This window comes from Oncorhynchus kisutch, linkage group LG1 (genome assembly GCF_002021735.2).
Source record: "Oncorhynchus kisutch isolate 150728-3 linkage group LG1, Okis_V2, whole genome shotgun sequence".
Lineage (NCBI taxonomy): Eukaryota > Metazoa > Chordata > Actinopteri > Salmoniformes > Salmonidae > Oncorhynchus > Oncorhynchus kisutch.
In genome coordinates, this window is record NC_034174.2 from 24,969,556 (window position 1) to 25,113,734 (window position 144,179).

Sequence of the window (144,179 nt, forward strand, 5' to 3'; positions counted from 1 at the left end):
TTCATCTCTAGGAGACATACTGCTCAGGAAGGAGACACATTCTGACAGCTGGTCCCATGGTGTTTATACTGGCGTACTATTGTTTGTACAGATGAACGTGGTACCTTCAGGCGTTTGGAAATTTCTCCCAATGATGAACCAGACTTGTGGATGTCTACAAAAAAATTCTGAGGTCTTGGCTTATTTCTTTTGATTTTCCCATGATGTCAAGCAGAGGCACTGAGTTTGAAGGTATGCCTTGAAATACATCCACAGGTACACCTCCAAATGACTCAAATGTTGTCAATTAGCCTCAAATGATGTGAATTAGCCTATCAGAAGCTTCTAAAGCCATGGCATAAATTTGTGTAATTTTCCAATCTGTTTAAAGGCACAGTCAACTTAGTGTATGTAAACTTCTGACCCAATGGAATTGTGATAGTGAAATAATCTGTCTGTAAACAATTGTTGTAAAATGACTTGTGTCATGCACAAATTTCCTAACCGACTTGCCAAAACTATAGTTTGTTAAAAAGAAATTTGTGGACTGGTTGAAAAACGAGTTTTAATGACTCCAACCTAAGTGTATGTAAACTTCTGACTTCAACTGTATGTTCTGAGCAAGGAACTTAAACATGAGCTTTTTACATGGCACATATTGCACATTTACTTTCTTCTCCAATACTTTGTTTTTGAATTATTTAAACCAAATGAAACATGTTTCAATATTTATTTGAGACCAAATAGATTTTATTTATGTATTATATTAAGTTCAAATAAATGTTCATTGTCATTATTACAAATATATATATATATAAAAATCGGCCGATTTTAATCGGTATCAGCTTTTTTCGGTCCTCCAATAATCGGTATCGGCATTGTGAAATCATAATCGGTCGACCTCTAGTTACAACGATGTTGGCTGTGTGTAGCAGATAGCGGTTATGGTATGAAGGGTTGTCTTGTTTTTTTTTGTTACTTCGTCACAGACAGCTGTTGTATTGTACACTGAAGTACGCAAGCAAAGGGAAAAGGTGAGAGGATGAGAAGGTCCGAGAATGAATTCTACAACAAGCAAATGATTGTGCTGTTTGTATGTGGCTGCTATGAAAATGAACTGTGTTTGTGGTGATCAAGGATGTATTCCTTCCACCGATTCTGTAGAAAAACTATTCTTAAACGGAAGGAAGGGGATAAACTTACCTGAATTTGTCCAATAGAAACTCTCAATTGCAACTGTTGGACTAATTACACCCTAGATTAGCAATAGCAACATTATGATGGGTATAGGAAAATGTTTAGTATCATGTTGTATCTTAAACCTATCAATGTTACATTGAGCAGGGTGAATGAAATATGAATGACAGTCATCCAATATGCTCTAGTAGAAAAAAGGCCATGTTCATTTAAAAAAATCGGCCTCCCTCATCTTAAACGGCACTGACCGCCACTGCTATACACCATTTACACACATTTATATTCCAGACTCTGTTCTGGAAGCTAATTTCCTGCAATTCCGTCCATTTTGCCATGGTGTTTTGTACTGTGTATTTAAATATGTCGAAATAATTCTTGACATTACTCTTTCTAATATTTCTACTATTTTAGTTACACCGTTTATACACACCACATATTTATTTATATACTGGATTCTTGACATAGCTCACTCTATATCTACTTCTGTACATATCATTCTTAGTATATCTTGTGTAGGTTCATCTGGTGTATATATGTATAGACTATATTTGGATTAATTTTACAGTGCTATTTGGCTTGTTAATTGGATTAGTTACGACATTTCGTGATTATTTGTGTAATTATTTGACATTTTATTGCGTTGTTAGGCACTAGTAACAAAAGCATTTCCCTGCACACGCTTTAACATCTGCTAAACTGTGTACGTGACCAATAAACTTTTAATTTGTTTTTGATTGGCTACCTGGGGGGCAGTAGAAGTCAGTGGATACGACCCGCGGGCCTCCCTCTGTGTCCAACGGTTACAGGGTCTGCTGCCTGGACAGAGTTTCACTGTGTGTGTGTGTGTGGCCTAGTACACAACTTGAGTTTATTCTGTTTTAAAGGGTGAGGGTGAAAAAAGGCTCTAGTCACATGTATTATACCTAAATTGGAATGGACATCAAAACGGAAGCGCCACACTCTTACAAACATTTGCAAACCTTGTTCTGTATGCGAACAAACAGATACCTTGTGTGGGTCTGTTAATCTGTTGCATGGTTCTTGATTAATGAGAACAGATTTTTATCCTGTTTGAGCATCTGAAACCGCTTGAAGCTAACCTTGTAAAGACAGGAGGAGAAATGTGTATTTACAGTACTGATTTCCATCACTGTCAGTAGCTCGGCGAATCATTTCCCTAACCTGTTTGTCGTTATGTCCTCACTGGTGTTACCTAGAGGATTGTGGGACCTAGAATGTCTCTGAGATCCTGCTCTCTCTGTAAAACATGTGAACCCTGGCCCTTGAACTGTGTGGAGTTTAGATTTCACATACTTCATTGCCAAGGAGATTAGATTTCACATGCTTTGTTGCCATGGAGATTAGATTTCACATGCTTTGTTGCTTTACAATGGAAACCCCTCAAAACAAAGATGGACATCGAGAGAGGTCTGAACTCAACCCACATTTTGCCATACGTACAAGGCATAAGTCCTGGTTGGTTGCTAACAGTGTTTTATATCACTAAGCTTGGACTATGGGATAACAGTTTCTCACTTTTCTATTCTTCCTGAAGAAAAGACATGTCCACTCAATGTTAGCTTTGGTATCTTATCACTGACCTCAGCTCGCTGTCCCAGTGTCCTGTAGAAAGATCTGTGTCCACTGTAAGCTTTGATAACTGACTTCTGCTTTGTCCCTGTGTCCTGTAGGAACATCTGTGTCCACTGTAAGTGCCACCGTGAGGAGCATGTGGTGACGGCCATGCCTCTGGAGATGGAGAAGACCATCACTAAGCTGATGTATGACTTCCAGAGGAACTCCACCTCAGATGACGACTCAGGCTGCGCACTGGAGGAGTATGCCTGGGTGCCCCCGGGGCTCAAACCTGAACAGGTATGATAGACACACACACACCGGGGACTCAAAAAGGAGTATGGTTTGCTTTCACTATTCCATCTCCTCTGTGTTGGATTATAGTTCTACTTGCCATCTTATATTGCGTGTGTGGTGTTCAAGTAAGCTGATAGGTTTACAAGGATTATATGATGCCAGTGGTTGAGTGAGTATCTCATTAATTCTGCTTGCAAACTGTTTACTCGTGATTTCACAAGCCCATTGTTGACTCTGTTAAGCTGGGATATGCAGAAATATATTACATGCCCTGTGAGCATCCAAGAAACCATCTTTACAAGGCTCTTGTGTACCGAAGGTGTGTGTGTGTGCTTGTTATTGGACAATAAAACCTTTTTATAGATGTGAGTTTCATTTTCTTGATGAACTGAAAGGAAGCCTTATTGCTTGTGCAATCGGGTGGTCAATATTCTGTTAACTAGTCCCCCATTTCAGTCGCCCAAGGCTGAGCACCGCCATTTTTCATCCCCAAGAGTCACATGTGACCGCCAGTCAATTAAGCACCCTTTTAAAAGCAGCTCAACACCAGCCTGCCAAAATGGAGCCCGGCAAGGATAGACTGACTGATAGATTTCTAAAGCAGTAGGGCAATAAGATTGGGCGTGTTGCAGTTATAGGAGTGGATTTGCATTGAGGGAAAAGGCTATATTTTGCAGGATTTGCTGCTGGTTACATATGTACATTGAGTATCCAGGTATACAGTTGAGCTTTCCCCAACCTGACATTCAAGTCAGGAGAGAGAGCGAGAGAGAGAGAGCGAGAGAGAGAGAGAGAGAGCGAGAGAGAGAGAGAGAGAGAGAGAGAGCGAGAGAGAGAGAGACCAGTTAATCTGTAGAATCTGAGCTCCTGGTTTAGGTTTCTCCTCAGTGACCCAGTCCCACTGCTCTGTCAGGAAGAGGAGCATCCTATTCAGTCTCAACTGGTGTCAAGTCACCATTCTGTAACATATTTTCCACAAAGACAGTGGGAGCCATTCCATCAAACAGTGTTTCCGCTAAACATGTTTTCCCCTTGCTCTGCAATGATATGAAATTGTATTGGTAATGTGAAACTGAAGGATTCTCGGCTGCATTTCAACTACAAGTTCTTATTTTTATAAGACTGCCATTATTGACTGTGCTGAGAAGTTATTGGTTCTGGCCTCAGGAAGGTCCAGCCAATATACACTCTCTCCCTTGATGTCAGAGCTAATAAAATGTCAGGACATTGCCAGGATACAGGGAAGTTCAGGCCAAATATGTTACTAAGCAGCCGTTACTGATGTCTCTCTGTTGTTGGAAAGGCAGATCACGCAGTCTGTCTCCCGTTGCTTTTACCTTGTGTCACAAGAGACGAGGAAGAATCTGCCTGCTCATCCAAGAGGAAATTAAACCAAAAAGCTTTGACTATTTCATTGTTTTTGTAGCTGTAAAGACCATGTCTACACTCACGTTGATGGAAATGGCAGCCTGTTACCATTCATTGTACTTTGGAATGGCAGTCCTTCCGTCTTGACCTGACGAAGATCCGTTTCGGATCATACTGTTGTCAATAAAGTTGCGATTTGGGAGCTTTAACAGTGTGCGGGCCTTCTTGTTCCTTACCTGTCCTTCCTTCATGCGTGATGGGCTGTTGCAATGGTGTTTTGTTAAAGTATGGTATGTCCAATAAACGCTCACTGTTGCATGTTTCAGGACTGGACTTTGATTGTGTCCTAAACGCGGTCAGTCTTGCCAGTGAACAGCGATGAAAAACAGGTGTGGGGGGTGGACTCTGTTCTGTTGGTTTCCAAAATAAACCCCAAAACCCTGCCATTTGATTTACCCTTTAAAAGTAATACATTCTCCATACAATTAGAAAGCAGATTTAATCTGTTTCCATGCCCCTGATTACTATTATTATCCTAATCTGCTCGTCCTAACTGGCTTTGGGGAGTGTGGATGTGTGTCCTGCTCCACACATCTCTACCACAGTGTGTGTGTTGGGCCTCAAGTGTATAGGCCAGTGGTTGTTGTTGGACGTGTGTTCAGTGATTTATCAGGGCTTGGTCACTGTGGGTGTGTGTGTCTGTGTGTTCAGTGATTTATCAGGGCTTGGTCTTCGTGGGTGTGTGTCTGTGTGTTCTCTGATTTATCAGGGCTTGACCACAGTTTTGTTTCATGAAATATGCAAGGATCCCTGAGCCGCTTCTGTGATTCCCTATCCCTTGTCGACCCGAGCCAAGCCAACCAAAACACAACCAGAGGAATTGAGTTGCACTTAAAGCAGAACACACTTATAAAAGGGGGATGTTTCACCCTGGACATGAATAAAAGTTAAAAGACTAACCCACAATAAACATGCACCTAGTTTTATTTCCAAGAATCACAGACTGTTTCCAGCTGTCATAGAACATGTTGTAGTGTGTTTGGGTATACATTTCGACATCAGAGATTATAGATAATCCAGAGGCTATATATACATACATACATTCAATGCCCTTGCTGATGGAAGGAGGTTTTCACTCAAAATCCTACGATACATGGCCCCATTCATTCTTTCCTTTACACGGATCAGTCGTCCTGGTCCCTTTGCAGAAAAACAGCCCCAAAGCATGTTTCCACCCCCATGCTTCACAGTAGGTATGGTGTTCTTTGGATGCAACTCAGCATTCTTTGTCCTCCAAACACGACAAGTTGAGTTTTTACCAAAAAGTTATATTTTGGTTTCATCTGACCATATGACATTCTCCCAATCTTCTTCTGGATCATCCAAATGCTCTCTAGCAAACTTCAGACGGCCTGGACATGTACTGGCTTAAGCAGGGGGACACGTCTGGCACTGCAGGATTTGAGTCCCTGGCGGCGTAGTGTGTTACTGATGGTAGGCTTTGTTACTTTGGTCCCAGCTCTCTGCAGGTCATTCACTAGGTCCCCCGTGTGGTTCTGTGATTTTTGCTCACCGTTCTTGTGATCATTTTGACCCCACGGGGTGAGATCTTGCGTGGAGCCCCAGATCGAGGGAGATTATCAGTGGTCTTGTATGTCTTCCATTTCCTAATAATTGCTCCCACAGTTGATTTCTTCAAACCAAGCTGCTTACCTATTGCAGATTCAGTCTTCCCAGCCTGGTGCAGGTCTACAATTTTGTTTCTGGTGTCCTTTGACAGCTCTTTGGTCTTGGCCATAGTGGAGTTTGGAGTGTGACTGTTTGAGGTTGTGGACAGGTGTCTTTTATACTGATAACAAGTTCAAACAGGTAACAAGTGGAGGACAGAGGAGCCTCTTAAAGAAGAAGTTACAGGTCTATGAGAGCCAGAAATCTTGCTTGTTTGTAGGTGACCAAATACTTATTTTCAATTTGCAAATAAATGCATTAAAAATCCTACAATGTGATTTTATGGATTTTTTCTCATTTTGTCTGTCATAGTTGAAGTGTACCTATGATGAGAATTACAGGCCTCTCATCTTTTTAAGTGGGAGAACTTCCACAATTGGTGACTGACTAAATACTTTTTTGCCCCACTGTACGTGTACACACACACACACACACTGAGTGTACCACGCATTAAGAACATCTTCCTAATATTGAATTTGAACCCCTTTTGCCCTCAGAACAGCCTCAATTTGTTGGGGCATGGACTACAAGGTACCAAAAGAGTTCCACGGGGATGCTGGCCCATGTTGACTCCAAGTCAAGCATACAGCGTTGTACGAGGTCTTCCGTTTCTTGACCATTTCTCACATGGAATAGCCTTCATTTCTCAGAACAAGAATAGACTGATTAGATTCAGAAGAAAGTTATTTGTTTCTGGCCATTTTGAGCCTGTAATCAAATGGACATAAAACAGCTTTTCTTTCAAAAACAAGGACATTTCTAAGTGACCCAACTTTTGAACGGTAGTGTATATATTTGTATTTATTAAATGCAGAAGACTTTCTTCATTATTCATGGCTATCCTTATTGTTGTGGTAGCAGGCCCTTTGAATCGCACCCAAGGACAAAGCCGATAGGTTCCAGTCCAAAGATCCATTTATTGGGTACATAGGCTATTAAAATGGGCTTGCCTGTGGCTCTGTGGTCAGCACATATTGTTTGCCTCTCCTGTACCGCTGGCCCCCTTCTCGCTCTCTCTCTCTCTCTTTTGCCTTCTTTTGCTCCATCCTCTGGCGCTCGATGCTCCAGACATCAACGCAATTGAAGACCGCTGGCTCCCATTCTGTTCTGCCCCCCTGTTACTCTATAATGGAGAGACTGTAATACATTTCTACCAGAATGACGTTCATTGTTGTAAAGATAATAATGTAAAGAATGTAGCAGTCATTTTGAATAGTGGGATTAGTATGAATCCTCTGTCTGACACAAACACGGTTCGTGTGTGTGATGTCGAGGGGTAATGCATTGCATTCTCATGTCAACATGCTGGGAGGGAGTAAAAGGCCAGATTCCAATAAGACTGCATCGGAGGGTCATAAATCCAAGTGATTTTATATGTGTGTGTGTCTTGTGTGTATGTACTGCATGTATGTGTGTTCTTGTGGTAGGGTTAGGGTCACACTGCAGATATAAATGTTCTCCTTCCTCAAATAGCCTACACCATTCCAATAAATGTTAATTTGCTACTTGTAGGCTAATCTGTGTACCATGTCACTGGTATAAAAAAAAAATATATATATATATATATATATATTTCACCTTTTATTTAACCAGGTAGGCCAGTTGAGAACAAGTTCTCATTTACAACTGCGACCTGGACAAGATAAAGCAAAGCAGAGCGACAAAAACAACAACACAGAGTTACACATTGGATTAACAAATGTACAGTTAATAACATAATAGAAAAAAATATATACAGTGTGTACAAATGGAGTAAGGAGGTAAGGCAATAAATAGGCCATAGTGGTGAAGTAATTATATATGTGTAGATGAGGATGTGCAAGTAGAAATACTGGTGTGCAAAAGAGCAGAAAATCAAAAACCGATATGGTGATGAGGTAGGTAGTTGGTTGGCTGGGTTATTTACAGATGGGCTGTGTACAGCTGCAGCGATCTGTTAGCAGCTCTGACAGCTTACCGTAGTGGTGGCTCTGACAGCTTACCGTAGTGGTGCCTCTGACAGCTTACCGTAGTGGTGGCTCTGACAGCTTACCGTAGTGGTGGCTCTGACAAGTCTGTTTCTCTCCCGTCAGGTTCATCAGTACTACAGTTCCCTGCCTGAGGACAAGGTGCCCTATGTAAACAGCCCAGGAGAGAAGCACCGCATCAAACAGCTCCTCCATCAGCTGCCCCCCCATGACAATGAGGTGAGACCCCCTGCCTCACGGGCCCCTGGGCACACAGACTTTGGAAAGGGGTAATTTGTCACAGTGACATTGTAACGTATGTCTCTAGCTTAATAATTACAACAAACTACAGAGTTTCTGTTTCTCTGCTGCCATTTATTTTAACAATCTGTGTGTGTTTTCCAGGTACGTTACTGTAACACTCTGGACGATGAGGAGAAGCGGGAGCTCAAACTCTTCAGTAACCAACGGAAACGAGAGAATCTGGGCCGCGGCAGTGTGAGACCGTTTCCTGTGACGATGACCGGAGTGATTTGTGAGCAGGTACACTGACTCCTGCGAGACTGGGACTGGTGCACTCACATGATGAGTAGGGCAGAGGCAGGACAGACATCTGGTAGACGTTATACATCAGTGGCTATAGTTGGTGAGATGTGATAGAAATACGTGTATAGTCACATCACTATGAGGGATCTCTCACAAGAAAGAAAAAACTTTAGCAGGTTATCAAAGGAAATGACTATGAAGGTGAAGGACATGCACATCTCTTTTGTGGTAGAATCTAACAGAATCTTAAGTACCCAGTGACATTTCTCACTTTTATTGTGATTCACCACGTGAAGTGCTCAGCTGACATTTAAAAGCAGCTCATATAATGGAGCCTCACATTCAAGTTATGACCCTGTCTTTCACCAATGGTATACTTGAGGGTCTTGTGTTTCCCCTACTGTTTGTAACTTTCTCCTCTCCCTCTTTCTCCCACCGCTCTAAATCTCTGCTGCACTCGCTGACCTTTCTCTCTTTGTCACTCTGTCTCCTTCACTCCATCTCCCTCCTTTCTCCCCTCCCTACCATCTCTCACTGTCAAACCCCACTCATTCCCACTCCCCGTACCTTTCTTCTCCTCTAATCTTCCTCTCCCCTTCCTATCCTCTCCCTCCTCCCTTTTTCTCTCTCCTCCACCATGTCTCTTTCTCCTCCCCCATCTCTCCCCTCCACCATCTCTGTCTCTGACCATCTCTCAGTGTGGGGGGCAGATAAACGGAGGTGACATTGCAGTGTTCGCGTCGCGGGCGGGCCACGTTGTGTGTTGGCACCCTGGCTGCTTTGTGTGCAGCATGTGTGACGAGCTGCTGGTGGACCTCATCTACTTCTACCAGGAAGGGAAGATCTACTGTGGTAGGCACCACGCAGAGAGACTCAAACCACGCTGCTCCGCATGTGACGAGGTGAGTGCAGACCCCACTAAACACACCCACAGGCACAAAACACACATACAGTACACCCACGCAGTCACAATCCTCTCTGATACTAAACCTTTCATAGGCCTTCCCAGCAAATATTATACTGAATACTATGACACTAACTGGGCTCCCGAGTGGCGCAGTGGTCTAAGGCACTTCATCTCAGTGCTTGAGGTATCACTACAGACCCTGGTTCGATTCCAGGCTGTATCACAGCCAGCCGTGATTGGGAGTCCCATAGAGCGGCACACAATTGGCCCAGCGTCGTAAGGGTTAGGGTTTGGCCGGGGTAGGCAGTCATTGTAAATAAGAATTTGTTCTTATCTGACTTGCATAGTTAAATAAAGGTTAAATAAAAAAATAAAAAAATAAAACTGCCATGCAAAACACAATAGATGATTTAGAGATGGGTAAACAGAAGAGACCTATATGGTGTTGTCTTGAAATACATTGCTATAATATGGGAATAATTAAGCATTGTTTTCAATTAGATCTCCAATCACATGATCCCAAAGAGTGGGTTGTAAAAGTGGTGTAATACAGTAGGACCGTGTCTGTCAGTATGCAGGAGGGAGAGGTCTACAGCAGCAGGCAGCGAGGCCTTGATGTCTTTGTCCTGTCATTCTCTGTAATTGGGTGAGAAGGGCCATGCCTCAGAGAAAAAGCAGCATGATAAATGATACCTTCCCCATCCCTCTTCCCTCTCTCTGTCTTTAGATCATCTTTGCGGACGAGTGTACGGAGGCGGAGGGCAGGCACTGGCACATGAAGCACTTCTGCTGTTTCGAGTGTGAGACAGTGCTGGGCGGCCAGCGGTACATCATGAAGGAGGGCCGGCCCTACTGCTGCAGCTGTTTTCAGTCCCTCTATGCAGAGTACTGTGACTCCTGTGGGGAGCACATTGGTATGCCACACACCCAACCCATCCATCAGAGCCAACGCAGGGCCCTAGGTCCAATACGTGAACCCTATTCTTGAGCACTAGAGCACTGGCCTATGCAAAGCTAGATGATTTCACTGACGCTCTTTCAGCTGAAGGATTTCTGTAATGGTAATAGAGAACAGAGGAATGACCTGGATTTAGCTTGGAGAAACATTTCAGGGAGAAATTTGCAATGGTGCAGAGATGACCTGCTTTTAGCTGAGAGTAACTGTGGGTAGGACTTAATGCAACACTGGCATGCAGATACTGTATTGTCCTTAAAATACAGACTATGTGAATTTAAGACCGTTTTCACAAAGGGGAAAAAGGTCAGTGTGTGAAATCAATACAATTTCAAATGTATTCAGCAGATACATGTTTCACACATTATTTTCAGGGTAGGTTAACCAACCCTGTTCTGAGTAGGATAACTTATTTCGGAGGGTAAACCCAGCACCGTATCACCAGTTGGCCCAGTGCAAGCTCTGTGTGTTCCTCCCAGTCCAGAGAGCTGCTGGTTTATCCCTCAACAGGATCCCCAGCTGTGATCTGGCATGGCCCTCAACAGACAGACATGCAGCTCTGTAATTATTTGTTATACAGGATAAAGAAAGTATTTGAGTAAAACTGATTATAAATTGAAAACACGTTGAAACCAGATGGCAGCCATTAGCCTAGGACCATTCTCCCCGGCAATTCCAAACATACTTCAAATGCAATGTGTTTATACAGTGCCAGGCATGGTACATAATGAGTAAACTCAGCTAAGTGTCATAGCCCCAAAGCCTTTCTTCACTCAAGTTTACTTATAATTTCCTACTACAGTTTTAACTTTTTTTTAAATCCAGTTTAGGGATGATATCGTTATCTTTTGATTCGGATATGAGTTCTCCCTCTAGAATATTTAGCTCATGTTTTGTATTTGATTAGCCTCAATTTGCCTAGCTGCTTATAGCACTTTCTCTTTCACATTCCCCAGCAACAGTATTTCTACAATGATTAGTCTTGAGGGTTTTCTGTTGCAGGCATTGACCCTAAGCATTACTGAGCAAAACAGTCAAATGTATTGGGACTTTTTCATGGACATTTTGGCTTATATGCTAACAAGTCTTTCTGCTCTTTCCCGCAGGCATTGACCAGGGCCAGATGACGTATGACGGGCAGCACTGGCACGCCACAGAGGGCTGTTTCTGCTGTGCCCGCTGTAAGTGCTCCCTCCTAGGTCGCCCCTTCCTGCCCAAACAGGGACAAATCTTCTGCTCACGCTCATGCAGCCTTGGAGGTGAGCCTAACGGGTCAGACTCCTCAGACTCTGCCTTCCAGAGCACACACTCTACTCGAGAGCCCCACCACAGCTCCAAGGCTGGGAAGAACAGGGGTCAGGCAGGGCGGTTTTCGGGCGAGGTGGACCCTCTCTCCTTACAGATGGACCTGTTGAGTCTGTCCAGCCAGACGCCCAGTCTGACCCGTGAGCCGCCCGCATGGAAGAGCCAGGGACAGGGAGGCGACACGTACCCCTACGAGGGCCGATCAGACCACACAGCAACACCCACTCCACTCCAGCTGCTCAGCCAATACAACGTCAGGACTGCTTATAACTCCACCTCCCCCGGGCAGGGCAGCCAACCAGACCCCAGGTCCAAGGAGACGGGTGTCCCCAAGAGGCCGCTCATCTCAGCCGTGAAGGGCCACTCTATGAATGAGAACTGGTTCCACAAGGACTCAGTCAACTACTACCCCCCCAAACTGAAACCCCAGCAAAGCATTGACGTACCCCACAGCTCCTCACCCCACAATGGCTTCTCTGACAAGCGCTCAGTCAGTCTGCATGTGTTCCAGAGGGAGAACCAGAGGGACAGGGAGGTGGGGCCTCCCCAGATGGGGCGCAGCAGGAACCCCATCAGTGCACTTAGCTTCACGGAGCAGCTCACTCCCCTAGAGCAGACACCCAGGGGTTCCATGGAGTCACTCACCCTGTCCAACGCTACAGGTAACTCATTCAAAATGCACCATCATGTGAAGATGAATTCATGTGATTATATTTGAAGCAATATATTTTACTGCTCAGGACATTTTATTTCTCACATAATACTGCAACCCATCTGGGGCTAACGAAACAAGTATCGTTCACATAAGAGTGTAATGTCTATTATATCGATGGTTATAACCGACTACTATCTTGATGTAGTAATGATATTCAGGGGAGTGCCAATTAGTCTGACAAATTGAGTATCGTAGCGAATATGGGCAATTTTCTGGATACGATTATGATTCAAGTATTTTTTGTCATTATCAGTGATCAGGAGAAAAAAATATGCCAACAAGCATCTTTCTCATGTCAGTCAGAAACAGAGTTTCTAAACCATGCGGTGCTCTCTTTGAGTCAGTCATGTGTGTGCTCTGAATAACTGGCTAGTTTTCCTGTCTGTAAAGAGAAGGGCGGGCGGGACATTGATTCTGCTGCTCTGATTGGATAGAGTGAAGCTGTATTTCTCCATCCACTCGCTTCATAATTTCACTCAATCACTTTTCCTCACGTGTTTTCAGTCTGATCATTTAGATTTCTGCTGCTACTATGATAAATCACACGGCGAAGACGTTTGCTATCAAGCTATCAATGTGCATAATATCTAACAAGTGGGGGGCAAGGGTCGGGAAAAAATATGAAATGCACATTCTGACTGAGTGACAGCAAACTTGGCTGCCCACTGCAAGTTGAGGACATATACACACCCACCCCTCTGCGCACTGCTCCTAATCTGCAGTTTTTTTGCAGTGCGAACATGCAAGGAGGTATTTTGCCCACATTTATTTGGGTATATTAAAACACTTCCGTTTTTCATATCACAAGTACCATTCGATCTGACTATCAACTGTCAACTTACGGATACGATTAGGAATACGAGTATAGCAATGTCAGCACACTCCTAATGATCATAATGAGGACAACTGATGAAGTTGACCACTGACTAATCCCTCTGTTCTCCCTCTGAAGGAACGTCAGCAGATGGAGGGAAGCGCCAGGAGCACCTGTCTCGTTTCTCTATGCCCGACCTGAGCAAAGACTCTGGCATGAACGTGTCAGAGAAGAGCAACATTGGCACCCTCAACTCCTCAGTCCAGTTCCACAGTTCTGAGTCTCTGCGCAGCCTGACCTCAGGCCAGCCCTACATGGAGCTGGAGCCCCCGGTGCAGGTGCAGTATCCTCTGCAGTACTGTGAGCCCTCAGGCCTGGGCATGGGGATGGGCCACTTGCCCCCCGGCTTCACCTACCAGGAGGAGGACAGGGTCAGCCTGGTGAGCAGCGCTAATGCTGCACGCCTCCCGCCCATCAGCGAGCGCACCCGGAGACGAGGAGAGGGCCCGGGCATGGCTGCCCCTGAAGACACCCCTCAGCGCCGTAGACACCACCACCACCGGTCCCGTCGCTCCAGACGCTCCCGCTCGGAGAATGCCCTGCACCTGGCCACTGAGCGCAGGGAGAGGCCCCAGCTGAGAGTCAGAGAGGATTATGACCAATTCCCCCCTCCCCGGGGCGCCAGGGACCTGTTTGGGGGTGCAAGGGGGAGGTGCAGGGGGCCGGAGCCGTTCCGGCAGTGCCCTCGCACCACCTCTGACCTCACCCTGCAGAACCCAGGAGCCCACCGCCGTCTTGCCGGGCCCTACTCATGGGACGACTATGAGGATGAGTGGTGCTCCACCTGCTCTTCATCGTCTGAGTCAGAGGACGAGGGATACTTCCTGGGAGAGCCCATTCCTAGGCCCGTGCAGCTCAGGTACCTAAGCAGCCAGGAGCTCCTCCACAAGTACAGCTCCACGGGGGTGGGCGGACCGCACCAAATGAGCGGCAGAGGAGGACAGCTGCACACCCGGAAACGCCGGAAAAGCAAGAATTGCATAATCTCTTAACATTCGCCACATGGCAAGAGTCAAGACAATGTGCCCTCCCTCCCCAGTATACACTAACATAGTTCATCTGTTCAGAAAAGAAAACAGCCGCTCCTCAATTTGGGTATTGTGAGGTTGACAATGTTTGATATGCAGTTGGGTAAACCGTTGACAGAATGTTTTGCATGTTTATCCATTTAATGTTTGAGAATAAGATATCCTGAGTACTGATTATATTTCTCTGACTCTCACTCTGCGTTATGCTTGTCTGTCACCATGTTTATCAAAGACAATGTGCAATCGTAATAATAATGTCATTTCTATTCACAGCAACAGTAAGGTACAGACAGTTTAGTAAGGTCCAGCTATTTCATGCAATGTGATTTAGGTGTATACCATTATACTCAAGTTTATAGGCTGTATATAACTAAATTAATTCATTCACTAAATTAAGGAAGTAATGTAAATACTATGTAAATGATGTCCCACATATTTTTATATTTTGTATAGAATCATTTATGTATTGAATATCTATAATGTAGAAATAGAAACCGCATGCCTGTTAATGTACTGATGTTGTCCTGCATTGGAATAAAATAGCATTTCAGAGAGAGATTGACAGGTGTCCGTACCCTCACTGGAGACTGGTGGGTTCATGTGAAGCGATGTCTACCACTGAACAGTCACGCTCACCATCTGCTCAGTGCTAAAATGAACGAGAACATGGTAAAAGCACACCTCTCTGTAAATGTCATTACCCCCATGAGGTCATGAGTCAAGTGTTACAAATATTGTGATTAATGGGCCTTTACGGAACTGTTTGCAAACAGATGTCTGTGAGCTCTAGCTGAGCTTATCATAAACCCAGATAAATTATGTGCTGCTGATACATCTCCATGAATTAATGCATTAAAAGCTATGCTAATGGGATTCATATGGTCTTCACTGAAGCGCAGTTTGTAACTCACAAGCTATCTCCTCAATTAATATAACCTTTACATCCAAAATGACAGGAGTAGTTTACTTCTCTCTTGTCATTTTGTTCTCCCGTTTTCTACTTTTACACTTAGACAAGAGATCCAGGTTAAGTTTGTGTTTGAAAGGTGAAGTAGCAGGGCAATAAATTGGACTGTGTCAGTGTGGTCAGAGGATTACGCTAGCTAGGTCTCGGGCCCTCGTAATCTGTGTCCACTCCACACCCTCCCCTCTGCTGCAGGTCTCAAAACTATAGGTATTTAACTACACGCTCTAGATGAAAAGTGATTGAAGACCAATGCTACTGACGTGTTGGGGGCATTAGTATGTGTTTATGTAGGTTCCTTTTAGAGGCTTACTTTCATTGTTTTGTTTTGCTGTGGTCAAATAACAAAGGGCGAGAGAGGAGTTCTCATTTTGTTGACTGTTATGACCAAAACAGCGGCACAAACTTCAGACACATTTCTGTTCTGTCTTTTTACCCCTGTTTTACTGAGCCCCTAGGCCACTGCCATTAAGTCATACCCACAGAGATGCACATTGTCACAAAATAAATGAGTAGTGGAAAAAACAAACCCCCCTTTTGTCACCAGTCATCTGTGTATTAATCTAACGGAACACATGTTTCAAAACTCATCAGAGCACACAGCCTTACTTCATTAACCCAACCCATATATTTATTCATTTCTTTTACATATCTTGTCATCCCTGCGGGCCTTTACCCAAGGACAGAGGGGTTGTGCAGTCAGTGTGTGTGTCAATGGTTTGGCACTGAGAGCAAGTGTCTTTTCCATGTGCTTAATTAAAGCTGAGATGAGAGGCACCACAGATTGTAAGCCAAATGCTTTCTGGGCTACACACCATAGAGGAGTAGATAATCCCTGAGTTGTGTTGATGCAGGACAGTGGTCTGGTCCGCTGGGGGCCAGCTGACTCCAGGAAGATTACACTGGAGAGAACAAACATCCCATATATGGCTCTGGGAAAGTGGGATACCTAGGCAGTTGTCCAACTGAATGTGTCTTCTGCATTTAACCCAACCCTTAATCAATGTCCATGGCGCACAGTGAACAGTGGGTTAACTGCCTTGCTCGGGCAGAAGGACATATTTTTACCATGACAGCTCTGGGATTTGATCCAGCAACTTTTCCGTTATTGGCCCAACGCTCTAACCACTAGGCTACCCTCTGGTAATGCCATCTTTGTTATTTGTCTCACTGAATGTTGTGGTCCATGTATTTACACAGTACATTCTTATGGGAATGTGGTTTGAATACTTCTATACTTGTGTTTGTCATAGGGAGTTTGTATGGGGCTTGTGAAAAGCACAATGTGTCGAAGTATGTAACATTCAAAGCATGCCAACGTGAAAACAGCTTGTGTCTTTTCAATTTGCATTTTAATTGCAGAATGAAGTTGATCACGCCTAAGCTAATGACGATCACATATTTCAAATGAAGCTAAACTGCTGCAGGTCAACAGAGTGAAAAGAAGTGTGATCGACCACCTGTTACTGAGGAGACTACTAACAAGCATGTGTGTTATAAACTCAGCAAAAACATAATCGTCCTCACTGTCAACTGAGTTTATTTTCAGGAAACTCAACATGTGTACATATTTGTATGAACATAACGAGATTCAAAACCTGGGACATAAACTGAACAAGTTCCACAGACATGTGACTAACAGAGATTGAATAATGTGTCCCTGAACAAAGGGGGGGGGGGGGTCAAAATCAAAAGTAACAGTCAGTATCTGGCCCTAGCCCTCACTCTCCGATCCAACAGGTCCCAGACGTGCTCAATGGGATTGAGAGCCGGGCTCTTCGCTGGCCATGGCAGAACACTGACAATCACGCACAGAACGAGTAGTATGGCTGGTAGCATTGTCATGCTGGAAGGATGAGACTGCAGGAAGGGTACCACATGAGAGAGGATGTCTTCCCTGTAACGCGCAGCGTTGAGATTTCCTGCAATGACAACAAGCTCAGTCCGATGGTGCTGTGTCACACCGCCCCTGACCATGACGGACCCTCCACCTCAAAATCGATCCCTCTCCAGAGTACAGGCCTCGATGGAACTCTCATTCCTTCGATGATAAACGCAAATCTGACCATCACCCCTGGTGAGACAAAACTACGACTCGTCAGTGAAGAGCACTTTTTGCCAGTCCTGTCTGGTCCAGCGCCGGTGGGTTTGTGCCCATAGGCGACGTTGTTGCCGGTGATGTCTGGTGAGGACCTGCCTTTACAACAGTCCTACAAGCCCTCAGTCCAGCCTCTCTCAGCCTATTGCTGACAGTCTGAGCACTGATGGAGGGATTGTGCGTTCCTGGTGTAACTCGGGGAGTTGTTGTTGCCATCCTGTCCCGCAGGTGTGATGTTCAGGTGTACCGATCCTGTGCAGGTGTTGTTACACGTGATCTGCCACTGCGAGGACGATCAACTGTCCGTCCTGTCTCCCTGCAGCGCTGTCTTAGGCGTCTCACGGTACAGACATTGTAATTTATTGCCCTTGCCACATCTGCTGTCCTCATGCCTCCTTGCAGCATGCCTAAGGCATGTTCACGCAGATGAGCGGGTCCCTGGGCAACTTTCTTTTGGTGTTTTTCAGTCAGTAGAAAGGCCTCTTAAGTTTTCATAACTGTGACCTTAATTGCCTACCGTCTGTAAGCTGTTAGTGTCTTAACGACCGTTCCACAGGTGCATGTTCATGAATTGTTTATGGTTCATTGAACAAACATGGGAAACAGTGTTTAAACCCTTTACAATGAAGATCTGTGAAGTTATTTGGATTTTTACAAATTATCTTTGAAAGACAGGGTCCTGAAAAAGGGTTGTTTCTTTTGTTGCTGAATTTCTGTTTGTCCTTCTGACTGACTCTCTCATGGCCAGTGTAGGGCTCATGAAGAGCATTCAAATGATTCTAAATAGAATGTCTGTAGCATGTGACTGCCAATTAACCAATGTTCCTGACATTCCATTGGCCCAGGCATGCACGGAACTCAGTCATGTGATGACGCTAAAGTTAGCAGACAGAGATTCATAGGATGAAACACAGAGAGAGTCTGAAATCCAGAGGCTGTTCCTGTATCATGACTGAATAAAACTAGCACGTTGTCCAGTGGTTAACACAGAACACATATTTCTATTCTAGTGTGTCAGAGGCTGTTCTGGGAACACTGAGCTCTGTCTTGGTTAACTGGGAGGTATGCACATCATGGGTAGTGGCAATTTATAAGGCTATCAGCTGAGACATAAAGACGGATAATTCTCCTGTTTGCTGAGATCCCTGAGGAAGGTCAGAAGCTATTAAGTGATCTTCAAGGCCAGCACAGAGAAGGCGCCTGCCTATCTGCTGTATGTAGAGAGTACGGGATCAAAACGGCACCAAATTACAGCTCCACTCAGAGGGGACTGAAATAGCCTGATTCAGTTATTTAGCTGGTGAAGATGCGTGACAGGAATGGCTGAGGCTTTTACTGGCTGTCTACCCCTCGTCGTGTGTCCAATTACCATGGTAAGAAATCACCATAACACACACACCAAACATACACACACACACAAACTGCACAGCGATAAAAGTAGCCTCATACCTGACCTTTGATAGTAGCTGACATTGAGATTGATGAATCAATATGGAATAAAGTGATTTTGTTAGCTGAGAAGAGATAAAGAGATAAAACAATTAAAGGCTGAACTGCAATTTGTCAACCTCAGATGTAGATGATATTGATGCAGAGAGATTTGCAGGTTTTCTCTGTATTCCACTGACTAAAGCTGGATGTTTTTGGATAATTGGCCAATATGACCCTTAATCCTGACTCTGCGGTTCAGGAACAAGTAGGGTATTTCATTCTCTGACCACCCAGAGTCCTCTCCTAAACAACAGGACCCGCTCCCTCACAAAGTTGTGCATGAGTGCCTTTGGCTGTCCTGAGCCTGAGGATGTTGTGTTAATACAGGGTGACAGTCAGTAACCCCTCTATCTGGTATTAACTCCATCTGCTATACCTCAACTCACTGCCCCCCCCCGCACTGCTTTAACTCTTACCCAGTTTCAGATCAAAAACTGGGGGACATACTGGACCCACATCTCATTCTAGCTGCCCACCTACATACAACAGTGTCCCATGAATTAAGTGAATTGTACCAAAAGTGTTAGTCAAGGTCATAGCAGGTAAGAATTGGACCTCCACTCAACTGAACTCATTAACCTAAGCTTAGCTCCAACCAATCCTCATCCTCAACCCTTGCCTTAAACTGTCCTCCATCCACAGCCTTCTTTAACTCTCACATTAATCCAGGTTTAAAAAGGCTCAGTGCAATTCTGTGTGTTATATCATATTGTACAACAGCTGATGAAACTAACACTGTAAAATTGTGAAAACATTTGATCAGTGTTATTTCCTGATAGTTGCTGGTTGAAAATAAAATACAATCTACACAGGACCTTCAAGTTTCACGTTTTATTTGTGAAATGCGTGACTTGCAAGCCTTTCCCAACAGTGTAGTATTCAATATAAAAATAGTATAACAAAACATGAGAAATAAGAAACTTAAATACTTACTGCTGTTGAGCTATTTTTCAACTACTTAGCCTGTTAGCTAACCCTCCCCTAACCCTAACCCTTTCAGATAACACTTCCCCTAACCTTAACCCTTTAACGTAACTTAACTTAGCCCTAACCTTAACCCTAACCCCTAGCCTAACTAACATTAGCCAGCTAGCTACAGTGGCTTGCAAAAAGTATTCACCCCCTCTGCATTTTTCCTATTTTGTTGCCTTACAACCTGGAATTAAAATAGATTTTGGGGGGGGGTGTATCACTTGATTTACACAACATGCCTACCACTTTGAAGATGCAAAATATTTTGTATTGTGAAACAAACAAGAAATAACAAAAAAAACATTTGGATGTGCATAACTATTCACCCCCCCCCCCCCCCCCCCCCCGAGTCAATATAATGTTTACATACCCAACATTACTCATCTCATATGTATATGTATATACTGTACTCTATCATCTACTGCATCTTTATGTAATACATGTTTACTAGCCACTTTAAACTATGCCACTTTGTTTACATACCCTACATTACTCATCTCATATGTATATACTGTACTCGATACCATCTACTGCATCTTGCCTATGCCGTTCTGTACCATCACTCATTCATATATCTTTATGTACATATTCTTTATCCCTTTACACTTGTGTGTATAAGGTAGTAGTTGTGGAATTGTAGGATTACTTGTTGGTTATTACTGCATTGTCGGAACTAGAAGCACAACCATTTCGCTACACTCCCATTAACATCTGCTAACCATGTGTATGTGACAAATAAAATGTGATTTGATTTATAAGCTTGGCACATCTAGCCACTCAGATTTTTGCCCATTCTTCAAGTCAAAACTGCTCCAGCTCCTTCAAATTGGATGAGTTTCGTTGATGTACAGAAATTCTAAGTCATACCACAGATTCTCAATTGGATTGAGGTCTGGGCTTTGACTAGGCCATTCCAAGACATTTAAATGTTTCTCCTTAAACCACTCATGTTGCTTTAAATCTCTGGAAGACTGAAACAGGTTTCCCTCAAGATTTTCCCTGTATTTAGCACCATCCATCATTCCTTCAATTCTGACCAGTTTCCCAGTCCCTGTCGATGGAAAAACATCCCCACAGCATGATGCTGCCACCACCATGTTTCACTGGGGATAGTGTTCTGGGGGTGATGATAGGTGTTGGATTTGCACCAGACATAACGTTTTCCTTGATGGCCAAAAAGCTCAAATTTAGTCTAATCTGACCAGAATGAGTACCTTCTTCCATATGTTTGGGGAGTTTCCCACATGCCTTTTGGCGAACACCAAAAGTGTTTGCTTATTTTTTTCTTTAAGAGATGGCTTTTTTCTGACCACTCTTCCGTAAAGCTGAGCTCTGTGGAGTGTGCGGCTTAAAGTTGTCCTGTGGACAGCTCTTTCGGGGTTATCTTTGGTCTCTTTGATTAATCTTGGATCTACCCATCCCGGATCCGGGAGAATTGTCATCAACTGACACTAATTAGCATAACGCAACAGACATAAATATTACTAGAAAATATTCATATTCATGAAATCACAAGTGAAATATATTGAAACACAGCTTAGCCTTTTGTTAATCACCCTGTCATCTCAGATTTTGAAATTATGCTTTACAGCCAAAGCAGAAAAGCAGAAAAGCAATCAAATTAAATAGTTTACCTTTGATGATCTTCGAATGTTTTCACTCACGAGACTCCCAGTTAGATAGCAAATGTTCCTTTTTTCCATAAAGCGTCAGCCTCCAGCCGACCACTGACGCAATGTTGACATTCAGGCTCATTTTTCAAAATAAAAGCCTGAAACGATGTATTGTGACACTAGACACATTAGGGAAGCCATAGAAAAAGGAATCTGGTTGATATCTCATTCACTGCTTAATAGGGACGCATAGGAACGCAGAGCTTTCTAAATAAGAGTCCCTTCCTGATTGGATTTGGATTTTTCTCAGGCTTTCGCCTGCAATATCAGTTCTGTTATACTCACAGATAATATTTTTACAGTTTTGGAAACTTTAGAGTGTTTTCTATCCAAAGCTGTCAATTATATGCATATTCTAGCATCTTGTCCTGACAAAATAGCCCGTTTACTTTGGGAACGTTATTTTTCCAAAAATGAAAATAGTGCCCCCTAGATTCAACCGGTTAATGCCCTCCTTTCCTGGTCTGTGAGTTTTGGTGGGCGGCCCTCTCTTGGCAGGTTTGTTGTGGTGCCATATTCTTTAAAAATGTTTAGAATGGATTTAATGGTGCTCCGTGGGATGTTCAAAGTTTCTGATATTTTTTTCATAACACAACCCTGATCTGTACTTCTCCACCACGTTGTCCCCGACCTGTTTGGAGAGCTCCTTGGTATTCATGGTGCCACCACTTGCTTAGTGGTGTTGCAGACTCTGGGGCCTTTCATAACTGGTGTACATGTACTGAGATCATGTGACACTTAGATTGCACACAGGTGGACTTTATTTAACTAATTATGTGACTTCTGAAGGTAATTTTTGCACCAGATCTTATTTAGGGGCTTCATAGCAAAGGGGTGAATACATATGCACGCACCACTTCAGTTTGTATTTTTTTTAAAATAATTGTATCAAGTTATTTTCTTCATTACACTTCACCAATTTGGTCTATTTCGTGAAATACAAAATAAAAATCCATTTAAATTACAGGTTGTACTGCAACAAAATAGGAAAAACGCCAAGGGGGATGAATTATTTTGCAAGGCACTGTAACATTAGCCACCTAGCTAGAATTCGTAACACATCATGCAGCATTTCCCTTCATAATGTGTTTTTTCCTGATCTGCCACATCCACAGTGAAACTGTGCCAGCTTGGGGCTGGGTAGTAATCCACAAATGAAACAACTGGGAGACATCTCATGGTAATGGAGAGTGACACACCGGGTATCTTTATACCGCCAAGATAGAGGGCTCCGTCTGGTTCATGGTGTCACGTCCCCAGGCCCTCTGGCAGTAACTCATTAATGAGCCCCAGGTCCCAGAGGGTTCCAATCTGTGTGCCACCTGCACTAAATCACCACAACCAATCTTTTGCTCTCTCTCACCCCCTCTCTCTCTTTCCCAGTATAATGGGTTGACCACTATAGCCCTCAGATGTAAATGAGGCAGAGAGTGTCGGTGATGATTTCATTCCACGACATACTTTTCTTTATTCATCACCAGGCTGGCACTCATTACCTAGAGTGATTCATACAAGGTTGCTATTGCGTTGTTTGATCCCATCCCAGGTTATGGGTTTAAATACTCTTTAAACTGTTATTGCACAATGCAAAAATGTTTGAGGTACTATGCACTGAGTGTACAAAACATTAGGAACACCTACTCTTTCCATGATATAGACTGACCAGGTGAATCAAGGTGAAAGCTATAATCCCTTATTCATGTCACCTGCAAAATCCACTTCAATCAGTGTAGATGAAGGGGAGGAGACAGGTTAAAGAAGGATTTTTAAGCCTTGAGACAATTGAGACAGCTTTTGTATGTGTGAAATTCAGAGGGTGGATAGGCAGAGATTTAAGTTCCTTTGAATGGGGTACGGTAGTAGATGCCAGGCACACCGATTTGAATGTGTCAAGAACTGCAACACTGTTGGGTTTTTCATGCACAACAGTTTCCTGTGTGTATCAAGAATGGTCCTCCAGCCAACTTGACACAGCATCATTTTGTTTTAGTTTTTTGCATTGTTTGTAATGCATTTTGTAGATAATGTTGCTGATACAGTCTCTTATGACCGAAAACAGCGTCTGGACATCAGAACAGTGTTTACTCATCTCAAACTGGATGAAGATTTTTTTCTTTAATGAGTCCGACGTGAAGGATATACTGCTTTGTCGAGACCAGGCCCAAATGCCATTCATCCGTGTGAAGAAAATACTGATTTTCAGTATGGATTACTATCCAGTACTGGATTTTCCGTGTATCAGCAGGAAAGAGCAGATACGTCTGGTAAGGCGATGGGAGGGGGTGTGTGTCCATTTGTCAATAACTGCTGTTGCGAGATGTCTAATATTCAAGAAATCTCGAGGTACTACTTGCCTGAGGAAGAAAACCTCATGATAAACTGTAGACCACACTATCTACCAAGAGATTTCTCATCTATATTATTCGTAGCCGTCTATTTACCACCACAAACCAATGGCGGCACTAAGGCGGCACTCAACGAGCTATATAAGGCCATAAGCAAACCAGAAAATGCTCATCCAGAAGTGGCGCTCTTAGTGGCCGGGGACTTTAATGCAGGCAAACTTAAATCCGTTTTACCTCATTTCTACCAGCATGTCATGTGCAACCAGAGGGAAAAAAAACTCTAGACCACCTTTACTCCACACACAGAGACGCATACAAAGCTCTCCCTCGCCCTCCATTTGGATGCTACGCTACAGGACTGTTTTGCCAACACAGACTGGAATATGCTCCAGGATTTATCCAATGGCATTGAGGAGTATACCACCTCAGTCACAGGCTTCATCAATAAGTGCATCGATGACGTCACCCCCACAACACTGAAGCATGCATGAGAGCACCAGCTGTTCCGGACGACTGTGTGATCACGCTCTCCATAGCCAATGTGAACAAGACCTTTAAATCAAATCAAATCAGATTTATTTATATAGCCCTTCGTACATCAGCTGATATCTCAAAGTGCTGTACAGAAACCCAGCCTAAAACCCCAAACAGCAAACAATGCAGGTGTAGAAGCACGGTGGCTAGGAAAATCTCCCTAGAAAGGCCAAAACCTAGGAAGAAACCTAGAGAGGAATCAGGCTATGTGGGGTGGCCAGTCCTCTTCTGGCTGTGCCGGGTGGAGATTATAACAGAACATGGCCAAGATGTTCAAATGTTCATAAATGACCAGCATGGTCGAATAAAAATAAGGCAGAACATTTGAAACTGGAGCAGCAGCACGGCCAGGTGGACTGGGGACAGCAAGGAGTCATCATGTCAGGTAGTCCTGGGGCATGGTCCTAGGGCTCAGGTCCTCCGAGAGAGAGAAAGAGAGAATTAGAGAACGCACACTTAGATTCACACAGGACACCGAATAGGACAGGAGAAGTACTCCAGATATAACAAACTGACCATAGGCCCCTGACACAACCTACTGCAGCATAAATACTGGAGGCTGAGACAGGAGGGGTCAGGAGACACTGTGGCCCCATCTGAGGATGGGTAAACAGGTCAACATTTACAAAACCGCGGGGCCAGATGGATTGCCAGGACATGTACTCAAAGCATGCGCAGACCAACTGGCAAGTGTCTTCACTGACATTTTCAACCTCTCCCTGACCGAGTCTGTAATACCTACATGTTTCCAGCAGACCAACACAGTCCCTGTGCCCAAGACAGCGAAGATAACCCGTAGCACTCACGTCCGTAACCATGAAGTGCTTTGAAAGATTGGTCATGGCTCACATCAACACCATCATTCCGGAAACCCTAGACCCACTCCAATTCACATACCGCCCCAACAGATCCACAGATTACGCAATCTAAATTGCACACCACACTGCCTTTTCCCACCTTGACAAAAGGAACACCTACGTGACAATGCTGTTCATTGACTACAGCTTAGCGTTCAACACCATATTGCCCACAAAGCTCATCACTAAGATAACGAACTATCATGGTCCAAACATATCAAGACAGTTGAAAGAGGGCACAACAACACCTTTCCCCCCTCAGAAGACTGAAAAGATTTGGCATGGGTCCGCAGATCCTCAAAAAGTTCTACAGCTGCACCATCGAGAGCATCCTGACCTGTTGCATCACCGCCTGATATGGCAACTGCTCGGCATCTGACCTTAAGGAGCTACAGAGGCTAGTGCCTCTACATCACTGAGGCCAAGCTTCCTGCCATCCAGGACCTATATTCTAGGCGGTGTCAGATGAAGGCCCAAAAAATTGGCAAAGACTCCAGTCACTTAAGTCATAGACTGTTCTCTCTGCTACCGAACGGCAAGCGGTAAGTCTAGGTCCAAAAGGCTTCTTATCAGCTTCTACCCCCAAGTCATAAGACTGCTGAACAATTAATCAAATGACCCCCCTTGTTTTACACTGCTGCTACTCCTATCTACATGTACAAATTACCTCAACTAACTTGTACCCCAGCACATTGACTCTGTACCGGTACCCCCTGTATATAGCCTCATTATTGTTATGTAATTGTCTTGTTACTTTTGATTTGATTTACTTTTACTTTAGTCTATTTAGTAACAACAACAAAAAAACGATATTTCTTGAACTGCATTGTTGGTTAAGGGCTTGTAAGTAAGCATTTCACGGTAAGGTTGTATTCAGCGCATGTGACAAATAACATTTGATTTGATCCCTGTGGAACACTTTCGACACCTTGTAGTACATACCCCAATGAATTGAGGCTGTTCTGAGGGGAAAAGGGGGTGCAACTCAATATTAAGGTTTTCGTAATGTTTTGTACACTCAGTGTATATCTGTGTGGCCAGGAGGTTTCAGTCGTATACTGTAGATCTAAACTAGGTCATTTTACAGAACTACCATGAATGCCTTGTAAGTTTTGTTTGCAATATTGTTACTAAGTGCTTGGCCCACATTTCACCTCTGTGTCCATGAGGAACAGCTACTGGAGCCGGCTTTTCCATTATGTGCAGAGGCAGGAGTTTATTGAAGCCAGTAAAAGTCCTAAAAATACCACCAGACATTTTAAAATGTATCTTTCACGGTATGACCTTGTACAGTGGTTTTGGGATAATATAATTTTCACTTCAGCAAAATGGTTCTTTAGTGATCATATGAACTGACCTTAATGATTGTCCTTTAAAAACATGTATTTTGTTGTATTGTGACGCATTGAGAAGCAGTATCAGTCAACCAAACCTATTTTTATCACTGATTCCCTCAAAAGATGTTAGTGTGAATGTACACTGAACAAAAATATAAACGCAACATGTAAAGTGTTGGTCCCATGTTTCATGAGCTGAAATAAGATCCCAGAAATGTTCCATAAGCACAAAAAGCTTATTTCTCTAACATTTTGTGCACAAATTTGTTTACATCCCTGTTAGTGAGCATTTCTCCTTTGCCATCCACCTGACAGGTGTGGCATATCAAGAAGCTGGGGACAAGAGAAGGCCACTCTAAAATGTGCAGTTTTGTCACACAATACAATGCCACAGATTTCTCAAGTTTTGAGGGAGTGTGCAATTGGCATGCTGACTGCAGTTCGGCTTTGTAACCAACATCAGTGGGCAAATGCTCACCTTCAATGGATGGCCACTGACATGCTGGAGAACTATGCTCTTCACGGATGAATCCCGGTTTCAACAGTACACTGCAGATGGCAGACAGTGTGTATGTGGGCAAGTGGTTTGCTGATGTCAACGTTGTGAACAAAGTGCCCCATGTTGGGGGTATGGGCAGGCATAAGCTACGTACAATGAACATAATTGCATTTTATTGATGGCAATATGAAGGCAGTGAATTAATGCCGTGACGTGACGAGATCCTGAATCCCATTGTCGTGCCATTCATCAGTCGCCATCACCTCATGTTTCAGCATGACAATGTATGGCCCCATGCTGCAAGGATCTGTACACAATTTTTTAAAGGTATCTGTGATCAACAGATGCATATCTGTATTCCAAGTCATGTGAAATCCATAGTTTACGGCCTAATGAATTTATTTAAACTGACTGATTTCCTTATATGAACTGTAATTCAGTAGAATCTTTGAAATCGTTGCATGTTGCGTGTATATTACTGTGCCACAACGTCTGTGCTGTCATGCCTTGAATTAAGTTGTTTTCACAATGCAGATTAACTCTGCCATCTGTTGAACTTGGTCTCACTACAGCACAATAAATAATAAACCAATATGGTCTATCACGAACGCTCAATTTTGTCATATTTAAGCATTAATCTTCCCAAGATCAATCTACTATTATTTACAGTTGAAATATACCACATTGCACTTGTCTGGGTCTAAGTCCAACCCTTTATTTGACACATATGCTCAGATGGAAATACCTATTATACTGTATGTGTCCATGATTGTTACCTCAGTCAGCATTTTCTATTTTGTAAGAGTAAAAACAGCCCATTGGCCAGGCAGGCAGGTCAGTGAGGAGAAACGGTTAGGCGTCACTATGGTATCTCTAATGAATCCCCTCTAGAGATAACGCACAACAGTGGGATGCCGGGGAAACATCTCACCCATCTAAGATAACATCAATCACTCCCCATCCCTGAATGGGAGTTGTGCACCTAGCGCCTTTAACGGCGAATGAAGACCCTGTGCCTGGCAGCAGCTGGCAGCCAGTGATAAGGGGGAGATGGGGAGCCCCTCAGAGCCAGCAGGTTCACAACCATACTGGAAAAGTCAATTCCATCAAAGACCCAGCCACATCATTATGGGAGCCAGTTCTCAAAGAGCCAGCTAAGAGGCTGAGGGAGTCCCCCACGTGGGCCATGGGCATCAGTTAAGTGTACAGGGTTCTTACTAATGAGTCCATAAGAAGTCAGACTTGGGGAGGATTTTATGTGGTATGAGATATAAAAGATAAAGAGTACATTTTTGTCCTAGAAAATGTATAATATGAACCTTCTCAGGAAATCAGACCATCAGACCAGACCATATGGCTTGTAAAAAAGGTTGGAAACAAGTAAATTAAAGATTGTTTGAAAAGTAATTTTATTATAAATCAATAGGTCTCTAAAAGTCATTCAGATGCAGATGCATAAAACAATTGTATATATACCTGCATTGCTTGCTGTTTGGGGTTTTAGGCTGGGTTTCTGTACAGCACTTTGAGATATCAGCTGATCTAAGAAGGGCTATATAATTACATTTGATTTAATATATGCTGTGAGTGCACATTGTATGAAGATATGATACAAACGAAACAACTCAGAGTGGGATAAATCTCAGTTAATTTGCTATCAACAGTTTTCATAACCTTGTCTCCAGGGTCTTGTCAACTGAGAGGGGGTTTTCACACAGTGTGATGTTTTTAAACTCCTCTGAGATCTCCAGGAGGGTTTTCCCCTTGGTCTCCGGCAGGTAGAAGAAGATGTAAAATGACGCCAACAGACCCATGCAGGCAAACAGCACGAAGCTGACTGATTTTAGCAGCTCCTGTGGTACATAGAAGAGGCAGGCAGGTGAGTTCCTATAGTTACAATAACCAGGGGAACAACTTGGACAGTCGGCTGAGAGCCTGTGATTAAATAGTCCTCTCCTAATGTTCTACTCATGGCTACAGGAAACCTTTGTTTCATTTTAGATAATTCCACTTATGTCTAAATTAGAGCTCTGCTGTTTTACAGACTGGCTGAGAGAAAGGTAATACTGAGATAATAAAGAAAAGTTTTAATTGCAGTGTCTCAATGTAATGTTCAAAGTATGGAATTACTGTATGCCTGGTATTTCTGGGGTATCAAACTGTCATAGTGAAGAACAATGTGCTTTGTGCTCAGGAAATGTCATTGTATCTCAATTGGTAACTTTGAAAGAATGATAAAACTTTGCAAGCATTATAAAAGCATAATACAACACTTCATTCCAAAATGGTCTATACAGACTTACGATAAGAAAAGGGAAAACTAGTCCCAGCACGGAAAAGCCAAGCCAACGCAGGATCCCAGTAAACACAAACGCTGCAGGCCGGCACGATTGGATAAAGATCTCATGTGTGAGAGACGGCAACACTCCAGCTAGGAATAGCACAGGCAACAGGAAAGGATGCATTAGATCAATCACCACTGACGATCACAGCAATGTAATGTTGGTATTTTGTCTATACTTTGTTATTGTATTATTACTAACCCATTCTGTGGTTTGATATTAAACATACCTGGTCCTCCTCCATAAAAAATGACAAAGAGGAATATCAAGCCAACAGTGCTGTATGGAATCCAGAAGCTGTAATCCTATAACAATATTGTTAAAACAGAATAAATTATATTTTATTGTATGTTTTTCATGCACATGGAACAACCACCACTGTTGCTGGGGAAGTTGTGACCAAGGGGATTTGGGACACATTCTAATGTGATACACATCCATGTATCATCACTTAGGTCCTCTTACTGTATATTTGTCACAATGCAGGAGAGTTGAAAGGTCAAGGGGCTCACCTTTAGATTGAGAGTGATGGTGATTAATATCATGATGGCAGACATGGCCCCAAAGCCCCCCCAGAGTAGCGCTCTCCTCCCCACACTCTCGATCAGCAGGCCCTAGGGATGAACGGACACAACAGAACTTATCCGGAACCTTCCCCATCTATCACTCCCTCCTTCCCACCGCACAGGGGATGACAGAGCCAGAGGAGCTCAGACATGATTTACTGTTTAGGAGCTCAGGAGGGGCATTCACATCTTAGTGACAAATATGTTCAACCTGTAACGGAGCTTCTGTACAGTAGGCACAGGTGGTGGGATTCCTGCACGGGGACAGTGTTTCTTCCTGTATGGTCACTCCTACTGTTCACGGATTACTTTTGCTTATTAGTCCTTATAACGGTTGCCTAATGACCACTTAACGAGTGACATTTTCACATTAATTAAAAAGGGCTCTACTTTAAACCTTTTTACCCTAGGTCAGGGGTGGATAAACCTTTTGGCTCAAGGGCCACATTAAGTGAATGAAACCAAGTGAAGGGCCACATACTATATGAGCAAATTTTTCACAAAATTGATAATGTATAACATGACACAGTCAAACACACACACAGATCCTGCATCTCTACCCTTGTAAAGTACAATCAAACTTTGTCAAAATATGCAAACTTAAAAATATATATATATTATATGTCTGGAGACATGCAAAATGCAACAGCAGATGTGTAAAAAAAAAAGATTCAAAAATGTGAGTGAAACATATGGTAAGAGCATCTGTTTAATTTGGAATGGTCTGTTTTTGAAAGCATGTTAAGGAACACATCTCCAATGTGAGCCATATTTACAGTTATCCAATCATTTCAGTCCAAATAAGTGTTAATTGTCAGATGTATGGGGACAAATAACCTGTATCCAAGTGCATTGCTGGATAATTCTCACTGCATTACCATCACCATGAAAAAGCATAATCCTTTCCTACCCCAGTCAGTTAGTTGAGTCTTAATGTGAACAATGGGTCTGGTCACCTCTCTTGGCAAGGGCATCAAAGTCTGGTTCATGACTGAGAACATTTGTTCACACACATGTGGCCCGAATAAAACAAGCATCCTTTGGGCGTTTTTTTTTCATGTTTGTAAACTTTGTTTCGTTAAGTGAACCATAGAACGGGACTATTGTTGCTGTTTTGTAGTTCTCCTTGAAAGCACTTCTCACTGTCGAAAGTGATACTGTATGTCTCAGTGTCAGAAAATGAGCAAGAGACCGGCTGCTCATTTGTCTGGATGCCCCAATATGTCCACACCGGAAGCAAAGTCGCCCAGCCAGTCTGTGTCTTTCAACTCGGAGAAGTCATCAGCTTTCCAACCGTATCAAGGAACATACCTATGACCCCTCTCAATTCCCACACACGGCAAAATACTTTCCCAGGCTTAGCTAGCGCGCATTTGAATGATACAACAGGTCCTGATGCTCTGCCTCTGTGTCATTGAGTAGCAGCATGAACTGACGATGGATAAGCCCCCTTGCCCGTATGAAGTTGACACGTTTTATAACCACTTTGACAACATTTTCCAGCTTTAACACACTTTTACACAGGGCTTCCCGATGAGTAATACAGTGAAGAAATATCAATTCCTCAGAGTTTCTTATTTTACTTTGCCTTGTAATCTTTTTAGTAGGCCAATGTTTTTACAGGTTAGATTTGGGAATCTATCTGTTGTGACATTTGTCAGTTTGCTCCTTGGTAGATACATTTTTTCCAAGCTGGCAGACATCCTGTCATATAAATCAGAGCCCCTGGTTGTTCCCATCATTCATTCGATTGCAAGAAGTTCCTCTTATTTCAAATTTCTCATTTATTCCTTTGACAAAAATGTAAAGTTGAGAGGTGTCTGATGTCAGTACTCTCATCTAGTGCTATAGAAAAAGAATTGAAGCTATCTGCTTTTTTCTTCAACTCTGAGATTAGCTCCTCACCTATCACTCCTCACTTATCATGTGATAAGCTAATTTTCTCCAAATTGGCTTTTACTCTCAGGACAAAGTATATCAGCAGGCTCCATACACTCGTTCACAAACGCTTCACCAAAAGGCTTGCTATGCTTTGTGATTTTATGTGCCAGTACTTACAGTCTTGAGTAGAGCACCGTTTAGTAAACATATTTTGTTGAGATTTTAAGTTTGTGGCAAGTTTTGAGGCCTTCCTTGCCTTTTCCTGAGAGGACAGATTGCTAGCGTAGTTAGCATGCTTGCTTAAAAATTATGATTGAGTTTATATTCCTTAAAAACGGCAACACTTTCTTGGCATATCAGACATACCGCCTTATGTCCAATATTAGTATAAAAAGTATTTTGCTGTCCATTCTTCTTTAAACACAACATTCAGAGTCCCACTTTTCTCATTTTCGCAGCACTCATTTTGTCAAAAGCCATCAAGCAATGAATTGGCTATGATGACTGAGCGTATTCTGAATCTGACTGACTGGGCCCAAATACAGAGCGCGCTGTCAGGCTACAGCACCATCTATTGGAGGTTGTTTGTATATCACGGAATGAGTCATTAAGCCAGAAATCTTACAATATAATAATATTTAATACATTTGAAATATGTCTTGCGGGCCGTACTTTGCCCCCCATTGCCCTAGGTACATAGTGATGACCATGCTTTGTAGAAGTTACAGAGGGGTATCGTAGTGTACCCCCTATAGTGTAGCCCATGTTACCCAGCAGCACTCACACAGGTGATGGAGGTGAGGACCTCAGACACTCCAACACCCAGAGTCACATAGCGGATCTTATCCAGGGGGATGCCTGCCTCCTTGAAGATGTCAAAGGAGAACACACTGATCTGAGGGTGGAGGGAAGAAGAGGAGTAGGATGTAGAATGTACAGTAGTAGGTACAGTATGAGATAAAAGACAGAGGGGGCTGTGCTTACTGCGGTGATGCCAGAGAACTGGATGCAGCCGTACACCACCACCATGGTGATGAGCTGCCATCGTACGCTCCTGTCTCTCAGCAGCTCCAGGAGAGTCTTCGAGGTCTCGCCTTTTATGGCAGCCTGCTCCACCACCATCTCCGTCATCTCCAGCTTGTACTCACCCCTGCCCCACAGACTCTGCAGAGCTGACACACACACACACAGTTTCTGAATATGATACAACAAGTAACTAAAGTCTCCTCAGCTGTATTCACTTTGCACCCACCTATACAGGCCTTGGCCAATCAGTCAGCTATGTGTAATAATATACGTTTATGTATTTAGATGCAGTGTAATATAGTACTGTACATAATTTCTACATTTGCACAGACAGTACTCAATGTTCTGAGTACGATTGTTGCTACTTAGGATGGATCCCTTTGGACATCAAGAATTTCAATCTTGGTGCCTATGAGGAAACACAAACTACCTTTTTTGCATGCCTCTGCATTGCCCTTTTCTATCAATAAGTATCTTGGGGCCTCAGGGAAGAAGGGCAGTGTTAGCAGCTGTACCACTGAGAAACATGTTGAAACACACAGTAGGATGTTCCAGCTATCCTCACGACCAAGAATCTCCCTGAGAAAGTTGAGATAAAGAATCAAGTCAGAGCATATTTCAGGATATCCAATTTGGCACACATTGATAACCATCAGTTTAATGTGATACTTGATGTTTTTGTCTTTTGGAATGTTGAAATTCAGAATGAGCACTGTACCTTAGTCCAACAAATTGTCCTGACAGTTTACCAATGGAGAGGAAGGTAGCAGATGTTAGTGTTACCATGCCCCTTATCTTTTTGGGTGAACTCTCACCCAGGTATATTGCATGGATATTCACTCCTAAACCTGAAATTCACAAACAAGAATTTAAAAAATCAATTCTATCAACACTAAGATATAAGGCCATTCCATGATTTTATTTTACCATGGATAATTGATCCATAGATTAGTTTAATCTGCATTAAATGAAAGGTGCAACATCATCACATTGGTAGGACCTGCATTGAATCCAAACAGAAACCGAGCAATCAGGATCATCTCAAAGGAGTTTGCCCCCCTACTGGTGAACATGATCACTGCAGCAACAATGTTGACAACATTGTTCCATATCATGGCTCTCTTCCTGAAGAAGAAATGAAGAAAAGTTTGAATGAAAAAGTAACTTAAATTGAGATAAATACAGATGATAAAAATCTGTGCAACTCACCTGCCAAACCTCCCAGCAATGCACCTGACACTCATCGAGCCCAGGAGACCCCCCACAGCGTACAGAGACACTATAGCTGACCAGAGGAGTTTGACTGTCTGTGGCGGTGGGGTTTCTTCATATCGCCCAATCCAACTGCTATTGATGAAGCTCCAGATGTACTGCAAGCAGACCGACATGGTTGTGGAAACAGACAGTCTACAACCCTGGTGAAGTAGGCTAGGTGTTCATTTGAGCAGGATTGAATATGCAGATTTAACTTGTGTGAGATGAAAACAAGATATTCATAAACCTTGAACACCATGTTATATTTCCTAGGTATTTCTTGCCATGGGAAAAGTAGTGGCAATTCCAGACTCATCCAAACATATTTAGTATCATGCTTTTTAATAAAAATGAGTGTGTGGGGAATCAATGTGTTGATGTATCTTACTGGTGAAGGGGAACTGATGACAGTAACATGGAACCCATTTTGAAAAGATCCGCCAATACCCAAAATGATTATGAAGACTAGAGCATTACCACGGGTCTGGAATGGAGAAAATAAATGGGTAAACATTTTACAATGAAAGTTATAGGTCGACACATATTTAATGTCAATGAAGTATATAACCTCAATCAATAATGTATCTTAAAAGTATTCTTAAAACGCTTTTTAAAAACATTGACACAGAGATGGCATGGATAGACTACTATGTAACCTCTCTTCAACATTGCTTCTCTTCTCTGTTTAGCTGAGTCATTGTGCTCATAGATTTGTCTAATTTGTACCTATTGTGATTTTAGAACCCTTTCTTAAAGCAATTAATTATGTTATGGCTATAAACGTGTTGTTCGTAATAAGAACCTAATTTCGTAATAGATTTTTAACATTTTCAACAGTAACATTTTTGCTTATGTTAATTTGGATAAAATAACAGGAAACTTACTAATACTTACTCATTCAGATATGAAAAAGTATATCCCGTTTCCATAATAATAATAATAATAATAATAAAGGTTGCCTACCAGGTGCCACAACAAAGTCTCCATTCTGTATATCTTGAGAGTTCCATGTAACACAATTATGTCTAACGTTACATGTCCACCTGACAGTTGCTCTGTTAGACATTTTCAGGAATAAGATTAATATTTTACATCTCAGAGGGAGCTTAACTTTCAACCACTGAGTCGCTGTCACATTAGTCCTACTCGTCTCTGTAGAAAGTAAGAAAGCCAATAAACCATTTGGCAACATGTGTTTAATCTGAGTGAAAAGTTGTGTACTTTGACGTGAGATAAATTGGCATACTTCGTGTGCTCGGCGGACATTCCCTTATTAGCCAGACGAGGGCAGCACCATCTGATCTTGTCACCCCTCCTGACGTTCTCGCTGTAGCGGAAGTAGCGGACCAGTGTTATCCGTAGTCATTGTTAGCTAGCTAGCCGAATATATCTCCCCCTTACCCTTGTTGTCCCAGAGAAGATATATCTGCTATTTAGCCAAGTCATTACTTTAATTTTATATTTGCCAAAATGCCGTTGGAAAATCTGGAAGAAGAGGGTCTGCCTAAAAACCCTGATCTTAGGATAGCACAGCTGAAATTTTTGCTCACAATGGATGGTCACCGACAAGATGCTAAAGTGAAAACCGAGCTCATGGACTCAATCAAAGAAAACGGTGAGTAGCTAACGTTAGCCAGAAAGTACCGGTACTGGCAAAGTAACTAGCTTCTGCCAAGCTAATAAACCGAAAATAGTAACGTTAGCTATCTGTTGTAAACAAAATATATAGCAATGTGGCCTAGCAAGTCATGCTAGCTAGTGTTCTATCTTAAAGTGTTGAAATTGCTGACGTTAGTTAGCTCCTGTAGGTAGCTAACTCGCCTGGCACATTTGTCGCTAGCGAGTAGACTTGCTAACTAACGCGTTGACACGGGTAGCTAACTAGTTACACTACACTGAACAAACATATAAACGCAACATGTAAAGTGTTGGTGTCATGAATTAAAAATAAAATGTCCTAGAAATGTTCAATATACACAACATTTATGAATCTACAATTTTGTGCACAACATTGCATTTCTCATTTGCCAAGATAATCCACCCACCTGACAGTTGTGGCATATCAATAAGCTAATGAAATAGCATGATCATTACACTGGTGCACCTTGTGCTGGGGACAATAAAAGGCCACTCAAATGTCCTGTTTTGTCACACTTCCACAGATGTCTCATGTTTTGAGGGAGCGCACGATTGGCATGCTGACTGCAGGCAATGTTAAAATTGTCTGGCAACAGCTCTGGTTTATGTTAATTTCTCTACCATAACCCCCTCCTACGTTGCTTTAGAGAATTTGGTAATTTGGTAAGTCTAACTGGCCTCACAACCGCAGACCACGCCAGCCCAGAACTTCCACATCCGGCTTCTTCACCTGCGGGATCGTCTGAAACCAACCACCCGGACAGCTAATGAACCTGGGTTTGCACAACCAAAGAATTTCTTCACAAACTGTCAGAAACCATCTCAAGGAAGTGCATTTGCATGCTTGTTGTCCTCAACAGGGTCTTGAACTAACTGCAGTTTGGCTTCGTAACAGACTTCACTAGGCAAATGCACACCTTCGATGGCCACTGGCAGGCTGGAGAAGTGTGCTCGTCACGGATTAATCCCAGTTTCAACCAGACCGATGCCGTCGTGTGGGCAAGTGGTTTGCTGATGTCAATGTTGTGAACAGAGTACCCCATGGTCGGGTTATGGTATGGGCAGGCATAAGCTACGGACAATGAACACAATTTCATTTTATCAATGGAAATTTGAATGCACAGAGATACCGTGTCAAGATCCTGTGGCCCATTATCGTGCCATTCATCCATCATCAGATCATATTTCAGCAGGATAATGCATGGTCACATGTCGCAAGGATCTGAACACAATTCCTGGAAGCTGGAAATGTCCCATTTCTTCCATGGCCTGCATACTTGCCAGACATGTCACCACCCATTGAGCGTGTTTGGGATGTTCTGGGTTGCCGTGTACGACAGCGTGTTCCAGTTTCCGCCAATGTCTAACTTCGCACAGCCATTGAAGAGGAGTGGGACAACAGGCCACAGTCAATAGCCTGACCAACTCTATGCGAAGGAGATGTCACTTTGGATGAGGCAAATAGTGGTCACAGATAGTTTTAAAGTATCTGTGAACAACAGATCTGTATTCCCAGTTGTGAAATCCATAGATGGGGCCTAATGAATTTCTTTCAATTCACTGATTGCCTTATATGGACTGGAACTCAGTGAAATTGTTGCATGTTATATTTTTGTTCAGTGTCGTTAGCATCACAGTCAGACATAAACCTTGCCAGAAGATACCGACCCTACCATTACGCTTGTTTCCACTGAGCTGCACTGGGGTTGGAACGAAGTCATGGTTACATTAAGACATTGTGGAGTCGGTGCAAGATATGGGTGGTAAAACGTACCTCAATGCAGGGATGGGATATGCCACTGTACTTCAGATTTGATCTTTATCCACACTGCTCCATCAAATTGAATACTGATAGTAATATGGGGAAAGGTACATTTGGAGTGCAGTGGCATATCACATCACTGCATTGAGGTACGTTTTCTGAACTGACCCCAGTGCAGCTCAGTGTAAACAAGCCTAACTGTAGAGTCGGTATCTTCTGGCAAACGTATACCTATCCATATCAAACTGCTACTTAGTCAGTTAGCGAGTAGCTAACTAGTTAGATACTCAAATGAAATTAGCTAGCTAGCTAACCAGACACGTATGGAATAAAAATGGCTAGCTAGCTAGAATGTTGCCAAAGGTTACAACTGTCAAGTTAGCTAGCTAGTCACTAACGTGATAGCTGATGAATTGTCTTGTTACAGATATGGCACCTTACTACGAGAGCCTGTGTAAAGACCTGAAGTGGCAGCTTGACACAGACCTAATGAGTAAGATGAAGAAGGCCAACGAGGACGAGCTGAAACGTCTGGATGATGTCCTGGAAGATGCTGAGAAGAACCTCGGGGAGAGTGAAATTCGAGATGCAATGATGGCTAGAGCTGAATATCTAATCAGAATTGGGAATAAGGTGCTTTTGCATTCATAAGCTGTTACATTCAGAGCAGAGGACAAAGAATCAGAAGTCATGTTAAATGTTCAGTCATAGTGCCACGGTTGCATGGTGGACCTTATACAATATACACACACTATCATGCTATACATACACATAAACCTCAATCTACCCCAGAAAACCCCATTCTAACTTAGCCATGCATGTATGTCATTAGCTTAACCAAATACCCCATCAACTTCACATCACCAGTATCTTAACTGTTTTTCTTGCTGTGTAATTCCACAGGAGGAAGCGTTGACTGCCTTCAGGAAGACCTTTGATAAGACTGTGGCCCTGGGACATCGGCTAGACATTGTGTTCTACCTGCTAAGGATTGGACTGTTCTACATGGACAGTGACCTCATCACGCGCAACACTGAGAAAGCCAAAAGGTAGTTTGGCTAAAAGGCACTGCTTCTCTCTGCATTCACTATTCTATGATGACATGTCATTAAGGGCCTTCACTAACTATTCTAAGTCTCATGTGTTACCTGGCACGGTTTAGATTTCATAGCAGCCAGCAACATTTTGCCTGCCGTGGCATTGTATTGACTATTTATTGTAAGCTGTTTTTCTATATTCTCGTATTTTGTAAGCATCATCATTTCAATGTCCTCCTTGTTTGTGTCTGCACAGCCTTATTGAGGAGGGGGGTGACTGGGACAGGAGGAACCGTCTGAAGGTGTATCAGGGCCTGTACTGTGTGGCCATCCGCGACTTTAAACAGGCTGCTGAGCTCTTCCTGGACACGGTGTCCACCTTCACCTCCTACGAGCTCATGGACTACAAGACTTTTGTCACATACACCGTCTACGTCTGCATGATTGCCCAGAAGAGGCCTGACCTCAGAGAAAAGGTTGGTAACAGGAGAGGAAGATTCTGGGGCCACGGTGGTTGTGTTGTCAACAGGGCATCAATGTGCTTACATAATTCTAGAGGTGGTAGTTTTGCAGACTTCGTACTTACCCTGACAGACAATAAGACAAGTATGGTTGCAGAAAACCTGAATATGTTTATACAATACTTTCTACATGTCAGAACAGGTATATTTAAACTTGTTTTAATAAGGATAAATGTTTTATACAACTGGCAGACTTCCAGTTCTGTCATGACTTTATCCTGTTGACTGTTTTTTCAGGTGATAAAGGGAGCAGAGATTCTGGAGGTGCTGCACAGTCTCCCTGCTGTCCGCCAGTACCTCTTCTCACTATACGAGTGTCGCTACTCTGTTTTCTTCCAGTCACTGGGTGAGACACCCCTTTTGCTCTCCCCTCATTTAGGCTTGTAAATAGTAAAGCTGAAGAGAATGAAGGTCCGCAGACAGTGAGTGGACATGGATGTTTCACTATCCCCCATTCCTTAGTTGTAAACCTGTTTGTCTCTGTCCCCTCTTTGCAGCCACAGTGGAGCAGGATATGAAGAAGGACTGGCTGTTTGCCCCTCATTACCGTTACTATGTGAGAGAGATGCGTATCCATGCCTACAGCCAGCTCCTGGAGTCCTACCGCTCACTCACCCTGGGTTACATGGCTGAGGCCTTTGGAGTCAGCACAGAGTTCATTGACCAGTGAGTCTCACTAGCTCTTGTTCCATACCCACAATGCCGATTAGTGCTCCATTGTCTTACATCAGACAGCGCGACGACTTCATCTGCACTGATGGTTGAGGACTGCGAGTCGCATAGGAATGATGCCACCCATCAGAAGACAATTGGTGCTCTTGATTACACTGATACAGAAAAGGTACTGTGATAACTTACATTTGTTTTTTCTTCGCTCTCAGGGAACTCTCACGATTCATAGCTGCTGGTCGCCTCCATTGCAAAATCGACAAAGTAAACGAGATAGTGGAAACAAACAGGTAAGAATTACTATTCATTCAAGGGTTTTTCTTTATTTTTACTATTTTCTACATTGTAGAATACTAGTGAAGACAAACTGAAATAACACATGGAATCATGCTAACCAAAAACATATTTTAGATTCTTCAAAATAGCCACCCTTTGCCTTGATGACAGCTTTGCATTCTCTCAACCAGCCTCACCTGGAATGCTTTACACAGTTGAAAAACCAATGATGGCGCTTACCAGATTAGATGGTGTATCGCTGCAGAATGCTGATTAAGTGTGCCTTGAATTCTAAATAAATCAGACAGTCACCATCACACTACCTCTTCCATGCTTCATGGTGGGAACTACATGCAGAGATCCGTTCACCTACTCTGCATCAAAGACACGGCAGGTTGGAACCAATAATCTGGACTCAGACCAAAGGACAGGTTTCCATTGCTCGTGTTTCTTGGCCCAAGCAAGTCTCTTATAATTGGTGTCCTCGCAGCAATTTGACCATGAAGGCCTGATTCACCCAGTTCGTGTTGAAATGTGTCCGTTACATTTATTTGGGCTGGTAACTAATGAACTTATCCTCTGCAGCGGTTTTCGCGACTGCACTCGAAGAAACTATTGAAGTTCTTGAAATGTTCCGTATTGACCATAGGGCTATCACTACCTTGTCACAAATGCATTAATTTGTGGAATTTCTTTCCTTAACTTCTTATGGCTGCAATCTGTTAACGGGAGCGATTTGACAGCCAGTCAAAGTGTAGGGCGCCATTTTCAAAACATCAAAAATCTCATAACATTCCTCAAGCGTACATGTATCTCATACCATTTTAAAGCTATTCTCGTTAATCCCAAAGGATTTCAAATATGCTTTTCATCAAAAGCACTACAAACGATTGTTAGGTGTCCACCAAACCACAATAAGCACAGCCATTTTCCAGTAAAATATAGCATTCAAAAAGCAGAGAGAAAATTAATCACTAACCTTGAATTATCTTCAGATGACACATGCAATAATCTGAGACGGAGCTCAGAACAGTAGCCAAATTAGCCGCCATGTTGTAGTCAACAGAAACCAGAAAATGATACGTTTCCTTACCTTGGATGAACTTCATCAGAATGCAGTCCTAGGAATCCCAGTCCACAATAAAAGCTTGATTTGTTCGAAAATGTCCGTTATGTCCGATTAGCTACTTTGGTAAACAATTCCAAAGTCAAAGCGCGTCCACTATAACGTGACAATGTCCTAAAGTTCCGTAACAGTCTGTAGAAACGTGTCACACGATGTACTGAATCAATCTTTAGAATGTTGTTTACATATCTTGAATAACGTTCCAACCAGAGAATTAGAATGACTTCAGATGACCGGTGGAACGCAGGTCCTTCCCCTGTGAACGTGCATGGTGAAAGCATGGCAGTGGTGACTATTTCCTGTCTCACTCGACCCCCCCTTCACATTAGTCAGACAAAGTTCTATCAACTGTTGACGTCTAGTGGAAGGCGTAGGAAGTGAAAACTCATCCATATTTCGCTGTAATTTCAATGAGCTTGGTTGAAAATCTGCCACACTCAAAAAATAAACAGGAAGTGGAATTTCTCAGATTTTGGCCTGCAGTTTTAGCAACTTCAGTGTTTTCTATCCAATAATAATATGCATATATTAGCAACTGAGACTGGGGAGCTGGCAGTTTACAATGGGCACCTTTCATCCAAGCTACTCAATACTGCCCCTGCAGCCATAAAAAGTTAAAGGCACACATGTTAATTGAAATGCATTCCAGGTGACTACCTCATGAAGAATCTAAAATATTTGGGTTTTTACTTTTTTTGGTCATGTGATTCTATAGTTTATCTTCACTATTCTACAATGAAAAAGTCAAACCCTTGAATAAGTAGGTGTCCAAACTTGACTGGTACCCTACATGTAAAACAATTTGTTTCTATATTAGAAGTGGCAGAGCTCAGTGTTGTATTTTCTTTCTTCCAGACCCGATAGTAAGAACTGGCAGTACCAGGAGACCATCAAGAAAGGGGACTTGTTGCTCAACCGTGTCCAGAAGTTGTCTCGAGTTATCAACATGTAAAATGGCTGGCCGTGTTCTTTGGGAGGGAGAGCTGGATTTTGTACCGGTATCCAAACCAATAGTTTGAAGAATTGACCCTCATTGTGTATATAAAAATTCTTTTTGGTGACTTCGTTTTCCTTTGATACAGACTTGGAGTTAACAAATAAAATCAGTAAAGAAGCGAGTCAAGTTTTGTATAAATAGCTGTATAAATTATTTATTTACAGAAACCTGTTACAAAACAAATAGAATATACAATCTTCTTTAAATATTAAGTAAATCTAACCTACCATGTTTGTTCATGAATTACATAGCAGCCAATACAAGTCCAGCTGATCAAATTATTCTGATAATGTATACAAAAACTGCACGCTCTTACTGAGGATATTTTCCTCCCGCAAGCTGTTTCACTTTCACATTCCAAGTCTGTGGTACTTGATAAAAACATCTTTGCAAAGTTTCCATCACATGAAAACAAGGTTAGTGTTTTCAGTGGAGGTTGAGGGTAAACAAAACACTTTACTGAACCTGCTACAAGCAATTCAGAATTGACCAGGAAGCTTCAACACCCCCTGGTCTGCACCTCATCTGGAAAACATTAAAGAAAAGAGTCAACACCAAGGTTTCATACCAGCTCGCTGACAAGCCTCTTTTTTTTACACCACATTTAGGGTTCATAGGCAGATTTTAAAAGCAAGCTCCTAAAACACTGAACATTCAAGTAAGGTAAAACTAAAAAACAACTGTCCTCAGTCAGTGTGAAACAAATTCAGGCACTTTCTTAATTTCAGCATTTTGAAACGCTGAAAACTAAATTTTCTTAATGCTGAGTTTCAAATTATGTTTGGCAACAATGATGCAAGCAGTTGCACTGTTTGAAGTGTTTATCATGATTGCTTAAGTCCCTTCAGCCTTAAAAGGAAAGTGTCAATGATGAAATGTTATAAAGTCTACAGCGGTCGTGTTTACACAGGCAGCCCAATTCTTTTCACTAGATCAGCTCTGAAAAAGATCTGTTATTGGTCAAGAGACCAATTATTGGAGAAAAATCTAATCAGAACTGGGCTGCCGATGTAAACACGAATGCAGCCAAATTAGTTGAGTGAATCGATAGAAATTGCTTAGACAACTGGCACAGCTTTCAGCCTGCGGGGCATTTCAGAATCAGGCTATTTGGGTCACAAAATTATACATCTTTTTTTTGATTGAGACAACTTGAAAATAGTAAAAAGCCCAAGTTAGACCTTGGTGAGTTCAAACAAAACATATTGTCTATCACACAAACACATGCTACAGTGGAAACACTTCACCTTTTAAAAAGGATCCCAGTACATGATTCATGAGATGCTTCAACCTCTAGTTATAGGCCTATTGCGTTAGACTTGGCAGTGAACCACTTCAAATAAGTTAAGTTCTTAAATGTATTATTTCAATTACTAAATAAATAATCTCAATTGTACCAAAACATTTTGTATAAGAAAATGCCTGTGCAAAAATACATATTTCAATATGTACAATTCGTTAACAAAATATGTATTCTGAAATAGGGATACTTCGATGTTTGTTCAATACATACAAGAAAAAGCTAAAGTAAGATACAAAACACTCTGCTGCCTGACATCAGGGGAGTTTACCAAATTTACAGGGGTTGCAAAAAAGTAGTAACTTACTCTGAAGCCATCTCCATGAATCTCACACCCCCCAAAAACCACCACTTACTCCAAAGGAGCATCATCTCAGACAGAGGGAAGTATTGCCTGTTTAAGACTTCATGCTTGATGAAAGACTTACAAGTTTGATGTCAATCATTACAAACCCCTCTACTCACAATCACAGTATTGTGACATTACTAAAGGTACTGGAATGGAAACAATAGCCATAGCTGGGATAGTGGTTACAGACTATTGTGGGAGAAACAGATGGCTGCCTTTGGCTAGCTTTTGGGGCAAATAAGCACAACTTAAATGTCCTAAAGCAAGTAGTGGGTCTGTATTTGTTTAGTGCTGTTCACAGTTAGGGCTAGGTCTACTGTGGCTGTTCATTAGTCAAATGTTAATATTCTAGGAATTACAACTTCAAGCTTGGGACTAAGGTAAATCTGCATTTTTGTTCAAATGTAGTTATTGACAGCCTTATTCTGTTCAATGTTCCTTACCTATATAGTACTCAAAATAACACAATTCATGTTAATTTCAAAAGAATACAATATAAAAACTGCTTAACTTTAAAGCTAATTATCTCAGAATCATCTTTTTTCAGCTAGAACCTTATAGTCCCAAGCACTCAGCTGGTCTTTCGTGAGCATTAGTGCCTCTTTCACGACCATTCAATCAAATTGTCACATCAGGCATCCTTTTTCACATATGCATGCACAATTGACCCCCCCCCCCCCCCCATCTGCTGTAGTTAAATTCAGTGAAAACATGATAACATAAAAAAGTAACACTTGCATAATTGTTTGGGTCATGTATGGAACTCATATAGAATTGACTGGATCTGCTCATGTCATTCATCTCTGGCTACTGTACATAACATGGCGGTATCTACCAACACACCACAATGATTCAAACCAACCAACAAAATGTAGTGAAAGGATAAAAACAAAAAACAATGTGATTGAAGTTATGTAAGTGACAGTTTGTCTTCCTGCCCTCTCCATTCAAGGCTTCTGAGTTCAGGCCTTCAGGTGTAAGTTTGAATTTCCAGTAGTCCAGTAGAATCTGACGTGACAAAGTCAAACACACTCTCTCTCTCTCTCTCTCACACACACACACACACACACACACACACACGGAAGAGATCGTCAGATACCAACAGATTGCGGCTTGTTGGCTCTCCAGTCACTCCCAGTGGCTCTGCATCATGATGGTGGGTGGGCGGTGGCATGGCTGTTGTGCCAGCCCTTCACCCTCCCTCCATACCCCTGGAACTTCAACATGGAGGTCAAAGGGCAGGAAGGCTGCAACTCCCTCCTCTCCTCCCCATAGGAAGACCTACCTCAGGACAACACTGACTGACAGGGGGACAGGTGAGACCCACCCCAGGTGCTAACGCCTGCCACCTCCACATGGCTTTAGGAGAAAGTTCCACTATAGACGACATCACAGGGTTGTTCAGATCACCTCCACCCTGAGGATCATGGGAAGCTGAGAGTAAGGCATTAGAAGGCCTCGTGCAGTCCAGAGCAGTGTACAGGTTGCCCCCTTATCCGCCCCTCAGTTCCATACAGAGGACACAGCCACTGCTGTCAGGGGCGGGCCTTTGGCTGAGGGGAGAGAGAGAGTGGCACGGTTTTTAAATGAGATTTTTAGTTTGTGTTTTCTCTAACGTCAATATATGTACATATGTTGAAGCCAGGTAAGCTCTAACTGCACAGTAAATTTCCCAACAGATAAAGAGATTGACTGGTTGATGATAGGAAGCGTTAGCAGCCAGTGTGTGAGGCTGTAGGGGTCCAACCCACCTGATGGATGAGGGAGTTGTTGGGGAGCCCTGGGCCTCCTGGGATTGTGCGTCCATGTTTGCCATGGATGTTGTTGATTGCTGGAGACTTGGCCACTTTGGGCCTGCCCGGTCCACCTCCACTATTGACGGAGCTGGCAGCGGGGGAGCCCTTGCGTTTCTTCCCCTCCAGGCGGCCGTCAGTGTGGGCATGGCTGAACCTGCTGTGGTGCTCTGAGGCCTGGTGGACAAAAGGCCCCAAGGAGAGGGTGGAGTCACTGCTGTTCATCACCACACTCATCCTTTTGATGGACTCGGCCGGGCTGCCCGAGGGGGGGCCTCTGACCCCAGGCCCCGACACCCCCGCTGGCCCCGAGGGCTCTGCCTTCAGACTGAGGGAGTTGGTCCTGGCATTGGGGCCACAGTTAAGTCCCACACTGTGGACGCCGCTGTGAGATGAGGGGACTAGTGGGGCGTGGTGGGACGTGCTCCCTGAGCTGCCACTGTTTACCGTGCAGTTCTTCTTGGAGGAGGTGGAGGAAGAGGTGGGGTTGGAGGAGGACTCTGAGGAGTAGGTGGTAGCGTGAGACAATGTGAGGGAGCTGTTCTTCTTCTTCTTCCCCGAGCTGAGGCTAGTGCTGCCCCCGCTGGTGGAGTTAGTTATGGCGGCTGTGGAGGAAGACTCCCGGGGTCTGAAGGACTTGCCGCTGGATCTGGACTTGAGCGGTCGTCCTGACGCCAGGGTTGTGACCGAGGAGTGGGCTGAAGGCATCTGGGGCGACGAAGACACTTGTCTGGCCTGTGTTGCGCTGTAGGCAGGGTGGTCGGCCGTGCCCTGGGAGGCACGAGCGTTTAAGGTGGTCCCGTACGAGAGCACAGACTTGCTGTCGTAGGACTGGGTGTAGGGGGGCGGAGGGGGCGCAGAGGGGCTGAGGAAGCCTGAGGCAGGTGTGCTACCGTGGGATGAGGACAGGGAGTTTGTGCTTGTCCTGTGGGCCGGCGCAGAAGAGGAATTCTCCAAGGCCAAAGGGATTTTCCTATAACACAAACAGGCCACAATGAACATTCCCATCAGTAACATTTACACATAGAAGAGAGTCAGCATAGGACAGTCCTGGATAGAAACTGGAACTGCTTTATACAGAGAGGAGTCAGCACAGGACAGTCCTGGATAGAAACTGCTTTACACAGAGAGGAGTCAGCACAGGACAGTCCTGGATAGAAACTGGAACTGCTTTATACAGAGAGGAGTCAGCACAGGACAGTCCTGGATAGAAACTGGAACTGCTTTATACAGAGAGGAGTCAGCACAGGACAGTCCTGGATAGAAACTGGAACTGCTTTACACAGAGAGGAGTCAGCACAGGACAGTCCTGGATAGAAACTGGAACTGCTTTATACAGAGAGGAGTCAGCACAGGACAGTCCTGAATAGAAACTGCTTTATACAGAGAGGAGTCAGCACAGGACAGTCCTGGATAGAAACTGGAACTGCTTTATACAGAGAGGAGTCAGCACAGGACAGTCCTGAATAGAAACTGCTTTATACAGAGAGGAGTCAGCACAGGACAGTCCTGAATAGAAACTGCTTTATACAGAGAGGAGTCAGCACAGGACAGTCCTGGATAGAAACTGCTTTATACAGAGAGGAGTCAGCACAGGACAGTCCTGGATAGAAACTGCTTTATACAGAGAGGAGTCAGCACAGGACAGTCCTGAATAGAAACTGGAACTGCTTTATACAGAGAGGAGTCAGCACAGGACAGTCCTGGATAGAAACTGCTTTATACAGAGAGGAGTCAGCACAGGACAGTCCTGGATAGAAACTGGAACTGCTTTACACAGAGAGGAGTCAGCACAGGACAGTCCTGGATAGAAACTGCTTTATACAGAGAGGAGTCAGCACAGGACAGTCCTGAATAGAAACTGGAACTGCTTTATACAGAGAGGAGTCAGCATAGGACAGTCCTGGATAGAAACTGCTTTACACAGAGAGGAGTCAGCACAGGACAGTCCTGGATAGAAACTGCTTTACACAGAGAGGAGTCAGCACAGGACAGTCCTGGATAGAAACTGCTTTACACAGAGAGGAGTCAGCACAGGACAGTCCTGGATAGAAACTGGAACTGCTTTACACAGAGAGGAGTCAGCACAGGACAGTCCTGGATAGAAACTGCTTTACACAGAGAGGAGTCAGCACAGGACAGTCCTGGAGAGACACGGGATATAATACAAAGCAGGATCAATGTCAGCTAACTTGCCTAAATGTTCTGAAATATCTTTGAAACAAATAAAAGTTAAGCTTGAAATGGGCAAGGTCTCATTGACTCAACAACCAAAAACAAATATCTAAGTTTAGCTTTCTTTATTAACCAGAAATCAATAGTTATGGTTGTTCATCAAAATTTGCAGGCCAACTCATTGATCCTGCTTTGTGGTATACCCCTCTGGTGTCCCAGGTCTGAATCAGTCCCTAATTAGGAGAGTATGAAAACCAGATTTGTTCTGGCGCTCCAGGACCAGAGATAAATAGCCTAATGGTGTCCCATACAGCACTAGATCTCCCTTCACCACCCGGTGTTGTGGAAATATTCATTCAATAATATTTCTCAAATACCGGAGCCTGTGAGTTCAATTAGACTTTATTACAAAGTGGTTCATGAACCAGCTCGGCTTTTATTACCTTGTTATAAAGTATAATTGAACTCACAGGCTCCAATATTTGAGAAATATTCTTGACTGAATATTTCCATGACACTGGCAACGCTATTGCTCCCTGCCTCAGTGATTTTGCAATAGGTTTGTGGATTAGGTAGGTATTATGGAACGCTGGTCTAATGAATGTACAGACTTACTTCCACATCTGAGTGTTGACGTGCTTGTCCATCATGGCAGTAAGAGCACATCGCATTCGATCCCAGCGCCGGTCAAACGAGTAGCAGCTAGTCCCAAATAGTCGACTTCCAAAGGTGCAGTACTGAGCAGCAAGGAGGAAACAGTTAACACACTGCACGGTAAAAGCTGCCACTCAATGGAGGTTGGTACTGTTTATAGAGCCTGTAAAAAACAGGTTGAAGACTTTTTCGTGCATCTGACTAAGCAGTTGTTTCATTGTTTCTGTGGTGTGAATTTAAGGGCTCAATAAATGTAGAGCATATTCCTGTAAAAGTTAAATATAAAGTGACTTACAGCTGCCGGCCGTGGTTGGTAACCTGAATAGTGACAGTCCAGTTTGTCTGTGCCTTCCTCCCTTTCCTCGTTCTCCCCCTCGTCACTGGACAGGCAGGAGACCCCGTCGGGGGTGGGCGTAGAATGGTGGGGCGACTCGTGGACCAACGAGGGGTCTTCCAGGAAACCGCCACCTCCTTGAGAGATACTGCTGTTCAGTCTTAGAGCAGAGGAAACAGTGATTTACGAACACACATCAGGGATGCAGGTACTGGCTGTACCACATTGTAAAAAGTATTTGTTGGATGTTGGGTACCCAGAAAGAGTACATTGAGTGACTCACCGTGGAAGACCAGGATTTTGAGGTTTGGGTTTGCCGAGCACCAAAGGCTTGGTGGCGGCATCGGCGGCTCCGTTGCCTTGAGCGACCTGGTGGGCGTCGTGGTGGGGGGCGAGCCGGGAGGGGGAGGGGTGGGGGTCCCTGAGAGGGGGGGTCTGCTGGGGGTGGGTGTGCTGCAGTTCCCGTTCCCGGGCTTTGCTCTTGTGCTCAGTCAACAGTGTGTCAAAGCGCTTCCTCCGGCCCAGCACTGCCCTCCGCTGGCTTAGGGAATGTGTCTGAGGGAGGAAGAAGGCCAAAGGGCTTGTTAGGTCAGGATGAGCTACACTCAGTCTGGAGGCTGCTGAAAGACCTAGGAAATGTGACAATGAATATTTCCTAACCAAACAGAACAGAGAGAAGGGGGGCAGAAGAGTGGGCTTGGTACCTTGCATGTTAGGGATCGTGTGCATGGCTTCCGAGCTGTCATATCCAGGACCCCACAGTGGATATCTGGATTAAACTCACGTTCTGATGGAAGAGAGAACAGGAGCGATCGAGCGAGGGAACAAGAAAGGAAGAGAGAGCGAACAAGAAAAGGAGAAAGGAAGAGAGCGGTAGCAGAAAAACAGTATTCAGTTAGTGGCATTTCTGGAATAAAATCAGCAGAGATTTTACTGTTTGGCAATGACATGTCAGTACTTGGATAAATGACAGGTTCTAAATCTATTGCAGCAAACCATATTACAGACAATCCCTTATCATCTCCTCTCACCTGACAGTCTCTTGTGGAGGTGTTGTCTGTTACTGGCACTGTTGTCCTGCTTCTTGTCCAGGGCAGAGAGGGAGATGTGGCCCTTGCCATTGGGGATCTGGCCAGGGGCCAGCAAGGGAGCCTTTGGTATGGAGGGACAGTTAAGGCCTGGTTTCAGGGGTGATGAGGAGCTCACAGTGCTGCTGGAGGAGGACGATGTCGTGGCGGCCAAGGGAGCCTGCACCAGCTTGGCCCACACATCCACCTTCAGACGCATCTTCTCCACTTTGACCGCAGGGGTCAGGCTAGAAGAGAGATGGACAGATGGAGGAGAAAGTGAAGGATGGCAGGAGGAGGGAGTTAATTTATCTATAGCAGCAAAGCAAAGATCTCAGAGAAATCACTTCATGTCAACAGAACAGGTTTAGGTAGAGTTTGAAATGTGTTTAAATCCCCAAGTAGAAACCAACATGTTTTGAGTGGTTGCAAATGGAGTTTGATAAAGGATCTCTTTTTAACACTCTTTAAGGGGCTCATTCAGATAGAGGGTAGTACGGGGAGATGTCAGTCAGAGCTAGACTTCTTTAGGAGCAGGGAGAGGAGGACTTGAAGAGAGAGAAGTAAACATAAAGCAGGGCTATCAGAGGCGGGGGGGATGAAGTTCAACATGTCAACACGTTTTTCTTGGGTTCAGCATGGGCTCCCGAGTGGCGCAGCTGTCTAAGGCACTGCATCTCAGTGCAAGAGGAGTCACTACAGTCCCTGGTTCGAATCCAGGCTGTATCACATCCGGCCGTGATTGAGAGTCCCATAGGGCGGCGCACAATTGGCCCAGTGTCATCCAGGTTTGGCCGGGGTAGGCTATCATTGTAAATAAGAACTTGTTCCTCACAGACTGCCTAGTTAAATAAAAATGAACTTAAAAAATAATAAAAGCTAATGGTTCAGCAGCTAGGTTAGGCATGGCTTACATTTTGTCATTGAGCTCCCTGAAGGGAGGGAAGTGAGGTCTTTGCTGGATGCCTGGCAGCTTCTCTTTGGCTGGTTTGAGGATTTTGGAGTTGGACAAGGCGCTGGTCCCACTGGAGGAGCGGCCCATGGCCCCTCCACTGACACCCCCGGCCCCCGCCCCACTGCCCCTGCTCCAAGACAGAGAGCAGGCTGACGAGGGGGCCGAGGTGGAGGGGGGCATGATGGCCGAGCTGTGTCTTCTCTCTAGGGGTCAGTGGAAAAGCAGGTTAGGGACGAACTACAGTCCACACAGAGACATGACCAACAAGCATCGACACAGGCACATAAATCAAAAGGTAGTAACTAGTGTTCCATTTTTTCTTGAAACAGGCCTTTGGACAGGTACATTTTTCCAATAAATGTGCATGGAATCAATATGTGAATAAACACTAGTATAAGTGGGTAAAAATGTACTAAACAAAGTCAAAAACAGGTAGTTTTAAAAACAAAAGACTAGAAAGCCTTGCTGATCCAGGCCAATTCACCTGAAATAAAAATACGGGTCATGAGCTTGATTTCCTGTCTGAAACAGAATGGAACGGTTAGGCTTAAAATAACTGATACAAGAAAATACTAATACCAGAAGAAAAAAATACAACTAAGAGGAAAAAACAAGAGCTGCTGAACAGGACAAATGGGAATATCTGCATTGCAGTATTTAGCCTAAACAGTTATTTCTAATGTTATTGAGCACTCACTCCACAAACTAACACAATCTGAACAAGCTACATGACAATTGAAAGTAAAACAAAGAGAAAATGAAAGTTATACAGCAAGAGCAGAAGAAAGCATGTGAGAGAATGCGAGAGGTTTCGCTCTTCAGGTTGAAGCAACTGAAGGCCGTTCCAGTCCTGACTGCACTACCTCCTCCCAACCAGCAGAGCAGCACAACAAACATGTTTCATCTTCTATCCATGGAGAAAAGTGTCAGAAAGAAGAGACATAAGCCTACAGACAGACAATCAGTGAATGAGAGGGCAGATAACAAGAGAATGGAGCGAGAGGATGAGAGCGATAGATAGAGCAGATCAGAGCAGGATTAGTGGGAAATAGTCTGCCTGGCTGGCTGGCTGGTGGTGGCGTGGCGAGTTAAAACGAAACTCCAACTAACCTTCTGCTAAGCCCATGCAGGTCTGGGCTGCATGCCGAGGCTGTCTCAGTGGGAGAGCAGCAGTAGAGCAGGACAGAATGCACAGCTGCCACTCCCAGCCCCACACCACCCCAGCTAGCTAACAGAGCAACAGCTCCAGGCCCTTCTTCTCCCTCCCTGAGCCAAGCTGGAGCTTCACACCTCTTCCACCCTCCTACCCATGACCCACTGCCTTCCTGCTAACAGGATAGCACCCAACAGCCTCTCGCCAACCTCCCCCAACCCATAGCTGCCACTCAGTCAAAGCCAGACGTCGCTGCATAACCCACACAGGCTTCCCCAGCATGACGTTCCCACAACGCCTGCCAAATGCTGAGCGCCAGCGAGAGGTCCTGGCAGACCAATAGAACAGGAAAACAGAGACCGAGGAGAGGAGCAGCATTACGGTCTATTCTCACACAGGCAAATAACAGTAGTCTCTCTAGAGGGCCGGGGAATCCCTGACGATGGAGACAGGCTTGCTGGGGTACATTTTGGAAAGTGGGCCACAGCATAGGCCTACAGCACTCAGTGTAGGCTACACATAAAGCAGCTAGGGCCAATCAAAATGATTTACATGGTCCTGTCAACAGTGCAGGCCTGCTCTCCTCAGAGCATACTATAGCTCTGCTTGTGCTGATCCCAGATCTGTAGTCTCACAGTCAGTCACTGCTGAGTACTCACATATAGCTGTGAGGAGGGTCTTTGTTCAGCGACCGGATTAATAAATGGATGAAGAGGAGCGGAGCTGCCTGCCTAGTGCCTGTTTAAACTCCAGAGTGTCACTCCTGCCCACAGCGCCAGGCTAGCTGCTCCCTGTACTATACCCAGGGGCCCCACTGTTCAAACACAGCATATGGATGGGCTTCAAGCAATACAGGAGAATGAGGTGAGACAGTCTAGATGGGAGAATCACAGTGCATTGACCTTCAGCAGACTCTCAGCTAATGGCCTTCCTACCAGCAGCAACACTGTGGCTTCATGGAGTGAAAGTCATGTAAAACTACACAGACTACATCCAGGGCAGAAAAGGGAGGGTGACTACATCCAGGGCAGAAAAGGGAGGGTGACTACATCCAGGGCAGAAAAGGGAGGGTGACTACACATACCACATCCAGGGCAGAAAAGGGAGGGTCCCTCTGTGGTACCTTGCAGAGATGCGCTCATTATTTGAATAGAAGTTCACTTGTGTTTCACTGACCAGACAAATTCAGTCGGCTTCAAATAGAAACAGTCGAGTCCTGCATTAACACACGGTACACTGGAAAACCAATGAATGAACAGGCCTATTATGGAACTTCATAATGCCGAGCCTATCACAGAGATTATGCAGATGAGACTGACAGGCAGTCTGTGGTACCAGCGTGTGAGCTATCTGAATCAACGTTATTGCACAACATTTAAGTAGAAAGTCCTGTTAATGAACTACACTGTAGTAGTCAGGTTCAACCACACCAGCACTAGGTTAACCTCAATTTATGTGGAAAGTACAAACTTCTGTATTTGCTCCTCTATTCACATTTGCTATTAGTCGATGATTGCTGTGACTCTTGCCACAGGACCAATGAGTGTCACCAATGACACTTGTCTCCCTCTTGTGGTCAATCCTGATCACTGTATTACCAGCAATAATCAGTTGAAATATTACAGGCTTAGCTGTTTGTTTCTTTCTCAAAAGGAAATGTTGAATAAACACTGCATTGTAAAGAGAGAGTAGTGATTCCACTGAAACCCGTGGCCTTGACTGGTCAATTTAAATAGTCTGAATCCCAATGTCCACACTAACAATTTTATTTGACACATGCACTGAATACAACAGGTGTAGTAGACCTTAAAGTGATTGCTTACAAGCCCTTAACCAACATTGCAGTTTAGAAAAATAAGTTTTAAAAAAAGAATAAAAACATGAAATGCAAATAAATCATTCAAGAGCAGCAGTAAAATAACAATAGCGAGGCTATATACAGGGGCTACCGGTACCGGAGTCAATGTGAAGGGGGCACAGGTTAGTTGAGGTAATTGAGGAAATATGTACACGTAGGTAGACTTAAAGTGACTATGCATAGATAATAAACAGTGTAGCAACAAACAAAAAAATTTTAGGGGGGGGGGGGGGGGGGGGCAACGCAAATAGTCAGATGGGTAACCATTTGATTAGCTGGAGTCTCATGGCTTGGGGGTAGAAGCCTTTTTGTACCTACACTAGGCGCTCCGGTTCCGCTTGCCATCCATGTGCAATACCACAAAAATTTGGGGTGGCCTAATTAACTGTTCACCCGTCCCCCCCAACGCTCGTTGTAGTTTTCTAAATGTTATGAGCATGTGCTAAAACCTGTCACTGATATTCACACTTCTACTCAATACAACAAATTGCATTTAACTTCACACTATACAGTTGTGGCCAAAAGTTGAGAATGACAAATATTAATTTTCACAAAGTCTGCTGCCTCAGTTTGTATGATGGCAATTTGCATATACTCCAGAATGTTATGAAGAGTGATCAGATGAATTGCAAAGTCCCTCTTTGCCATGCAAATTAACTGAATCACCAAAAAACATTTCCACTGCATTTCAGCCCTGCCACAAAAGGACCAGCTGACATGTCAGTGATTCTCTCGTTACAGGTGTGAGTGTTGACGAGGACAAGACTGGAGATCACTCTGTCATGCTGATTGAGTTCAAATAACAGACTGGAAGCTTCAAAAGGAGGGTGGTGCTTGAAATCATTGTTCATCATTTGTAACTATTCCCCAGGTCTTTGCTGCAAATGAGAACGTGTTCAGTCAACTTACCTGGTAAAATAACGGATAAATAAATCTACTGTCTCTACTAAATCATCTGTCAACCATGGTTACCTGCAAGGAAACATGTGCAGTCATCATTGCTTTGCACAGAAAGGGCTTCACAGGTAAGGATATTGCTGCCAGTAAGATTGCACCTAAATCAACCATTTGTCGGATCATCAAGAACTTCAAGGAGAGCGGTTCAATTGTTGTGAAGAAGGCTTCAGCATGCCCAAGAAAATCCAGCAAGCGCCAGGACTGTCTCCTAAAGTTGATTCGGCTGCGGGATCGGGGCACCACCAGTACAGAGCTTGCTCAGGAATGGCAGCAGGCAGGTGTGAGTGCATCTGCAAGCACTGTGAGGCAAAGACTTTGAGGGCCTGGTGTCCAGAAGAACAGCAAAGAAGCCACTTCTCTCCAGGGAAAACATCAGGGACATGCAGATATTCTGCAAAAGGTACAGGGATTGGACTGCTGAGGACTGGGGTAAAGTCATTTTCTCTGATGAATCCCCTTTCCAATTGTTTGGGGCATCCGGAAAAAAAGCTTGTCTTGAGAAGACAAGGTGAACGCTACCATCAGTCCTGTGTCATGCCAACAGTAAAGCATACCGAGACCATTCATGTGTGGGGTTGCTTCTCAGCCAAGGAGGTGGGCTCACTCACAATTTTACCTAAGAACACAGCCATGAATAAAGAATGGTACCAACATCCTCCAAGAACTTCTCCCAACCATCCAGGAACAGTTTGGTGATAGACAATGCCTTTTCAGCATGATGGAGCACCTTGCCATAAGGTAAAAGTGATAACTAAGTGGCTTGGGGAACAAGACATCAATATTTTGGCTCCATGGCCAAGAAACTCCCCAGACCTTAATCACATTGAGAACTTGGTCAATCATCAAGAGGCGGGTGGACAAACAAAAACCCACAAATTCTGACAAACTCCAAGCATTGATTATGCAAGAATGGGCTGCCATCAGTCAGGATGTGGCCCAGAAGTTAATTGACAGCATGCCAGGGCGGATTGCAGAGGTCTTGAAAAAGAACGGTCAACACTGCAAATATTGACTCTTTGCATCAACTTCATATAATTATCAATAAAAGCCTTTGACACTTATGAAATGCTTGTAATTATACTTCAGTATTTCATAGTAACATCTGACAAAAATATCTTAAGACACTGAAGCAGCAGACTTTGCTCTGCAGTTAACACACAGACCAAACACATGCACGCTGCCCCCAAATTTAAAAACGTTAGGCACCAAACAGAATGTAAAAAACACTAGAAAGTAGTGATGCACCGATGACATTTTTGGCCGATACGGATATCCTATATTTTCCTTGCCCAAAAAAACAAAAACAATACCGATAACCAATGTTTAACATTTTTGCGGCCTTTTAACTATTTAACTGTATTAGAATGCTTAACACACACACACACACACACAGCATTCTAAGGCACTGCATCTCAGTGCAAGAGGAGTCACTACAGTCCCAGGTTCGAATCCAGGATGTATCACATCCGGCCGTAATTGGGAGTCACATAGGGCGGGGCACAATTGGCCCAGTGTCGTCCGGGTTTGGCGTCCTTATAAATAAGAGTTTGTTCTTAACTGACTTGCCTAGTTAAATAATGGTTACACACACACACACACACACACACAACCAAAAAGTATTTTTGGGGGGCAATTACATGTGTCCCCTTTACCAGTAAAACAAATCAAAACCTATTTCTTACTTGCTGTGCTGTTTCATGGGTTCATTTGTTCAGTCAATTCTCAACCAGGATTTCATCATACATGTCAAACAGTGAAGTTTCAGCTCAGTCTGTGGCACCTCTTCGTCACGGTGTCTGTTTCCATCTTGTCCAGCAGTGTATGTAACACTTCACGTAAACCTTGTTTATTGTCTGCATCGAAGTAGCGGTCCTTGTACATAGTATCGAGCACGGTGGCAACACAGTGAAGAGAGAACACCACCGAATACATTTGTTGAGCAGGTGTTTTAATGCCATGACAGAGGTATCACGTCTGCTGCAGGCTAAGCTGATGAGCTTATTTCGAGTCAGTTGTTCGAATGGAGCTAGCTAGTATGTACATATTTCCAAGTTTCAAACATGTTCTCAAACAAATGCCATTGAAATGGCAGCAGCGGTATGACAACCAGCACATTCATAAGCATTCAATATAACCTTCCTCAGTACGAAATCCTCAACAATCCACTGTGCTGTCAGACTCAGCATGCTCATGGGGTTGATATCGGTGGTCCAATTGTCAGTCTTGAAGCTAATAGCAGTGACGCAATGTTTAAATATTTTTTTTTAGCAGTGACTTGATTACTGTGCAACTCCGGTAGGGCAACATCTGAAAAATAGCGCACTTGGCAGTGTACCAGTGCTCAACCAGTCGGTGAAAGCCAACATCACCCACGACAGAGAACTGTTGATTGTCAAGGGCAATAAAGTCCATTATCTTGGCGTTAATGGACTTTGCCATGGAGTTGTCTCACTAAATTCTTACTCTTTCAAATGACTGCTCGACTTGTTGAATGCTCGATCCACACAGCAGACATTGTGGGCTAGGTTAGGAATGCTGTGTTGCACGTGTAGCGCTAAATTTTAAAGTGCCGCCATTACGTCATGTAACTATGCACGTCAGCTTTGACATCAGTTTTGCCAATCAGTGTTAAACTAGACATTGGGCCGATGCTAGCATTTTTAGATATACACTGAACAAAAATATAAGCATGTAAAGTGTTGGTCCCATTTTCATGAACTGAAATAAAGGATCCCAGAAATGTTCCATATGCAAAGAAAGCAAAGTCCTCTCAAATTTTGTGCACACATTTGTTTACATCCCTTTTAGTGAGCATTTCAGGCATTTCAGCCTTGTCTCAGGATGGTAAGTTGGTGGTTGAAGATATCCCTCTAGTGGTGTGGGGGCTGTGCTTTGGCAAAGTGGGTGGGGTTATATCCTTCCTGTTTGGCCCTGTCCGGGGGTGTCCTCGGATGGGGCCACAGTGTCTCCTGACCCCTCCTGTCTCAGCCTCCAGTATTTATGCTGCAGTAGTTTATGTGTCGGGGGGCTGGGGTCAGTTTGTTATATCTGGAGTACTTCTCCTGTCCTATTCGGTGTCCTGTGTGAATCTAAGTGTGCGTTCTCTAATTCTCTCCTTCTCTCTTTCTTTCTCTCTCTCGGAGGACCTGAGCCCTAGGACCATGCCCCAGGACTACCTGACATGATGACTCCTTGCTGTCCCCAGTCCACCTGGCCATGCTGCTGTTCCAGTTTCAACTGACCTGAGCCCTAGGACCATGCCCCAGGACTACCTGACATGATGACTCCTTGCTGTCCCCAGTCTACCTGGCCATGCTGCTGCTCCAGTTTCAACTTCCACCTGACTGTGCTGCTGCTCTAGTTTCAACTGTTCTGCCTTATTATTATTCGACCATGCTGGTCATTTATGAACATTGAACATCTTGACCATGTTCTGTTATAATCTCCACCCGGCACAGCCAGAAGAGGACTGGCCACCCCACATAGCCTGGTTCCTCTCTAGGTTTCTTCCTAGGTATTGGCCTTTCTAGGGAGTTTTTCCTAGCCACCGTGCTTCTCCACCTGCATTGCTTGCTGTTTGGGGTTTTAGGCCGGGTTTCTGTACAGCACTTTGAGATATCAGCTGATGTACGAAGGGCTATATAAATAAATTTGATTTGATTTGATTTTGATTTCTCCTCTGCCAAGATAATCTGTCCACCTGACAGCTGTGGCATATCAAGCTAATTTAACAGCTTGATCATTACACAGGTGGACCTTGTGCTGGGGACAATAAAAAGGTCACTAAAATGTGTTGTTACACAGCACAATGCCACAGACTTCTGTTTTGAAGGAGTGTGCAAGTGGCATGATGACTGCAGGAATGTCCATGAGAGCTTTTGCCAGAGAATTTAATTTCTCTACCATAAGCCACCTCCAACATCATTTTAGAGAATTTTGCAGTATGTCCAACTGGTCTTACAACCGCAGAACACGTGTATGGTGTCGTGTGGGTGAGAGGTTTGCTGATGTCGAATTTGTCAACAAAGTGCCCCATGGTGGCGATGGGGTTATGGTATGGGCAGGCATAAACTACAGACAATGAACACAATTACATTTTATTGATGGTAATTTGAATGCACAGAAACACCACGACGAGACCCTGAGGTCCATTTTTTAAGGCATCTGTGACCAGCAGATGTGCATCTGTATTCCCAGTCATGGGAAATCCATAGGTTAGTGCCTAATGAATTTATTTCAATTGACTGACTTCCATATGAACTGGAACTCAGTAAAAAAACTAATTGTGCATGTTGGGTTTATATTTTTGTTCAGTATAGTTTAGGCTTACATTAGGCCTATATAAATCATACCTTTGAAGCACATCTCATGACAAGCAGACCCTTTTCCTTTCTACTGTGCCAATCAAATTTGCCGAGAATTACTGTCAAGTTACTAGGTTACTAGCTAGGTAACATGACTTCACAACATTGTTTGTCATCAAACCAATAATTAGTGGCCCAGGGTTAGTTTAAAACAGCCAGTGGCATAGTGTTTTTCCCCGTTTGAGCTAGAGACAAGTTTTCTTTACTGTAAAGTTGCAAGCATGCCTGTCGCGAAGCTGTTTTTCCTCTTTAGCACTGCTGGGTGACATCGAACTTGCAAAGCCTACTTCAACTGCCTTGTGCAGGTGAGTGATGGCTGGAAGGGGATGCGCCTGGTGGGTTAGCGCTGCCACACATCAGCGGGTTAGCGCTGCCACACATCAGCGGGTTAGCGCTGCCACACATGATATGCGCATGAAAGTGAAGTGGACAGTATTGGACCAGCGCAAAAAAGAGACTAGTTTCTGTTGCTTACATTTTTTATTATTACATTTATAAGCCAAACTGAATTTATAGAAATGTTATAATATGTGCTAGCCAGTGGGTTCTTTAGATTGCTATGGCCCAAAAAATGTGATAGTATAATATGAAACGGTACTATACAGTATTCAAAAATGTTGGTATCATGACATTTTGGTACCGTGATATACCAGCGCAACACTAGTGTGGAACTTAAGTGACCAGCCCAGAGTAGAAATTGAAGGAAGTGTCATTTTTTTTCAGACACCTAAAGGAAGAGAATACAGGCCAGAGGCTCACCTGGTTTACACTATAAAACTGTAGATATCAAATCAAATTTTATTTACCACATGTACCGAATACAACAGGTGTAGTAGACCTTACAGCGAAATGCTTACTTACGAGCCCCTAACCAACAATGCAGTTAAAGAAGAAAATAAATAAAAGTACCAAATAATTCAACAGCAGCAGTAAAATAACAATAACGAGACTATATACAGGGGGTACCGGTACAGAGTCAATGTGTGGGGGCACCGGTTAGTTCAGGTAATATGTACATTTAGGTAGAGTTATTAAAGTGACTATGCACAGATAATAACAGAGTAACAGCAGCGTAAAGGGGTGCATAGTCTGGGTAGCCATTTGACTAGATGTTCAGGAGTCTTATGGATTGGGGGTTGAAGCTGTTTAGAAGCCTCTTGGGACCTAGACTTGGCGTTCAGGTACTGCTTGCCATGCAGTAGCAGAGAGAACAGTCTACGACTAGGGTGGCTGGAGTCTGACAAAATCTTAGGGCCTTCCTCTGACACCGCCTGGTATAGAGGTCCTGGATGGCAGGACCTCTATACCAGGTAGATCAAGTGCATATTCCAATTAAAGTTTAAAAAGGAAATTGCTTGCATGACATTTTACAAACGAATTTGTTCTAAAGACTGAAAGATCCATACTAAAGCTAGTAAAAGCACGCCGTTCACACCGTTCCTCTGCGTGAGGACATTGACATGTCCAACATAAAGTGCCTTCAGAAAGTATTCCCACCCCTTTTTCCATATTTTGCTGTGGTATAGTTTGAACTGAAAATTGAGATTTGCTGGGCACTGGCCTACACACACAAAAAAACTATGTCAACGTGGAACTAGTTTATTTTTATTTTTTTTGCTTATTAAAAACGAAAAGCTGAAATGTCTTTTATCAATAAGTATTTAACGCGAGCCTAAATAAGTTCAGGAGTAGGAATTGGCTTAACAGGTCACATAATAAGTGGCATGGACTCTCACTGTGTGCAATAGTGTTTTAGTGATTTTTTAGATGGCTACCTTCTCTTTACCCCACACATACAATTCTCTGTCCCTCAGTCAAGAAGTGAATTTCAAACAAAAATTCAACCACAAAGACCAAGGAGGTTTTCCAATGCCTCGCATGATTAAGATATGAATTACTCTTTGGCTGGAGTATCAATACAAAGATACAGGAATCGTTCCTAACTCAGTTGCCGGAGAGGAAGGTAACTGCTCAGGGATTTCACCATGAGAACAGTGGTGACTAAAACAGTCAGAGTTATATGTCTGTGATAGGAGAAAACTGAGGAAGGATCAACATCGTAGTTACTGCACAATACTAATCTAATTGACAGATTGAAAACAAGGAAGCCTGTACAGAATAAAAATATCCCAAAACATGCATAGTTTTCAACAAGGCCCTAAAGTAATAATGCATAAAAATGTGGCAAAGCAATCAACTTTGTGTCTTGAATACAAAGCATTATGTTTGGGGCAAATCCAATACAACACCTTACGGAGTACCACTCTTCATATTTTTAAGCATAGTGTTGGCTGCATCATGTTATGGGTATGCTTGTAATCATCAAGGGCTGGGGAGTTTAAAGGATTTTTAAAAAATGAATGGAGCTCAGCCCCGGCAGAATCCTAGAGGAAAACCTGGTTCAGTCTGCTTTCCACAAGACACTGGGAGATGAATTCACCTTTCATAAGGACAATATTCTAAAATACAAGGCCAAATCTACACTGGAGTTGATAACCAAGAAGACAGTGAATGTTTGAGTGGCCGAGTTACAGTTTTTACTTAAATCTACTTGAAAATCTATGAAAAAACCTGAAAATTGTTGTCTAGCGATGATCTACAACCAATTTGACAGAGCTTGAAGAATTTTGAAAATAATAAAATGGGCAAATGTTCCACAATCCAGGAGTGGAAAGCTCAGAGACTTACAGCTGTAATCTCTGCCAAATGTGCTTCTACAAAGTATTGACTCTGGGGTGTGAACTTATGTAAATTAGATATTTCTGTAGATCATTTTCAATAAATTAGAAAAACAGGTTTTCACGGGGTATTGTGTAGATGGGTGAGAAAATACATATATTTAATCCATTTTGAATTCAGGCTGTAACGCAACAAAATGTAGAATAAGTCAAGGGGTATGAATACTTTCTGAAGGCACTGTATGCGTTATTAAACACATGAAAATTCTTCAAGAATTATACAAGATAGGGTTCTCTGTCAGTTTAGACTAGGCCATTTCACACAAAAAGTCATCCTTCAATGAACCAGCTCAATGAACAGATAATACCTTGCTCTTCTTTACGAGAGGTGTCAATGATAACTGTAGGGGAAGGTAGGACTATACATTTTACAGACTAAAATCTATTTTAAAAGGTCTCCAAACTTTAACCTAAAGCACCTATCATGGAGACAAATTATCCAGAGAGGGAGAGAGAGTTTACACCACATTATCTAACCCTCTGCCTCACAGGTGCTCACTGTCTGTGGAGAGAGCAGTTCTCTTCTTAATAATTGCACTGCAGCACATGGGTGTGTGTGAGACAGCACAGAGGGTTCACCAAGCTGGATTTAACGAGATACACAGCAAAGCGATCTCTTGATTCTAAAATCCATAATTCATCAATTCTTCCCAGCGTGCCGGCCAAAAAGACAGTTTAAGAACTCACACAGCGGAGGGGGAAAAATATACTCCTTTACTCTTTGTAGTACTTTTAAGACCTCTTCAGACATCTCAGGGACAGCTTAACATGCTAAAACAATACATTTGACTTAACTCACAGAGGCGTGGACTCGGAGGAGCACATGAAATATTAACAGGAGAATTGTAAACAAGTCTTAGGCGGTGGAAATCAAAAGCCTGAGCGCTCCTTTCTCATGTTACGTTATAGAGAGTGTAGAGGTGAATGGGAGGGGTGCTTTAATCCTTTTGAATATGATAGTGTCTGAACATGCATGCACACGCACTCTTTAGTTGTGTCATCCTGACAGAGATTAGTGCCGAGCAGGTTTCCCCAATGCACAAGTCTAGAATATGCTCTCCCTGCCCAAACCCTTCAGAAGAGCTATAAAACAAAAAGCTATTAAACCCGATCCTGGATCAGCTCGGTTTGTGTGTGTGAGACTTACCGTAGTGTGCTTGGAAGGCCTGGGGCTTCACCACCTGACTGCAGTGGCTGCACATCACCAGGTAGAAGTCATCCTGTGCTGGACACTGGCCAAATATGGGCATGTCTGTGGTTCCATGGAGGGGGGGGAGACACACAGATGAACAGGATAAAGACAACCAGTATCTATTGTAAACTGTAGGGAGGTAGACACAGGAAGTTTCTGAATGAAACATTTGAAACCATGTAGTGTTATGGACAGAGGGAGATAAAGCCTAGGCAACTAAGCATTCAATACTCTAGGATAATTATAGTTAATACAGGTGTGAGAATCATTCCAGACAAAAACTGATTGTACCCTTGTATAGATTACACACACACACACACACACACACACACACACACACACACAAAGAGGGTACCAGCCCAATTTCACAGTACAGGAAACCTAGTGATAAGAACAAGAAGATGACCGAGTCAGCACCCCAAAGGTTAACTGCTGCAGAAAACACACTGACAGTCTACCCACACGCTACACACCTAAGGGGTGAAGCAGGCAGGATAACTACAGCCAGTGGCAGAGCCTGTGAATGATCTGTGACTTCAAATAAATAAGAGGATGGAGAGCAACTGAGGCACAGACTGTCACTTGGGCCGTACCTGCAAATATTAAAATAAACTAAATCATCCAGGCAAAAAAAGAACACCTTCATTCACAGGAATGCATATGGCATATTATCTTATGCTCTTATCTTAAATAGTCTGGGTAGCCGTTTGATTAGCTGTTCAGGAGTCTTATTGCTTGGGGGTAGAAACTGTTAAGGCCTTTGGACCTAGACTTGGCGCTCCGGTACCGCTTGCCGTGCAGTAGCAGAGAGAACAGTCTTATGACTAGGGTGGCTGGAGTCTTTGGCAATCCCTCCAACACCGCATGGTCCTTCTATTCCCTTTCTCGCTCTCTAGGTGGCTGGAGTCTGACAATCATTAGGGCCTTTCTCTGACCACAAATGTTGTTGTAGGGTGGTATTATACACTTTTTTTCTTGTAGATATGTTGTGGTGTAATAATGTTATATGATGTACTGTTTTATCTTTTGTTGTATGTGTGATGTAAGTGCCTTAATGTGTTTGGACCCCAGGAGGAGTAGCTGCTGCCAAGGGGGATCCATAATAAAACACAAATACAAGACTCACTCCTTTTTTGGTGAAAGGAAATCAGAGTGGCACACTGGGAGACAAGGAGAGCTCAACATTTACCCTCACAAGGAGAACAACAAAGAGCTAATGAAGGGGCTAATTAAGAGATCACCCAGAGTGCCCGCCCACACGCCGTAGCAGACAAGGCCCTCCAACACACGGCTGAGGACACTTGAAATGTCACCAACGTTTCCGAGGCGCTGGCTATTCAAGTCCTCACAAAAGCCTACCTGTGCTCTTAGAAAAGTAATTTGCTGCTGTGTATGGGGGAATTAACAAGCTGACCTGTACTAAACACAGGGTTAGTGACTGGTCTAACTGGTCTCTTAAATGAGCACCATCTGACTCACCAGTCCACTCTGCATTCAGGACATTGTCAGTGGCACTGCACTATTGAAGCATCCAACATTAAAAAAATTGGTGAAACTCCATGTGCCATTTCATTCCCCATTTTCTTGTGTGGTATAGAGATGAGAGAGAAGGAGAGAAAGGGTAGAATGCAGTTCATTTCACCTTCCTCTTCAATGGCAGTGATGAATGATCTAGGTAGAGTAGTAGCAGATATTGGATGCTCAGAGCAGAGGCTGGCTGCACACAGACCACAGGGCAGCAAGAACCTTGCTGATCTTTGAGCCCATGTACCATCTCCTGCCGTGGAGCCCTTGGGCAAGGGACTTAAATCCCCACAATTTTTCTCCATCCAGGGGCGCTGCATTGCAGCTGACCCTGTGCCTCGCAACGTGTATGTGTGTACCTCAAGGGTGCTGGGAAAGGCAGAAGATACATTTCTGTTCTAACCAAAGGACAACAAAGTTGTATTCTATTGATGTTTTAAGGACACGATCAGCTCTCCCATTTTCTTACATCTAGTCAGCAGTTTGTTGCACTTACAGTGCATTCAGACCCCTTCCCCACATTTTGTTACAGCCTTATTCTAAAATATATTAAAATAAAGTCTTCACACAATACCCCATAATGACAAAGTGAAAACAGGTTTTTAGAAACGTTTCAAATGTATTAAAAATATAAATCAGAAATGCCTTATTTAGGTAAGTATTCAGACTCTATGCTAGGAGACTCAAAATTGAGCTCAGGTGCATCCTGTTTCCATTTATCATCCTTGGGATGTTTCTACAACTTGGAGTCCACCTGTGGTAAATTCATTTTGATTGGACATGATTTGGAAAGGCACACACCTGTCTATAAAGGTCACACAGTTGACGTGCATGTCAGAGTAAAAATCAAGCCATAAGGTCGAGGCCCATATCTGGGGAAGGGTACCAAAAAATGTCTGCAGCATTGAAGGTCCAAGAACACAGTGGCCTCCATCATTCTTAAACGGAAGCAGTTTGGAACCACCAAGAATCTTCCTAGAGCTGGCCCGCCCAGCCAAACTGAGCAATTGGGGAGAAGGGCCTGGGTTAGGCTGGTGACCAAGAACCTGATGGTCACTCTGACAGATCTCCAGAGTTCCTCTGGGGAGATGGGAGAAGCTTCCAGAAGCCACTCCTCAGTAAAAGGCACAAGACAGTCCACTTGGAGTTAGCCAAAAGACACCTAAAGAACCCTAAATTCTCTGGTCTGATGAAACCAAGATTGAACTCTTTGGCCTGAATGCCAAGCATCACTTCTGGAGGAAACCTGGCACCATCCCTACGGTGAAGCATGGTGGTGGCAGCATCATATTGTGGGGATGTTTTTCATTAGCAGGGACTGAGAGTCTAGTCAGGATCGAAGGAAAGATAAACGGAGCAAAGTGCAGAGAGATCCTTGAAGAAAAACTTGCTCCGGAGTCTCAGGACCTCAGACTAGGGCGAAGGTTCACCTTCAACAGGAAAACGACCCTAAGCACACAGCCAAGACAACGCAGGAGTGGCTTTGGGACAAGTCTCTGAATGTCCTTGAGTGGCCTAGCCAGTGCCCGGACTTGAAACCGGTCGAACATCTCTGGAGAGACCTGAAAATAGCTGTGCAGCAACACTCCCCATCCAACCTGACAGAGCTTGAGGATCTGCAGAGAACCTCCTCAAATACAGGTGTGCCAAGCTTGTAGCGTCACACCCAAGGAGACTCAAGGCTGTAATTGCTGCCAAAGGAGCTTCAATAAAGTAAAGGGTCTGAATGTGATATCAGTTTATTAATACATTTTCAAAAATATATAAATTCTGTTTTTTCTTTGTCATTATGGGGTATTGTGTGTACAATGATGAGGGAGGAAGAAAAACAATTTAATACAGGCCTTAACGTAACAAAATGTGGAAAAAGTCAAGGGGTTTTAATAATTTCTGAATGCACTTTATATAATCCCATTGGATCCTGCAGGTCACACCAGCAGCATACCACCCTGCATCCCACTGCTGGCATGCCTCTGAGGCTAAGCAGGGTCGGTCATGGATGGGAGACCAGATTCAGCTGGAAGTAGTGTTGGAGGGCTAGCAGGGGGCACTCTGGTCTTAAGATAGAATTCAAATGCCCCGGGACAGTGAAGGGGACATATCCCTGCATAGGGTACAGTCTTTTGGATGAGATGTTAAACTGCTGTCCTGGCTCTCTGTGGTCATTAAAAATCTCATGGCACGAGTAGGGGTTTTAACACCGGTGTCCTGGCTAAATTCCCAAATTGGCCCCCCATTTCCATCATGGCTACCTAAATCACCCCCTTCATTCCTAAATGGCATATATCAGTCCTCATCATGCTAGCTGATGTGTCGTTAGCATTCTGGCACAAAATGGTTCACCCAGGTGGGTGCCACACATTGGTGGTGGATGAGGTGAGTTTCCCCATTACTTGATAAATGCTTTGAGAACCTCAGTTGGTAGAAAGGTGCTATATAGATCCAATAATTATTATTACACAAACTAGAAAAATCTGAACATCTGGGTATTGTTCATGTCACATTCTCCTGTTCCTAACAAATATTTCAATTTTCAAAAATAAGTGATATGTCTGTTTAGGTTCATTTCAAATTGTTCCGGAACCTTAACTGCTTGACAAACAGGGCCCAGATTGAGGCCTTCAGAAGTTCAGACATGTAGCTGGTGCTGTTTCAGTGTCGACACCTTACTGTGAGACACTGCCACATTTCACTACTGCAGAGTCAGCTGTCGGTGGCATTCATTATCAGTAGTGTGTAGATATTTGTATGTTTAATCCCAGCCCCATCCCCGCAGGAGGCTTTTACACTCTTGGTAGGCCGTCATCGTAAATAAGAATTTGTTCTTAACTTGCCTAGTTAAATAACGGTTCAATAAAATAAATACGGATCGACTTAACTCTCACATTGGCACCAAACGTATCAAAACCATTCGAATTTGCATTCTCACTAATATGTAATTGTCTTCCAACCTTTGTCTTCGCCATTTGTATAGCATGGTAATTAAACATTTCATGACAGTCTTTATCAAATCACTGACACCAACCCATGTAATAATTCAATTATAAATCATAGCGTCCAAACAAAAAAAACAGTAAGGCCATTTTGTGGTTAATATTGTAAATATAGAGCACTTTGAATGTGCTTATAAAACTGTTCTCAACAAATGTGAGTGTGTAGTAGTTTAGAAGCACTATAAATATTCAACTGACATAGGAAAGTCATTGGAGGTTTCAAGAAATTTCCATCAAGAGTAGCAGTTATTCTTAATGACAGACTTGTTGCTCCCATTTTAACTGTGAAACTGCTGTCACCACACTGAGTGTGCCCCTCCCCTAACGGTGCACATCAGGGCTTTTCAGGTGGGCACAATGATACAGAACAGCCAGACAGAAATGATAGTGTAAAACAGACAAAATAATTATCTGTTTATCGGTGTATAATAAACAATCATGTCAGCTTTATCGCATTACATTTCTGTCTTTTTACCCCACTGAATAAGCCCTGGCTGGTTGACCATGTCAGCTTTATCACATTACATTTCTGTCTTTCTACCCCACTGAATAAGCCCTGGCTGGTTGTTAGCTGTGGTGTGCACCTACTTAGGAACAGAGGATAGAAGTCCTCTCTTCAAGATGTCAACTAGTGGCCATAGATTCCAGGGCTATATCATTGATTGATCAGACTTGCGTTGTCACAGGTCAATCTGGTGCACTTGTTCAACAGAACAACCAGATTTCAGCTGGTGCATGTGAAGTGTGTGTGCAACCCACCAAAACACTCATTGGCTCTGACAAAAGAGAGAACACTCACCATCTCTGCACAATCGCATGGCTTCACGATTTTTCCCGAACTCCTTCAAACTTTCCTCCGATTCAGCACCTAAAATGAGGCAATCGAATACAGACACAAATAGTTGCACTTGCTTGCTTCTGCTGTTGCTACCAGTAGCGTTTCTTCATATTCCCAAAACTGCACGCAATCGGAAAAAAGCTAACGAACATTCCTCGACTACACACACATCCAGTACGCACGAGCACTCACCGTCGTTGCCTTTGGGTATGGCAGCATCGACCCAGTTGCTCCAAGACTGTCCCAACATCATTTCTGGACTAGGCAGGGATCTGCGCTCCGCAACAGTCGCCATTGCTGTGGAGCCTTCTCCCCGCTGGATCTGCTGCTGCTTTAGCTGCCTGGCCGCTCTGCGCTGCTCCCCCCTGACGTCATCATCGGCCCTTTCCGACATTCTTTCCGCTACAATGTAACAACAGCAGTCAGCGTTGAGGTGGTGTTCTCAGGATTCCTTCATTGATCGACTCAGGCAAACGCATGTTTCGATAATACTAATCCCTTTGACGTTTTCAGAAGCTATAGAGAGTCACACTCCAATTAAATCGTTTTTTTTAGACGGGAGCATGTGTGTGCGAGGCCACATACCGTCTGGGCAATCACAGATACAACTTTAAAGGAGGGACATAACTTCACCTCCCTGAGCGCAAGAAACGTGGGAAATCCAGGTCACTTACAAGGGGTGTTAAAACGTAACTGCTTATCAATTTAAAATCATGCAGTTCCACATCAACTTCTTAAATATAGCCTACGCCAAATTGATACATTTCACATTGTAGGCATTCGTTTGTTGTTGTTGGGTTTTGTTTTTTATCGAAAAAGCGGCTTTGTGAAAGAGAACTAACCAAATTATAGGGACCCAAAAATGTGTTAAAATGCCCTAATATTGAGAAAATAAATGTGTCACTTCATGACAGCCAGAATATCACTCGCTCTCAACTTCAGAATCGAAGGTGTGTAGCCTATGACTGAACAGTTCGTTTATATAAAAAAGTGCAACAATTATGACCGGGATTTTGTTTTATTGTCGACGGATGGGGGAAGAAATATACATTAATGTTATACTAAACTTCCTTAAAGCGCGACTCCTTTCCAGTAAATCGATTCATATTCCTCACAACCTTTTGCGTCAGTGTCATGTGGCGCAATGACGATCTAGGAACTTGGAACACTTATTCACAAAACAAGCAGAAAGAAAGCTATAGTCCTTCCGTTAGAAAACAGTGATGGGATTGTTACGTTCTAAAAAACTTCATTCAGATCTACAGTACTATAAGAGTTAAATAAAGCCTAACAAAAATGAATGTTTAATGACTTCAAGTTTGTAGAAATGAAACATTTCCTAAAGGAATTATCCCTTACATTCAAATGGGATTCTGAATTACATGGAGTGAGTGGTATGAGCCAGGATGTCGTCAGATATTCTCTCATGTTTGCAACTCAGCACTACAGCACAACATAAAATACTGTTGGGCAGAATCAATATGTATATAGTTAATATGTGGTTAATAAGTGGCAAAATCCTACACAACCATTATCAGTTTTCAATATTGCTTACCAGTAGTAACCAGAAATTACCAAATGCATTTTCAGTGCATCCACCAAAATTCAAGCGCCATACCTCTACTGCCATTACAATAGGCATACAATGGCTCAACTAACAAGGGGGCAGAGACTAGCCCTATAAATGACAACTAATCAGTTCACAAAATAGTAGGTTATGACAGAGCAAAAACCCTCCCCTCTAGATAACTTGTGGGCATGTTAAGAGTCTTGACCACATGTCATACTCACTCCATGGAGAGCCGAGTGTCTGCCAGTTTTCGCTCCTCCCTTGTACTTGATTGATGAATTAAGGTCACTAATTAGTAAGAAACTCACCTCACCTGGTTGTCTAGGTCTTAATTGAAATGGGGGGGACGGGGGGGGGGGGACAGCAGACACTCAGCCCTCTATGGAATTACTTTAACACCCCTGGTCTGGAGACATGTTAACATTTCTTGGCATATTAATTTCCAGACACATTTTCTAAAATATAAAAACTTTGCATCTTGTTGTTATGGTTATAGGGATGCTTGTGGATCCAAAAACCAAAAACGTCATACAAGACACATTAATGCAGCTATCAACGCATACATAGATAAGGATACTAAGCCTAACTAAATACATCCAAACATCACCCTGGTTCTATACCATATACACTCACCTTCCTCTGTATCGTGGTACAGTGAAACTTTTCTTTTTAAAAGGAGAACGAACTTCTGAACCTCTTCCGCATTTGTATTTATGTGTGAATGGATAGGAGCAGAGGTATGGAGACAGAGGGATCTGGTTTTGGGTGAATGTATATGGTTCCGAAGGCGAGAGTGTTACCACTAAGCCAGACTCAGTGCAGCGTATTACAAAAACGAAGTCATTGTTTACATGTGTGTGTATACTAATCAATTATAAAATCAACATATTACTTGGCAAATGTTCTGCATCTAACAGACTGACATAATAAGAATACGGTTGGGATTCTTTAAAAATGACAAATGATAAATATTACACTTCCATGGTGGTCTATGCAGCTGTTATACCATATGTATTTAGGCCTCCTGCTTATCTGACCAACAGGTCTTCTGTGCTTCAAAAGGCCTTGGGCTCGTTTGAGGGCTAAGGCAACTGACTGTAGACAAAAGTCGAGGAGTGAAGTCGGGGGAGGTGATGTGCATCTGCGATAGCTGAAAGTCTGACACTGATGTGGTTTTCCAACAGCAAGGCTCAATGCAACATGGTAGTGTTGCCATTGTTTATAATTTTTCTTTATAAGGTTGTCTTAAACATGTCTCCGACCCCCATATCACACACTCACAAACCGAAAATATACACCGGGTGTACTAAACACCATGACAGACTGACCAGGTGAAAGCTATGATCCCTTACTGATGTCACTTGTTAAATCCACTTCAAATCAGTGTAGATGAAGGGGAGGTGACATGTTAAAGAAGGATTTTTAAACCTCGAGACAATTGAGACCTGGATTATGTAGGTGTGAATGGGCAAGACAAAAGATTTCAGTGCCTTTGAACTGTGTATGGTAGCAGGTGCCAGGCGCAACGATTTGAGTGTGTCAAGAACTGCAAAGCTGCTGGGTATTTCACACTCAACAGTTTCCCATGTGTATCAAAAATGCGCCACCAACCAAAGGACATCCAGCTAACTTGACAACTGTTGGAAGCATTGGAGTCAACATAGACCAGCATCCCTGTGAAACGCTTAACACCTTGTAGAGTCCATGCCGCGACTAAGGCTGTTCTGAGGGCAAAAAGGGGTGCAACTCAATATTAGGAAAGTATACAGTGTGTGTACATTGTATAATGAATTGGTGAGACAGCCTCAAATATCACATTAATTTGTACATATCCACTGTATAGACAAATAGTGGCAAAGTTGGTTCCTGTCAATCAGGTCTTTGGTTATATTCCTGTTGGTAAAAAAACAGCTTAATGATTGGTTGACAATAGCGCCTCCCACAATGCAGGCGATGGCTGTTTGTGAAGCTCAACTGCAGAAACTTGCAGTCGACAGCAGTCAAAACTTCATGACCTTTGATAGCATGGTTTTTGTAAAGTTCATGCAGTCGACATGTAGGAGCAAGTTGGACCATTTTTTTATCCCCACAATGCAACACACTTTGACGACTTGACAGAAGTGATCCACTCAAACAGGCCAACTGACTCGGGGAGCCAACGCAGCTCTTTAGGTATCAAACATACCTCCATTACACTTCACCCCACTTTGACTTCTTCCTCCTTCTCAGAGACCTATTGGGGTCACTGAACATAATGTGACCCACAGGGTTCAAACCCAGGTCTATAGTGCAGCAGAAGAGCGCCTACTAAGTCAAAGCCCAACTCTTCAGGACTCAGGCTAGGTTACTCATATGTAAGTTTGGTCATCAAAACACTTCCGTTACACTTATTAATGAAGTATCAATATCTTAGAGATTTTGTAATGCAATGGCAGCTGAAAAATTGCAGTCCTGAGAGAAGAGTCTGACTGCAGCCATGTCTGTGGACTGTGGAGAGAGCCTCAAAACTGGAACCAGTGATGGTTAGAATTTCAGTAGAAAAACAGATCATTGTGCTCACTGAACCCTTACCTTGTCAAATGTGGAAAAGGGAACTCAATCGTAACTGGATCAGTAGAACCTCATCAGTTTGGGTGATCGCTGGTCGCCCCACACAAGTTGTGGAAGGAATCTGGGTGAGAGAAAGAGACGGGAGGAAAACATTTGTATCAGCTTCATTGTTTTCCTTGTCTTGATACCGTAATCACGGTTTAGGGAATTACGGGGTTGTTGGTCTGGAAGATAACACCGCCTCGCATTCTCCTGGTGGATCTGGAGCCGCAGCTTTCACACTAGCACGAGCTACTTATGGAGCTCCTCCCGCAGCAGAGTAATCCAATCCAATAAGCACCATCCCTGGTTAACCACTCCAGATCCCTGCTGTTTGCAGCCCAAACATCCCTTTAAAGATTATATTTCTGTTTTAAAGAACTTTAAACCGTTGGTTTTAACATTGTAGGCTTCTCATCAATTCAACACAATGTGAATATTTTATTTATTTTGTACCTTTATTTAACTAGGCAAGTCAGTTAAGAACAAATTCTTATTTTCAATGACGGCCTAGGAACAGTGGGTTAATTGCCTTGTTCAGGGGCAGAACAACAGATTTGTACCTTGTCAGCTCAGGGATTTCAACTTGCAACCTTCCAGTTACCAGTCCAACGCTCTAACCACTAGGCTACCCTAATATGAAGCCCTTTATGAGATGTATTGCCCGTTTGCTACAGTGACAAGAATGTGAAGGAATTTCTACAACAGGCGTTGGAATGAGGGGATCAAATTGTCTTGTGCCAGAGTTGCATACAGTATAGAGTAGCTTATGCCTAGGCTATCATACAACAAAACTGTTGCTTGCTAATAGAGAGTTGCATTTCAATGAAGCTTAGCTTAATCAAAAGGATGTACACGTTAGAGCTGGGACGATAACAGAATTATCCATACCGAGCACTTCATGCAGGCATTTTTGCTGATATCATTCATTATGATAAGTAGCCTATACTAGAGAAATGTGAAGTTTAAAATGAAATAAGTTTGATAATATGGGTGATTGTTGCCATCAATTGCCCCATTAACAATCAAACTAGTAGTAGTAGTTTAAAGGGTAATAAAAAAAGTGGCGCACATTAACGTTAAAAATCATTATTTATCGTTATGGCATCAATCCAGGCAATTTATCACAATATGGATTTTTGTCCATATGGTCCAGCTCTAGTACACATCACTAAACACAATAGGCCTAGGCTACATACACCACTGATGCGTCATGACTTCAACTAGCCTAGGCCTACAAGGCAACATAATGTAGACTACATTAGAGGACTTAAGCCTAGTTAATGCAAAAGTCACATTTCCAAATTGAACAACTAGCAAGTAATCTACTGAAATTCTGACAGCAACAATGTGTCGGTTACTTTATTTACCAATCAGCTAGCATTAGCTGCATTATATGCAAACTAATAGTGAAAGAGTTACTTGTTAATTTGCTAAAACAATTACTAATCAAGAGCATTAGCTAGGTTAAATGTATTATTTGAGTGAACATTTGTGTTAAAATAATCAAACGATTTACATAAGCAGATAAAAAAGGATTAGGCCAATTGTATACAATGTCTTTATGCTACATTTGGTTTTCAGTTACTCAAAATCCAATGCACTTTGGTCATGCAAATGATTGTTCATATGAATGACAACATTGTGGCACATACACACTCTTGCATGGTTCTTTGGGGGGTATTTCACTGCTCAACACCAATGTTCTCCGCACAAAATACATTTAACATTGTAAAAATAATAACTGCATAGTTTAGACTCCATTGAGACACACCCAGAAGTAACACCATACTTATTTGAATATAATTTTATTTGTCACATGCGCCAAACACTGGGCCGTACGCACAAACCTCTATTGCTCCTTACGGTCAGATGCAGAGAAGTTGCCATACCAGAAAATTATGCAACCGGTCAGGATGCTCTCGATGGTACAGCTGTATAACTTTGAAGATCTGGGGACCCATGCCAAATCTTTTCAGTCTCCTGAGGGGGAAAAGGTGTTGTCGTGCCCTCTTCACGACTGTCTTGGTGTGTTTGGATGATGATAGTTTGTTGGTGATATGGACACCAAGGAACTTGAAACTCTTGACCCGCTCCACTACAGCCCCCTCGATGTTAACGGGGGCCTGTTCGGCCCTCCTTTTCCTGTAGTCCAATGTGTCTTGCTCACATTGAGGGAGAGGTTGTTGTCCTGGCACCACACTGCCAGGTCTCTGACCTCCTCCCTATAGGCAGTCTCATCGTTGTTGGTGATCAGACCTACGACTGTTGTGTCATCAGCAAACTTAATGGTGTTGGAGTCGTGCTTGGCCACACAGATGTGGGTGAGCAGGGAGTACAGGAGGGAACTAAACACGCACCCTTGAGGGGCCCCAGTGTTGAGGATCAGTGTGTCAGATGTGTTGTTGCCTAACCTTACCACCTGGGGGTGGCCCGTCAGAAAGCCCAGGATCCAGCTGCAGAGGGAGGTGATTAGTCCCTGGGTCCTTAGCTTAGTGATGAGCTTTGTGGGCACTATGGCGCTGAACACTGAGCTGTAGTCAATGAACAGCATTCTCACATTTGTGTGTTCCTTTTGTCCAGGTGTGAAAGGGTAGTGTGGGGTGCGATTGAGATTTAATCATCTGTGGATCTGTTGGGGTGGTATGCGAATTGTAGTGGGTCTAGGGATTCCGGGATGATGGTGTTGATGTGAGCCATGACAAGCCTTTCAAAGAACTTCATGGCTACAGATGTGAGTGCTACAGGCGGTAGTCATTTAGGCAAGTTACCGTTGCTTTCTTGGGCACAGGGACTATGGTGGTCTGCTTGAAACTAGAGGTTGACCGACTAAATCGGAATGGCCGATTAATTAGGGCCGATTTCAAGTTGTTTTCATAACAATTGGAAATCTGTAATTTTGGACACCGATTTTTTTTTTACACCTTTATTAAATCTTTATTTAGCTAGGCAAGTCAGTTAAGAACACATTCTTATTTTTCAATGACAGCCTAGGAATGGTGGGTTAACTGCCTTGTTCAGGGGCAGAACGACAGATTTTTACCTTGTCAGCTCAGGGATTCAATCTTGCAACCTTTCGGTTAACTAGTCCAACGCTCTAACCACCTGCCTCACGAGGAGCCCGCCTGTTACGCGAATGCAGTAAGAAGCCAAGGTAAGTTAAGCTAGCATTAAACTTAATCATAATCACTAGTTATAACTACACATGGTTGATATTACTAGTTTATCTAGCGTGTCCTGCGTTGCATATAATCGATGCAGTGCGCATTCGCGAAAAAGGACTTTCGTTGCTCCAACGTGTACCTAACCATAAAATCAATACACAGAAGCATACATTTTTAAACCTGCAAATTTAGCTAAAAGAAATCCAGGTTAGCAGGCAATATTAACCAGGTGAAATTGTGTCACTTCTCGTGTTCATTGCACGCAGTCAGGATATATGCAACAGTTTGGGCCGCCTGGCTCATTGTAAACTAATTTGCCAGAATTTTACGTAATTATGACATAACATTGAAGGTTGTGCAATGTAACAGCAATATTTAGACTTAGGGATGCCACCCGTTAGATAAAATACGGAACGGTTCTGTATTTCACTGAAAGAATAAACATTTTGTTTTCGAGATGATAGTTTCCGGATTTGACCATATTAATGACATAAGGCACGGAAGCTATACTGTTACACTGGCAATACTAAAGTGCCTATAAGAACATCCAATAGTCAAAGGTATATGAAATACAAATGGTATAGAGAAATAGTCCTATAATAACTCCAACCTAAAACTTCTTACCTGGGAATATTGAAGACTCAAGTTAAAAGGAACCACCAGCTTTCATATGTTCTCATGTTCTGAGCAAGGTACTTAAACGTTAGCTTTCTTACATAGCACATATTGCACTTTTACTTTCTTCTTCAACACTTTGTTGTTGCATTATTTAAACCAATTTGAACATGTTTCATTATTTATTTGAGGCTAACTTGATTTTATTTATGTATATTAAGTTCAAATAAGTGTTCATTCAGTATTGTTGTAATTGTCATTATTACAAATACATTTTTAAAACCGGCCGATTAATCGGTATCGGCTTTTTTTGGTCCGCCAATAAATCGGTATTGGCGTTGAAAAATCATAATCGGTCTACCTCTACTTGAAACATGTAGATTTTACACACTCGGTCAGGAAGAGGTTGAAAATATCAGTGAAGACACTTGCCAGTTGGTCCGCACATGCTCCGAGTAGACGTCCTGGTAATCCGTCTGGCCCCGCGGCCTTGTGAAAGTAGGTCTTGCTCACATAAGCTACGGAGAGCGTGATCACAGTCGTCCAGCCACCTTCGTGCTCTCATGCACGCTTCAGTGTTGTTTGCTTCAAAGCGAGCATAAAAAAGGCATCTGGTAGGCTTGTGTCACTGGGCAGCTCCCGGCTGTGCTTCCCTTTGTAGTCTGTAATCGTTTGCAAGCCCTGCCACAGCCGTCAAGCATCAGAGCTGGGGTAGTAGGATTCAATCTTAGTCCTGTATTGACACTTTCCTGTTTGATGGTTCGTTGAGGGCATAGCGGGATTTCTCCGAATTAGTGACCCGCTCCTTGCAAAAGTGGCAGCTCTCGCCTTTAGCTCGGTGTAGATGTTGCATTCACTTATTGATGAAGCCGGTGACTGGTGGTATACTCCTCAATGCTATTGGATGAATCCCGGAAGATATTCCAGTCTGTGCTAGTAAAATAGTACTGTAGTCTCTGTGTGGTGAAAAGATGGTCTCGAGTTTTTTTTCACCTTTAGGCCGTTATTGTAAATAAAAATTTGTTCTTAACTGACTTGGCTAGTTAAATAAAAATAAAACCTCATTAGGTCTAATGGTGGCCCTGTGCCTTCCGGGATCCTTGGGATGTTCCCCCCATTGAATTTGACATTTAAAATTGTTTTCAGGGACCACGTTTTGGTTTTTGCCCTACCACTACACAGCTGATTCAAATAATCATCAAGCTTTGGTATGTTAAAAATATATATTTATTTAACTAGGCAAGTCAGTTAATTAAGAACAAAATCTTATTTACAATGACGACCTACCCTGGCCAAACCCTAACAACGCTGGGCCAATTGTGCGCCGCCCTATGGGACTCCCAATTCCGGCCGTTTGAACCAGAGTCTCTAGTAACACCTCTACCACCGAGATGCAGTGCCTTAGACCGCTGCGCCACTCGGGAGCCCAAGTGATCATTTGAATCAACTGTGTAGTGTTAAGGCAAAAACCAAAACGTGCACCCCTTGGGGTCCCGGGGTCCCCAGGACCGAGTTGGGGAAACACTGGATTAAGGTTGGGTTAGGGACGTCCCATGGATTCCGAGTAGCACTGACCATCTCACGCTCCCGCAAGAGTAGGCCGTCAAAGACTATATAAAGACGAGATGTTTTTGACTAAGATGAAAACGTGTCAGTTTATCACTTTTACGAGGTTGGCGTAATAACATGTTCAACTACTTAAGACATTGTCTCGAATATAGCTAGTGCCTTTAGATTTCGAGAAAAATAAACTACTAAGGACATTTTTTTTCTCTCAGTTTTTCACTCAAACTTCTCAAACACCAAACCCCGGCATGGTCTGCTTGGTGTTTCGCAAGCGTTCCCGGAAGTCTCGCGATGTTGCGTCTCTGGTTTAGAAACTCTGTGCCCATATCACCAAACTAGATAATTTCGCAGTCAATCGAGGAGTGGCTAGCTAGCTATCATTAGCGCTAACTCAAGTAAGCTAGCTTGCTGGCCAGCCATATCTTCCAATGAACCTGGCAGAAGTCATTAACAGCCGACATAGAAACATTATGAATTTGCACTTACCAAGGTCCTGGACGTTGGGGATGCAAATGTGACGGCAGACAGATACAAATCTGTTGAATGTGGCGGATATTAAAGTATGGAGATCGTGCAGAAAGAACGAATGCAATGCTCACTGACTGTGGAGGTCTTTACCAGGTGCTTCCATGTCTGTTTACCAAACTGCATTCTGGGATGCAGACGTCACATTTTTTTTACAGTCTATACTTCACGCACGCACGTCGCTGCCGTGCCAGCTAACTGTTTTACCCGTTCTTTTATTCCACAATGGGTTTCAAAGAGCTGAAACTGGTAGCATTTGGTGTCTTGTCACAGGGGCCAAGTAACAATTTTCAGCAAAATACATGCACCGTAATCGTGATCGAAGAGGAGTAGTTTCACGAGATTCTCATGCTGTCAAAATTAACACGAGCTGGTCTTTTGACCAATCCGTGCCCTTTTTTTCCCCAGAGGCGGGGTATTTCCAGTAGCGCTGGGGTGCGTTCAGTCAGAGATACTTTTAAGGAGATGGGAAACTCATTGGAATTGTATTAACGCCCGTATACGTTGCCCATACAGCATCAATGGGCCGCGCGTTGCATTATGGGTGATTATAGTACAGCGTTAGCACCACAGAGTTTCTAAACCCAAAGACGCAACACTGCGAGACTTCCGGGAACATTTTGACCATGGAGACCAGGTCAGGGTTTGGGGTTTGAGAAATCAATGAGGGAAGTGAACATTTTCTTCCTTAGCTGTTAATTTTCTCGAAATCTAATGGCACAACCTAGATTTGAGACAATGTCTTAGGTAGTTGAGGATGTTAAAGACAACTTTATATTGAATGAGTGGGTTTGAGTTGATAGCCTGCACATGCGCAGTTCGACGCAAAACGACCGGTAGAGCTGAGTACGTATTTATGCGCATGCGCTTAGCTAACCAACGTCGCCATGACATCGCCTACAAGCGTGACTCGGGATTTCCATTGGAGAAGCAGTTTCTGCCTATCTTTATACTGATCTCTTTGATAGTACTACCACATAAATGAAGAAAGGATAGGGACAACTGTGCCAAAAATCTGTCTTCTCCAGCAGGTGGTGTTGTTTCGTTTCTTTCACTCACTAAACGAGGAGTTTTTGTATGGAGGTCAATGAGAGAGTTGAATTTGGTGCTCTAAAAATGTAATGGCTTATTTTCTATGTGAGATTTATTTGATCAAATATACGTTTTGTAATGCTTAGGTTGTTACGAGTGTACTGGTGTAAGTAGGACACGTGACACCCCGGCAACTTTGAGAAAAAACACTATATTGGAGTTTCGAGATGGCTATGCATATTCATGACATGTGGCTAGTAGCATAGCATCTCTCTCGATTCAATACAGGCGGCTGACGTCAACACCCTCATCGAATATAAAATAACGAAATGTATCCACCAATCCAAAGAGAGCAATAGGTGGGAGGTTGTCTTGTCATTATATCCAAATCTCTGATTACTTCAAGGAATGAATGTGAGCACAGAGATCCAACACGAGCACGAATTTCATGAACAAGAAGCTCAAGATTGCAAACCTTTTCCAGGATTTGAGATAATTAACTTGTCCTCTGTAATATTATATAGCTTTGAAATCGTGACATTACGTACTTTCGAGGAAAATAGACAGGTTTGAGGGCTGCACATGCGGCGTTTGGAGCAAGACGTCCGTTAGACCTGATGACGTGTTTCTACGCATTAGCCTTGCTGGAATCGCCTACAAGTGGGATTGGCCAAGATGGCTGAAGTGAGATAGGGGATTTCTATTGGAGTAGAAGTTTTAGCCTTGCAATCTTCATACTTTACTTTGGTTCTACTAGGTTTTTTTCAAAGATTTGTATAACTTACCCTTAGCTCATTGTTCTAACTTACCCTTAGCTCATTGTTCTATCTGTACTTTTATGTTCTGAATGCAGCCCTTTTTATTTCCTTTAACAATAAAGTTAAATTAAAAGAAGAGTAAATTTACCTGGACAAATGGGTGCTGTAACTGATGGAGATTGTTCATTGTTTGATATTACCCAATTAGCTAGCAAACTAATGTGTTATTGAGATTGGTTTCTTAATCATACTACCTGTCTAAATAGTTCTGTGTATTTGAAGTGGCCACTTAAATCTAATTTTGAAGGCATCAGCTACATTGAAAAACTGGATACAGAACATGTATTGTTAACTATGCTAGCTAGCTAAAATGCTAGCCTGTGGTGCCGTTTAGCCAACTTAGTTATAGCTCGGGGATTTGAACTTACAACCTATCTTCTGTATACCAGCCCCACCTTGTCACAACACAACTGATTGGCTCCAAGAAAGAAAACAATTCCGCAATTTAAGTTTTAACAAAGCACACCTGTTGATTGAAATGCATTCCAGGTGAAGACCTCTTGAAGCTGGTTGAGAGAATGCCAAGAGTGTGCAAAGCTGTCATCAAAGCAAAGGGTGGCTACTTTGAAGAATCTCAAATAAACATATCAAAATATATTTTATAAGTTATTTGGTTACTACATGATTTCTTATTTGTTATTTCATAGTTATGATGTATTCACTATTATTCTACAATGTAGAAAATAGTACAAATAAAGAAAAACCATTGAATGAGTAGGTGTATTCAAACTTTTGTCTGGTACTGTACATGTGTATTGCAGTTTTCAGGAGAGCATTTCCCTACAACGTTTGCTTCCTGTATTCAGGGCATGTGACCAATAAACTTTGATTTGATGATGGCCAGGGACTAATTTTGAAAATGTACTGGGCAGGGGCGCAGCCTTGGGTGGGCCTCCACCCACTGGGGAGCCAGTCCCAGTCAATCAGAATGTGTTTTTCCGCACAAAAGTGCTTTATTACAGACATAAACACTCCTCAGCACTCGACTCATTTCCCTTTAATGGGTACAAAACAGCCGTTGTCATTCCTGAAAATCGTATCTTACACGGTATGTTTCACTTTCATTTCTTCATTGAAAGTTAGTGCGACGGGTGAGTCATGGCGTCATTCCTAGGCTAGACCAGTAGATGGACCTGTTTCACCATAACATTTCTACTTCAGATTGAGAGGTCTCATCTAGAGTGCAATCAAATTTGACAGTTCAACATGTTTTTTTTTCTTCACACATTTTTTATTTATAATAAATATACAACTTGGTTTAACATAGATAAACCCTAATTGTGAGGCCATTAGTTGATGCTCAGTGGTCCACAGGCCCACCATCCAGACATGATAAAAAGGAGACACAATAACAATAAAATGTATGTCAGCAGAAATATAAACCACAAGTTATACATTGCCTTTCAATAAAATTATTGCACTTCCTTCTCTGTTCCCAAATGTTATCAGGCAGGTTCCCACTCCACCTGGTAGACTAGCTGCTTGCGTTCATCAGACATTTGAGTTTAATATTCAACAAAAAAGGATAACAAAGGACTTGATTGCATAGTAACTTCTATTACATTTACTATGCAATGAACTGAGATCACAGAATCTACGCCAAACCCCACTGCAACACACCTGTAGGTCTACTTCCATTGACCAATCCATCTGGCATTAGTCAAGACCATCCTAAATGTTAACAAGCAGCTGTCCATACTAGAACTCCACTAGGTAGCTGCGTGCCTTCATCAGGCGTTTGAGCTTGCTCTGCAGTGCAGCCCTCTTGCTGCCGATGTCGATGTCCTCTTTCAGCAGCTGCTCGATGTTGTCCTTCTCCTGCAGAGTCTGAAGCATCTCCCTCTGCAGCTGGGAAGCAAACTCCTGCAGCACCAGGTAGCGGATCACCATGGGAATCTGATCAGCCAGACGCTGACTGGCAATCTGTCAAAGATAAAGAGACAGACAAGACAAAACACCTATTAATAAAAGAGATAGATATAGTGATCTAACTTAACTTTTGTCCCATTCAAGTTTTAGTCCCCTCACAATGGTTGGTTCACACACACTCTGAATTGTATAATGTTATAGCACATTTACATGCAATATTATCATCTAGCTTTCAGGGAATTGGTGAAGAAATTAGTTTAAGAATCAGCAGTTCCATTCAATCTCTGAGTTAGTGCCCTCTTATCCCTAGTCTGAAGAGCTGGTGGAAATACAGGTAGGTTCTTGTTTAGGGTTCTTGTTTAGGCCAGCATCTAAGATAGTGATTTACACAGTGCTTACCCAGTAATAGGACTTGAGGTGCAGCATCATCTCCTGTAGGGTGGCATGGTTGTCTGTGCTAAAGATCGTACTCCTTATCTCAGTTAAGGGTCGGTCTTCGTCCTCCTCCCTCTTCCTCTCACACAGACTGTGGCTGTAGGTGCTGTCCTGTGTGTACACTATCAGCTCCATCTTGAACTGAGTCCTCAACATGGACTCAGCTGTAGACTCATTCACCTGCTTAATGGCCTCAATCTTTGTCTGTAGTTAACAAAACACAACTCAGTCAATCAACAGGAGATAAATGTAGTTGGTGCATGTCAGCCATCTCATTCACATACAGGTTGATGACCAACTGTGGGAATATCAGAGATAAATGGTGACATTAATATTGCATGGTGTGAGATAAACCTTCGCTGATTTCAGGAGGTTGGGAAATCCAGTGAAGCTGCTCTGAGCCAGCTGTAAGAACACCTTCCTAACGGCATCTAGAGAAGGGAAGAAACACCATAACATCACTCTGACACAGGACTCACAGATAGATTACATTCTTGGATGGAAAATATACATAAAGCATCTTGGCCTTATAGTTTGGCAAATAGGGCCCCCATATCAAATAAAATCACAAACTGGGTTTCAGTATATGTATAAAATAAAATGATCAAACATACACTATACCTGAAATCTCCTTCAGTTTCTTGACTGCTGGTTCCTCCAGTTGTTTGATCTGGTCTTTCACCATCACCTCAAAGGTCTTGTAGTTGATGAACCCTGGGAGCTCCCTTCCACGGTACGTCTTCTCATAATCAGCCACTTCTCCCTCAATCCTCTGGTTAACTGTAATATACAAAGGATGTCACTGTTGCATTACATTAAATAAGCACATGTATAAGCCTTCCATGTTGAATAAAAATTTGGTACAGAAATCTCAATTCACATAGCTATTATTTGTTATCTAGCACGCTGAAATGAGCCATTGTTTTCGATGGGTGTGTGATAATAGTACACTCACAGATTTCTCCAGAGCGTTCCAGGTGTAACTTCCATTTCCCAAACTCTTTTCTGAGTGTGGAGAAGACGTTGAGACGAACTCCGCTTTTCATCTCCTCCCCAGTGCTCAGGTTGATGGCATCTTGGGTGAATGCAGTCACTTTCTGGGACACAGAAAAATAAGTTGTTGGATACATGGAGAGGGATAGACAGAGAGAAAGAGAAAAAGCTATGGATATAAAATGTTATCAACTTTCAAATTATTTCCAGAATTTTCCAATTTTGCTAACAAAGACTAACATGACTGCTGTAAGTTTGGGTCAAGAGTCAAGGCCAAAGCAGAGTGAAAAAGACTGTAACTAAATAATCTGGGGATTGAAGGCTGGGGGACTCACATCAATTAGGAAATACAGCCTCTCTGCCGAGTCCTCAGGTGGCCCGGTACCATATCTTTCCAGCTCGGCATGTGTCTCTGACAGCTTTGCCTCAATCTGCTCTTCTAGACGAGGCAGGGATTTCTAAAGGGCACAACGCAGAGTCATGGCTTATAGCAACAGTCACTCAGTAACAAATGTATAGGATTTTGTGCAGTGAAATGTAATGGAAGAAGAATTTACCTCGATATGATGCACCAGTTCAAGAGTTAATTTCTCTGCCAGTTTAGGGATGGTGGCATGGCCCTCATCATAAAGTGTGCTGCACAAATGATAGGATTTTTTTTCTCTCACAACTTCACAAATAGTTTGGTTACCACACAGGTACAAACTTTATTTAAAAAGCTATAAAATAGATCGTATTGTATAAAATCTGAGGTACACATCAGCCAAGAGGACCAACCTGAGATGAGCGTGCTCTTTGAAGAAAGCCTTCTCCCTCTCTGTGGCCTCGGTCAGTGAGACTCGCTCCATGATCTCCTTCTGGCCCCTGCACTTGACTATCATGTAGCCCTTGGTCAGGTGGATAACCTCATTATGAACTATGTCCACCACCGTCTCCTCTGTGCCTTTGTCTACCAGGTCAGGCTTGGTCAGGATGCCTGTTCAATGGGAAACACACACAAGTCTAACTCATTAAAGTCAACAGAAGTCAACATGGTCCATAACATTTGTTACTGAGTAAATAATAAAAGGGTGGAATACCTAATGTCCTTTCCCCTTCAGGGTCCACCTCTTGTGCCATCTGCAAAGCCTCTGTGGTTGCAATGTCAACATTGCATGGCACAACCACCAAGCTGATTGTTTCTTGCTTCATGATGAATTTCCGTATCAATCTCTTAATCTGGAAATGTCGAACATTATTATATATAACATGTTGTGGGGGGACTTGGTTTCTGGGTTAAAAATGCACAGTGTTTTCCCACTAACATTATGGGTGGGGTGGAAGGTGTGTACCTGTTCACCAATGTTCTCAGGTTGACCCTTGACAGCTACACGGGCGATGCCTGGCAGGTCGATGAGTGTGAGGTCTGGGACGTCAGGGGAGCCAATCTCTAGGCTGATGAGGTCATCACTGATACCCACCCCCACACCTGCCATTTCATCCTGGGCTGAAGGGAGGAATAAGAATACAGAACACCGTTGCTAGAAACCACCAGGGTTCCAACAGCACAATAGTAAAGTGGATCAAGTTATCTTTTTATTGGTATTTAGGTATTTAATAGTTATGGGTGTGTTGTCTTATGGAGTAGAGAACATAGATAAGACTTTAGAGACTTTCATCTTTGCCATGATCAGCAGACCAATGACCACACCTTCACGAATTTTCTTCTCCACATCAGAGGGATCCTCAATCTCCTCTTCGTGGTCTTGGTAGCTGATTTTTCCATGCCATTCTTCTCCTTCTTTCTTCCTTTTCATCTTCAGCTCGAGAGGGCATCGTGTTACAATACCTGTCAGAGTTGACAGAGGAGGAGGAATTAGAGAGAGTGGGATCAAATGAAACTGTACAAAAGCCCATACATCAACTAAAGCAACCAGAAATAAATTACTTTTAATGACAATTAAATTGTCCAATGCTTAATTACCAAGTGAAATTAGAGATCAAATGATAATCAAATCAATATAGGCAATATAGGCTTCTTCAACCTATTTGAGACTGATATTGATAAATAAACAAGGCTACAGTAAACATGTCGTCCCCCACAAATGATGCAACCATACAGATACAAACCCTGTTTAGGGTAAGGATACAAACATGGTTTAGGGTAAGGGTTTGGGTTAGGGTTAGGTGGTCAAGTGGCATCTCTAACAATGAAAATAAATGTCTTCAAAAATGGAAAGCAGTTTGCCTGGGTACCAGTATCTTTAGGTAATCCACTCCCTGTTCTCCATGTCATGCACTGAGGCATAATAAGAATTAGAGACTGCCTCCACGATGACCAAGCTTTGTTTTCAATGTAATTTACTCACATTCACTTTTTCGTGGTTGCTGCCATCTTTCTTACTGGGATTAAGAAGCCTGCGCACTAGCACTCAGTGCACACTGAACAGACAGCAGTATCGAGCAAACATTCTCCAGCAACTCTGTCAGATCATATGGACAGCTAAACAAGCTGACCAGCACTTCCCCGGGCTAGCTGGGATCATGATCTCAGAGCATGAATATAAAATGTTCATATCTTAATAACCACTTTAGTCATCGTTGCTGCGCGCCCTGCACCCTGTATGCACTGAGTGCTAGTGCGCATGTGATGTTGGTCCTTATAAACTGGATGAAACCCGGGTATATAGGGTCCATGAATCTGCCTATGCAAACATGAATAGATCACCTTGAAAACAACAAGCGGACGCAGTCTCCAGTTCTTATTATACCTCAGTGGAGGAGGCAAGATCAGTGGGACCAATGATGTGTATAAACCCACAATGACTGACAGAGGGTGCTATATTGATGTTACCACGCAGCCATCTTGCTACTTCTCCTCCATGGTAAAAAAAGATTTAGGAAACTATAGAAATTAATTTATTCATGTCTACATTCATTTTTCACACGTTTATTCTATTACAGACACCTTAATGTATACTTTAAGTTATATTATGTGAGATAAACATACAAATCTATTTGTATGTTTTGCTCACATAATATAATTTAAAGGTTTGAAGGTCAGTCAATCCAGATAATTTCAAGATCTTTGAAAGTTTCTTCAAGTGCAGTCACAAAAACCATCAAGCGCTATAATGAAATTGGCTCTCATGAGGACCGGCACAGGAAAGAAAGACCCATAGTTACCTCTGCTACAGAGGATAAATTCATTAGAAATTGCAGCCCAAATAAATGCTTCGCAGAGTTCAAGTAACAGACACATCTCAACATCAACTGTTCAGAGGAGCCTGTGTGGAACAGGCCTTCATGGTCGAATTGCTGCAAAGAAACCACTACTTAAGGACACCAATAAAAAGAAGGGCCAAGAAACACGAGCAATGGATATTAGACCGGTGGAAATCTGTCCAAATTTGAGACACAGAGTAGGCGAACGGATGACCTCCGCATATGTGGTTCCCACCGTGAAGCATGGAGGAAGAGGTGTGATGGTCCTTTGCTAGTGACAATGTCTGCGATTTATTTAGAATTCAAGGCACACTTAACCAGCCTGGCTACCACAGCATTCTGCAGCGATACGCCATCCCATCTGTTTTGCGCTTAGTAGGACTATCATTTGTTTTTCAACAGGAAAATGACCCAACACACCTCCAGGCTGTGTAAGGGCTATTTGAACAAGAAGGAGAGTGATGGAGTGCTGCATCAGAAGACCTGGCCTCCACAATCACCCTACCTCAACCCAATTGAGATGGTTTTGGATGAGTTGGACCGCAGAGTGAAGGAAAAGCAGCCAACAAGTGCTCAGCATATGTGGGAACTCCTTCAAGACTGTTGGAAAAGTATTACAGGTGAAGCTGGTTGAGAGAATGCCAAGAGTGTGCAAAGCTGTCATCAAGGCAAAGGGTGGCTACTTTCATTTGAATCTCAAATATAAAATATATTTTGATTTGTTTATTACTTTTTTGGTTACTACATGATTCCGTATGTGTGATTTCATAGTTTTGATGTCTTCACTATTATTCTACAATGTTGAAAATAGTATAAAGTAAGAAAAACCCTTGAATGAGTAGGTGTGTCCAAACTTCTGACTGGTACTCTATTATTATTTTTTTACTAATGCTACGGTCCCACTACTATTGTTTTTTTATTAAACATGTAATTGAAATACTGGAAATACTGTAGAATTCCATTAATTCCTATGGAGGAGTGCCAATTTGGCTGACTGACCAGTGGCTTCAAGCCTCTCAATGGCCAATAGGCTACATGGCATCAGCAATCCAAAGTTTATATACATCATTGGGTGGGACCATTTTCAATTTGTATTTATTATGGACCCAATGTGACCAGCAAAATTAAGGCAGTTACTTCTAGCTAAGAGGACTGATATGCGTGTGAACAATGGGTGCGACTCCAAAATAAAGTTTATTTTTATTTTTAAAAGTTGCCGGGATGTCATGTGTCCTACTTATCAGTTCACTCCTAACAATCTATGCACACACAAAAAATATATTCAATCAAATAAGCCACACATACTGAATAAGCCATTCCATTTTTGTTAACCACATTTCAACACTTTCTCATTGACCTCTATATTAAAACGCCACCTGCTGGAGAAGACAGATTTTGGGACTAGGTATCCCTCTTGCTTCGCCTCTTCCTCTCTGGTGACTCACACATTTCAATGAATTATTATAGTAATAATTATAATTATATATATAATAATATAAATATAGAATATAATAAATATAATTAAAACTTTAGAACGGACACCGTTCCACAAAATCAAACAGACAACGATCTACAGTCCCCTCCTTACCATAGAGAACAATAATCATGATCTGTTTCATGAATTATCCAGCATGGTCTCATATTTAAATTTTAGCAGACGCTCTTATCCATAGCAATTTACAGTAGCGAGTGCATAATTTTTAATAGATGTTTCTAGGGATGCACGATATATCGGTGAACATAAAAATGCCAACATCGGTATAGGCAGATGTCTAGTTTAACACTGATGTGCAAAACCGATGTCAAAGCTGACGTGCGTACCTATATAATGTAGGTACATGACGTAATGACACCACATAATAGTTTGCGCTATACGTGCAACCAGCATTCCTAAACTAGCCCACAATGTCTGCTGTGTGGATCGAGCAGTCATTTGAAAGAGTAACAACATTTCATCGAGACAACTCAAAGGCGAAATCCATTAAAGCCAAGATAATGGAATTCATTGCCCTTGACAATCAACCGTTCTCTGTTGTGGGTGATGTTGGCTTTCACCAACTGGTCGAGCACCGGTACACACTACCAAGTGTGCTATTTTTCAGATGTTGCCCTACTGGAGTTACACAGCAATAGTGTCACTGCTATTAGCTTCACAACATGTATACTATGGAACGCCATTTGGGTCTTTGCGTGTCAAAAAATATACAGTAGCACTGTCAAAGCTGTACAAAAAAGTTTGCAAACAAGAAAACACCGGCCACTAACAATGTGTTTACAATACCACGTTGGGTAATAAAGCATCATTTGTTCGAGCGCAACTTCTGGAGTAGCAAGCTTTAGCTTGGTATTACCTAACGTTAGCTAGCACCAATACAACCAGCCTGAAAACAATGACCAGTAGAAACTGTAGTAATTTCCATTATTCTTAGCAATGGTTTAGGAATCCTTGTGTAAGTATTAGCTAGGTTGCCACTTGTTCGCCTATTGCAACTGAACTTCAGTTCATGAAAAATAAATAGCTATCCAGCTACTTAACCCTGTTATAAGCCGCCAGCTAGCTAGCTTCATCTGGCTATTCAGCTTCATCTGGCTCGACCAGACCGGGTTATGTGTTGTGAAGGTAGCCACAATAAGGATTAGGCACAATAGTGGAATTTGTGGATTGCCTTCAAAATAAAAAGTATGTCATTGACAGTGATGCAAATTAATACAAAAAGTATAATTATGCCATACTTTTATTTTGAAGGCTAACCGCAAAGTCCACTATTGTAGCCAATCCTTAATTGAGGCTAGCTTCACATAGATGGGTCCGATGGGTCAAATAAGAACTGTTTTAAAAATTAGGGTTATTTTAGATGATGACACTTAGCTATTTTTGTTTTACGTAGTGATTACACATTGATTACACTATCACTCGTATTTCATATGTCACAACGATTCCTCGATACGTATGCTACATTGCTGGTAAAATTGTCTCGCGCACCTACAGTGCTGGTCATTTTTTTTAAAGCTAGCTAGCTCATGGATGCTAAAAACAATTATTCCCCAAAACATAGCAAAACGACATAATCTGTTTCAGTAGCTTGATTACACTCACTCGTATTTCATATGTCACAACGATATTCAGGTCCTGATTGGTCAACAAGCTTATTTGACACGTCAAATAGTGTTATTTGACACATCAAATAGTGGTAAATAGTACATTTTATGACACGCAAAGACCCAAATTGCGTCCCATAGCAAAGATCCAGCCAAAAAAATAGCTAGCAAGTGCAAGCTAACTGGCTAAATTGCCGTATATGTTTAAGGCTTTTCGACCTGTCCTCAAATTAATGTGAATGGTTCAGAGTTTGTTTTGATATTTTAACTTGCGTGTCGTGATAGCGTTTGGTATAGGGGGATAAACTAAATATGTGCACGATAGCGCACGCGCGCAGCCGGTTTGGGTTCCGTGTAACAGTGAGGAAAAAAGTAGTCGGCTTGAGGATAAATTCAGCCACTATTTATTGTTGAACTCAGCTGGTTTTGTTTGGCTAATAGCCTACACATATGGGCAGCAATATTCTAGGTACATTTAAATTAAATGCAACTTGAGTTACTCCAATGGTGTCCTGAAGTCTGCATCTTCTGTGTGCACGGCCTGTAGGTCCAGGTTGCGGGCCGACTGTTTTCTATACTCAGTATTGCCAACCCGTTCAGTATTTCCTGAGACATTGTGCATTATATGTTGATACATTTAGTCTTGAATGATGCATAGCAAGATATTGATGCATGCCAAGACTATTGATATTGCAACCACACAACTCAGACTCCGGTTCGACAGTATGAATGAAGGCTGGGCTGCAATGAAATCGCAAACAGCTTTTCTTGTTCAAGCCCTTAACAACTTGTCTGCTAAAGATGATAACCTGTTTGCATCTGTTCATTGATTGGCTGTCCAGTATCCAGACGACCTGTCCCGAGAGCTTCCTATAAGGTTAATCGCTTTCCGTGTGGGTACACACTCAATTCTTCATTGCTGTGACTTGCTTGCTAGTTGAGATTTCTGCTCTTCACTCAAGTTATCGGTTTAGCCTACATTTCACTGATCTTAGTAGCAGAAAGCATTTTTTTAAAATCTGTGTCCTTCAAGGCAGCTGTCAATGATCACGTTAGGCTGCGTTTCACTTGGTTTTTTTAATGGTGGTTTGATCGCAGGGGAGGAACTAATAATGTCTGCAGTTTTCGGTTTGGCTATTTGTTTCAAGTGTATTAGTCTATAAATACATCTCTTTGACACAATTCGTCATCTCTCCCATGTGTTATTCGACTAGTAGTTGTTCCGAAATTGTTATTGCTTACCTACATTTTACTCCCTCTATGTTTATGTGGCCGATGTGAAATGGCTAGCTAGTTAGCGGTGGTGCGCGCTAATAGTGTTTCAGTCGGTGACGTCACTCGCTCTGAGACCTAGAACAAATTGTTCCCCTTGCTCTGTGGAGCAATGGATAAAGATGCTTCGTGAGTGACTGGTTGATGCGTGCAGAGGGTCCCTGGTTCGAGCCCAGGTTGGGGCTCATTTACAACACCGAATGACATGCATGACTAATGTTACAGAACTCTGCCCAGTTGCCCTGATGTTGCTACGGCAATCAAACTGTTTAATCTGTCGCTTCTACTAAGATCGTTTTCTCTTCGAAAACTAAGAAGAATTAGGCTAAGTAAGCTCCACTCATTGCACTGGCGTCTGGCGCCATCTTAGCCTTGATCACGGCATTTATTCAAGGATATACCCATATACTTTCAAATCAGTAATATATTTTTTAGTCACATTCCTGAAGCACAAGAAACAAAGCGTAGCTTCCTAGTACATAAGGTTATTAATGACTTTATGGAGTGTTACTGTTTAAAATATTTATTAAATACATTTTAAAAAACATATCGATAAGCTGGGGCTGCGAGGGTGTCAGGTACGCCAGTGCGTCTATCCATGAGTCCAGGTCTAATTATCACTCACCGCTACCCCTTGGCAAAGCCACTCCAGACAGCGCCTCCAACACGGAGCTCTTCCCCGAACTCTGGTCCCCTATCACGGCGATGGCTGGCAGTGCAAGGTCCTTCTCTACGCCAAGGGAGCGCAGGGAGTCGATGAGGTCGATACAGGGCCGCACCTTCTCTTCGTAATGTTGGTTCAGCGTATTATTCATTGTGTATTATTATTTAGTGATACAACTTAAATAAAAAGCTAGATTTTCTGCTATCTGATGCCCACTGCGGATGTTGAAAGGTTATGAAATTATTGGCAATGCATATATTTCAAAAGTAGTCTATTCCCTCCTCAAGCTCCAGTCCCTTCTCCGAGAGGGAGAGTTTTTACTCTCGACTCGTTTTTATAACAACCGGTTTTGTAAAACGGAGGGAGTATCATTCCTGGGAATCGAATCTTACACGGTATTTTTCACTTTCATGTCTCAATTGAAAGTTAGTGCTGAAGCTGGATGCTGCTATAGGATGGGGTAAGGCTATAGGGCAGGGTTCCCCAACAACGTCGCCTATGGGCACAAACCCACCGTCGCTGGACCAGATAGGACTGGCAAAAAGTGCTCTTCAACGACGAGTCGCGGTTTTGTCTCACCAGGGGTGATGGTCTGATTCGCGTTTATCGTCGAAGGAATGAGCGTTACACCGAGGCCTGTACTCTGGAGCGGGATCGATTTGGAGGTGGAGGGTCCGTCTTGGTCTGGGGCGGTGCGTCACAGCATCATCGGACTGAGCTTGTTGTCATTGCAGGCAATCTCAACGCAGTGTGTTACAGGGAAGACATCCTCCTCCCTCATTTTGTACCCTTCCTGCAGGCTCATCCTGACATGACCCTCTAGCATTACAATGCCACCAGCCATACTGCTCGTTCTGTGCAGGATTTCCTGCAGGAAAGGAATGTCAGTGTTTTGCCATGGCCAGCGAAAAGTCCAGATCTCAATCCCATTGAGCACGTCTGGGACCTGTTGGATCGGAGGGCGAGGGCTAGGGCCATTCCCCCCAGAAATGTCCGGGAACTTGCAGGTGCCTTGGTGGAAGAGTGGGGTAACATCTCACAGCAAGAACGGGGAAATCTGGTGCAGTCCTTGAGGAGGAGATGCAAAGCAGTACTTAATGCAGCTGGTGGCAACACCAGATACTGACTGTTACTTTAGATTTTGACTCCCCCCCTTTGTTCAGGGACACATTATTCAATTTTTGCTAGTCAAATGTCTGTGGAACGTGTTCAGTTTGTCTCAGTTTTTGAATCTTGGTATGTTCATACACATATTTACATATGTTACATTTCCTGAAATTAAATGCAGTTGACAGTGAGAGGACGTTTCTTTTTTTTGCTGAGTTTAGTTGATGATCCCTGCTATAACGACCGAGGAAAAGTCAGTGTCAGGTTGGATATTCAACTGATATTCGCGCTTTCAAACCTCAATAGCCTTCAAACATTCAGATTGGATTAAATGCATTTTTTTCTCTCGCCAATCATAATGACAAAGTAAAAACAAATGTTTAGACATGTCTGCAAATTCATTGAAAATGAAATAGAGAAATATCTCATTTACACAAGTATTCACAAGCTCTGTCAAATTGGTTGTTGATCATTGCTAGACAGCCATTTTCAAATCTTGCCGTATAGTTACATTACCAGTCAAAAGTTTGGACACGTTCAAGGGTTTTTCTTTATGTGAACCATTTTCTACATTGTAAAATAATAGTGAAGACATCAAAACTATAAAATATCACATGTGGTAACCAACACTTTTTTCAACAAGCTTGACAGCTTTACACACTTTTTTAACTAGGCAAGTCAGTTAAGAACAAGTTATCAACTGCCTTGTTCAGGGGCAGAATTACAGATTTTTTTATCTTGTCTGCTCAGGGATTCGTCTAGCAACCTAACCGATCTACCTGCCGCCCCTCTTGGCATTCTCTCAACTAGCTTCACCCTGAATGCTTTTCCAACAGTCTTGAAGGAAAAGGTTAAGTGTGCCTTGAATTCTAAATACATCACCGACAGTGTGACCAGCAAAGCACCATCACACCTCCTCCATGCTTCATGGTGGGAACCACACATGCGGAGATCGTCCGTTCACTTACACTGCTTCTCACAAAGATACGGCGGTTTGAACCAAAAATCTCAAATTTGGACTCATCAGACCAAATGACAGATTTCCACCAGTCTAATGTCCATTGCTTGTGTTTCTTGGCCCAAGCAAGTCTCTTCTTATTATTGGTGTCCTTTAGTAGTGGTTTCTTTGCACCAATTTGACGATGAAGGCCCGATTCACGCAGTCTCCTCTGAACAGTTGATTTTGAGATGTCTGTTACTTGAACTCTGAAGCATTTATTTGGGCTGCAGTTTCTAAGGCTGGTAACTCTAATAAATGTATCCTCTGCAGCAGAGGTAACTCTTTCCTTTGGCGATCCTCTAGAAAGCCAGTTTCATCATAACGCTTGATGGTTTTTGCGATTGCACTTGAAGAAAATGTCAAAGATCTTGACATTTTCTGGATTGACTGACCTTCATGTCTTGAAGTAATGATGGTGTAACACTTTTTTAGGTTACTATATGATTCCATGTGTGTTATTTCATAGTTATGAGGTCTTATTCTACAATGTAGAAAATAGTAAAAATAATAAACCCTTGAATGAGTAGGTGGTACAGTAAGTCAACCCTTTAACTAGGCCACTCAGGAACATTCACTGTCTTCTTGGTAAGCAACTGCAGTGTAGATTTAGCCTGGTGTTTTAGGTTTTTGTCCTGCTGATTAATAAACCCTGTTGTGTTTGTTTCATGTTAATTAATTCTGTGTTCCCGGTACAAAATGACCTCTTAATTATAGCTGATTATAAATCCATAATAATATATTATCACCTAATGTTGTGTTAGATCTTTTTATCAACTTAAGTTCTTGTGAACATTACACGTTTTGAACTTCTATTTGCTATTTATGGCCAGTATGACCTGAGCTCGTACAACCCGTTTTTGAGTTGAAAAAAACTATGTATGGATTATTTTGACTAACAAATACTCAGATGAAACATATTGTGCTATTTATCACAGACTACTTTGTGTCAAACTTTAACAAGGACTCTCTCCTCCTCACCAGTGTCATGATCAAAGATATGATCAAGAGCCTCACGTACAGTATATCGTTTGGTCATTGTGCTGCCACAGAATGATTTGTTAGCAAGGCCTCAAAAAAGCTTTATATACCAGAGCTGCAAAAATGTCTATATATTATTGAAACAATATTGTTATTTTTTGTGAGAATGCCAACAGGTGTGATTCCTGTTTGGGTTGCCTTTCTAGCCAAGAAGGGGAGTGAGGTGTGTGTTTGTTTGATCAAACTCACATGCATGTGGGGGTCTGGGAGAGGAAGTATGTCCATCTGATGAATGGGCATGTGCCTGAACTAAATTTTATACACTAATTGTAGTCTCACCCATTCATTTCTAATGACCGGTCATTTTTGACCGGGAACACCACATGTGTTCAAAAGTTATATTAAACACCCAAAATGTAATGAAAATCATCAATGTATTTTGTGTGTTCAGATGACCTGTGTGGACAGTCATGGAACCATATGACAATCAGATTAAATTAACTACAGGTCCAATTTGACCGGAAGACAACAGGAGGGTTAATCTCTGTGTCTGGTGGAAAGCAGACAGAACCAGGTTGCCTATTTTATTTTATTTTATATAATCTTTATTTAACTAGGCAAGTCAGTTAAGAACAGATTCTTATTTACATTGACGGCCTACACGGCCTGTGCTTAGCTCCATTCCGAGAATGTTTTTTTATCCTGAAAAATTCCCCAGTCCTTAACAATTACATGCGTACCCATAACATGATGCAGCCACCACTATGCTTGAAAATATGGACAGTGGTAATCAGTAATGTATTGGATTGGATTTCCCCCAGAAATAACACTTCATATTCAGGACAAAAAATAAATTGCTTGGCCACATTTTTTTGCAGTATTACTTTAGTGCCTTGTTGCAAACAGGATGCATATTTTGGAATATTTTTATTCTGTACAAGCTTCCTTCTTTTTCACTCTGTCAATTAGGTTAGTATTGATGAGTAACTACAATGTTGTTTATCCATCTTCAGTTTTCTCCTATCACAGCCATTAAACTCTGTAACTGTTTTAATGTCACCATTGGCCTCACGGTGAAATCCCAGAGCGGTTTCGTAACTCTCTGGCAACTGTGTTAGGAATGACGCCTGTAGTGATTGGGTGTATTGATACATCATCCAAAGTGTAATTAATAACTAACTACACCATGCTCAAAGGGCTATTCAATGACTGCTTTTTAAATGTATTTTTACCCATCTGCCAATAGGTGCCCTTATTTACGAGGCATTGGAAAACCTCCTTGGTCTTTGTGGTTGAATCTGTATTTTAAATTAACTGGTCGACTAAGGGACCCTACAGATAATTGTATGTCTGGGGTACAGAGATGAGGTAGTCATTCAAAAATAATGTTAAATACTATTATTGCACAGTCAGTCCATGCAACTTAGTATGTGACTTGTTACATATATAGGCTTGCCATAACAAAGGGGTTGAATACTTATTCACACAAGACATTTCAGCTTTACATTTTTTGTACATTCGTGAAAATGTCAAAAAAAGATCATTCCACTTTGACATTACTATGCATTGTGTGCAGGCCAGTGACAAATATCAATTGAATTCATTTTCAATTCAGGCTGTAACACAACAAAATGGAGGAAAAGTTCTAGGGGTGTGAGTACTTTCTGAAGGCACCTTATTAGAACCAATGGTAACCTATTAAGCATTTAAATCTAATTTTATTTGTCACATACACATGTTTAGCAGATGTTAATGCGAGTGTAGCGAAATGCTTGTGCTTCTAGTTCTGACCATGCAGTAATATCTAACAAGTAATCTAACCTAACAATTTCACAACAACTACCTTACACACAAGTGTAAAGGAATGAATAAGAATATGTACATAAAAATATATGAATGAGTGATGGCCGAACGGCATAGGCAAGATCATTTATTCAGTAGGTTTTCTAATAAATGTGTTAATGAATTGACAACTAGCATGTTGCTGGGCTCAGTAAAGGGCAGTGTTGTTCCCCTGGTGTTCTGGTACCAATGCCGTGAGAAAGGATGCTAGGCTTAGCGGAGACAGCTCAGGAATGAGTGCAGTGGAGAGACACACAGATGTACTGCCAGTTCCTTAATATGTAATAGTAATTAGCACTAGGGTAGGGGGGCACAAATATGACACAATCCTAATTATTACTACTAATACACACTTAAACTGCTAATTAGTTTAATGTCCCTATAATTGAGTCCCTATAAGTGTTTTTATTCATTGACAACTACGATGATGCAAGGCCTAGCCCAGATAATGATGATGCCCAGGTCCATCATAAAGCTGAAGAAAGAGAACAAGAGAAGCAAATGGGCTGGTGTGGCAAAAATGTCAGGGAAGAATTTTCGTCCCAGTTTGCCAAGGCAGTGCAGGGAGTTAATAAAAAATAAATACATGTATTTAACCTTTACTTAACTAGGCAAGTCAGTTAAGAACAAATTCTTATTTCCAATGACGGCCTACTCCGGCCAAACCCAGACAACGTTGGGCCAATTGTGTGCCGCCCTATGGGACACCCAATCACGGTCGGATGTGATACAGCCTGGATTCAAACCAGGTACATAGTGACACCTCTAGTGCTGAGATGCAGTGCCTTAGCCCGCTGCACCACTCAGGAGCCCAAAAGTTATATACAGGAATGCACCTTCTCATAATGTTGGTTCAGTGTGAATTATTATTTAGTGATAAAACTGAAATAAAAAGCAAGATGTTCTGTTATCTGATGCCCACTGCAGATGTTGAAAGGTTATGAAATGATTGGCAAAGCATTTATTTGAACACTGTTTAACTTACAAAAATCATCTAAATGATTTGGGCAGTGAATTAGTGGAGGTCTTTTCTGACCAAAAGAACACAAGTATGTAATGTTGGTGATGTTCTGTCAGAGGCCAAAGAAATATGTGGAGTACCGCAGGGATCCATTTTAGGGCCTCTCTTATATACGTTAATGATATGCCAGATACAGTAAAGCGCAAACTCTTTCTTTATGCTGATGATTCAACCATGCTGGTATCAGCGAAGGATACAGTTTACATGGAGGAGACCCTGAGTAAGGAATTGCATTTTGTTAGAGATTGGTTGACTGACAACAAATTGTCGCTACATTCGGGAAAAACTTTATTATATTTTGTTTGGAACAAAATGTAGATTGCTTAGGGCTGACCAGATATAGGTAAACTGTGCAGGCAAGGAGATTGAATCTAAAACAAGTGTAACTTATCTTTGTGTGTCCCTAGATCAATCCCTTTCTGGAGACCTGATTGCTGCTAAATTTCATTCTACAATGGCAAATAAACTGAAATGTTTATATCGTAACTGAGGAGAGATGGGCCAAAGCGCAGCTTGATATGGGTTCCAAATCATTTAATTCGTGAAATGCACAAAAACAATAAAGAGCAAACGACACGTGAAGCTATGGAGTGCTCACAGGCAACTACACATAAACAAGATCCCACAAAAACCAGTGGGGAAATGGCTGCCTAAATATGATCCCCAATCAGAGACAACGATAAACAGCTGCCTCTGATTGGGCACTATACCAACTCTGGTGCGAGACGAGGAACCCGCTCATCCCGCAGATCCAGCCTCTGGTGCGGGACGAAGAACCCGCTCATCCCGCGGATCCAGCCTTTGACCCGGACTGGACGCCGTGCCCGGACTAGGCCCCGAAGCAGAGGAAGACTCCTACTATGGAGCGGAACTGGACGCCGTGCCTGGACTGGGCACCGGCGCAGAGGAAGGCTCCTACTATGGAGCGGAACTGGACGCCGTGCCTGGAATGGGCACCGGCGCAGAGGAAGGCTCGGCCTTTGAGCGGGACTGGACGCCATGCCTGGACTGGGCACCGGCGCAGAGGGAGGCTCGGCCTTTGAGCGGGACTGGACGCCATGCCTGGACTGGGCACCGGCGCAGAGGGAGGCTCGGCCTTTGAGCGGGACTGGAGGCCGTGCCTGGACTGGGCACCGGCGCAGAGGAAGGCTCCTACTATGGAGCGGAACTGGACGCCGTGCCTGGATTGGGCAGCGGCGCAGAGGAAGGCTCGGCCTTTGAGCGGGACTGGACACCGTGCCTGGACTGGGCACCGGCGCAAAGGAGGACTTCAGCCATGACGCTGGGCTGGACACTGGGCCTGGACTGCAGACTGTCGCTGGAGGCTCTGGACTGCAGACCGTCGCTGGAGGCTCTGGACTGCAGACCGCCGCTGGAGGCTCTGGGCTGCAGACCGCCGCTGGAGGCCTGGTGCGTGGAGCTGGCACAGGACGTACTGGGCTGTGGAGGCGTACTGGAGGTCTGGTGCGTAGAGCCTGCACAAATTGTCCCGGACAGATGACACATTCCGCACGGCGAGTGCGGGGAGCTGGCACAGGACGTACTGGACTGAGAAAGCGCACTGGAGGCCTGGTGCGTGGAGCTGGCACAGGTGGCCCCGGACTGGTGACACGCACTTCAGGGCGAGTGCGAGGAGCAGGCACATGACGTACCGGACTGGGGAGGCACACTGGAGGCCTAGTGCGTGGAGCCGGCCATAGGTGGTACCGGACTGGTGACACACACCTCAAGGCGAGTGCGGAGAGCTGGCACAGGACGTACAGGGCGGGGAGGCGTACTGGAGACCTGGTGCGTGGAGCCGGCACAGATTTTACCAGACTGATAGCACGCTCCTCAGGACGAGTACGGAGAGCTGACTCGCCGACCACCCCTTGTCCCCCCCCCCCCAAAAAAACAATTTTGGGCTGTTTTTTGTGCTTTCTTTGTGGCTGTGAACCCCGTCATCGTAGCTGTCCTCCCTTCTCTCCTTGCATCTGCCGCCAAGGAAGGCTATCCTGTCCTGCCAGGATTTCCTCCCAAGTCCAGGATCCCTTCCCATCCAAGATCTCCTCCCAAGTCCAGGATCCCTTCTCCTCCTGGGCACGCTGCTTGGTCCTGTTGTGGTGGGATCTTCTGTCACGATCGTCATAAGAACATGAGGACCAAAGCGCAGCTTGATATGGGTTCCACATCTTTTAATTCGTGAAACACACAAAAACAATAAAGAGCAAACAACACGTGAAGCTATGGAGTGCTCACAGGAAACTACAAATAAACAAAATCCCACAAAAACCAGTGGGGAAATGGTTGCCTAAATATGATCCCCAATCAGAGACAACGATAAACAGCTGCCTCTGGTTGGGAACCATACCCGGCCAACATAGATATAAACAACCTAGACTACCCACCCTAGTCACACCCCGACCTAACCAAAATAGGTAATAAAAAGGCTCTCTATGGTCAGTAACACTAGATATTTTAACATCAAAGTTTAGAACTGCTTGTTTCAACCTTGATTCAGTGTCATTATGATTATGCCTGCTCTGCTTGGTATATTGGGCTATCAAAAAATCTGAAAAAGAGAATGCGGGTCATGCAAAATAATGCTATCAGGTATATGCTGAATGTCCTCCCTAGGATCCACATAGGGAGGTGGGCTTGTTGCCTTTGGAGTCCAGAGTGGACCAACTTAAAATGGATCATATGTTTGACATCTTAAATGATCATGCCCCAGGTTATATGAAAAACCACATTGATATGATCTATAACCAGCACAGTTACAATACCAGAGCTAGTGTTATGTCTTGTAAAATCCCAAGAGTAAACAGTACTGCGAGGAGCACATTTTTTTATAAAGGCATTTGTCTATGGAGTAGCCTCCCCTTCGAGATCAAGCAAAGAAAAAGTTAAAAATAGGTTTAAAAAGCAGGCAAAGGTTTTCATTTGGAGAAGGTTGTCTGAGTAAGAGAAACCACTCCACTGCCCCTTGTGCCCCCTACTGCTGGTCAGGTGTATTTATTTGAAGGATCGGTATGATGTCCAATTAACAGTTTGTTTGAATGTGAAATTAATATAGTTGATTTAAGGTAAGGGAAGACCCCCATGAAAAGGTAAGGGAAAAGTGCAGTGAATAGGGCCACTTTTTAGGATGTCAATATAAATGAATGTATTTATGGTTTGTAATTTTGTCTTGCCTTTTAATCATTTATATGTGTTATTGTTTTTACCATTGAGGACCACTTTGGAAACAAGCATTTTAATGAATACTTTCAAGTGATATCCTCTGGCTCCACATTGTACATTTAGTTGAATATGTCTGTTATCCTCCCAAAAAATACATTCAATTAAAAAAAAATTCAAGACCATCCTAAATGTTAACAAGCAGCTGTCCATACTAGAACTCCACTAGGTAGCTGCGTGCCTTCATCAGGCGTTTGAGCTTGTTCTGCAGTGCAGCCCTCTTGCTGCCAATGTCAAAGTCCTCCTTCAGCAGCTGCTCAATGTTGTCCTTCTCCTGCAGCATCTGAAGCATCTCCCTCTGCAGCTGGGAAGCAGACTCCTGCAGGACAAGGTAGCGGATCACCATGGGAATCTGATCAGCCAGACGCTGACTGGATATCTGGCAAAGATAAAGAGACAGACAAGACAAAACACCTATTAATAAAATAGATAGATATAGTGGTCTACCATCACTTTTGTCCAATTCAAGTTTTAGTCCCCTCACAATGGTTGGTTCACACACTCTGAATTGTATAATATTATACTACATTTGCATATAACAATATAATCTAGCTTTCAGGGAATTGGTGAAGAAATTAGTTTAAGAGTCAGCAGTTCCATTCAATCTCTGAGTTAGTGCCCTCTTATCCCTAGTATGAAGAGCTGGTGGAAATACAGGTAGGTTCTTGTTTAGGGTGTTAGGCCAGCATCTAAGATCTGATTTACACAGTGCTTACCCTGTAATAGGACTTGAGGTGCAGCATCATCTCCTGTAGGGTGGCATGGTTGTCTGTGCTAAAGATCGTACTCCTTATCTTAGGGGTTGGTAAGGGTCGGTCGTCTTCCTCCTCCCTCTTCCTCTCACTCAGACTGTGGCTGTAGGTGCTGTCCTGTGTGTACACTATCATCTCCATCTTGAACTGAGTCCTCAACATGGACTCAGCTGTAGACTCATTCACCTGCTTAATGGCCTCAATCTTTGTCTGTAGTTGAAACAAAACACAACTCAGTCATTCAAAAGGAGATAAATGTAGTTGGTGCATGTCAGCCATCTCATTCACATACAGGTTGATGACCAACTGTGGGAATATCAGAGATAAATGGTGACATTAATATTGCATGGTGTGAGATAAACCTTCGCTGATTTCAAGAGGTTAGGAAATCCAGTGAAGCTGCTCTGAGCCAGCTGTAAGAACACCTTCCTAACGGCATCTAGAGAAGGGAAGAAACACCATAACATCACTCTGACACAGGACTCACAGATAGATTACATTCTTGGATGGAAAATATACATAAAGCATCTTGGCCTTATAGTTTGGCAAATAGGCTCCCATATTAAATAATATACTTGGTTTTAGTATATGTAAAAAAAGTGGGAAAAAAGAAGAACCTTCTCAAACATATACTATACCTGAAATCTCCTTCAGTTTCTTGACTGCTGGTTCCTCCAGTTGTTTGATCTGGTCTTTCACCATCACCTCAAAGGTCTTGTAGTTGATGAACCCTGGGAGCTCCCTTCCACGGTACGTCTTCTCATAATCAGCCACTTCTCCCTCGATCCTCTGGTTAACTGCAATATACAAAAGGATGTCATTATGTTGCATTACACTAAATAAGCAAGTGTGTGAGCCTTCCATGTCAAATAAAAATTCTGTGCATCAATCTCAATTCACATAGCAATTCTTTGTTATCTAGCTCGCTGAAGTAAGCCATCGTTTTTGATGGGTGCATCGGAGCATGATAATGGTGAACTCACAGTTTTCTCCAGAGCGATCCAGGTGTAGCTTCCATTTCCCAAACTCTTGTCTGAGTGTGGAAAAGACATTGAGACGAACTCCGCTTTTCAGCTCCTCCCCAGTGCTCAGGTTGATGGCATCCTGGGTGAACGCAGTCACTTTCTGAGACACAGAAAGAGAAAATACTTGGGAGGGGTAGATGTGTAAAGAGAAACAGCTATGGATAAGATTTCATCAACTTTCAAATGCTTTCCTGAATTGATAAGTTTTGCTAACAAAGACAAACGTGGCTGTTGTGAGTTTGGGTCAAGGCTAGAGCTGAGTGAAGGAGAGGGTAACTAAATCATCTGTTGCAGGCTGGGGAGCTCACATCGATCAGGAAGTACATCCTTTCTGCCGAGTCCTCAGGTGGCCCGGTACCATATCTTTCCAGCTCGGCATGTGTCTCTGCCAGCTTTGCCTCAATCTGCTCTTCTAGACGAGGCAGGGATTTCTAAAGGGCACAACGCAGAGTCATGGCTTATAGCAACAGTCACTCAGTAACAAATGTATAGGATTTTGTGCAGTAACATGTAATGGAAGAAGAATTTACCTCGATATGATGCACCAGTTCAAGAGTTAATTTCTCTGCCAGTTTAGGGATGGTGGCATGGCCCTCATCATAAAGTGTGCTGCAGAAAGGTTAGAAAAAACAGGTTTTCACAACATACCAAGTAGTTTGGTTACCACACAGGTACACAATTTAATTAAAAACGAACACACTTTGAGTGTTTAAAATGGGCACTGGATCAAATTTGCTTCATGCTTTCCAAGACAGCTTTTAAAATCTAAGGCAGACTTCAACCCAGAGGACCAACCTGAGATGAGCGTGCTCTTTGAAGAAAGCCTTCTCCCTCTCTGTGGCCTCGGTCAGTGAGACTCGCTCCATGATCTCCTTCTGGCCCCTGCACTTGACTATCATGTAGCCCTTAGTCAGGTGGATAACCTCATTATGAACTATGTCCACCACCGTCTCCTCTGTGCCTTTGTCTACCAGGTCAGGCTTGGTCAGGATGCCTGTTCAATGGGAAACACACACAAGTCTAACTCATTAAAATCAACACAAGTCAACATGGTCCATAACATTTGTTACTGAGTAAATAATAAAGGGTGGAATACCTAATGTCCTTTCCCCTTCAGGGTCCACCTCTTGTGCCATCTTCAAAGCCTCTGTGGTTGCAATGTCAACATTGCATGGCACAACCACCAAGTTGATTGTTTCTTGCTTTGTGATGAACTTCCGTATCAATCTCTTAATCTGAAAATTTCATATATTATACATAACATTTCGTGGGGGGACTTGGTTTCTGGGTTAAAAATGCAGTGTATTCCCACTAACATTGTGAGTGTGGTGGAAGGGTGTACCTGTTCACCAATGTTCTCAGGTTGACCTTTGACAGCTACCCGGGCGATGCCTGGCAGGTCGATGAGTGTGAGGTCTGGGACGTCAGGGGAGCCAATCTCTAGGCTGATGAGGTCATCACTGATACCCACCCCCACACCTGCCATTTCATCCTGGGCTGAAGGGAGGAATAAGAATACAGAACACCGTTGCTAGAAACCACCAGGGTTCCAACAGCACAATAGTAAAGTGGATCAAGTTATCTTTTTTTATTGGTATTTAGGTATTTAATACTTATAGGTGTGTTGTCTTATGGATTGGAGAACATAGATTAGACTTTAGAGACTTTCATCTTTGCCATGATCAGCAGACCAATGACCACACCTTCACGAATTTTCTTTTCCACATCAGAGGGGTCCTCAATCTCCTCTTCATGGTCTTGGTAGCTGATTTTTCCATGCCATTCTTCTCCTTCTCTCTTCCTCTTCATCTTCAGCTCGAGAGGGCATCGTGTTACAATACCTGTCAGAGTTGACAGAGGAATTAGAAAGCATGAAAGAGATTAAATTAAACTGTAAGAAACACAGAAAAAAACAGTCCATATACAACATTTTCCCAGTACAATCAAATTAAATTGTGAAATATTCCATCTTTCTGTGCTTGTAGTTGATCCCCTAAAACATTTGACATCTTGTTTTAAAGAAAATTGGTAGTCACATTTTGCTCAGTCATCAATCATTGATCATAATGCATTATGAAAATGTATCGAAAGCATGTTAGAAAACGCTCCAAACCATTTCTGAATGATGTCTCGGCACAAAAAATATATATACTGTATAATGTTCCACTGTCCCATAAATCCATATTTGTGTTGCTGTTGTAAAGAGCATCATTCAAACTTGGATTCATGGCACAGTTGATTTATTTTGTATTTTTATGAGTGCAGAGACATCATTCAGAGTCAGAATGGGATTTTGATGTAATAGTTGGTGTGGAGTGTTTTAGTGTTTTCTAATATGCGTTACACATATTTGCATATTGCAATACAGTCAATGGCAAGTGATGACTCAGCAAAATGGGAAGTATAATTCTCTGTAATGAAAAAATAAATATATATAATACAAAAAAACATTGGGGAATCAATTACAATCACAGAAAAAGTGAAAATAAAGCCACATATAAAATGGGTGAACTTCCTCTTTAACATATTAAATTAAGAGATCAAATGATAACCAAATCAATACAGATCCACTTGTTAAACCTCTGTGAGACATTGATAGATGATAAATACTTGTTACCTCAATTTATCAAACTATCACTCACCACTCCCCCTTGGCAAAGCCACCCCAGACAGCGCCTCCAGCACGGAGCTCTTTCCCGAACTCTGGTCCCCTATCACGGCGATGGCAGGCAGGGCAAGGTCCTTCTCCACACCAAGGGAGCGCAGGGAGTCGATAAGGTCTATACAGGGACGCACCTTCTCCTCATAATGTTGGTTTAGAGTGTTATTCATGGTGTATTATTATTTAGTGATAACACTTAAATAAAAAGCTACGTGTTCTGCTCTCTGATGACCACTGCGTGTCCCTTTTCTCCGATGCAGGAGATTTTACGTCTCGATACGTTTTATAATGGGTGAAACAACCGGTTCCGTGTGTTCAGTGTCATCCCTGGGAATCGAATCTTAAGCTGTTGTTCCCACTTTCATTTCTTCATCGAAAGTTAGTGCCGAAGCTGGAAGCTGCACCCAACTGAACCAAACGACATGTGAGACATGGCGTCATTTCTAGGCTACACCACTAGATGGCGCTGTCTAACTAGATAAGTTATAGACTACTTTATGTTTCTTGTGTGGCCTGCCTGACGTGGACTGATAAAGAGCGCAATGCATTTGACAGCTCAAAACGGTTTTTAATTTTCACATCTTTTTAATTTTGACAATAGATTTTTTTTAAACAATTGGTTTAACACTCCAACTAAATCCAAATAGGTCAACCTAAACTGTGAGGCCATTCCAACTGGGCACAGACGTAATTTCAACGTCTAGTTTTGATTTACTTTTGGTTGCGTTGTCAACTAACGTGAATTCAACATGAAATCAACAAAAATTATCACCCCTTCATTGGATATAAGCTATTTTTCACCATAGAAATTCAACTTTATAATAAAGGATTGCATGCCTCTATCATCACCTTTGCAGGCTAATGCAAGCCTACTATTCCTAATGTGATTATTAGATTGGTTAGTGGTAATTTAGGCTATTAATAAACGTGTAGTGGGATAGGTTTATAAGCTACAGTTGAAGTCGGAGGTTTACATAAACTTAGGTTGGAGTCATTAAAACTTGTTTTTCAACCAGTCCACACATTTCTTGTTAACAAAATATAGTTTTGGCAAGTTGGTTAGGACGTCTACTTTGTGCATGACACAATACATTTTTTCCAACAATTGTTTACAGACAGATTATTTCACTTATAATTCACTGTATCGCCTACCTTCAAACTCAGTGCCTCTTTGCTTGACATTGTAAAATCAAAATAAATAAGCCAAGACCTAAAAAAAAAAAAATTGTAGACCTCCACAAGTCTGGTTCATCCTTCGGAGCAATTTCCAAACGCTTGAAGGTACCACGTTCATCTGTACAAACAATAGTACGAAAGTATAAAAACCATGGCCGTAATACTGCTCAGGAAGGAGACGCGTTTTTTCTCCTAGAGATGAACATACTTTGGTGCGAAAAGTGAAAATCAATCCCAGAACAACAGCAAAGTCCTTGTGAAGATGCTGGAGGAAACAGATACAAAAGTATCTATATCCACAGTAAAACGAGTCCTATATCAACATAACCTGAAAGGCTGCTCAGCAAGGAAGAAGCAACTGCTCAAAAACCGCCATAAAAAATCCAGACTACGGATTGCAACTGCACATGGGGACAAGATTGTACTTTTTGGAGAAATGTCCTCTGGCCTGATGATACAAAAATAGAACTGTTTGGCCATAAGGTAAAGGTAAAGGGGGAGGCTTGCAAGCCGAAGAACACCATCCCAACCGTGAAGCATGGGGTTGGCAGCAACATGTTGTGGGGGTGCTTTGCTGCAGGAGGGACTAGTGCACTTCCCAAAATAGATGACATCATGAGGATGGAAAATTATGTGGATGTATTGAAGCAACATCTCAAGACATCAGTCAGGAAGTTAAAGCTTGGTCACAAATGGGTCTTCCAAATGGACAATGACCCCAAGCATACTTCCAAAGTTGGCGCAAAATGGCTTAAGGACAACAATGTCACGGTATTGGAGTAGCCATCACAAAGCCCTTTGAGGGTAGAACTGAAAAAGCGTGTGCGAGCAAGGAGACCTACAAGCCTGACTCAGTTACACCAGCTCTGTCAGGAGGAATGGGCCAAAATTCACCCAAGTTATTGTGGGAAGCTTGTGGAAGGCTACCCGAAACATTTGACCCAAGTTAAACAATTTAAAGGCAATGCTACAAAATACTAATTGAGTGCATGTAAACTTCTGACTCACTGGGAATGTGATGAGAGAAATAAAAGCTGAAATAAATCATTCTCTCTACTATTATTCTGACATTTCACATTCTTTAAATAAAGTGATGATCCTAACTGACCTAAGACAGGGAATTTTTTACTAGGATTAAATGTCAGGAATTGTGAAACTGAGTTTAAATCTATTTGGCTAAGGTATATGTAAACTTCCGACTTCAACTGTATATCAGAGACATTTCCTTTGAGCGTGAAAAATATGTCCCTTGATAAACATTTCATGCAATTCTACTACACTTTATATGAATAATTGTCACGTTTCTTCAAAATCGAACCCAGAAGCAGACCAGGACAAGGAGAGTAGGAAGAAGGTGAGTATTTATTTACAAGTGAATGTGAGTGGGTAGATACATCCAGGTGGCGTAGCGGGCAGCGGTGGTGAGTTGATGGGAGTAAATAGGTGAATCCAATGGGGAAGCGGAATCCTCCGATGACCAGGCGGGAATGGGGTAAATGATCCGGGTGAGTAACTGAAGACAGAACAAACGGAGGTAAGTTGAAGGCAAGCAAGACGTACAAAACAACAAAACAAATTCTATCCAACTTGAGGCTGATACTATGGCACAACATACTGTTCATGGCTAACAATCCGGCAGGGAATGGATGTCAGGTCAGAGCTTTTGAAGGGGAGAGGTGATGATCAGGACAGGTGTGCAGATTACTGATGGGATACAGGTGCGGGTGAACATCGATCTCCCAACAAGCTAATCTGCCCGGCAACCAGACAGGGTGCGTTCCAGGACACCGGAAACACACTCCAGGACAGAAACACAGGCAAACACAGACTCAGGAAGCGGGGTTCGTGACAGTACCCCCCCTCCGACGAACGCCACCGGGCGGACTACCTAGAGCGCCAGGGTGGAGGCGGTAGAAGTCACGAAGCAGGTCGTCATCAAGGATCTGACGCCGAGGAATCCAACTCCTCTCCTCTGGACCATATCCTTCCCAATCCACGAGATATTGGAAACCTATACCCCGCCGTCTGGAATCCATTATGCGGCGCACCGTGTAGGCAGGACCACCTCCGATCATCCGAGGAGGATGAGGAGGAGGGGGCAACAGAGGACTGATGAGAACCGGCTTGAGGAAGGAGACATGAAAAGTGGGGTGTACTCGAAGCGTTGCCGGCAATTTGAGTCGGACCACAACAGGGTTAATGATTCTCTCCACCACAAACGGACCAATGAACTTCGGTGACAGTTTCCTCGACTCAGTCCGTAGAGGAAGATCCCGTGTAGCCAACCAAACCTTATCTCCGATGGTGTAAGCGGGAGCAGGAATACGGCGACGATTCGCCTGGATCTGATATCGGTCAGAAACTCTAAGGAGAACCTTCCTGGCCCGATGCCAGGTCCGGTGGCAACGACGAATGTGGGCCTGGACAGAAGGAACCGAAAGATCCCTCTCCTGAGAAGGAAACAAGGGAGGTTGGTATCCGTACAGGCATTGGAAGGGGGACATCCCAGTGGCAGATGAAGGAAGGGTATTATGGGCATACTCGACCCAGGGTAATTGAGATGACCAAGAGGTGGGATCAGAGGAGACAAGACAACGCAGCGTGGACTCCATCTTCTGGTTGGCTCTCTCCGCCTGACCATTAGATTGTGGGTGAAATCCAGAAGTGAGACTGACTGTAGCGCCAATGGCCAAACAGAAGGATTTCCAGACAGCAGAGGTAAATTGAGGACCACGGTCAGAAACAATGTCACTGGGCAATCCGTGGACCCTGAAAACCTCCCTAACAAGGATCTCGGACGTCTCCGTGGCAGATGGAAGCTTGGAGAGAGGGACAAAATGAGCAAACTTGCTGAATCTGTCCACAATGGTCAGAATGACCGTGTTCCCAACAGAAGGGGGCAATCCCGTGACAAAATCCAGGGCCAGATGCGACCAAGGTCGCCGAGGAATAGGTAGGGGGTGAAGAAGCCCAGAGCTGGGCCGATTGGTACTTTTGTTCTGAGCACAAACAGGACATGCGGCAACAAACCTCCGGGTATCTTCTCCCATGGCAGGCCACCAAAATCGTCTGCGCAGTAGCGCCATAGTCCGAGCAACGCCAGGGTGATAAGCTATCTTGCTGGCGTGGGACCACTGAAGAACAGCAGAACGGACCGACTCAGGCACGAACAACCGACCGGGTGGACCGTTACCGGGGCCGGGCTGCGTCCGAAGGGCCGCCATCACATCCTCCTCAATCTTCCATGTAACGGCTCCCACGACAAGGTTCTGGGGAAGAATCGTCTCAGTCTTGGCCCCACTCTCATCCGTCTTAGAGAACATCCGGGACAAGGCGTCCGCTTTGCCGTTCTTCGACCCAGGTCGGAACGTCAGGGAAAAATTTAACCCAGAAGCAGACCAGGACAAGGAGAGTAGGAAGAAGGTGAGTATTTATTTACAAGTGAATGTGAGTGGGTAGATACATCCAGGTGGCGTAGCGGGCAGCGGTGGTGAGTTGATGGGAGTAAATAGGTGGATCCAATGGGGAAGCGGAATCCTCCGATGACCAGGCGGGAATGGGGTAAATGATCCGGGTGAGTAACTGAAGACAGAACAAACGGAGGTAAGTTGAAGGCAAGCAGGACGTACAAAACAACAAAACAAATTCTATCCAACTTGAGGCTGATACTATGGCACAACATACTGTTCATGGCTAACGATCCGGCAGGGAATGGATGTCAGGTCAGAGCTTTTGAAGGGGAGAGGTGATGATCAGGACAGGTGTGCAGATTACTGATGGGATACAGGTGCGGGTGAACATCGATCTCCCAACAAGCTAATCTGCCCAGCAACCAGACAGGGTGCGTTCCAGGACACCGGAAACACACTCCAGGACAGAAACACAGGCAAACACAGACTCAGGAAGCGGGGTTCGTGACAATAATGGTAGCCTAGGCCTTCTCTACTGACAACAGATCAATAAAAAAAAACTTGTATTGAATGCAACCATGTAATCTAGGTCTACGAAAAAGGGCTTGGCAAAAAGGGATCCAGCTTTTGTCAAATTGTCAGAAGTAAAATAATAATAATAATAATTGCGTTTTAGCTAACCCTAACTCTTTTCCTAACTTTAACACAATTCTCCTAACCTGTTACGAAATGTCAAATATGACAGTAATTTGACAAAAGCTGGATTCCTTCTAGCCATGACCATGAAAAGGGGGAAACGCAACATTGTTGTCCAAAAAAACTCCGGTGGTATCATATTGTAATGACATGGCTAGATCATAAATGAACAAATGTCCAGACAGAGGTTTACGAATTCCCGGTTTATAAACAGCCTACTGTTTGGCCGTAGCCCACGCCAAATAAATCAAGGATCACAGTATAAAATAACAGTGACCATCTCTTCATAAGACAAAACCTAAGAGAGAGAACAATAGCTAAGCATGGTCTTAAACTTGCGGCAAAGATGTTCTAAGATTGGATGTGGTCTATCGTTTCCTATGGAGGCAAGTGAGCCGAGTCGGTGGGATCGTGTGTCGAGATGGGTTCTTCAAAGTCACGTTTATTAGTCTATCAGATGTCAGTTAGTTGGCTTAGTGACGTCAATAAAAACATCGTCATCATATTCGAATTAGCTTTATGAGATGCAGATGTTGGACTGGAGATTTGGAGAAGAGGGACTTCAACAAATGTTTTGATGTATCTAACGTTATTAAGTAACTATTTGTTGTTGAGCCTTTTATAATGCCACCAAGATAGAAAAGTAAGTTACAAATATATAGTTTAATGTTATACATGTTATATAAATGATTACTTAAACGTTTTGCAGTGGGCGTTAACTGTTTGGCTAGCTATTTTCCGGTAACATGCTGAGGGACAGTAACGGTAAATTAGCTAACAGTTAATAACGTTAAATTAGCTGGGCTCCGAACATGCAAGAAACTAGCTGAGGACTAGTTAACAGTTGTCATTTTGCTAACCAATACTGAAGATTATTGGTCAAATATAATTGAGTGAGGTTATTAATAGCTAACCTGTTACTCTTCTCTTAAAACTTGTTGAGGATAGGGGGCAGTATTTTCACTTTGGATGAATTGCGTGCCCATAGTGAACTGCATCAAACTCTGTCCTAGATTGCTAATATATGCATATTATTATTACTATTGGATAGAAAACACTCTGAAGTTTCTAAAACTGTTTGAATTATGTCTGTGAGTATAACAGAACTCATAGCACAGGCAATCTTCCAAACAAGGAGTGAAATTCTGAAAGTTGGAGCAACTTTGATGTCATCGCCCCCTCCTTTCCCAACAAGATATGGATCTGGAAGCACTTCCTACGCCTTCCACTAGATGTCCTCATTCAGTAGAAAGTGTAATGGAGCACTTGCTGTGAACTTTGACTTAATGGGAGGGAAAATAGTCAGTGTCGCAACAGAATGCCATTTTGCTGTGGAGCATTTCTCTGTGGCTGCTACGGCTGTTCCATTCGGCCCCAGATGAAAACGTATGATCCGGTTGGAACATTATTGGATATATATGATAATAACATCCTGAAGATTGATTCTCTACTTAGTTTGACCAGTTTATTCGAACTGGAATATATATTTTGGATGTTTTTGTGCGAGTTATCTTGGACCAGCAGTCAGTTTTTGGGCACGTGAGCTGAAAGTGATAGCAAATGCAGCTACTTGGACACTAGTATTGGATATTATGGAACAAAACAACAATTTATTGTGGAACTAGGACTCCTTGCACTACATTCTGATGAAAGATCATCAAAGGTAAGGGAATATTTATGTTGTAATTTCGTATTTCTGTTGACTCCAAAATGGAGGTTACGTCTGAGCGCTGTCTCAGAGTATTGCAATGTTAGGCTTTTTCCATAACGTTTAAAAAACATCTGACACAGTGGTTGCATTAAGAACCAGTGTATCTTTAATTATATGTAGAACATGTATCTTTAGTCAAAGTTTATGATGAATATTTCTGTTATCTGGCGTAGCTTTCTATAATTCCTCCGGATATTTTGGAGGGATTTCTAAACATGGCGTCAATGTAAACCGAGATTTGTGGATATAAAAATGCATATTATCGAACAAAACATAAATGTACTGTGTAATATGTCATATGACTGTCATCTGATGAAGATTTTCAAGAGGTTAGTGATTCATTTTATTTCTAATCCTGCTTTTGTGATTTTATCTTTGGCTGGAAAAAATGGCTGCGTTTTTTTCTTTGGTTTGGTGGTGGTCTAACATAAATATATGTTGTGTTTTCACTGTAAAACATTTAAAAAATCTGACATGATGGGTAGATGAACAAGGTGTTTATCTTTCATTTGAGGTATTGGACTTGTTAATGTGTGAAAGTTAAATATTTCTAAAGAATATTTTTGAATTCCCTGTGCCACCTTTTCAGCTGAACGGGGGGGGGGGGGGGGACTCCTTGCCCCAACAGGTTTTAATATATGTTATAATTTCACATTGGCAAGAAGAGAGAAATAGTAGCTAGCTTGATATACAATATTGTAATGAAACAGCAGGGAGCAGGCCTCGAACCCTCGACCTTCTAGTCCGAAGTCCAGAGCGCTATCAACTGTGCCGCAAAAAGTATGCTCGAAAACTAGCTAGTTTAGCTAGCTAATCATTCAGGACCACACATCAGAGTGAACAGAATGTAAGTTATTTGTTTACTCAAAGAGCTAGGAACAGCTAGAATATAGATGAGCACGGACGAACAGCATTTGTATGAACTAACTTCCGGCGCCGACAGAGATGGCCGCCTCGCTTCGCGTTCCTAGGAAACTATGCAGTATTTGTGGTATTTCTTACATTGCTACCCCAGGTAATCTTAGGTTTCATTATATACAGTCGGGAAGAACTACTGAACATAAGAGCAACGTCAACTCACCATCAGTACGACCAGGAATATGACTTTCCCGATGCGGATCCTGTGTTCTGCCTTCCACCCAGGACAACGGAATGGATCCCAGCCTGCGACCCAAAACAATGACGTCGTAAAAGAGGCAAACGAAGCAGTCTTCTGGTCAGGCTCCGGAGACGGGCACATCGCGCACCACTCCCTAGCATACTACTCGCCAATGTCCAGTCTCTTGACAACAAGGTTGATGAAATCCGAGCAAGGGTAGCATTCCAGAGAGACATCAGAGACTGTAACGTTCTTTGCTTCACGGAAACATGGCTCACTCGAGAGACGCTAACAGAATCAGTGCAGCCAGCTGGTTTCTTCACGCATCGCGCCGACAGAAACAAACATCTTTCTGGTAAGAAGAGGGGCGGGGGCGTATGCCTTATGATTAACGAGACGTGGTGTGATCACAACAACATACAGGAACTCAAGTCCTTCTGTTCACCTTATTTAGAATTCCTCACAATCAAATGTCGACCGCAATATCTACCAAGGGAACTCTCTTCGATTATAATCACAGCCGTATGTATGTATTCCCCCCAAGCAGACACATCGATGGCCATGAACAAACTTTATTTAACTCTTTGCAAACTGGAAACCACATATCCTGAGGCTGCATTCATTGGAGCTGGGGATTTTAACAAGGCTAATCTGAAAACAAGACTCCCTACATTGTATCAGCATATCGATTGCGCAACCAGGGCTGGTAAAACCTTGGATCATTGCTATTCTAACTTCTGCGACGCATATAAGGCCCTCCCCCGCCCTCCTTTCGGAAAAGCTGACCACGACTCCATTTCTTTTGCTCCCTGCCTACAGACAGAAACTAAAACAAGAAGCTCCCGCGTTCAGGTCTGTTCAACGCTGGTCCGACCAATCTGATTCCACGCTTCAAGACTGCTTCGGTCACTTAGACTGGGATATGTTCCGCATTGCTTCCAACAACAACATTGACAAATACGCTGATTCGGTGAGCGAGTTCATTAGAAAGTGCATTGACAATGGCGTTCCCATAGCAACGATTAAAACATTCCCAAACCAGAAACAGTGGATTGATGGCAGCATTCGCGTGAAACTGAAAGCGCGAACCACTGCTTTTAACCAGGGAAAGGTGACCGGAAACATGACCGAATACAAACAGTGTAGTTATTCCCTCCGCAAGGCAATCAAACAAGCTAAGCGTCAGTATAGAGACAAAGTAGAGTCACAATTCAACAGCTCAGACACAAGAGGTATGTGGCAGGGTCTATAGTCAATCACGGATTACAAAAAGAAAACCAGCCCCGTCACGGACCAGGATGTCTTGCTCCCAGGCAGACTAAATAACTTTTTTGCCTGCTTTGTGGACAATACAGTGCCACTGACACGGCCCGCAACCAAAACCTGCTGACTCTCCTTCACTGCAGCCGACGTGAGTAAAACATTTAAATGTGTTAACCCTCGCAAGGCTGCAGGCCCAGACGGCATCCCCAACCGCGTCCTCAGAGCATGCGCAGACCAGCTTACGGACATATTCAATCAATCCTTATCCCAGTCTGCTGTTCCCACATGCTTCAAGAGGGCCACTATTGTCCCTGTTCCCAAGAAAGCTAAGGTAACTGAGCTAAACGACCACCGCCCCGTAGCACTCACTTCCGTCATCATGAAGTGCTTTGAGAGACTAGTCAAGGACCATATGACCTCCACCCTATCTGATACCCTAGACCCACTCCAATTTGCTTACCGCCCAAATAGGTCCACAGACGATGCAATCTCAACCACACTGTACACTGCCCTAACCCATCTGGACAAGAGGAATACCTATGTGAGAATGCTGTTCATCGACTACAGCTCAGCATTTAACACCATAGTGCCCTCCAAACTCGTCATCAAGCTCGAGACCCTTGATCTCGACCCTGCCCTGTGCAACTGGGTACTGGACTTCCTGACGGGCCGCCCCCAGGTGGTGAGGGTAGGTAACAACATCTCCACCCCGCTGATTCTCAACACTGGAGACCCACAAGGGTGTGTTATGAGCCCTCTCCTGTACTCCCTGTTCACCAACGACTGCGTGGCCACGCACGCCTCCAACTCAATCATCAAGTTTGCGGACGACACTACAGTGGTAGGCTTGATTACCAACAATGACGAGACGGCCTACAGGGAGGAGGTGAGGGACCTCGGAGTGTTGTGTCAGGAAAATAACCTCACACTCAACGTCAACAAAACATAGGAGATGATCGTGGACTTCAGGAAACAGCAGAGGGAGCACCCCCCTATCCACATCGATGGGAGAGTAGTGGAGAGGGTAGTAAGTTTTAAGTTCCTCGGCGTACACATCACGGACAAACTGAATTGGTCCACCCACACAGACAGCGTCGTGAAGAAGGCGCAGCAGCGCCTCTTCAACCTCAGGAGGCTGAAGAAATTTGGCTTGTCACCAAAAGCACTCACAAACTTCTACAGATGCACAATCGAGAGCATCCTGTCAGGCTGTATCACCGCCTGGTACGGCAACTGCTACACCCACAACCGTAAGGCTCTCCAGAGGGTAGTGAGGTCAGCACAACGCATCACCGGGGGCAAACTACCTACCCTCCAGGACACCCCCCGATGTCACAGGAAGGCCATAAAGATCATCAAGGACAATAACCACCCGAGCCACTGTCTGTTCACCCCGCTATCATCCAGAAGGCGAGGTCAGTACAGGTGCATCAAAGCAGGGACCGAGAGACTGAAAAACAGCTTCTATCTCAAGGCCATCAGACTGTTAAACAGCCACCACTAACATTGAGTGGCTGCTGCCAACACACTGACTCAACTCCAGCCACTTTAATAATGGGAATTTATGGAAATGTATGTAAAATATATCACTAGCCACTTTAATGTTTACATACCCTACATTACTCATCGTATATGTATATACTGTACTCTATATCATCTACTGCATCTTTATGTAATACATGTATCACTAGCCACTTTAAACTATGCCACTTTGTTCACATACCCTACATTACTCATCTCATATGTATATACTGTACTCGATACCATCTACTGCATCTTGCCTATGCCGTTCTGTACCATCACTCATTCATATATCTTTATGTACATATTCTTTATCCCTTTACACTTGTGTGTATAAGGTAGTAGTTTTGGAATTGTTAGGTTAGATTACTCGTTGGTTATTACTGCATTGTCGGAACTAGAAGCACAAGCATTTCGCTACACTCGCATTAACATCTGCTAACCATGTGTATGTGACAAATACATTTGATTTGATTTGATTTAATGTACAATGTTACACCTCCATAAGAGACAAGGTTTTGTCAATTATGTCCTCCATTTTTGTTATTCCAATCTATAAGATGACGACGAACTTGGTTTTGGTGGCTTTTAGCCTTGCGGCATGCCTACTTTGCATTTGCCTGTTGTGATTTTGACAGCTTCCTTTCCAGGAGCTGTTTTCTCTTAAAGTAACATCTGTATGAGATTAACTTTGTGATTGTTTTGTTTCAATGTGTGTGCAATTAATCACTGTGGGTGCATTATTATTATTATTATACTATAGACCTTCAATTGGATGATGGCCTCCTCCTGCATGACACCTGAGCTACATTCTGCTTCCTTTCACGCCTGAGCTTCCTCTATCCTCCTGAGGAGGACTCCTTCCGCTATCTCTGTCACCTGAGCTTCCTCCTGTATGAATGTGAGGAAGCCTCCTGCCACCTCTGTCACCTGACAGACCACCACCTGCAGACCACCTGAACTAAATTCAGCATCTGCTGCTTCCTTCCTCTGCTGGGTCTACGCTCTCCTTCACTCTCTTGTTCTCTCTGACTTTCTCACCTAAAACTCCTACATCTGCTTCCCTGTCCTCTCCTTCAAAAATAGACCATTCAAGACTTTAAACCTGTTGATAAAACAATAATGATCCATCTTTAATTGCTACGAACTTTGTGGTTGGCTTACTACTTTTTGTACTACGCTGTGCATCTGCTGCAGATTGAGGGGGTGAATGCAATTTATTCTGGTAGGTACTGCCTCGGAAGACAGTGTTTTCCATGAACCCTGTTGAAAGACATTTTTACCAGAAAAGTATCATATGACTGAAATTAATTTTTATTGACCAAGATAATAATCAGAATAAATCACTCTTCAAAGTGTGCCTCACACACAGAGTAACCCCCTTTCCTCAGGTCCTCAAAGGACTTCTGCAGACTGATGTCCCTACGCCTGGTTTAATCTCACATTTGATTGAATTCAGCTAGATGTTGGTCTATGTTTAAGGTCTCCTGTTTTATAGTTAACTTAGGAGTGTAGTGGTTGCTATAACATCTGTGGTAGTATATTGTACATAATAGATAATGTCCTCTATCCCTGTTATTCACCCTGATTTTTACTTTTTAATAGTACTCTACAGTTAATTATACAGGTGCCGGGTTGTTTTTCTCTCTGTATGTGTAAGAGGAGTGTGACATACACTCCAAAACTGACACTCCTCTGTGAGACACCACCTTAACAACCATCGCCTGATTAGCAACACCCCCAAAAGTACATATTACAGAAGAAAGACCCACACATTATCCTGTCCTATGAAACATTAGAATAAAGACCAACACTTTATCCTATGAAGCATTTTCAATTGCTGCCCTCTTAAACCTGATTGATCTTTTGAAGCTCTGCTCTAATGGAACTTGTTCAGTTTGTCTCAGTTGTTGAAACTTATGTTCATACAAATATTTACACATGTTAAGTTTGAAAATAAACGCAGTTCACAGTGAGAGGATGTTTCTTCTTCTTCTTTGCTGAGTTTATATAGCTATATCCTATTATAATCTATATTTTGTTTTCTCCTATTGCAACTGAAAATACAAGGATAAAGTTCACATTATCATAGGAGAGTTTGATGGTTACCTGCTCGGTGACAGAGGGTACCCCTGCCAGCCCTATTTGCTGACCCCTTACCCTGAGCCCGGCCTGCAGCAAAGTTATAACTTGGCTCACTGCAGGACACGAGCCAGGGTAGAGAACCATTGGGATGCTCAAGGCCCTGTTCCAGTGTCTTCATAGGCTCTGGCTCACCCCAGAAAGGGCATGTGACATTATTGTGGCATGTGTGATTCGCCACAACATTGCCACAATTAGAGGAGAACAATGTCCTACTCAACCAGTGAACGGTCTTGATAACGACCCTGACCACCCCGCTGACACACGAGATGGAAGAGCATTCAGAGATACAATATGCTACCATCATTTCTGATTGACCCATCACCTCCCCAATGTCAAATAAAGACAATATGCCTTTCTTTTTATGAAGTCTTTATTTCCTGCTAGTACAAATGCAGTTCATATTTTTGTTGTTCAAACAAGTAAAATCATTTACCTGTGGGCACCTCAATCACCTTTAACTGATGTTCTACCTGTGGGCACCTCACCACCTTTAACTGATGTTCTACCTGTGGACACCTCCCCCACCTTTAACTGATGTTCTACCTGTGGGCACCTCACCTACCTTTAACTGATGTTCTACCTGTGGGCACCTTTAACTGATGTTCTACCTGTGGACAACTTTAACTGATGTTCTACCTGGGGGCACCTCACCCACCTTTAACTGATGTTCTACCTGTGGGCACCTCAACCATCTTTAACTGATGTTCTACCTGTGGAAACCTCCCCCACCTTTAACTGATGTTCTGCCTGTGGACACCTCCCCCACCTTTAACTGATGTTCTACCTTTAACTGATGTTCTACCTGTGGAAACCTCCCCCACCTTTAACTGATGTTCTGCCTGTGGGCACCTCAACCATCTTTAACTGATGTTCTACCTGTGGAAACCTCCCCCACCTTTAACTGATGTTCTACCTGTGGACACCTCACCCACCTTTAACTGATGTTCTACCTGTGGGCACCTCAACCATCTTTAACTGATGTTCTACCTGTGGAAACCTCCCCCACCTTTAACTGATGTTCTGCCTGTGGACACCTCCCCCACCTTTAACTGATGTTCTACCTGTGGACACCTCACCCACGTTTAACTGATGTTCTACCTGTGGACAACTCCCCCACCTTTAACTGATGTTCTACCTGTGGGCACCTCACCCACCTTTAACTGATGTTCTACCTGTGGACACCTCCCCCACCTTTAACTGATGTTCTACCTGTGGACACCTCCCCCAACTTTAACTGATGTTCTACCTGTGGACACCTCCCCCACCTTTGACTGATGTTCTAACTGTGGACACCTCACCCACCTTTAACTGATATTCTACCTGTGGACACCTCACCCACCTTTAACTGATGTTCTACCTGTGGACACCTCCCCCACCTTTAACTGATGTTCTACCTGTGGACACCTCACCCACCTTTAACTGATGTTCTACCTGTGGACACCTCCCCCACCTTTAACTGATGTTCTACCTTTTGGCACCTCACCCACCTTTAATTGATGTTCTACCTGTGGACACCTCACCCACCTTTAACTGATGTTCTACCTGTGGACACCTCACCACCTTTAACTGATGTTCTACCTGTAGACACCTTTAACTGATGTTCTACCTGTGGACACCTCACCCACCTTTAACTGATGTTCTACCTGTGGACACCTCACCCACCTTTAACTGATGTTCTACCTGTGGACACCTCCCCCACCTTTAACTGATGTTCTGCCTGTGGACACCTCCCCCACCTTTAACTGATGTTCTACCTGTGGACACCTCAACCACCTTTAACTGATGTTCTACCTGTGGACAACTCCCCCACCTTTAACTGATGTTCTACCTGTGGGCACCTCACCCACCTTTAACTGATGTTCTACCTGTGGACACCTTTAACTGAAGTTCTACCTGTGGACACCTCACCCACCTTTAACTGATGTTCTACCTGTGGGCACCTTTAACTGATGTTCTACCTGTGGACAACTTTAACTGATGTTCTACCTGTGGACACCTCCCCCACCTTTAACTGATGTTCTACCTGTGGACACCTCCCCCACCTTTGACTGATGTTCTACCTGTGGACACCTCACCCACCTTTAACTGATGTTCTACCTGTGGACACCTCCCCCACCTTTAACTGATGTTCTACCTGTGGACACCTCACCCACCTTTAACTGATGTTATACCTGTGGACACCTCACCACCTTTAACTGATGTTCTACCTGTGGACACCTCCCCCACCTTTAACTGATGTTCTACCTTTTTTGCACCTCACCCACCTTTAACTGATGTTCTACCTGTGGACACCTCACCCACCTTTAACTGATGTTCTACCTGTGGACACCTCACCACCTTTAACTGATGTTCTACATTTTGGCACCTCACCCACCTTTAACTGATGTTCTACCTGTGGACACCTCACCCACCTTTAACTGATGTTCTACCTGTGGACACCTCACCACCTTTAACTGATGTTCTACCTTTTTTGCACCTCACCCACCTTTAACTGATGTTCTACCTGTGGACACCTCACCACCTTTAACTGATGTTCTACATTTTGGCACCTCACCCACCTTTAACTGATGTTATACCTGTGGACACCTCACCACCTTTAACTGATGTTCTACCTGTGGACACCTCCCCCACCTTTGACTGATGTTCTACCTTTTTTGCACCTCACCCACCTTTAACTGATGTTCTACCTGTGGACACCTCACCCACCTTTAACTGATGTTCTACCTGTGGACACCTCACCCACCTTTAACTGATGTTCTACATTTTGGCACCTCACCCACCTTTAACTGATGTTCTACCTGTGGACACCTCACCCACCTTTAACTGATGTTCTACCTGTGGACACATTTAACTGATGTTCTACCTGTGGACACCTCACCCACCTTTAACTGATGTTCTACCTGTGGGCACCTTTAACTGATGTTCTACCTGTGGACAACTTTTACTGATGTTCTACCTGTGGGCACCTCGCCACCTTTAACTGATGTTCGACCTGTGGGCACCTTTAACTGATGTTCTACCTGTGGACAACTTTTACTGATGTTCTACCTGTAGACACCTCACCCACCTTTAACTGATGTTCTACCTGTGGACAACTCCCCCACCTTTAACTGATGTTCTACCTGTGGACACCTCACCCACCTTTAACTGATGTTCTACCTGTGGACACCTCCCCCACCTTTAACTGATGTTCTACCTGTGGACACCTCACCCACCTTTAACTGATGTTCTACCTGTGGACACCTCACCCACCTTTAACTGATGTTCTACCTGTGGACACCTCCCCCACCTTTAACTGATGTTCTACCTGTGGACACCTCCCCCACCTTTAACTGATGTTCTACCTGTGGACACCTCACCCACCTTTAACTGATGTTCTACCTGTGGACACCTCACCACCTTTAACTGATGTTCTACCTGTGGACACCTCACCCACCTTTAACTGATGTTCTACCTTTTTTGCACCTCACCCACCTTTAACTGATGTTCTACCTGTGGACACCTCACCCACCTTTAACTGATGTTCTACCTGTGGACACCTCACCACCTTTAACTGATGTTCTACCTTTTGGCACCTCACCCACCTTTAACTGATGTTCTACCTGTGGACACCTCACCCACCTTTAACTGATGTTCTACCTGTGGACACCTCACCACCTTTAACTGATGTTCTACCTGTGGACACATTTAACTGATGTTCTACCTGTGGACAACTTTAACTGATGTTCTACCTGTGGACACCTCACCCACCTTTAACTGATGTTCTACCTGTGGACACCTCCCCCACCTTTGACTGATGTTCTACCTGTGGACACCTCACCCACCTTTAACTGATAGTCTACCTGTGGACACCTCACCCACCTTTAACTGATGTTCTACCTGTGGTCACCTCCCCCACCTTTAACTGATGTTCTACCTGTGGACACCTCACCCACCTTTAACTGATGTTCTACCTGTGGACACCTCCCCCACCTTTAACTGATGTTCTACCTGTGGACACCTCACCCACCTTTAACTGATGTTCTACCTGTGGACACCTCACCACCTTTAACTGATGTTCTACCTGTGGACACCTTTAACTGATGTTCTACCTGTGGACACCTCACCCACCTTTAACTGATATTCTACCTGTGGACACCTCACCCACCTTTAACTGATGTTCTACCTGTGGACACCTCCCCCACCTTTAACTGATGTTCTACCTGTGGACACCTCACCCACCTTTAACTGATGTGCTACCTGTGGACACCTCACCACCTTTAACTGATGTTCTACCTGTGGACACCTCCCCCACCTTTAACTGATGTTCTACCTTTTTTGCACCTCACCCACCTTTAACTGATGTTCTACCTGTGGACACCTCACCCACCTTTAACTGATGTTCTACCTGTGGACACATCACCACCTTTAACTGATGTTCTACCTTTTGGCACCTCACCCACCTTTAACTGATGTTCTACCTGTGGACACCTCACCCACCTTTAACTGATGTTCTACCTGTGGACACCTCAACACCTTTAACTGATGTTCTACCTGTGGACACATTTAACTGATGTTCTACCTGTGGACACCTCTCCCACCTTTAACTGATGTTCTACCTGTGGACACCTCTCCCACCTTTAACTGATGTTCTACCTGTGGATACCTCCCCCACCTTTAACTGATGTTCTACCTGTGGGCACCTCACCACCTTTAACTGATGTTCTACCTGTGGACACCTCCCCCACCTTTAACTGATGTTCGACCTGTGGGCACCTTTCACTGATGTTCTACCTGTGGACAACTTTTACTGATGTTCTACCTGTAGACACCTCACCCACCTTTAACTGATGTTCTACCTGTGGGCACCTTTAACTTATGTTCTACCTGTGGACACCTCACCCACCTTTAACTGATGTTCTACCTGTGGACACCTCCCCCACCTTTAACTGATGTTCTACCTGTGGACACCTCCCCCACCTTTGACTGATGTTCTACCTGTGGACACCTCCCCCACCTTTAACTGATAGTCTACCTGTGGACACCTCACCCACCTTTAACTGATGTTCTACCTGTGGCCACCTCCCCCACCTTTAACTGATGTTCTACCTGTGGACACCTCACCCACCTTTAACTGATGTTCTACCTGTGGCCACCTCCCCCACCTTTAACTGATGTTCTACCTGTGGACACCTCACCCACCTTTAACTGATGTTCTACCTGTGGACACCTCCCCCACCTTTAACTGATGTTCTACCTGTGGACACATCACCAACTTTAACTGATGTTCTACCTTTTGGCACCTCACCCACCTTTAACTGATGTTCTACCTGTGGACACCTCACCCACCTTTAACTGATGTTCTACCTGTGGACACCTCAACACCTTTAACTGATGTTCTACCTGTGGACACATTTAACTGATGTTCTACCTGTGGACACCTCACCAACCTTTAACTGATGTTCTACCTGTGGACACCTCTCCCACCTTTAACTGATGTTCTACCTGTGGATACCTCCCCCACCTTTAACTGATGTTCTACCTGTGGGCACCTCACCACCTTTAACTGATGTTCTACCTGTGGACACCTCCCCCACCTTTAACTGATGTTCGACCTGTGGGCACCTTTCACTGATGTTCTACCTGTGGACAACTTTTACTGATGTTCTACCTGTAGACACCTCACCCACCTTTAACTGATGTTCTACCTGTGGACAACTCCCCCACCTTTAACTGATGTTCTACCTGTGGGCACCTTTAACTGATGTTCTACCTGTGGACACCTCACCCACCTTTAACTGATGTTCTACCTGTGGACACCTCCCCCACCTTTAACTGATGTTCTACCTGTGGACACCTCCCCCACCTTTGACTGATGTTCTACCTGTGGACACCTCACCCACCTTTAACTGATAGTCTACCTGTGGACACCTCACCCACCTTTAACTGATGTTCTACCTGTGGCCACCTCCCCCACCTTTAACTGATGTTCTACCTGTGGACACCTCACCCACCTTTAACTGATGTTCTACCTGTGGACACATTTAACTGATGTTCTACCTGTGGACAACTTTAACTGATGTTCTACCTGTGGACACCTCACCCACCTTTAACTGATGTTCTACCTGTGGCCACCTCCCCCACCTTTAACTGATGTTCTACCTGTGGACACCTCCCCCACCTTTAACTGATGTTCTACCTGTGGACACCTCACCCACCTTTAACTGATGTTCTACCTGTGGACACCTCCCCCACCTTTAACTGATGTTCTACCTGTGGACACCTCACCCACCTTTAACTGATGTTCTACCTGTGGACACCTCACCACCTTTAACTGATGTTCTACCTGTGGACACCTTTAACTGATGTTCTACCTGTGGACACCTCACCCACCTTTAACTGATATTCTACCTGTGGACACCTCACCCACCTTTAACTGATGTTCTACCTGTGGACACCTCCCCCACCTTTAACTGATGTTCTACCTGTGGACACCTCACCCACCTTTAACTGATGTTCTACCTGTGGACACCTCACCACCTTTAACTGATGTTCTACCTGTGGACACCTCCCCCACCTTTAACTGATGTTCTACCTTTTTTGCACCTCACCCACCTTTAACTGATGTTCTACCTGTGGACACCTCACCCACCTTTAACTGATGTTCTACCTGTGGACACATCACCACCTTTAACTGATGTTCTACCTTTTGGCACCTCACCCACCTTTAACTGATGTTCTACCTGTGGACAACTCACCCACCTTTAACTGATGTTCTACCTGTGGACACCTCTCCCACCTTTAACTGATGTTCTACCTGTGGATACCTCCCCCACCTTTAACTGATGTTCTACCTGTGGGCACCTCACCACCTTTAACTGATGTTCTACCTGTGGACACCTCCCCCACCTTTAACTGATGTTCGACCTGTGGGCACCTTTCACTGATGTTCTACCTGTGGACAACTTTTACTGATGTTCTACCTGTAGACACCTCACCCACCTTTAACTGATGTTCTACCTGTGGACAACTCCCCCACCTTTAACTGATGTTCTACCTGTGGGCACCTTTAACTGATGTTCTACCTGTGGACACCTCACCCACCTTTAACTGATGTTCTACCTGTGGACACCTCCCCCACCTTTAACTTATGTTCTACCTGTGGACACCTCCCCCACCTTTGACTGATGTTCTACCTGTGGACACCTCACCCACCTTTAACTGATAGTCTACCTGTGGACACCTCACCCACCTTTAACTGATGTTCTACCTGTGGCCACCTCCCCCACCTTTAACTGATGTTCTACCTGTGGACACCTCACCCACCTTTAACTGATGTTCTACCTGTGGACACCTCCCCCACCTTTAACTGATGTTCTACCTGTGGACACCTCACCCACCTTTAACTGATGTTCTACCTGTGGACACCTCCCCCACCTTTAACTGATGTTCTACCTGTGGACACCTCACCCACCTTTAACTGATGTTCTACCTGTGGACACCTCACCACCTTTAACTGATGTTCTACCTGTGGACACCTTTAACTGATGTTCTACCTGTGGACACCTCTCCCACCTTTAACTGATGTTCTACCTGTGGACACCTCTCCCACCTTTAACTGATGTTCTACCTGTGGATACCTCCCCCACCTTTAACTGATGTTCTACCTGTGGACACCTCAACACCTTTAACTGATGTTCTACCTGTGGACACATTTAACTGATGTTCTACCTGTGGACACCTCTCCCACCTTTAACTGATGTTCTACCTGTGGACACCTCTCCCACCTTTAACTGATGTTCTACCTGTGGATACCTCCCCCACCTTTAACTGATGTTCTACCTGTGGGCACCTCACCACCTTTAACTGATGTTCTACCTGTGGACACCTCCCCCACCTTTAACTGATGTTCGACCTGTGGGCACCTTTCACTGATGTTCTACCTGTGGACAACTTTTACTGATGTTCTACCTGTAGACACCTCACCCACCTTTAACTGATGTTCTACCTGTGGGCACCTTTAACTTATGTTCTACCTGTGGACACCTCACCCACCTTTAACTGATGTTCTACCTGTGGACACCTCCCCCACCTTTAACTGATGTTCTACCTGTGGACACCTCCCCCACCTTTGACTGATGTTCTACCTGTGGACACCTCACCCACCTTTAACTGATAGTCTACCTGTGGACACCTCACCCACCTTTAACTGATGTTCTACCTGTGGCCACCTCCCCCACCTTTAACTGATGTTCTACCTGTGGACACCTCACCCACCTTTAACTGATGTTCTACCTGTGGACACCTCCCCCACCTTTAACTGATGTTCTACCTGTGGACACATCACCAACTTTAACTGATGTTCTACCTTTGGCACCTCACCCACCTTTAACTGATGTTCTACCTGTGGACACCTCACCCACCTTTAACTGATGTTCTACCTGTGGACACCTCAACACCTTTAACTGATGTTCTACCTGTGGACACATTTAACTGATGTTCTACCTGTGGACACCTCACCAACCTTTAACTGATGTTCTACCTGTGGACACCTCTCCCACCTTTAACTGATGTTCTACCTGTGGATACCTCCCCCACCTTTAACTGATGTTCTACCTGTGGGCACCTCACCACCTTTAACTGATGTTCTACCTGTGGACACCTCCCCCACCTTTAACTGATGTTCGACCTGTGGGCACCTTTCACTGATGTTCTACCTGTGGACAACTTTTACTGATGTTCTACCTGTAGACACCTCACCCACCTTTAACTGATGTTCTACCTGTGGACAACTCCCCCACCTTTAACTGATGTTCTACCTGTGGGCACCTTTAACTGATGTTCTACCTGTGGACACCTCACCCACCTTTAACTGATGTTCTACCTGTGGACACCTCCCCCACCTTTAACTGATGTTCTACCTGTGGACACCTCCCCCACCTTTGACTGATGTTCTACCTGTGGACACCTCACCCACCTTTAACTGATAGTCTACCTGTGGACACCTCACCCACCTTTAACTGATGTTCTACCTGTGGCCACCTCCCCCACCTTTAACTGATGTTCTACCTGTGGACACCTCACCCACCTTTAACTGATGTTCTACCTGTGGACACATTTAACTGATGTTCTACCTGTGGACAACTTTAACTGATGTTCTACCTGTGGACACCTCACCCACCTTTAACTGATGTTCTACCTGTGGACACCTCCCCCACCTTTAACTGATGTTCTACCTGTGGACCACCTCCCCCACCTTTGACTGATGTTCTACCTGTGGACACCTCACCCACCTTTAACTGATAGTCTACCTGTGGACACCTCACCCACCTTTAACTGATGTTCTACCTGTGGTCACCTCCCCCACCTTAACTGATGTTCTACCTGTGGACACCTCCCCCACCTTTAACTGATGTTCTACCTGTGGACACCTCACCCACCTTTAACTGATGTTCTACCTGTGGACACCTCCCCCACCTTTAACTGATGTTCTACCTGTGGACACCTCACCCACCTTTAACTGATGTTCTACCTGTGGACACCTCACCACCTTTAACTGATGTTCTACCTGTGGACACCTTTAACTGATGTTCTACCTGTGGACACCTCACCCACCTTTAACTGATATTCTACCTGTGGACACCTCACCCACCTTTAACTGATGTTCTACCTGTGGACACCTCCCCACCTTTAACTGATGTTCTACCTGTGGACACCTCACCCACCTTTAACTGATGTTCTACCTGTGGACACCTCACCACCTTTAACTGATGTTCTACCTGTGGACACCTCCCCCACCTTTAACTGATGTTCTACCTTTTTTGCACCTCACCCACCTTTAACTGATGTTCTACCTGTGGACACCTCACCCACCTTTAACTGATGTTCTACCTGTGGACACATCACCACCTTTAACTGATGTTCTACCTTTGGCACCTCACCCACCTTTAACTGATGTTCTACCTGTGGACAACTCACCCACCTTTAACTGATGTTCTACCTGTGGACACCTCTCCCACCTTTAACTGATGTTCTACCTGTGGATACCTCCCCCACCTTTAACTGATGTTCTACCTGTGGGCACCTCACCACCTTTAATGATGTTCTACCTGTGGACACCTCCCCCACCTTTAACTGATGTTCGACCTGTGGGCACCTTTCACTGATGTTCTACCTGTGGGACAACTTTTACTGATGTTCTACCTGTAGACACCTCACCCACCTTTAACTGATGTTCTACCTGTGGACAACTCCCCCACCTTTAACTGATGTTCTACCTGTGGGCACCTTTAACTGATGTTCTACCTGTGGACACCTCACCCACCTTTAACTGATGTTCTACCTGTGGACACCTCCCCCACCTTTAACTTATGTTCTACCTGTGGACACCTCCCCCACCTTTGACTGATGTCTACCTGTGGACACCCTCACCCACCTTTAACTGATAGTCTACCTGTGGACACCTCACCACCTTTAACTGATGTTCTAACCTGTGGCCACCTCCCCCACCTTTAACTGATGTTCTACCTGTGGACACCTCACCCACCTTTAACTGATGTTCTACCTGTGGACACCTCCCCCACCTTTAACTGATGTTCTACCTGTGGACACCTCACCCACCTTTAACTGATGTTCTACCTGTGGGACACCTCCCCCACCTTTAACTGATGTTCTACCTGTGGACACCTCACCCACCTTTAACTGATGTTCTACCTGTGGACACCTCACCCACCTTTAACTGATGTTCTACCTGTGGACACCTTTAACTGATGTTCTACCTGTGGACACCTCACCCACCTTTAACTGATGTTCTACCTGTGGACACCTCCCCACCTTTAACTGATGTTCTACCTGTGGACACCTCACCCACCTTTAACTGATGTTCTACCTGTGGACACCTCCCCCACCTTTAACTGATGTTCTACCTGTGGACACCTCCCCACCTTTAACTGATGTTCTACCTGTGGACACCTCACCACCTTTAACTGATGTTCTACCTGTGGAACACCTTTAACTGATGTTCTACCTGTGGACACCTCCCCCACCTTTAACTGATGTTCTACCTGTGGACACCTCACACCTTTAACTGATGTTCTACCTGTGGACACCTCCCCACCTTTAACTGATGTTCTACCTGTGGACACCTCACCCACCTTTAACTGATGTTCTACCTGTGGACACCTCACCACCTTTAACTGATGTTCTACTGTGGACACTCCCCCACCTTAACTGATGTTCTACCTGTGGACACCTCACCCACCTTTAACTGATGTTCTACCTGTGGACACCTCACCACCTTTAACTGATGTTCTACCTGTGGACACCTCACCACCTTTAACTGATGTTCTACCTGTGGACACCTCCCCCACCTTTAACTGATGTTCTACCTGTGGACACCTCACCCACCTTTAACTGATGTTCTACCTGTGGACACCTCACCACCTTTAACTGATGTTCTACCTGTGGACACCTTTAACTGATGTTCTACCTGTGGACACCTCACCCACCTTTAACTGATGTTCTACCTGTGGACACCTCCCCACCTTTAACTGATGTTCTACTGTGGACACCTCACCCACCTTTAACTGATGTTCTACCTGTGGACACCTCACCCACCTTTAACTGATGTTCTACCTGTGGACACCTCCCCCACCTTTAACTGATGTTCTACCTGTGGACACCTCACCACCTTTAACTGATGTTCTACCTGTGGACACCTCACCACTTTAACTGATGTTCTACCTGTGGACACCTCCCACCTTTAACTGATGTTCTACCTTTGACACCTCACCCACCTTTAACTGATGTTCTACCTGTGGACACCTCACCCACCTTTAACTGATGTTCTACCTGTGGACACCTCACCACCTTTAACTGATGTTCTACCTGTGGCACCTCACCACCTTTAACTGATGTTCTACCTGTGGACACCTCACCCACCTTTAACTGATGTTCTACCTGTGGACACCTCACCACCTTTAACTGATGTTCTACCTGTGGACACATTTAACTGATGTTCTACCTGTGGACACCTCACCACCTTTAACTGATGTTCTACCTGTGGGCACCTTTAACTGATGTTCTACCTGTGGACAACTTTTAACTGATGTTCTACCTGTAGACACCTCACCCACCTTTAACTGATGTTCTACCTGTGGACACCTCACCCACCTTTAACTGATGTTCTACCTGTGGACACCTCCCCCACCTTTAACTGATGTTCTACCTGTGGACACCTCCCCACCTTTAATGAATGTTCTACCTGTGGACACCTCACCCACCTTTAACTGATGTTCTACCTGTGGGCACCTCACCACCTTTAAAACTGATGTTCTACCCTGTGGACACCTCACCCACCTTTAACTGATGTTCTACCTGTGGACACCTCCCCCACCTTTAACTGATGTTCTACCTGTGGACACCTCCCCCACCTTTAACTGATGTTCTACCTGTGGACACCTCACCACCTTTAACTGATGTTCTACCTTTTTTGCACCTCACCCACCTTTACTGATGTTCTACCTTTTGGCACCTCACCACTTTTAACTGATGTTCTACCTGTGGACACCTCACCCACCTTTAACTGATGTTCTACCTGTGGACACCTCACCACCTTTAACTGATGTTCTACTGTGGACACATTTAACTGATGTTCTACCTGTGGACAACTTAACTGATGTTTCTACCTGTGGACACCTCCCCCAACTTTAACTGATGTTCTACCTGTGGGCACCTCACCCACCTTTAACTGATGTTCTACTGTGGACACCTCACCCACCTTTAACTGATGTTCTACCTGGGACAACCTCCCCCACCTTTGACTGATGTTCTAACTTTTGACACCTCACCCACCTTTAACTGATATTCTACCTGTGGGCACCTCACCCACCTTTAACAGATGTTCTACCTGTGGACACCTCACCCACTTTAACTGATGTTCTACCTGTGGACACCTCCCCCACTTTGACTGATGTTCTAACTTTTGACACCTCACCCACCTTTAACTGATATTCTACCTGTGGACACCTCACCCACCTTTAACTGATGTTCTACCTGTTGACACCTCCCCACCTTTAACTGATGTTCGACCCTGTGGGCACCTTTAACTGATGTTCTACCTGTGGACAACTTTTTCTGATGTTCTACCTGTAGACACCTCACCCACCTTTAACTGATGTTCTACCTGTGGACAACTCCCCACCTTTAACTGATGTTCTACCTGTGGACACCTCACCCACCTTTAACTGATGTTCTACCTGTGGACACCTCACCCACCTTTAACTGATGTTCTACCTGTGGACACCTCACCCACCTTTAACTGATGTTCTACCTGTGGACACCTCCCACCTTTAACTGATGTTCTACCTGTGGACACCTCCCCCACCTTTAACTGATGTTCTACCTGTGGACACCTCACCCACCTTTAACTGATGTTCTACCTGTGGACACCTCACCCACCTTTAACTGATGTTCTACCTGTGGACACCTCACCCACCTTTAACTGATGTTCTACCTGTGGACACCTCCCCACCTTTAACTGATGTTCTACCTGTGGACACCTCACCCACCTTTAACTGATGTTCTACCTGTGGACACCTCACCACCTTTAACTGATGTTCTACCTGTGGACACCTCCCCCACCTTTAACTGATGTTCTACCTGTGGCACCTCACCCACCTTTAACTGATGTTCTACCTGTGGACACCTCACCCACCTTTAACTGATGTTCTACCTGTGGACACCTCACCACCTTTAACTGATGTTCTACCTGTGGACACCTCACCCACCTTTAACTGATGTTCTACCTGTGGACACCTCACCCACCTTTAACTGATGTTCTACCTGTGGACACCTCACCCACCTTTAACTGATGTTCTACCTGTGGACACCTCCCCACCTTTAACTGATGTTCTACCTGTGGACACCTCACCACCTTTAACTGATGTTCTACCTGTGGACACCTCCCCCACCTTTAACTGATGTTCTACCTGTGGACACCTCACCCACCTTTAACTGATGTTCTACCTGTGGACACATTTAACTGATGTTCTACCTGTGGACACCTAACCCACCTTTAACTGATGTTCTACCTGTGGACACCTCACCCACCTTTAACTGATGTTCTACCTGTGGACACCTCACCCACCTTTAACTGATGTTCTACCTGTGGACACCTCCCCCACCTTTAACTGATGTTCTACCTGTGGACACCTCACCCACCTTTAACTGATGTTCTACCTGTGGACACCTCACCCACCTTTAACTGATGTTCTACCTGTGGACACCTCCCCCACCTTTAACTGATGTTCTACCTGTGGGCACCTTTAACTGATGTTCTACCTGTGGACACCTTTAACTGATGTTCTACCTGTGGACACCTCCCCCACCTTTAACTGATGTTCTACCTGTGGGCACCTCACCCACCTTTAACTGATGTTCTACCTGTGGACACCTCCCCCACCTTTAACTGATGTTCTACCTGTGGACACCTCACCCACCTTTAACTGATGTTCTACCTGTGGACACCTCCCCACCTTTAACTGATGTTCTACCTGTGGACACCTCCCCACCTTTAACTGATGTTCTACCTGTGGACACCTCACCCACCTTTAACTGATGTTCTACCTGTGGACACCTCACCCACCTTTAACTGATGTTCTACCTGTGGACACCTCCCCCACCTTTAACTGATGTTCTACCTGTGGACACCTCCCCACCTTTAACTGATGTTCTACCTGTGGACACCTCACCCACCTTTAACTGATGTTCTACCTGTGGGCACCTTTAACTGATGTTCTACCTGTGGACAACTTTAACTGATGTTCTACCTGTGGACACCTCACCCACCTTTAACTGATGTTCTACCTGTGGACACCTCCCCCACCTTTAACTGATGTTCTACCTGTGGACACCTCCCCCACCTTTAACTGATGTTCTACCTGTGGACACCTCCCCCACCTTTAACTGATGTTCTACCTGTGGACACCTCACCCACCTTTAACTGATGTTCTACCTGTGGACACCTCACCACCTTTAACTGATGTTCTACCTGTGGACACCTCCCCCACCTTTAACTGATGTTCTACCTGTGGACACCTCACCCACCTTTAACTGATGTTCTACCTGTGGACACCTCACCCACCTTTAACTGATGTTCTACCTGTGGACACCTCACCACCTTTAACTGATGTTCTACCTGTGGCACCTCACCCACCTTTAACTGATGTTCTACCTGTGGACACCTCACCCACCTTTAACTGATGTTCTACCTGTGGACACCTCACCCACCTTTAACTGATGTTCTACCTGTGGACACCTCCCCCACCTTTAACTGATGTTCTACCTGTGGACACCTCACCCACCTTTAACTGATGTTCTACCTGTGGACACCTCCCCACCTTTAACTGATGTTCTACCTGTGGACACCTCACCCACCTTTAACTGATGTTCTACCTGTGGACACCTCACCCACCTTTAACTGATGTTCTACCTGTGGACACCTCCCCACCTTTAACTGATGTTCTACCTGTGGACACCTCACCCACCTTTAACTGATGTTCTACCTGTGGACACCTCACCCACCTTTAACTGATGTTCTACCTGTGGACACCTCACCCACCTTTAACTGATGTTCTACCTGTGGACACCTCACCCACCTTTAACTGATGTTCTACCTGTGGACACCTCACCCACCTTTAACTGATGTTCTACCTGTGGACACCTCACCCACCTTTAACTGATGTTCTACCTGTGGACACCTCACCCACCTTTAACTGATGTTCTACCTGTGGACACCTCACCACCTTTAACTGATGTTCTACCTGTGGACACCTCACCACCTTTAACTGATGTTCTACCTGTGGACACCTCACCCACCTTTAACTGATGTTCTACCTGTGGACACCTCACCACCTTTAACTGATGTTCTACCTGTGGACACATTTAACTGATGTTCTACCTGTGGACACCTAACCCACCTTTAACTGATGTTCTACCTGTGGGCACCTCACCCACCTTTAACTGATGTTCTACCTGTGGACACCTCACCCACCTTTAACTGATGTTCTACCTGTGGACACCTCCCCCACCTTTAACTGATGTTCTACCTGTGGGCACCTCACCCACCTTTAACTGATGTTCTACCTGTGGACACCTCACCCACCTTTAACTGATGTTCTACCTGTGGACACCTCCCCCACCTTTAACTGATGTTCTACCTGTGGGCACCTTTCACTGATGTTCTACCTGTGGACACCTTTAACTGATGTTCTACCTGTGGACACCTCCCCACCTTTAACTGATGTTCTACCTGTGGGCACCTCACCCACCTTTAACTGATGTTCTACCTGTGGACACCTCCCCCACCTTTAACTGATGTTCTACCTGTGGACACCTCACCCACCTTTAACTGATGTTCTACCTGTGGACACCTCCCCCACCTTTAACTGATGTTCTACCTGTGGACACCTCACCCACCTTTAACTGATGTTCTACCTGTGGACACCTCACCCACCTTTAACTGATGTTCTACCTGTGGACACCTCACCCACCTTTAACTGATGTTCTACCTGTGGACACCTCCCCCACCTTTAACTGATGTTCTACCTGTGGACACCTCCCCCACCTTTAACTGATGTTCTACCTGTGGACACCTCACCCACCTTTAACTGATGTTCTACCTGTGGGCACCTTTAACTGATGTTCTACCTGTGGACAACTTTAACTGATGTTCTACCTGTGGACACCTCACCCACCTTTAACTGATGTTCTACCTGTGGACACCTCCCCCACCTTTAACTGATGTTCTACCTGTGGACACCTCACCCACCTTTAACTGATGTTCTACCTGTGGACACCTCCCCACCTTTAACTGATGTTCTACCTGTGGACACCTCACCACCTTTAACTGATGTTCTACCTGTGGACACCTCACCCACCTTTAACTGATGTTCTACCTGTGGACACCTCACCACCTTTAACTGATGTTCTACCTGTGGACACCTCCCCCACCTTTAACTGATGTTCTACCTGTGGACACCTCACCACCTTTAACTGATGTTCTACCTGTGGACACCTCACCACCTTTAACTGATGTTCTACCTGTGGACACCTCCCCCACCTTTAACTGATGTTCTACCTGTGGACACCTCACCACCTTTAACTGATGTTCTACCTGTGGACACCTCACCACCTTTAACTGATGTTCTACCTGTGGACACCTCACCACCTTTAACTGATGTTCTACCTGTGGACACCTCCCCCACCTTTAACTGATGTTCTACCTGTGGACACCTCACCACCTTTAACTGATGTTCTACCTGTGGACACCTCACCACCTTTAACTGATGTTCTACCTGTGGACACCTCCCCCACCTTTAACTGATGTTCTACCTGTGGACACCTCACCACCTTTAACTGATGTTCTACCTGTGGACACCTCACCACCTTTAACTGATGTTCTACCTGTGGACACCTCACCACCTTTAACTGATGTTCTACCTGTGGACACCTCACCCACCTTTAACTGATGTTCTACCTGTGGACACCTCACCCACCTTTAACTGATGTTCTACCTGTGGACACCTCACCCACCTTTAACTGATGTTCTACCTGTGGACACCTCCCCCACCTTTGACTGATGTTCTAACTGTGGACACCTCACCCACCTTTAACTGATGTTCTACCTGTGGACACCTCACCCACCTTTAACTGATGTTCTACCTGTGGACACCTCCCCACCTTTAACTGATGTTCTACCTGTGGACACCTCACCCACCTTTAACTGATGTTCTACCTGTGGACACCTCACCACCTTTAACTGATGTTCTACCTGTGGACACCTCACCCACCTTTAACTGATGTTCTACCTGTGGACACCTCCCCCACCTTTAACTGATGTTCTACCTGTGGACACCTCACCCACCTTTAACTGATGTTCTACCTGTGGACACCTCCCCCACCTTTAACTGATGTTCTACCTGTGGCACCTTTCACTGATGTTCTACCTGTGGACACCTTTAACTGATGTTCTACCTGTGGACACCTCCCCCACCTTTAACTGATGTTCTACCTGTGGACACCTCACCCACCTTTAACTGATGTTCTACCTGTGGACACCTCCCCCACCTTTAACTGATGTTCTGCCTGTGGACACCTCACCCACCTTTAACTGATGTTCTACCTGTGGACACCTCCCCCACCTTTTACTGATGTTCTACCTGTGGACACCTCCCCCACCTTTAACTGATGTTCTACCTGTGGACACCTCACCCACCTTTAACTGATGTTCTACCTGTGGACACCTCACCCACCTTTAACTGATGTTCTACCTGTGGACACCTCCCCCACCTTTAACTGATGTTCTACCTGTGGACACCTCCCCCACCTTTAACTGATGTTCTACCTGTGGACACCTCACCCACCTTTAACTGATGTTCTACCTGTGGGCACCTTTAACTGATGTTCTACCTGTGGACAACTTTAACTGATGTTCTACCTGTGGACACCTCACCCACCTTTAACTGATGTTCTACCTGTGGACACCTCCCCACCTTTAACTGATGTTCTACCTGTGGACACCTCACCCACCTTTAACTGATGTTCTACCTGTGGCCACCTTTAACTGATGTTCTACCTGTGGACAACTTTAACTGATGTTCTACCTGTGGACACCTCACCCACCTTTAACTGATGTTCTACCTGTGGACACCTCCCCACCTTTAACTGATGTTCTACCTGTCGACACCTCACCCACCTTTAACTGATGTTCTACCTGTGGACACCTCACCCACCTTTAACTGATGTTCTACCTGTGGGCACCTTTAACTGATGTTCTACCTGTGGACAACTTTAACTGGTGTTCTGCCTGTGGACACCTCACCCACCTTTAACTGATGTTCTACCTGTGGACACCTCCCCCACCTTTAACTGATGTTCTACCTGTGGACACCTCACCACCTTTAACTGATGTTCTACCTGTGGACACCTCACCCACCTTTAACTGATGTTCTACCTGTGGACACCTCACCACCTTTAACTGATGTTCTACCTGTGGACACCTCCCCCACCTTTAACTGATGTTCTACCTGTGGACACCTCACCACCTTTAACTGATGTTCTACCTGTGGACACCTCACCACCTTTAACTGATGTTCTACCTGTGGACACCTCCCCCACCTTTAACTGATGTTCTACCTGTGGACACCTCACCACCTTTAACTGATGTTCTACCTGTGGACACCTCACCACCTTTAACTGATGTTCTACCTGTGGACACCTCACCACCTTTAACTGATGTTCTACCTGTGGACACCTCACCCACCTTTAACTGATGTTCTACCTGTGGACACCTCACCCACCTTTAACTGATGTTCTACCTGTGGACACCTCACCACCTTTAACTGATGTTCTACCTGTGGACACCTCCCCCACCTTTAACTGATGTTCTACCTGTGGACACCTCACCCACCTTTAACTGATGTTCTACCTGTGGACACCTCACCCACCTTTAACTGATGTTCTACCTGTGGACACCTCCCCCACCTTTAACTGATGTTCTACCTGTGGACACCTCACCCACCTTTAACTGATGTTCTACCTGTGGACACCTCACCACCTTTAACTGATGTTCTACCTGTGGACACCTCACCACCTTTAACTGATGTTCTACCTGTGGACACCTCCCCCACCTTTAACTGATGTTCTACCTGTGGACACCTCACCACCTTTAACTGATGTTCTACCTGTGGACACCTCACCACCTTTAACTGATGTTCTACCTGTGGACACCTCACCCACCTTTAACTGATGTTCTACCTGTGGACACCTCACCCACCTTTAACTGATGTTCTACCTGTGGACACCTCCCCACCTTTAACTGATGTTCTACCTGTGGACACCTCACCCACCTTTAACTGATGTTCTACCTGTGGACACCTCACCCACCTTTAACTGATGTTCTACCTGTGGACACCTCACCCACCTTTAACTGATGTTCTACCTGTGGACACCTCACCCACCTTTAACTGATGTTCTACCTGTGGACACCTCCCCCACCTTTAACTGATGTTCTACCTGTGGACACCTCACCCACCTTTAACTGATGTTCTACCTGTGGACACCTCCCCACCTTTAACTGATGTTCTACCTGTGGACACCTCCCCCACCTTTAACTGATGTTCTACCTGTGGACACCTCACCCACCTTTAACTGATGTTCTACCTGTGGGCACCTTTAACTGATGTTCTACCTGTGGACACCTTTTCTGATGTTCTACCTGTGGACACCTCACCCACCTTTAACTGATGTTCTACCTGTGGACACCTCCCCCACCTTTAACTGATGTTCTACCTGTGGACACCTCACCCACCTTTAACTGATGTTCTACCTGTGGACACCTCACCCACCTTTAACTGATGTTCTACCTGTGGACACCTCACCCACCTTTAACTGATGTTCTACCTGTGGACACCTCCCCACCTTTAACTGATGTTCTACCTGTGGACACCTCCCCCACCTTTAACTGATGTTCTACCTGTGGACACCTCACCCACCTTTAACTGATGTTCTACCTGTGGACACCTCACCCACCTTTAACTGATGTTCTACCTGTGGACACCTCACCCACCTTTAACTGATGTTCTACCTGTGGACACCTCCCCCACCTTTAACTGATGTTCTACCTGTGGACACCTCACCCACCTTTAACTGATGTTCTACCTGTGGACACCTCTCCCACCTTTAACTGATGTTCTACCTGTGGACACCTCCCCCACCTTTAACTGATGTTCTACCTGTGGGCACCTCACCACCTTTAACTGATGTTCTACCTGTGGACACCTCCCCCACCTTTAACTGATGTTCTACCTGTGGGCACCTTTAACTGATGTTCTACCTGTGGACAACTTTACTGATGTTCTACCTGTGGACACCTCACCCACCTTTAACTGATGTTCTACCTGTGGACACCTCACCCACCTTTAACTGATGTTCTACCTGTGGACACCTCACCCACCTTTAACTGATGTTCTACCTGTGGACACCTCCCCCACCTTTAACTGATGTTCTACCTGTGGGCACCTCACCCACCTTTAACTGATGTTCTACCTGTGGACACCTCACCCACCTTTAACTGATGTTTACCTGTGGACACCTCACCCACCTTTAACTGATGTTCTACCTGTGGACACCTCCCCCACCTTTAACTGATGTTCTACCTGTGGACACCTCCCCCACCTTTAACTGATGTTCTACCTGTGGACACCTCCCCCACCTTTAACTGATGTTCTACCTGTGGACACCTCACCCACCTTTAACTGATGTTCTACCTGTGGACACCTCACCCACCTTTAACTGATGTTCTACCTGTGGACACCTCACCCACCTTTAACTGATGTTCTACCTGTGGACACCTCCCCCACCTTTAACTGATGTTCTACCTGTGGACACCTCCCCCACCTTTAACTGATGTTCTACCTGTGGACACCTCACCCACCTTTAACTGATGTTCTACCTGTGGACACCTCACCACCTTTAACTGATGTTCTACCTGTGGACACCTCCCCCACCTTTAACTGATGTTCTACCTGTGGACACCTCACCCACCTTTAACTGATGTTCTACCTGTGGACACCTCACCCACCTTTAACTGATGTTCTACCTGTGGACACCTCACCACCTTTAACTGATGTTCTACCTGTGGACACCTCACCCACCTTTAACTGATGTTCTACCTGTGGACACCTCACCCACCTTTAACTGATGTTCTACCTGTGGACACCTCCCCCACCTTTAACTGATGTTCTACCTGTGGGCACCTCACCCACCTTTAACTGATGTTCTACCTGTGGACACCTCACCCACCTTTAACTGATGTTCTACCTGTGGACACCTCACCCACCTTTAACTGATGTTCTACCTGTGGACACCTCCCCCACCTTTGACTGATGTTCTAACTGTGGACACCTCACCCACCTTTAACTGATGTTCTACCTGTGGACACCTCACCCACCTTTAACTGATGTTCTACCTGTGGACACCTCACCCACCTTTAACTGATGTTCTACCTGTGGACACCTCCCCACCTTTAACTGATGTTCTACCTGTGGACACCTCCCCCACCTTTAACTGATGTTCTACCTGTGGACACCTCACCCACCTTTAACTGATGTTCTACCTGTGGGCACCTCACCCACCTTTAACTGATGTTCTACCTGTGGACACCTCACCCACCTTTAACTGATGTTCTACCTGTGGACACCTCCCCCACCTTTAACTGATGTTCTACCTGTGGACACCTCACCCACCTTTAACTGATGTTCTACCTGTGGGCACCTCACCCACCTTTAACTGATGTTCTACCTGTGGACACCTCACCCACCTTTAACTGATGTTCTACCTGTGGACACCTCCCCACCTTTAACTGATGTTCTACCTGTGGACACCTCCCCCACCTTTAACTGATGTTCTACCTGTGGACACCTCACCCACCTTTAACTGATGTTCTACCTGTGGACACCTCACCACCTTTAACTGATGTTCTACCTGTGGACACCTCCCCCACCTTTAACTGATGTTCTACCTTTTTTGCACCTCACCCACCTTTAACTGATGTTCTACCTGTGGACACCTCACCCACCTTTAACTGATGTTCTACCTGTGGACACCTCACCACCTTTAACTGATGTTCTACATTTTGGCACCTCACCCACCTTTAACTGATGTTCTACCTGTGGACACCTCACCCACCTTTAACTGATGTTCTACCTGTGGACACCTCACCCACCTTTAACTGATGTTCTACCTGTGGACACCTCTCCCACCTTTAACTGATGTTCTACCTGTGGACACCTCACCCACCTTTAACTGATGTTCTACCTGTGGGCACCTCACCCACCTTTAACTGATGTTCGACCTGTGGGCACCTTTAACTGATGTTCTACCTGTGGACAACTTTTTCTGATGTTCTACCTGTAGACACCTCACCCACCTTTAACTGATGTTCTACCTGTGGACAACTCCCCCACCTTTAACTGATGTTCTACCTGTGGGCACCTCACCCACCTTTAACTGATGTTCTACCTGTGGACACCTCACCCACCTTTAACTGATGTTCTACCTGTGGACACCTCACCCACCTTTAACTGATGTTCTACCTGTGGACACCTCCCCCACCTTTAACTGATGTTCTACCTGTGGACACCTCCCCCACCTTTAACTGATGTTCTACCTGTGGACACCTCACCCACCTTTAACTGATGTTCTACCTGTGGGCACCTCACCCACCTTTAACTGATGTTCTACCTGTGGACACCTCACCCACCTTTAACTGATGTTCTACCTGTGGACACCTCCCCACCTTTAACTGATGTTCTACCTGTGGACACCTCACCACCTTTAACTGATGTTCTACCTGTGGACACCTCCCCCACCTTTAACTGATGTTCTACCTGTGGACACCTCACCCACCTTTAACTGATGTTCTACCTGTGGACACCTCCCCCACCTTTAACTGATGTTCTACCTGTGGACACCTCACCCACCTTTAACTGATGTTCTACCTGTGGACACCTCCCCCACCTTTAACTGATGTTCTACCTGTGGACACCTCCCCCACCTTTAACTGATGTTCTACCTGTGGACACCTCCCCCACCTTTAACTGATGTTCTACCTGTGGACACCTCCCCCACCTTTAACTGATGTTCTACCTGTGGACACCTCACCCACCTTTAACTGATGTTCTACCTGTGGACACCTCACCCACCTTTAACTGATGTTCTACCTGTGGACACCTCACCCACCTTTAACTGATGTTCTACCTGTGGACACCTCCCCCACCTTTAACTGATGTTCTACCTGTGGACACCTCACCACCTTTAACTGATGTTCTACCTGTGGACACCTCCCCCACCTTTAACTGATGTTCTACCTTTTGCACCTCACCCACCTTTAACTGATGTTCTACCTGTGGACACCTCCCCACCTTTAACTGATGTTCTACCTGTGGCACCTCACCCACCTTTAACTGATGTTCTACCTGTGGACACCTCACCCACCTTTAACTGATGTTCTACCTGTGGACACCTCTCCCACCTTTAACTGATGTTCTACCTGTGGACACCTCCCCACCTTTAACTGATGTTCTACCTGTGGGCACCTCACCACCTTTAACTGATGTTCTACCTGTGGACACCTCCCCCACCTTTAACTGATGTTCTACCTGTGGACACCTCACCCACCTTTAACTGATGTTCTACCTGTGGACACCTCACCCACCTTTAACTGATGTTCTACCTGTGGACACCTCCCCCACCTTTAACTGATGTTCTACCTGTGGACACCTCACCCACCTTTAACTGATGTTCTACCTGTGGACACCTCACCCACCTTTAACTGATGTTCTACCTGTGGACACCTCACCCACCTTTAACTGATGTTCTACCTGTGGACACCTCCCCCACCTTTAACTGATGTTCTAACTGTGGACACCTCACCCACCTTTAACTGATGTTCTACCTGTGGACACCTCACCCACCTTTAACTGATGTTCTACCTGTGGACACCTCACCCACCTTTAACTGATGTTCTACCTGTGGACACCTCACCACCTTTAACTGATGTTCTACCTGTGGACACCTCACCCACCTTTAACTGATGTTCTACCTGTGGACACCTCACCACCTTTAACTGATGTTCTACCTGTGGACACATTTAACTGATGTTCTACCTGTGGACACCTAACCCACCTTTAACTGATGTTCTACCTGTGGACACCTCACCCACCTTTAACTGATGTTCTACCTGTGGACACCTCCCCCACCTTTAACTGATGTTCTACCTGTGGACACCTCCCCCACCTTTAACTGATGTTCTACCTGTGGGCACCTCACCCACCTTTAACTGATGTTCTACCTGTGGACACCTCACCACCTTTAACTGATGTTCTACCTGTGGACACATTTAACTGATGTTCTACCTGTGGACACCTCACCCACCTTTAACTGATGTTCTACCTGTGGGCACCTCACCCACCTTTAACTGATGTTCTACCTGTGGACACCTCACCCACCTTTAACTGATGTTCTACCTGTGGACACCTCCCCCACCTTTAACTGATGTTCTACCTGTGGGCACCTTTCACTGATGTTCTACCTGTGGACACCTTTAACTGATGTTCTACCTGTGGACACCTCCCCCACCTTTAACTGATGTTCTACCTGTGGGCACCTCACCCACCTTTAACTGATGTTCTACCTGTGGACACCTCCCCCACCTTTAACTGATGTTCTACCTGTGGACACCTCACCCACCTTTAACTGATGTTCTACCTGTGGACACCTCCCCCACCTTTTACTGATGTTCTACCTGTGGACACCTCCCCCACCTTTAACTGATGTTCTGCCTGTGGACACCTCACCCACCTTTAACTGATGTTCTACCTGTGGACACCTCACCCACCTTTAACTGATGTTCTACCTACCTGTGGCACCTCCCCACCTTTAACTGATGTTCTACCTGTGGACACCTCCCCCACCTTTAACTGATGTTCTACCTGTGGACACCTCACCCACCTTTAACTGATGTTCTACCTGTGGGCACCTTTAACTGATGTTCTACCTGTGGACAACTTT

The 144,179-nt window shown here is 44.0% G+C and overlaps 6 protein-coding genes across 12 annotated transcripts in view; 2 read left to right on the plus strand and 4 right to left on the minus strand.

Moving 5' to 3' along the window:
* prickle2b (prickle homolog 2b) overlaps positions 1–15,297 on the plus strand; it is a 104,044-nt gene extending 88,747 nt beyond the window's left edge. For 4 of the 5 annotated variants that reach the window (XM_031805484.1, XM_020491545.2, XM_020491561.2 and 1 more), the window contains 7 exons: positions 2,868–3,051; positions 8,217–8,330; positions 8,496–8,633; positions 9,335–9,538; positions 10,271–10,457; positions 11,605–12,465; positions 13,471–15,297. In XM_031805484.1, the coding sequence (XP_031661344.1) occupies positions 2,920–3,051; positions 8,217–8,330; positions 8,496–8,633; positions 9,335–9,538; positions 10,271–10,457; positions 11,605–12,465; positions 13,471–14,384 (2,550 nt within the window). In that variant the 5' untranslated portion in view covers positions 2,868–2,919 and the 3' untranslated portion in view covers positions 14,385–15,297. Of the gene's footprint in view, positions 1–2,867; positions 3,052–8,216; positions 8,381–8,495; positions 8,634–9,334; positions 9,539–10,270; positions 10,458–11,604; positions 12,466–13,470 lie in introns of those variants that run through there. The other variant, XM_031805650.1, reaches the window with a different exon arrangement.
* Positions 15,298–28,580: 13,283 nt separating this feature from the next.
* slc2a9l1 (solute carrier family 2 member 9, like 1) lies at positions 28,581–35,372 on the minus strand. 3 transcript variants are annotated; one of them, XM_020491501.2, is made up of 12 exons: positions 35,223–35,372; positions 34,648–34,743; positions 34,215–34,420; positions 34,006–34,130; positions 33,724–33,853; positions 33,436–33,584; positions 32,964–33,151; positions 32,764–32,874; positions 30,045–30,146; positions 29,762–29,837; positions 29,494–29,621; positions 28,581–29,043 (listed from the first exon to the last, which is right to left on the minus strand). In XM_020491501.2, exons 1-12 carry the CDS (start codon positions 35,244–35,246, stop codon positions 28,858–28,860), a joined length of 1,521 nt encoding a protein of 506 aa, XP_020347090.1. In that variant the 5' UTR covers positions 35,247–35,372; the 3' UTR covers positions 28,581–28,857. The 3 variants fall into 3 exon arrangements, with proteins under 3 accessions (XP_020347090.1, XP_020347099.1, XP_020347106.1); XM_020491510.2 differs by having other exon boundaries at positions 34,215–34,375; positions 35,223–35,366; XM_020491517.2 differs by having other exon boundaries at positions 34,215–34,375; positions 34,737–34,743; positions 35,223–35,362.
* Positions 35,373–35,524: 152 nt separating this feature from the next.
* Positions 35,525–42,853, plus strand: LOC109897030 (26S proteasome non-ATPase regulatory subunit 6). Its single transcript, XM_020491531.2, has 8 exons — positions 35,525–35,874; positions 38,087–38,292; positions 38,563–38,708; positions 38,953–39,172; positions 39,455–39,563; positions 39,715–39,883; positions 40,099–40,176; positions 42,144–42,853. The coding sequence occupies exons 1-8, from the start codon at positions 35,730–35,732 to the stop codon at positions 42,238–42,240; spliced, it is 1,170 nt and encodes a 389-aa protein (XP_020347120.1). The 5' UTR covers positions 35,525–35,729; the 3' UTR covers positions 42,241–42,853.
* Positions 42,854–42,901: 48 nt separating this feature from the next.
* Positions 42,902–78,856, minus strand: atxn7 (ataxin 7). Its single transcript, XM_031805709.1, has 13 exons — positions 78,520–78,856; positions 72,671–72,770; positions 68,722–68,931; positions 68,491–68,559; positions 63,130–63,234; positions 50,872–51,115; positions 49,922–50,205; positions 49,595–49,677; positions 49,174–49,445; positions 48,852–49,050; positions 48,518–48,639; positions 45,686–46,700; positions 42,902–45,487 (listed from the first exon to the last, which is right to left on the minus strand). The coding sequence occupies exons 3-13, from the start codon at positions 68,921–68,923 to the stop codon at positions 45,470–45,472; spliced, it is 2,613 nt and encodes an 870-aa protein (XP_031661569.1). The 5' UTR covers positions 68,924–68,931; positions 72,671–72,770; positions 78,520–78,856; the 3' UTR covers positions 42,902–45,469.
* A 2,758-nt stretch (positions 78,857–81,614) lies between these two features.
* Positions 81,615–92,691, minus strand: LOC109896993 (interferon-induced GTP-binding protein Mx1). The gene is made up of 12 exons (XM_031806005.1): positions 91,906–92,691; positions 85,396–85,533; positions 85,037–85,191; positions 84,785–84,923; positions 84,483–84,681; positions 84,263–84,341; positions 84,041–84,163; positions 83,668–83,809; positions 83,334–83,492; positions 83,067–83,143; positions 82,677–82,916; positions 81,615–82,331 (listed from the first exon to the last, which is right to left on the minus strand). The coding sequence occupies exons 1-12, from the start codon at positions 92,093–92,095 to the stop codon at positions 82,107–82,109; spliced, it is 1,866 nt and encodes a 621-aa protein (XP_031661865.1). The 5' UTR covers positions 92,096–92,691; the 3' UTR covers positions 81,615–82,106.
* A 7,354-nt stretch (positions 92,692–100,045) lies between these two features.
* Positions 100,046–105,864, minus strand: LOC109896983 (interferon-induced GTP-binding protein Mx3). The gene is made up of 12 exons (XM_020491468.2): positions 105,531–105,864; positions 104,592–104,729; positions 104,231–104,385; positions 103,985–104,123; positions 103,684–103,882; positions 103,419–103,497; positions 103,197–103,319; positions 102,847–102,988; positions 102,502–102,660; positions 102,226–102,302; positions 101,828–102,073; positions 100,046–101,490 (listed from the first exon to the last, which is right to left on the minus strand). Exons 1-12 carry the CDS (start codon positions 105,718–105,720, stop codon positions 101,266–101,268), a joined length of 1,872 nt encoding a protein of 623 aa, XP_020347057.2. The 5' UTR covers positions 105,721–105,864; the 3' UTR covers positions 100,046–101,265.
* Positions 105,865–144,179: the final 38,315 nt, after the last annotated feature.

Excerpts from the sequence above, each read along its gene's own strand:
- LOC109897030 (XM_020491531.2), top strand. The coding sequence starts at position 35,730 with ATGCCGTTGGAAAATCTGGAAGAAGAGGGTCTGCCTAAAAACCCTGAT. Across the intron at positions 38,293-38,562 it reads TAATCAGAATTGGGAATAAG|GAGGAAGCGTTGACTGCCTT; the intron begins GTGCTTTTGCAT and ends GTAATTCCACAG. Across the intron at positions 39,884-40,098 it reads AGCACAGAGTTCATTGACCA|GGAACTCTCACGATTCATAG; the intron begins GTGAGTCTCACT and ends CTTCGCTCTCAG.
- LOC109896983 (XM_020491468.2), bottom strand. The coding sequence starts at position 105,720 with ATGAATAACACTCTAAACCAACATTATGAGGAGAAGGTGCGTCCCTGT. Across the intron at positions 103,320-103,418 it reads AACTGGTGCATCATATCGAG|AAATCCCTGCCTCGTCTAGA; the intron begins GTAAATTCTTCT and ends TGTGCCCTTTAG. Across the intron at positions 102,989-103,196 it reads GGATGTACTTCCTGATCGAT|AAAGTGACTGCGTTCACCCA; the intron begins GTGAGCTCCCCA and ends TCTGTGTCTCAG.
- atxn7 (XM_031805709.1), bottom strand. The coding sequence starts at position 68,923 with ATGTCGGAAAGGGCCGATGATGACGTCAGGGGGGAGCAGCGCAGAGCG. Across the intron at positions 63,235-68,490 it reads CATGCGATTGTGCAGAGATG|ACATGCCCATATTTGGCCAG; the intron begins GTGAGTGTTCTC and ends ATGGAACCACAG. Across the intron at positions 49,446-49,594 it reads CACGATCCCTAACATGCAAG|ACACATTCCCTAAGCCAGCG; the intron begins GTACCAAGCCCA and ends TTCCTCCCTCAG.
- slc2a9l1 (XM_020491501.2), bottom strand. The coding sequence starts at position 35,246 with ATGGAGACTTTGTTGTGGCACCTG. Across the intron at positions 30,147-32,763 it reads TCCTCACCTCCATCACCTGT|GGCCTGCTGATCGAGAGTGT; the intron begins GTGAGTGCTGCT and ends GTTCATCCCTAG. Across the intron at positions 29,044-29,493 it reads TAGTTTTCCCTTTTCTTATC|GAGCTGCTAAAATCAGTCAG; the intron begins GTAAGTCTGTAT and ends TATGTACCACAG.
- LOC109896993 (XM_031806005.1), bottom strand. The coding sequence starts at position 92,095 with ATGAATAATACGCTGAACCAACATTACGAAGAGAAGGTGCGGCCCTGT. Across the intron at positions 85,192-85,395 it reads GGAGAAGAAAATTCGTGAAG|CCCAGGATGAAATGGCAGGT; the intron begins GTGTGGTCATTG and ends TCCTCCCTTCAG. Across the intron at positions 84,164-84,262 it reads AACTGGTGCATCATATCGAG|AAATCCCTGCCTCGTCTAGA; the intron begins GTAAATTCTTCT and ends TGTGCCCTTTAG.